We start from the raw sequence: 141,847 nt of genomic DNA, 5'->3' as shown, positions 1-141,847 counted from the left end.
AGTGGCTTTGGGAGCAGTATCTCGTACCGTGTTAGCCACAGTGCTCCATCCTCTGAATGACTTCTAGGGGCAATGCTTGAGCTGACAAGCTTAAAATTCTTACCGCAAGCACTGATGCAGTAAACTCCAGTGGAAAAGTCTGGCTGGAACAAGCTCATTTCAAATGCAATCATAGTGCTCGCGGGTGATTTTTATTTTTTCTTGTGCTCTTCTCTCCATTGCCTGTGTGCTTCCCTGTGTACTGCTGCAATGAGATGCTAGCATGCTGCATGATGAAAATCCAGTGTTAGATCCATGCAAGAAAAAGTTGTTAAATATAATTGATGTAGTTGGATTCTGTTGAGTGCATCCACAATGCTACTGCCATGTCATCAATACACTCCTTTAGCTTTTAATGGTTTTGATGTTGAGAGTGGATTGTTCGAAGTTCTTCAGACTTGATAGTTTAAATAAAAAGTTCAGGATGGTAGGAGAATGCCCAATGTATTTGGACCTAAATATTACAAAAATGTGTATAAAAAGACATGTGCAATCTGTCAAGAAATGTAGCACAATAGCTGTTAAATGTTACCAATTTATCACCAATATTAGTATCTTTGTGGGGGGGAAAGTTTCATATCTGTACTGCTGGGAGTGTTCCCAGTGGGGAGTCGGAGGGGACATGCTTGCGACAATGTACTGTTTCTAATCAGCTATACAAATGTTGGTGAATGGCAGCAGATTTATCATCTGAAATTATTCCGAGTAGATTTTTTTTTTTTAATTGTAATACCAGGAAACTAGTCCTTTTTTTTTCTTTTTTTTTTTTTTTAAAGTGCTTTATTGAAATCATCTGGATATACTCTAACTAATAAAACGGTAGTCTATGGCTGCTGGACTTCCTGTGAAAAAGAAGAATTAATCAGATATGCACAGACACTATAAAGGGGAATGGAAGTTGTATCAGTTGCTGTAATGTAATGGAAAATACGTTGGATCTGGGCATCAGTGGGTGTAAGCTGGTTTAAGCGCAGGGCTGGTCACTGGAGCCATATCCACTTTCCCCAGCTGAAGATGGTGTATTGGTGTTACAGTTGCTCACATACTCGAAACAAGCCAAGCAGGAACACTGGTACAAATGTTTCGTGGGTTATTTTATTTCCCTTGCAGTCAGCAAAAGCAATATTTGGAAGCTGTTCTGGGTGGAAATCATTCCAAGTGAGAGGCTTGAATGAGAGCAGCCTATTGTCTTCTGCTTACCCAGACCCTCTTGCAAAGAAGGACATGGTGCGTTGCGGGGTGCTTCGGAGATGTGCATGTTGAGCCATCTTGGATGACTCATTGTCTGATCTGTGCACAGAGCGACTCTGGCTTTGCTGTATACAAGAAGCAACTGCAAATTTGGTTCCCAAGTCAGAAAATGAAGAAACAAAGAGCTGCTGTTCAGGATGTCTGATTTTGCACCGTGCAAGCAAATAATGGCTTGCCCACATGTCACTGACCGTCTAAAACTCCAGGATGCTCCACAGAGGTGCAGAGAGCCCTCTTTCGAGAGCTACTTGTATAATTTAGGTCTGTATTAGGAAAAGTCTTCTTTCTTTCTTTCTTGGTTGTTCTGCATATGCTATTGCAGCTGTCTCATTGCTGTAATGTCAAACAGCTCACTAATCATGCACTAAGTAACGTGGCTAATACAGACCCTGTGTGTTTCTCACCTAGGGACAAATATCTGTTTATTGTTTTGATTTTAGGGAGGTTTTCTTCCCTGAAATTTGTTTGCTGTTCTGTCTCTTGCAGAAAAGAGACCTGGTTAAAAATGCCTTACTTCTCTTAGAACTTTTTTTTCATGGATGAGGAGCAAAGTCAGTAAAATTAAAATGGTCAGTGCTTTTATGCAGATTATTCCTTTCTTTACCCCCTGAAGATAGCTGGGGAAACATTACTTTGCTTTTCCAAGAGCCAGCAAGTTAATTTTAACAAATGTGGATGTGGTATGTCTGAGGATTCTCCTCTCCCTGTTACCTGGTGGATAAAGTGAAAATGTTTGCAAGAAGGAAAGAAATTCATAGAAGACCAAAATGATGAAGACTGTGAGACTGTGAGGAGACCAGGCTGCAAGGCAGACTGATATGGGAAAATGTAGTGTCTGGCAGTGAGATAACAGGACTTGTGGTGTCTGTGGCCAGATTGGTTTTGATGAATGACCAGCTTAGTGGTGTTGTCTCTATGACTCACTTCTTAGCTATCTAAAGAGATCCCAGCTAAATAGTGCTTGCAGTTTTACACTCAACAGTTTTCTCTCTCCCACTGTGAATTCATGGCCGGAAAGCACTTGAATTAGCTCTGTCCAGGGTAAAATTTTGGTTTGGAAGACTTGCTTTATATCAAAAACATATTTTTCCTGTTTGAAAGAAAAGAATTTCCAAAAGTCTTTTGTGACATCCATCTTAAATAAGCAATAGATAATGTGGTGCACTGTCTCCGGCTAGTACTTGTCTTCAAAGGCAGGAGCACTTAAAATGTAGCAACGAATGGGCCATTCACTCATTTGCACCTTTTTGGAGACGCATACATTAGCGGTCAGTCTGGAAATGTCATGCAGTCGTGGATTCTTGCTTTGAGCTTATTTTGCCTTATTTATCCCTTGCCCAGGCCAGGCTGGCAGCTGCCTTGGGACCTGATTACTGAATTCAATGGTTCCCAGACAGCGAGCAGCCTTCCTGGCGAGCAGATCACTGAGGAGGGACAAGTTCAGGGGTTTTCTGTGACTTTTCCAGCAAGGCAGAGAATAGTGAATAAGTGGCTCACCTCCTTTTGGATGCTGGCAACGAGATACTCTTCTTTGCCTGTGACTATGTCGAAGTGTGGGGGGGGGGGGGAATGCCTTTCTTGTGCCACAAAGCCCTGTGAGAGTGATGGTTACTGTGAAAATCCTCACATCTGGTGGATCTGTCTAGAAGTCTAATGGTTTGCCTGCATGAGGGCATTCAGGCGACATAATCCAGGGTAATTAAAGTGTGAATTTAAAAGGGTATTAGGCTTCACTGCCTTGTAGTTACAGTAAGACAGCTTCAGCTCTGGATAAAGGTGTCTGCCCAGAGGTCTGATGTAGTCTTAACTCATCCACTGTGAACTTGGAGTGATTTTGCTGAGTGTCCCTGCATAGCTGAGGAGAGGCAAGATGGATAAGCAGACAAAGGAAAGTGCTGAAGATTCCTCTCTCATCAGCTGAATTAATTTTAGATGCTTCCTCAAGCCAATCCCCACCCACCCTTCCCCTCAGTCCTGGTGGCCTCTTTCATTTCCCTGCCCCAGAAGGTCCCCTTTATCCTGCTCACCCTGTATACATTGCAGTTGTGGAATTGCATGGACATTTTTTATGGTTAAGTCGAAGTCCCTTATGTCCCCATGTGAATTTTGCACATAATTTTTCATATTCTTGAACTATGTCCACAAGCCTCCGGGTGCCAGTATAAATCTCTGAGATTTTTTTTCTTTCTTTCTAATTGCACAGGGGGTTTGTTTCTGATTTGCAAGGGTTAGGAGAAACAAGCTGCAGTCCAGCTGTAAGCTGTAAGCTCTGTGCATTTTTATATGACTTTATTCAATAGCACCCCTGAGTAGTATTTACAGTGCCTTGCAGTGAGCTTCCAAAGCTTGACTCCTGCACACACACAAGCAAGATGAAATATCTGTGGAGAACTATTAATTCTTCTATCTAACTTCAGGCTAGTTTCCCAGGCTACTAGGGACAGAAAGGCAGGCAGGACCCCAGAGCTAGAGCAGTCGCCCTGCTTTTATTGGTCATTTTTGTCCTGTTGAAGACAAGGTATTTTTTGGCATATGGGTGACATCTGACCTACAAGGACCAGAGATGGCACAGCTAACAGGGGTCTCCTCCTGCTCCGAGTACAGTCAGCAGATGGAGAGGAGGGCTCTGATTCAGAGCCTGGGATGAATCTGCTTTCTGCACCCTACAATGCTCTGTCAAAGAAAGGTGTCAGGGTTGGGGTTTTTTTGAGACTACTCCCAAACAGCCATCTATGAAGCTGCCCATAAGCAGGACATATTTGATGGTGTGTCTGTAGAAAATGACGTAACTTCAGGCAAGTTATGAATAGAAGTTTCTGTTAACGTGCATCGCAGCCCTTCACTAGCTGAAGTCACTGGCTGTGGGCACAAGCTCTGAATCAGCTTGAGTGACATAAGTGAAGCAGTTTGTATTTAAAAAAAAAAAAAAAAAAAAAAAAAAAAAAAAAAAAAAAAGCCTCCAAAAACCTTATTGTGTGGTCTTTGAGAAAACAACTCCTAATTCAGTTGCATTTGCTAATAGCTTTGGTGTTTTGAGCCTTTCCTGACATCTTCCTGGGTTTTGCTTAAACTTTTGTTTTAATTAAAACCAAGGGATGCCATATTTCCCCCTGATTCATGGCTAGCAAAAGAAGTGAGGGTACAGAGTCTGTGCACACACCATCACCTCTGCAAGAGGGTGCTGTGTTCGGGTGAACCGTACTAAAAATGCAGCCTCCGCTTGCTGTGTCAGCTCAGCCTTCCCACTGCCTAACGAGCAACCATGCTGAAGCAGCTGGAACAGCTGGGATGGGGAAACTGCTGCTGCAGAGAATGGGGGAAGATGTTCTGTGCCTGGAAAAAAGGGTTCTGGGCAGAAATATTTAATTGTGGCTTTTGGTGTGGGCTCAGGACTGAGACTTCCCATTCTGGCATTTGAAAGGGGTTTTCTTCTTTTCAGTGTGCTGTGGCAATCCATCTTCCTTTTCCATGTTGTTTCTCCTTTTTTTTTCTTCATTTTGATTCTTTGTCCACCTAGAGATGGTGTTGTGCCTAATTTGTGAGTGATGAAGGTTGCACTTTTCTCTGTGCTGTAAAAATTCCAGGTCTCTGTTTAAGGAAAACTCCCTCTTTTTATCAAACGTGCCTAGCCAGAAGCCAAGTTTGGTTCTCTGCTATGGATTTGGTACACAGGGACTCACAAAACATGCTGTTCCATCCTCATTGTCTGCCATGGGCAGTAGCTCTGCTTTTGGTAATGTACATGTCACAGTCTTTATTTGTGCTTTGGTGTTATCTCTGTCCCCTGGTCTTCAGATGACACCACATCTATTCCCTGGCAAAGGCATGGTAGATATCCTTCCCACCAGCTTGTTCCACTTAAATGCCTCTGAAATATTGCAGAACAGAGAAATATCTCCTATTTTGTGTCCTTTTAGACTAAAATTAAGTTTTGCCAACCTTATTTCTTATCCATGGCTCATTCCACCCATTCATTACCATCTCCTTCTCATCTCTGTTTCTTGGAAAGAAGAATTTCTCACCATATGTTGCTTGGAATATGATTGCTACGTTATGCCTTGATCCGACACTAGGATCCTTATGTCAGTCCCTTTTCTTGCACTGACACTGCATGAATTCTGGGGACGTTCGTGTAGATATTATGATGCAGCTGACTCTTGTAGCATGTCAGAGGATACCAGATTTTTGGCTGTTAAGTGGCTGATCTGGGAGGTGCTATGGCAGAAGAGGGAAGCTGGTCCCTCAGGCAGGGGACATATCCTTTCTTAACTCTATCTAATAAAGGTGGGTCTGAATTTAAACATGCAGAAGTCTAGCAAGCCCTCAGGATGAGGATGTGAAGTGACTCGTAGCTGAGCCTTTTCTTTCCCCCCTTTTTTTGCTCAACTAGTTCCAGCTCCCACATTGTTTCACTGCCTGAAAGAAAAGCTCTTGTTATGATACTGGAACACACAGTGGCTGGCTTGGGGAAGCAATGCCTGTTTGCTCCCAAGTCAGGCAGGGATGCGAGGAAGTAGTGGTAGTAAATGTTTGTTTTAAAGCAGAGATCTTGGGTATGATTTCCTTCCTTGCTATTATCTTAAGTGAGGATGAATAACACAAACCCAATGAAAATGCATCATACGGCCAAGGAATGTCCTGCAGCATACTCTCAACTGTTGAGTCCAATATTTGACAACTGTCGGTATTTCGCTGTTTCTCTTGGGAATATGGCAATGAAACATTCTCCATTGGAATATCTTGAATAAATTGGTGAGTAAAATTGTTTGGTGAAGGCAGTCGCTGGCCCTAGGGCAAGCTGTCCTCTGGCACTGTGGAGCGCTGAAGCCGCTAGCTGGAGCGCAATGGCCAGAAGATGCCGGCCAGCCTCTGTGGCTGGCTCTGCTCCAGTCCCCTCCTTTCCTTGAAGGGAAAGGGGAATTTTAGGGGTGTGCCATGTACGTGGCAGGATCAGCTCGCGGTGTACAGATCCTCTCAGCCTGCTGCCCTGGGGAGCCGCGTTATGCAAGGGTGGTGTACGGTCAGCTTTGCTTCCTCTGCCCGGGTTTTGCACCATGTAGCTCATCTTGACCGCCACCTCTGCCCCATCTTTACTTACTACCTTGTTTTGTTCTCTTTGGCAATTTGCTGAGTACGTTTTAACTGATTCTGCCGCCTCCTCTTCTTCAGTCTCCTGGCTACTGTTCATCTATTCTTCATGTACAAACATAAATAAAGAGTTGAAAGTGGTACAACTCCAGGTCATACCTCAGCTACTGCCTTCATCTTCAAAGGCTTCAACTATCTGGACAAGGAGCTGCTAGTCATGCCTACCTTGAGACGCCTTTGGCACCGAGGCAGATATTTTTGTCTGGACGGGATCCTAGGTTTTTTTTTCCCCTCGGGTTCAAAGGCAGGGCTGTTACCTCTAGAACCACTCACCACTTGGAAATTATTTAATGTGAATCATTTTCCCTCTGTGCAAGACCTTTGTTGCTAGAATGAAATAATGAACTTCATTTGTTTGGGTTTTTTTTGTCTTCTGAGAAGAGGGTAGAACTGATGTCTGGGCGTTGTATGCGCATTTGGTGAGAGGCCATCCTCTGTGCTATTTCAAAGAGGTAATTAGAATTGTAGCTTATAAATCATTGGGGAGGTATAGGACTGTCCCCTCCTAATGCAGCTTTTTGCAAATGAGTGCTGATTATTTGCTTCCTGATGCTGTAATTGTATCTAGTCTGAACTTACCATACAGATTGCATACTGCTGTGATTACGTATTTGCCTCTCTGAGGCTGCCAGATGCATACAGGGAAGCATGTGTGAGCTGACCTCTAGCAGAGGCTCTGCAATTGTGGTTTCTTTCCCCTTAATCCTATTTCTAAGCAGTGGTATCACTAAGACAAAGTTTACCACCTGAACTATCTCAGCAGGGCAGAGGACAGTCATGCTAGGGTACAGTTTATCCTGAGGGAGGATATTTTGGCCAGTTTATTTAGCTAGTGCAAGTGGCATCGACCTTGTGAGGGGATCCGCTAGGTTGTAGCCAGAATGCAATGGCTTAAGTGTTGTATTAATAGACTCATAACTACTAATGACACTTTAAGGATTAGACGCAATATGGCTCAAGTTTGAACTCAATAAAAATCTGGGAGCAAGCTGGCAGAGATCAGTTCTAGTTGTGAAATATCTGATATTGTTGGAGCATCAAATAAGGGGTTGACTCTGCAATGCTAAATGATGGTTGCTTACACAAACGAGTAATGCCAAAGAAAAAGCTGAACTGTCTTGCTCACACTATTTCCTCCCCTTACAAACAGAGGAAGCAGTGCCTCTGGGATTAGCAACACTCAACGCAGTACAAGAACAATACTATCTATATTTCTGGCTGGTTGAAACGCTGTAGGGAAAATAATCTATGGCTTGATTTCTCTGTGAAATTGGCAGAGAAGGCAACCTTGAGCCAGGTCTTCTTAAACCCACTAGGACTGGGGAGGTCCTCTCTCCGGTTGACGGGTCCACACTGAACAGTTCCCTCCTGCCCACAGTAGGCTCGTGTTCCCTTCGCATGTTCCCAAACCGTTTGGCTATGCAGTAAGCCTCTTTGGCTAAAATTGTTCTGATTTTCACTGAATAATTCAAAAAAGAATGAAAAGGAGCCTGGAGCGTACTGGTTAGGACACTCACCTGGAAGTGGAGATACTGGGATACAGGCCCTGGAAAATTACATGGTATTGTTTAAATACAGAACAAATACCCGGGTTAGGCTGTCAGATCCTGCTGTGATGGCAAGGTACCCAAGTACTTTGGCACATTTAGCTATCTAAATAGATGTTTATTTATCTAAATATGCTATGGTCCTAGTGAGTTGCTTCTAAAGTATCCAGGACAGCAGAAACACCAGGTATATGTTGGCATTTTTAGATAACAAAAAGCTTTTTACGGTTTGTGTTCCTAAGCCATTTATGAAAGCAGACTTTAGACTCCTGGGCACCTTACTTGTAAGTCACTTTAATGTCACTCATCCTGGAATAGGGCAGGAATTCAAAGCAAAAGTTCCTAAATTTCAAGCTAATATTCTAACTGGGAGACTGTCTCTGCAGGGGTGTGTTTCATTTCCAATGGAGAAAGGCGAAGGGGAAGAAAGACAAACATTTGACAAAGGGAGAGGGAAGGGGAAGAAAGGAAACCCTTTGTCCAATTTGAAAATAGTTTGTTCTTTTTTTCCTATTTAAATCTTCCAGATACAGGCAATCCATAGAAGTCAGTAGTAAAATTCACATAAAGATAATTTAGCCCATCTAAAAAAAAGTTATATCACATAGTTTGTAAATTGAGAAACTCTGTGGTATTGTTACAAAATTTCCATGAATATCCATTAAATATTCAAACAATGCTGTTTCTTCATATCTGAAATGAACTCTTATTAACTTTGTTTTCAACCTTATTTAGCTACAAACTTTGAAAATAGGTTGTCTGTATGTTTATGTGACTCCAGTGTCTTTCTGCCATGAATTTTCCCATCTTAAGTTTCTCTGATGGCCATAATATTTAGAGAAGGGACTATATTTAAATCCACAAGTTGAATTTTGGAGAGATCTGGCATCCGATTTAGCCCCGTTACCCTCATAGCTGGTCTATTCCGCCAAGAGTCATACTCAGATATGCCCAACTTCAGGGACTTTCAGCTCTGGCTTCCCATTGCACTGGTGATTGTGACTGGAATTTCTGCTGCCTTTACCATTTTGCACTAGACGGGGATAATATAACATTTTCCCCCGTGTTTGGTGATCCCAAGTGTCTGTATGTTGCCTGTGTGCCCCATCCACTCTGGTCAGCCGTTGTCACTGCCTGATGTCAGGTACCCAAGCACCCATTCCAGCATCCAGGTTTGCTGGAGACTCAAGGTCCTGTGCTCAGGCACGTTATTCAAAGTGCAAAGTTGCCTCAGCCCGGCTCTGAAGCGGTCCTTGTGTCTGTAGCTTCACGCAGGCCGAGAGCTGATGGAGACACGGTTGAGCGAGGAGGGTGTTAGCCTCTGCTATGTATGATTTTGCCAGCATTGTGAAATCAAGCCTTGCAAATTGAGTGCTGTAATTGTGCCTCATTGTGAAATCAAGCATAATATGCCCACATGCATGCTTTGTGTTGTGATGGAAAAGGCACTCACCAGTACATTTGAAATTGCCTGGCTTTATGTGCGCTTCCCAGAATCTTCTCTTACCCTTCACACATCTGTGTTTTTCTTGCATCCAGACTATGTGGTTGTATGTAATCCAGGAAGGAAGCTTTTCCATGGGGATGTTTGGTCTCACCTATAACTAAAAAAACAAAACCAAAAAAAGCTACAGAGCAGAAAAATCTCGCATGTTTCTAGATGTTAGGAAGAGGGTAGGGGAATATACACCCTAAAAAGCACCTGCATGTTAGGTGCACATTACAGTATGAATGTAATGTTCAAACAATTCAGATAGTTTTATTGTGCATTCAATTATCCTGGCTCATGAGAAATGTTTGCAAATTAAAGTGAGCTAGTAATTACCCTCCAAGTATCCGTCAGTGCTCCAAGTAGCACTGAAGTAGGCTTTAATGGCTCATATGCACTGTATGCCTCTCAGCACGACAGCACGAGTTTGGCTTTGCTGTTGTTATGGTCTATCTCAGTGTGTCGGTAAGTATTGGAAACTGGAGACAGATAAATCTTTCCTTAAAATATGTAGCTAGCACGAGAGAAACAGAGCCAGTCGAGCACTTTGTAAGCTGTTATTATAACTTTTCGTGTTCACTGGGTTAGAGAAGGAGGAAAAAAAAAAAAGAAAGAAAAAAGGTATTTGGGGGTATGTTAAGATCATAAATACATTGTAGTCCATCAGTTAGTTCCGATGTATTAAATAATGCTGTTCTTCGCAAAAATCTTACTTTTCTACTCCTGTGTGTCTCCAATTTTGGCATTTTACCAAGGTGGGGGATCCTGGCTTTGGTGCCCCTCTACCCTTCCCTGCCAATGGCCCAGGTCTTCTACCACTGCTTTCTGGTTTGAGTTGAAGGCTTCTCTTAAGTTGGGCCCTCACAGAGTCAGACATCTACACCTCCTTTCCTACTCCCCTGATTTGAGGTGATATTCTTTTGGCTAGATTTTAAAATCCACTGAAAAATCTGTTGTGCCTATTGATGCTTAAAGGGGAGCTTTTAGGACACTGTGCATGTCTCAAAATTGCTTTATTTGCATATGTGTCTAGAAGGGAACTGAGTTCATCTTGAAAAAACAAAGCCAAAAAATCCCACTTAGCCTCCCAGGAAAGATTTAGCTCCTTGACTTTAAACAGAAAAAAATAGAAAGCTTTAATATAAATACAGCCTGAACATCACCAAAACTCATTTACCGTTAAAACTTATCTCTGAGCTGGCAATTGCAGAAGCTGATGTAGTAAGCATAGTAGAGCCATATAGCACATACTTTAAAGCAATTTACAGTACTGAGAATCTAATAAAGGTAGCTGACAAGATAATTGCCAAATTATATGAATGCATTACCACCACTCTCACACAAATGCTCTTTAATTATTTTTTGGCATCTGAGGAAAGGAAGAGAAATGCTGAGTTAATAGACAACATGTAATCCATCTGTGTTTGTTTTGGTGCATCCTGGATTTGTGGAAGATACCGACAAGAGACGTTGCCTGGGGTACAATGACCTTTGTGCACAGGAAAAAAATTGCCACTCGCTAGACTAATAGTATAAAACAAGAGAGCTGCTTGTCTTTGGATTATGACCCGGTCACCTAAAGCATGTGGGAAAAATGTGTTCAGATAAAGGCTACAAAATTGTTAACACTTTTAATTATGTTTAGATTACAGAGCATTATACAACTAGCAGTGTCCATGTTATTGAAAACCTTATCAGCTGCCATTCAGTGAATGGCCCCACTAATAAAGTGCTTCGTGGAATTTCTGCATGTATTTGTGCCTGGTGTTTGTCCAGCCACATCTCGGGGGTTTCCTTCTGAGGCATCCATCTGATCCTAATCCCAGCCAACAATAGCCATTTTATTCTATTATACTCTATCACACAGTAATTAAAGAAATTATTTCCTTGCTATCATTACCATTGTCTGTGTATGCATCACACAGATGAAAATAAGAAAAATATTTCTTGTTTAGACAGTCATCTGAGGTATTATTCAGCCACTTGTCTGTTATGCTTTCTTGATCCATTTAGAAAATGACTTCAAATTACAATGATATGGAACTCTTTAATAGCATCATTTTCTGACTTAATTTTTTAAAAAATTTTTTTAAATGAAGTCAGCAGTTTATTCTGTGAGGAGTGAAGGTAAAATGTTCTTCATTTATAATACCCTCTTCAAAGCTTGCTGCTTCAGATGGTAGAAACAAAGGGTTTAATGAAAACTGACTTAAATTAGAATAGGAAACATCTGTCATGCATTTCTTATGGGTAGGACAAATAGATGAATAATTCTTTTTGTGAAAGATGGCTCACTGGCAGAGCAGAATACCAGTGTTATGTGACCGTGTACCGTCCCTGCTTAATGCATTCAGCATCCCCAAAGTACTCTGTGGAACCAAATTAATTTGGCAACTTGAAAACCTCAGTTGGAGGCTCAGTACTGAGGTAGCCATCAGACAGGGGTGGGGGGATCAGTGTTGGCATTCAGCATTGCCGCTGTAGCGCGCTGGGGAAGGGGAGAGTCAGGAGGCATGGAGAGGAGCTTGGAGGAGAGGGAATTCATCTTGTGACTGTGCCACGGCCTCGTGCACAGCACGCTCCTTATCTGTAAAGAAAGGGTGAGATCGTGCACACATGGGGCTGGAGATACCTGGCACAAACTTGTCTGATATCTTCTGATACCTAGCACAACCAGGTTCTTTGGGAAAATAAAAAGGATAATCCTCTCCCATTGCTTCACAGAGCAGGGAAGTGATGACAGACAGTAGATATCTGTTCACTGAGAGTTGGTTGGAAATCTTTTCCTCCCAGAATCCAAAAGCTTGGACTGTTTCATGGCCCAAATCTATTAGTCTAGGTTTCTGAGTGAAAGCTTCCAAGAAAAACAAAGGCTTGCCCTGAGGTGTTATTTGAAAGCCCTGATTTTGACTTGTGGGGATGGGAATATACTCGGAAAAAGCTTTGGGTGGTGATTGTTATTCAGTGGCAGCCAGGAGGCTGCACTTGTTGTTGTTGTTAAAACTGCTTAGTTGTTTTTCCAGCAGCGCAAGGCAATCACATCTTCAGTCACCAGTGTCATGCTCTTTGCAGACATGTAGGATTTGGGATGGGGGAAAATAATGGTAGGATTTCAGGTAGTCATAACATCTGGAAGAAAATGGAAATCTGTTCAGAGGATTTGCGTTCACCACCCCAGAAGCCAGCACAGCCTTCAAGCGTGTCCGCTGCCAACCAGTTCTCCTTGGGGCAAGTTCCCAGCAGCTGGCTTAATGGGGCACGCAGATTCATTGCTTTTGCCTGTGCTACCTGAATGCAGATGTTTCTATCGCACAGTGGTTGTCTGACTTGGTGTAGGTACAGGAGCAGTCCAAGCTGAACCAGCTGCTTTGGTGGTTCCCGTAACACCTTGTCAGAGTGGTATCTTGTCCTGCCAGTGCTCAGCTTTGCCCCAGCTGGGGTTACCACAACCATCAGACTCCATCCGAGGAAGCTCCCAATGACAATGTAATTGTTTTGGCTAAAAATAATTATTTATTTTTGAAGGTATGGGACTTCCAAGCAGGTCTTCTATTTGTTCTCAGGGTCAGGTCTGTGGGATGACTCTCTGGACAGCATATCTTTTCTCATCAGTTACTCATGCTCAATCAGCTCTCTGATCAGACCTGCAAGATTTATCCTTGGTTCAAGCACATGATGCAACTGCAAGTTAATTGGCTACCAAGGTGCTTTTCCTGGACAGGAATTTTGAGACCAGATTCCTACTCAGTTTTGCCATTTCCTACTCAAATCCCATTTCCACTGCCATCATTGGCATCAATGGGAAATCTGCCTCTGTGTGTTTGTCAGCATTAGAGCAAAGCCTACAGCTCTCAAAACAGCATACATCTTTGGGGGGATCACAAAGGGATGTTTTTGAATGCATCATATTAGCATCATCTCCAGCACAGAATAGTTCATCCTTATGTTAAGTTTTTGTGCTCACAAATGCATGGTAGGTGAGTATAAGCTGTTTTTCCAACAGTATTGATCCTTTAGGGTACTTAAACATGTGCACTACATGGGCACCGCTGTATAATGAGTAATATAATTGCAGAAGCTTTACCAGAACATAGGTACTGAAGTGATCTCAGTCTGCAAGTATTGGCTCAAGAATTGTTTCTAAGGCATGTTGTCTTCTGTGATCATTCTGGTTTGCAGGCTCATTGGGCTGAGCTGTACTGTGGTTGACAGGGAACAGTAAGAGCAAGTTATCACCCTTAAACAAAACTCATTCCCATTCATTTTCTTTATTTCTCTGCATTTTTAGTCAATCAAAAAGTGGAGCTGGCGGGGCTGAGACAAATGTGTCCTCAGTGTGTGAAGATCTGCAGAGGGGGAAAAATAATTACTCTACAGAAAATCTTCAGAGCTACTTTAAAGATTTCTTATTTCTTCCCACACACAACTTCTACTTTCAGAAATCCTCCAAGTATGTGTTTTCACTCATGCTTTGAATAACCCCTATATGCCACCAGATTTTGGTTGAATTTTGCCTTCTCTTTTTTTATGAGGAAATAATATGAGATCAACAGGCCATGTTTTTACTCAGCAATTTTGTGTGTTGCTAGTTTAACAACTTTCCAATTATGAGTGAATCATTTCTCGTTACATTTTCCTTATCTTGTGGGGTCTCTGAATCAGATTTCACTCCTGTGCAGTTAAGAATTTGAACATACTTTATTAAGGCCTAAATACGTGCTTAAAACTAAGGGTGTAAGCAAGTGTTTTTCTCGGATATAAACAACTGTAAGTTCATGCTGCTATTGTTTTCTGAAGGGTCGCATGTGAGTCACTTTATTCAAGCACTACAGCAGTCCTGAGGTCTGTGAAATCTCTCGCGCACATAAAGTTAACCTTGGATAAGTGGCTGTGGCATCTGGACTTTGGTTTCGAGAACATATTTTGTAAATGTAAACATTGTCTCTCAATAGTATGCTCCAATATTTGCTTAAAACATGTTGTTTGTGTGAAATTCCTAGCAGAGAGATTTACTAACAAACTATACGTGCAGAGCAGCAAAACTGAAGCAAACTCGTTTGTGGGGTAGAATAAATGCACACAAGATACTACAGACAGCAGCCATCCAGTTTTCACTGACAGTGTTTTCATTTCAAGCCGTTTGTGATTAAAAACAAAACACAAAAAATCACAAGGCACAGTAAAAGCTAGGCTAGGATCTCTCTGTCTTTGAGGAGAGAGCAAGTATGAAGACTCTCTTGCGCTCATCACTGATTTTCTATTTAATATTCAGGATACTTCAAGTAGTTGCACTACTAGCAGGTAGAGTAACAACTGATTAAAGCTGTTTCTGAACTATTTCTCTTTAGCTGTAACTAATAGGCATAAATATTTACTCTGTAGTTATCAGTAAAATACATTTTTCTGCAAGTACCAATAACAAACCAATCCCCTAATTAGGATATAAAACAGCTGGTGGCATTCACAGAAACATTTCCCTTTGACAGATAACTCGGAGCAGAGAACAGTGCTATTTTCATTTGGACCCTTTCACAGAAACAGGAAAATAGGGAGTTTTAAAATTGTATTCTACATGCATATTAACTCCCACATTGTTTTCTGCCCAAGATAACAAACAACGTTCATTTGAGAAGCTTTAGATTTGTTCGTGTTTCAAATACTGTAGGGAATAATTAAAGATACTGAATGGTAATCTCGTGGTGGTGCATCAGAGGCACCTCCAGCTTGTGCCCCCCGAGCTAAACCCTGCGCAAACACTGGAGGTATGTAACCTTTCTGCTGCTCGCAGATTGTTCGGTAAAAATTTCATCAAATACTCGGCTCTTTTTGATGTCTGCCTATGTGGTGCCTGTCAAGAGTTGGAAAGATAGATTGGTGTCGAATAACTACTGTTTGGATCCAAAAGGCTTTTAATAGCTGTGTTACGATCCCTAGAAACTGCTCAGGGATTCTTTAACGGTAGTTAATGAATGTGTCTTAGTGACAAGAACAAAATACAGTCAGGGCAGGCTGAACTCTTCCAAATGGTTTGTAAATCCTAAACATGACATCGATTCTATTCTTAACTTCATTCAGCAGCTTATAAATTGATATGCGAATGGGGGTGATAGGAAAATATGGCTTACGGTCAGCTGTTGTCTCATGCTTTTGAGAACAAGCAGACTCAAATTCAAAGCATCTGTTGCAAAACTAAATGAATTCGGGTTGAAATTTATTTCTAGAAAAGTTGTCCGTTGGGACATTCCTGTAGTAAGTTGAATATTTATTTCTGCTGTGAGACTAAATTGCATCTGCTGTGTGTTTGTGATTTCTGAATGTCTGAGAGCCAAATCTCAGTTGCTCTAAATGAGTATAGCTGTTCTCCCTTCTTTTGTCACAGAAAACTGTCCTTGAGATATAAAGCTATGGGAAAGATGTCCTGTGAGGAGAAGACTTTGAATGGGTTTGGGGTGTTTTGTTTTGTTTTTTTCCTTTGTGGAAATAGAGTCAAACTACAAGTAGAATACAGGCAGAAATGATGCTCTGCTGTGGCTGGTAAAAAGCCCAATTTAAATAGCTTCCTTAATAAAAAACTGGGCTGTTCTAGTGAAAGTTTATTCTTTTGTTTTGCTCAAGTTTCTATTTCCTATGGGCACAGTAATATTTCATTAACAACCGAAACATTTTCATTCAAAATGGTGCCACTGCTCCTTGTTGGGAGTATGAGGGATTCCTGCTCCAATCCTTCAGGGAGCCAGACTCCCTGGCTGAACTGACACCCAATATAGGAAGAAACATAAACTCTTCCTCTGCCTTGTTTCAAATGACAGATACTTGGGCTTTGGGAGGTTTTGGGGGGTGTTTGGGGATTTTGTGAGACCTTTGTAAGGAAGAAAATATTTTATTTTCTCTAGAATGTCTCTAGCTTTGCTGTACTTTTTATCAATGTCCGCAGCAAGCAGGGTCTTTTGCTCAGCAATCATCTTGCCCTTGAGGAAAAGGTGGTATATGGGGCTACTTCCATGATCTCCCAAAATATCTCCACAAAGCTTTTCCAGTGTCATTTATTGCACGGTGGAGAAGGTTTTTTTGGGAATAGCGGCACACAGACAGCGTAGGTACGCATCCCTTTCCACACCTTATTGCTGATGCCCCAGGCTCTGTGGATCTCAGTATGAGAGTGGTGAGATACCTTTATAATGTTATAATTTTAATACAGAGGTTTGGGGAGTTTTCAGGATTTTCAGCCTAACTTTGTTTCTTAGTTCTTTGTCTAGCTACTTGGTGCATGAAATAATTAATGTGGTTTGGACATCTATTCATGAGAAGGCTTTAAGTTCAACTTTTAAACTGTTTAGTTTGCGTATGAGAAATTTTTTCCCACTAGCTTTACTTTGGGCTATTAGCCATAGCTGTATCCTGGCCAAGCTTTTTCATGAAACACATCAAGAATTTACTGAATACATATGTTCGGGGATTTTTTCCCCATGGGACTACCTTTCTCCTGCAATGCAGCCTGGAAAAGAAACTTACCACTAAAACGACCTTGACGTTTTGGACAGCATTTCCTATACTTACACTCTTGGATTCTTCAGGAAACCAGCACCAGTGGGGCAGTGTACAAAACTGCAAGTAAAATGCAACCTTACAGTTGTACAACTCTTTTATATAAAGGTCACAATTTAAACAAATGAATGTGAGTGTTGGACATGTGCCAGGAGGCAGAATAGAACTGGTTAGCGACTTAGTTGGTATGCAGAAATCTTTACCGCTTCATTAGCGTTGATACTGTGTGCTGGTCTAAGCTTTAGAAACCTAGAAACAAATTTCTGATCGCAGAGGGTCAAAAGAGGGAAACTCAACTGAGGTACCTCTGTCAGCTCTCTACTTATCCCAGGCCCTCAATAGTGAGTAGATGTGACCAGGCTGCGGAGCTGGATGTCTCATACCTGCCAGAATGGATCTATCACCAGGTTTTATTATGGGTTAAAGTTGTTATTTCTTCAGAATAGATGGGGCACACTTAAATCTGCATTGCCTGCTGGAAAGCCTAGACTTTTCAGTAGCAAGGCTCAGCAAACGTTGGAAAGGGTGGGAGAGGCTGAGAGCTGGTTCAACTCACAAGGGGGTTAGAGAGATGCATCTGGGGGAGCTACATATATAGTTTTCCTTGGTAAATCCACATTCAGGGGTGCTTTTGGTGTAGAGATGAGTCCTAAGGCCTGCTGTGTATTGGAGAAGTTGGCTTCTACTGGATGAGGTTGTACAGCAAATGTCTTGTGGAATGGCTTACCTTGCTCCTCAGACCCAACTCCTTCAAATATTTCCTTTCCAATTTTTCATGCATACTTAGGACTGACACAGGATGCTGGATTGATTGCTTAGCTCTAGAGAGACAACAGCGTTTGCTGTTGGGCCTGATTTGATGTAGTGATTTATCAGCATAAGATGTTTGTCCTACTTCTTGAGACTGGTGAAAGTGCCAGCCAGTGAAAATAAGATGAAACCTGTTACATTTTTAATGAGGTGTTTCTTGGCCACTGGTGTCCCTATGTAGGGTGCTCAGATCTGCTGCTCTGAGTTGTAAAGACCCACTTCATGTTGATTTTTAACCAGCCAAACTGAACATGCTTTGACTTTTAACAGAAGACAGACAACCTAAGAAGAACACAGTAGTCCTCAGCCCACTGATTTTTCTGACTTCACCCTCCAAAATCCTGTCCTTTGCTATTAGAGTTTCCCAGGAAACCTAGCCTTGTAACGCATCAACTTTTTTCTCAGTTAGGGTCTCTGAGTTATTTACACTATTTAAGATTGCCCAGCTTGAAGCAGATTTTCCAGTAAGAGTGGAGGGCTCCAGCTGCTTAGGTCCTTTAAAAAGTCTTAAATCAGACAACCAAAAATCTTGTAAGCAACTTACTCCTCATACCTGAAACCCCGGGCTGTTGATTAGTCATTTAAAATAGCACCAGTTTCTTATTTCTGTTCAGGCCATGCATGTCTACAGCAGAGGTAGTGAAACTCTGCCTGTACTCTTCTGTAGCCATTCTCAGCATAACTTCTGGGTCCACATGATGTGTTCACGTAGCTCTCACATGCAGGCGATTATTATCTGCTTTCTCTTTTCTTTTCCCCACAAAAAATTGTGTAAGATTCTCTGCCTGTTTTAATAGGGTGCTACATTAATGCTAGCAAAAAGGAGGTTGCTAAAGAATACTCACGAATGTGAAGCAAAAGTTTTCATGGATTTAGGTTTATCTTAGTTGGCTAGACATTTTGGTAGAAATGAACTTTGCCTTTAAAATGAACAGCATCGCTTTTTCCATAGCTGTCAACTGTATACTCTCTGCTCTGGATTTCTGGGGGCTCTTGTGAGTGTTTTGCTTCCTAATCACCAAGTGTGATGGGCCAAGGACTGAGATCTACAGCTCAGAGTCACTATATTAATTTTACCTTCTCCTCCAACTTAACTGATTGCCAGGCAGGGTGCAGATGTTTTCAGGTAGCCCCACTTGTTGATATCAGGACATCATTTTGTACTTTATTGCCTGTGGTGTAATCCTCCTTGTGTGCTCTGAGTTGCTGGTCTAGTTTTTTAGGAATCTCAACATAGTATCGCTGGAGTCTGAAATCGGCAACTTTCCTTGTTTTGTCCTGGTGGGAAAAAAACCCTATCTTTTTCTATATATTAAAAAAACCAGACAAACAAAAAACCAAAACTGCTTTGATTACAAATGCTACGTAAACATTCTGTATAACAATGTGACAGATGAAGCAGAGTAAGTTGTTGTAATTTGGGGAGTTCATACTTGGTATTCAGCTTGCAGCAGGAACAAGAAATTTGATGGTTTTATCCACTATTTTGTGGAGGACTGTCACTAACTGATAAAAATGACAAGATGACAATGCCACACGTGCACTTAAGGGAGGGGGGGGGAAAAAGCGGGATAATTCAATCTGTAGATTTAATTTTCATGCTCTTGCAGTCTCTAAGGACTAGTATGACTGACAACTCTAATAGCAAAAAATCTGGATCCGAGGGTCTTCCTCTACTGACCCAGCAAACCTTTGCCAAGTTCTGATGGTTGCCTGATGCACAGCCTGAGTGTCAGCTGAAGAAAGAGAAACACCTGGGATTCAAGAGCTGAAAAAGACATTTAAAAAGGAAATACAAGCTGAAGTGGAAGAAGGTCACAGGCAAAGAGCAAAGACTGGGGTGGCTAAAACTAATAGTATGGAGGAGCAGACGCCGTTGGAGATGAGGCTGTACCTGCCTCATGGTTCATGCGGATTTCCAGCCTGGGATACTGGCGATTTCCAGTCACTAGCGATACCATGCCATTGTGATATTACTACTTCAAGCCTGGGTCTTCTCTAAATGTCCGTCATGTAGCAATGCTCTGGGCAATGGGCAGTCCTCTACCTCTGAAAAGAGTACAGTCTACCTCTGGGTGCGAGTGCCAGGCGAGAGGATGCGCCAGGGAGCAGTGGCCTGCAAGGAGAAAGGCTCTGCTGCCAACTGGGAATGCCACAGAGCCGATCTGCAGATCTGAGCTCCTATGTAATGTGATTTCCAGCAAATCTTTAATCGAGTTCATGATTATGGCTGACTAGCATTCTTCCGTCGCTTTTATCTGGATCTCTCTTGTCTCACCCCATAAAAAGTGCTTTTTATGAAGATGTGGAGTAGCCTACTGCACAAGTGACACATCACCTCCTGAAATCTAATAGAGCTGTCATCCTCGTGTCACCGTTGTATCTGTTAAAGTGATCAGCTGAACATCTGTCCCTCCGTATTTTATACAGTACAATCCACTCTGCCAACTCCCTCCACCCAGCCAGGTTCCCGGAAACGTTGCATTTTAAATGCTTTTGGAGTGGGAGGAAAGAGGGAGTGTTTTTTCATTTTTCAGTCAGCTGCATCTGATAAAACAACAATTTGTAGTTCTGGGTAACCCCAAACATGTAAAAGCTGGTTTGCAAGCCATGCTGCAGTATTATAAAAAGGACTGGAGCTCTTCAAAAACTCGTTCGATTGGAATCGCATTGGGCCCGAATTTGGCAATAAAACCACCTAATTTCAGTGCTGAAATCTGTAACAAACTGGAAGTAATTCTCCATTAGCATGGAGTTCATATAAATCAAGGCTTCTGCTTCCAAAACTGAATTACCCGCAACAGCACGAGCTATTGTTGTGTTTAAGAGCAGACATCCAAAACCAAGCGTGGCCAGTTCCAGGTGTTCAATGCTGTAATGAGGACCAGGGGTTTTTGAGACATTTGGGTATGTTAAACAGCATGTTGAACTGTTCTGAAAAATCTGGTCCTCTCTTGGCTGCTACGGAAAGGATATTTACTCTTTAAAAAAAAAAAAAAAGATCTGACCTGTTTTTTCTGATTCTGAATATTTTTGGAAAGCCTATTTTCTGACAGAATCCTTGTATTTGGTTTGATGCTGCCCACAGGGAAGAAACGGAAAGAGCTCATGAGCCTGGACTAGCAGCAGAAAGCTGGAGAAAGCAATGATGAAATGGAGGGAGCAGGAAGGGGAGCAGACTGCAGGGCATGGCCAGAGGAGCTTGCTTAGCAAGTCCTTCCCCCCACACACTTGGATAACACAACTTCATCACATCCACCTCTAACAGATTTCTAACGAATGAAGAGCTGAGCAGATTGCTATTAAAATCAATCAGATTTCACAGCATTAGCTGTAGGCTTGCAAACACAAAATAGCCAACTGCTTTTTTTTGCCCTTGTTTTGATGCTTTTTGCCTAAATGGCAGCAGGTGTTCTGGGCTGCCCTGTCAGCATTTCCATATGGGTCAGAAACCAAATCAGCTACCAAATACTGATGCAAAGCAACTAATTACTTCTGCAGTACTTCTCAACTCTCTCTTTGCAGATATTGCATTTCTTTTCGTTTATGGGCTATACCTGCCTGTGGAGCAAAATTTCCGGGTTAGTGTGTCTGCCTTTCTGTTTTCAACTTGATGTGAGTGAAAAGACAAAGACGTCCTTCCCTATCCCTAATTCTAAATTTTACTGGTGCATTGTAGGTTTATTTTCCTGACACCCCTTTGCCTTAGGCATGGCCAGACAGTCAAACCACGTGCAAAGATGCTGTATGTTTAATACACTGCTCTTGGGATTGACATGGGATATGGAGTACTTGAAAGTTCATCTTGAAAGAAAAGTCCCTGTGCAGATAGTTTATTACCTGTGGTGGCTTTTGATATCTTGAGAAATTCACCCGGTTACACCTGCCAAGAAAGACTGTCTCCTGGAAATGCTAAGACAGTTTATCCCAATAGATACTTGGACACGGCATAAAGGACACTTGCTGGCCGTGTACCTGCAATCAAAATGGGTTAAGACTAAACTGTGTGTATCTGCAGCCTGATTATGTGCTACTGATAAACTCATAATCAAAGAAGTAAAACTCTTTGAAGATCAAAGGAACTGTTATTCATGTGGATGTGTACAATGTGTCTGATTACAGGCAATGGTCTAGCAGTGTCTTGCAGCAGCAAATACAACCAGGGAAACAAACAGGGGCGGTTGGGAGGGACAGATGGGCCTTGGGCATTCTGACCCAGCGTTAGGAGTAAAATACCTGTTCTTACAGCCAGCGTACCTCCAGTTCCTCTTCCAAACTGAGTTTTCAGTCAGCTGGAGAGACCTCTGAGGGATAGTGAAACTGTTGGAAATATTTTGTTGTAGAAAGCCATCCTGACTTCTATAGAGAGAAAGGAAAGCTGTACTTTCTCCCCCTGCTTCTCATTTTCCATTGCAGACATCACCATGAACCGGGGAGGGGGGGGGGGGGGGGGGGAAATCTTACTCATTTAAGACATCTCTCATCCTTATGTTTTCAGTGTTACTCAAGTTGCATGGTTTAGGCTTTGTCCTAGTATTAACAGACTTTCTAGTGTAGTAATAGTACCAATTAAGAGCTCTCAGTGCCCGCTCCTCCTCAGAGGATGTACTCTCAGCACCCCTCACCAGGACCATAACCCTGTCAGACTGCTGAGGTTTGGGGGACAAGGGAATTTTTGTAGGGTCAGGACAGAGTTCAAGGAGTCCCTGAGACAAAAGTAGCTGTGTGCCAAGATCAGTGTTGATGGGGTGTGGAGGAGTTTGATTAATAAGCTGAAACTTAAGCTGTGTCTGCCAGAGGCTGGTACCAAAATACTTTAAAAAATTGCAACAAGATAAATGTTTGAGAAATTCTATAGATGGCCTCATGTTGGCTGGGGCACAGTGGAGAGGAACTTGCCGCCTTCTACATCTGCGTGGGCTAGACATTATGTTGCTGGTAGATATTGAAAAGCATGAGAAAAAGGATAAATAGAATATCTGGCAACAGGGATTTCCCCCGAACCCACCCCAATAGCAACCACAGAAGAGGTTTTTCAATCCGAAGCAGGTCAGATGCACTGACATGGGCTGTAACTAATCCTTCCCTCCCACATCCTCCATTCCAGGCAAAATCATCTGTGCCTGTCAACACCTCCAGGAATCGTGGTGTAAAGGGTCTGTACAATGATCCCAGTCTCATCCAGGGTATAAAGTGCTCATGCTCTTTCTCCCCTCCCTCCCCCTCCTCTTCCATATATTCCAGCAATGGATTTCCCAGAGCACTTCTGTCCTATTAGTAAGACATGCTGTCACTCTTGTTTGTCTGTTACAGAAACTGTGTAACACCTGAAAATCTGAAGCGGAAGAAAATAATTATTTCTTGATAAATGATTTCTAAACTAAGAAATTTAGAACAAGTGAGTCAGAAGTATATCTTGAGGAGGAGGGAGGTTCATGCTGAGAGATAGTAAGGCACTGTATGTTGCAAATTTTGGCTGCTCTAAGACTTTTTTGTTGTTTACGAGAAATGCTTCGTGAAGAAAAAATGTGATTATGAGAATGTCCTGGTCTTGCTATTTCCTGGGCATGTTGGATTGTGCCTTGCTCTTGCCAAGGTCAAACGGTGTCATTCTGGTAGAGTGGGAAATGGGACTGGTAGGCCACTTCTCTCCTATTAGTTTTCACATGGTCCACATAACTAAATACTGAAGCATAATCTGTTGGCATGAGGTTGACCGAACTATGGTATACAAACAAAGAACTTTTTCAAATACTTGACGTTTCAGTCTTAACCACGGTTTACATCTGAAATAATTTGGAGGTTTGTTTTGATTAGAATCTGAATAGTCACTTTTGATTAGCAGACAGCATAGATCAGAAATGATACTGCAGAGCTGAAGCTATGCAAATTGCCAAAGGTAACACGCTATCTTTGCTTACTCAGGTTTTCAGTGCTGAACTTATTTGAAGTTGAGCTGAACCATGGAATATTTGTTTGTTTTGCAACTGTTGTCTACCCATCTGCTTTACGTTTTGCTTGATTTCAAGAAGGGTTGGATTGTTTTGGCTTGTTTTTTATTAAGGATGTTGGGTGCATTAATCCTCTCAAAAATCAAAACGCCCTCAAGATTAATTACAGATATGGGTCAGCTATTTGTTGCATTCTACCCATATGAAACAGGTGTTTGGGTTGGCAAGTTACCCAGAGGCAAGGGAACGACTTGGTAGATGAGAAGCAGCTCTGTGACCTTTTTTCTTTTTTTTTTTTTTTTTCTTTGAGTTTATGGTGAAACTGAGCTTTACATATTCTCCAGGAGTCAATTACTTCAAATGTCGTGTTCTGCAAACAATTCTCACTGGAATGGTTTCATAGAATCATGGAACAATTGATGTTGGAAAGAAAAATTGCAGGTCATCTAGACCAAGCCCTGCACAAAGCAAGACCATCTGCCTTTTGTCTTCATCATAGCCACCCATGAGGTAGCTGGAGAAAGCAATTAGTTGCACCTATCCTCAGCGCTCTCTTTTCTAGGCTGAACAAATACCATTCTCAGTCTTCTGTGCTCCAGCCCTTGTCTGCCTTGGCTACAGCATATTCATGTCTTTCGTGACTGCAGGACTTCAGAGGTAGCCTTTCTATGGAAATACAGGGTAATAATCACTTCCCCTGACCTGCTGGCTATGTTCTTGCGAGTTGAGTGCGGTAGGTGGTTGACCTTCTTTGGTGCACTGCTGGCTCACACTCAATTCCTGTCCACCTAGTCCCCACCTCCTTTTCTGCAAAGCTGCTTTCTATTTAGATCATCTGCAGCACGCATGGGGATTATTGCTTCAGGTGCAGGAGTTTGCACTGAACTTTGTTGAATTTCATGAGGTTTCTGTCGGTTGATTTCACGTGCCAGTCAAGATGGAGCTGAACAGAGCCCTATCCTCTGGCACATCAGCCATTCCCACCAATTTAGTATCTTATGTGAACATGCTGAAGGTGCACTCCATCCCGTTGGCTAGGTTAATGTGGCTAAACACAGTGAGCCCCAGTATCAAACTGTGAGGAGCTCCACTGATGATCAGCCACCAGTTGAGCATCAAGTCACTGACCACTACCCTCTGAGCCTGGCAGCCCACCCGTTTGTTCCATACTTCTCCGTGTGTCCCCTGAAAGGTTGGCTTGGCTTAGAGGATAGTGCAGGCAAGGTCTGGGGAGATAAAATGGGAAGGTAGTGAATTCACAACGAGAGGACAGGCACCATTTGCTAATGGTTTTCAATGGGAGGTGGTGATCTCACAGTGTTTTCTCTTGGTGAAATATCCTCCAGTAGCGTATTTCGGTGTTCCTGAGACTTGGAACCCAGGTTTGTTTTCCTAATATCTATTTGGCAAATGAATAATGCTCCCAGCAGCCAACAGTGATGCAAATTTGATACAACGGGGAGCCCTCTCGTTAGGTAGAAGGGATTTAGACTACAGTGGTTAAATCCAAGTGCTGGAGTCCCAGTCCAGCGCTGCAGAAGGCCACTCTTAAGAAGAGCTTGTTTGCCAAATGCTGACAGATGACTGTCTTTTCCTCAACAACCAAACTCTTGTTTAGCTTTATTTCCAATGTTTACTTTTCTGCTGGGATTTCAATAAAAGACCCTTGTCTTGCAGCAGCAGCAAGCCATCCAGCACAAGAATGGGGTCTGTAAAACTGTCTTACTTTTGTGCTTGTAAAGCTCTTTGAGAGCGAGCGCACCACCAATCCTGTGTTTTGCTTTTGGAAGGAAGTTAAACATACATTATTTGAGTTATTTGTGTTCTTCTTAGATCATCGGGACAAAGGGGCTGACTGGTAGCAAGCATTAAAAAGTTGAAATATATGCCCCTATGATTTTTCTTCCAAAAAACAAAACAAACCCCCAAAACAGGAAAAGAAAAAAAAGTGAAGATCAGTTGTTAAGTTTTGAGCTGCTTTGGTTTCTGGGTTGCCTTTTTTTCTTCTGAGCTGCTATTAGCCTATTGCATCTCCGGTCACCAGAAATAAGGCCACTTACTCAGTTTCTCTAAAGGAACAGTTGCTCTTGAAAATTAAATTCTGCAAGTAGATCATCGGTATACCAGGCACGCTGAGGGAGGAGTACATCCAGCACAGTAGCGCGCAATTGATCCTCTTTCCTGGTGGCTTTTCGTTCCGCTATTGCACAGCGGTCATCTTCCCATCCCTGAACTAATGCTGCAGCAGCTCTGGACAGGAACAGAAACCTGTATTTTAAATTTCTATTTGCCTTTTCTGTTTCAAGATTTAAATGGTGCTGAGTAGTGAAAAAAACAAGCTTTGAGGCTAGGGCAGGGGCAGGTCTCAAGCTCGTGAGCTCTGCAGATGCAGCCCCCGGTACCTGTTGGGTGCACTTGGTGTTCGCAGTTTCTGTGGCTTTTTGACGGCTCCCACAGCATCCAGCCCAAGTGCAGCATTGAATTCATCTCTTCTCCCTGACTTCTGAAGAGAGGGGAGCCACGGAGGCAAAACCTGCGGGTCCTTCTCCCCCACTGGTGTTGTCTAAATCATGTGAGGGGGATTAAGGAGACCAGTGAAGCATTTTAACCCTGCTCTCACCGCAAGAGCAGTGGGGACCTGGCGTGTTCACTTAACAACGGGGCATGTGTATCAAAGAGGCTGGTATATGAGAGGGGAAGCGAGGCGGACTTTAACAAACAGCCCTTAATCCAGTTAGTGCTCGATGCTGATGACGGGGGCACAACTTGGAACTAAAGAGTTTGTGCTCCAGGATTTCATTTACGGGACCGTAAAAGCGACGTGCTCCCTCTGGACGGCGAGCGTTAAGGATCCTTTACTGCTTTTATGAAGGCAGCGGTGCCGCAGCAGATTTGCGTGGTGCTCCCACAGCCGTTCCCACTCCTCCCTGGAGCTTTCTGAAACCCCTCTGCCTTTTGATAGTGGCCCAGCTCCCCAGTTCAGTGCCTCGTCTTTGTGTGGGCACCACGGAGTCCGCGCTGGAAAGGAGATAATACTTCCTGAAGTGCTCATTTAGCCCAGCGGGAGAGAGGCGGCTAGCAGCATCCACACGGGTTATTAAGCTGCACTGGAAAGAAAGAGCAAACTGCAGAGTTGTATTAGTTTATGTATTATCAGCATTTGTAAGGTACCTGTTGCCTTAGTAACGAGGAACAATGTATATAGCTTTGACCGGGCAAAATCACCCTCTGGTCAGGGAAATAAAAAATTCATGGCCTTTCCTCAGGAGCCACTCCTCCCGTGCTTAGGGAGGGGAGCTTAGAAGGCAGAAGAAACTGAGCCGGTTGTTATGATCATACAATCCGGGTTTCTGTTCATTCACTGCTCCCGGGAACCCTGCGGAGCTGCTAACAAGCTGTGTGTATATTGAGAGCACATCGGAATATGTTGGAGGCAGGGGGGACAGAGGGGTGTGCAAGCTCACGTAACCCAAAGCGTGCGCAGCGCCTTTCAGTGCAATGGCCTTGGGGTTACCCCGAGCTGTTCTTGAGGTGTCCCTGCTGCTCTCGTCTCCAAAGGACCCGTGCCTTTCTGGGGAGCATGTTAGTCGTGCTTCTGCTGGCCCCATCCACCCTCGGAACTGGACTGTTTCCGCACGAGAGGAGTGACAGGCTCTACTGTTTGTGTGGTAATTGCATGTGTTGCCTTGTCCTTACTTCTCTGGGCTTAGGGTTTTATTGTAAAATGGGAATAACTGCATTACCCTACCTGAAAAGCGACTGTACGTCTCACAGTAGCAATTACTCTTCTAACGTAGGCTGAATGAGCGAACCCGTTAGATGCCACTACTGTTTGTATCACGGGAGGGTCCAAGGGACGTCGTGCTGGGCACCAGGAGCTCAGCGTGGGCACGGTGTCCCCCCGGGGTACGGCGGGGTTCCCCGTCTCTGGAGCAGGGAGCCTGGCCCAAGTAACAGCCCTCTAGACTTTCAGATGCTTGACACTTGATATTTCCCTTATGGAAAAATAGTCTGCTCTGTATAAACAGTATAACAAGATAAACATTGCGCTCAGCATGACAACCAAGAAAAATACTGCAAGGTCAACTTAAAGGCTGAGATGGGTTCAGAAGACAATGCCGACTTTGTGTCAAAATCAGGGGAGACTCATTGCACAGGTCCCAGCAGTTGCAGGAGATAAAGCAGCACTTTCTATCGCACGTGGGTCAGCTAGCATGGACTTGTTCCTTTTATTTATTCTATATGTTGGCTAATGACAATACAGTTATTGTTCTTACACCTGTTTGTACAGGGAAATGAACTGATGACAGAATTTTAGTGCCTCTCCATGAGGCAAATGGGTCAGGTTTCTTTTTTTTTTTTTTTTTTTTTCCTTTTTGCCATTTAGTGCAGTACATCTGGTCTCGCAAATCTGAGCTGCAGCCCAAGATATATATAGGCAATTCAGAGCTTTGTTTTATCATCTTCTAAAAGACGATAAAGTCAGTCATGAAAATTTCTACCAGGGTGAAATAAGAGGTGAGTTTCTGATAGTTGTAAACCAGGCAGCCAGCTAAGGTGAATCCAATTATTTGTGGCATTGCAGGTTTTTGCTGCAGAAACACATCACACGTGGTAGCCAGCAGCACAAAACTTACTTTGCTTTGGCTTGACACTTGTTTTCACAATTGCTATACAAATAATAAAAATGCATCATCTATTACTGTTCCACCCTCCTATCACCCTCTTTTTGTTGCATCAGAAGAGATTTATCTTCACCCTCTATCAGCCGCCGCAGTGGTTGCTGCCACTATTACTTTACTATAATTTTAATTGCCTATAGATGCTGCACTGATCTTCTTTCTGACAATGAAAGATTTAACAGTGGACTTAAGCTCCAGAATCGATGTTAACAAGTCTTTATTTGGGACTATTTTATTTAATAGACTCTCATATAGCTACTAGGGGTGATTTACAAAACTGACCTTCACTGACTGTCTGGAAAACCAGAGAATCAGCAAATACATTTCTTCAGCAAGTAATGGATTCTTCCTTACAGGGAATCACCCTGGCCCCTAAGTCACGGCCACAGCTTTACCTGCCCCAAAGCATTACTGCTCTTTTAACCAGATGATTTATTGCCCTGTGAAGGGCAAAATAAAACCAAGCTTCTTGTTCAATACACTTTAAGATGCTGCAGCAGAGATGGAAGTAGCTGATTACTCGCAGTGCAGAGCCTCTTCCCATGTCTAGCTGAGCTGATAGTATAGTTTTAAATGTCTCAAGTAATAGGAGTCTGAACCAAATGCCGTAAAAGATATGGTATGGAACAGCTAGGCTTTGATGGAGACATGGCTGGCTAACCTAACAGGCATTCTTGGCTTTAACAACCCTGCTACAAAGTGCGATGATTTGTGTGGCTGTGAGTTCAATATGAAGGTTTCTGCTTTAAAAAGTAAGGGTAAAAAAAATTGCATTGGCATTCTGTTCCAGCAAACAACATGCCATCGGGACCATGCTCCCCAGTGAAAATGCCATAGAGACAATCTGTCCGCTCCTACCCATCACGTTTCTTTCCGTGCCAGTGGCTGGCAGGGCACTTCTATCTGTACGCAAAAGCCAGGCTGCCAGCTGCAGTGGTATTTGCAAAGGTGAAATCATGCAGCTGTTAGAGAAGATTGCTTGCTCCAGATCAGAAAAGTCGATGAGCATTTTATGCATGATAGGTTTGGGCAGTTCTTCTGAAGTGACTCCACTCTGCTTCCTTTTGCCCTCTGATTTGACTGTGGTAGATGCTGTATGTACTTCATAGTAATGATATAATAAAGGGCTATTAAGTGATACAAGTGTGTTAAGAAGTGCTATCCACAAATCAGTATAAAATATTCCTGGTTATTATAAGACCCTATTACAAGAAAATTGAAGGATTTTGCATCAGTTGATTAACCAATTATGAAACTGCCTCTTGTTAAACTTTCATATGACATACTAAATGTACAGCTGTAAATGAAAGGCGACTAGGCTATTTATTGCAAAACAAATGGATTGATATGATAAAAAGGGGGGTGTGCTTTTGTGTGGGGATACTGCCAAGAGGAATAGGAAGAGCAGTCCCAAAATGAGAACACCACAATGTGCTTTTACTCCAAAACAGAGTCCTGAATTTGCCCTGTTAGAAAAATCTATCGCGGGGACTTGAGTGAAGTATTATCTAACCATCTGAGACACAGCCCTATAATTCATGGGTCATTGACACAGTAGAGAAGATCAGTTCTGTCTATTGTAGCAGCAGAGGGACTCTTAATCCATGGATTATTAACGTGGAAAATTGAAGGGGCTGTTACAGGCTTGTGGTTTATTAGACTATTGTGGATTTAGGGAGCTTTAATTTGAAGATTATGGACACAATGGAGTGCAACAGATCCCTTGACAATGTCAGTGGCAAGGCTTTTGTACAGAAGAAAGCTTCTGCCTGAATTCTGGCCTTCCCTATCCCACAGGATACTGCTTAGGGAAACGCTTATGGGGCTGTAATCACCTTTGAAACTCATTCGATCAAAGCAACTCAGAAACCCACTTCTCTTACGATAATGTTCCCTGAGCTCTCCAGTCTGGAAATTACTTTGTTCTAGCAATGGTTTTCTTGCTAGCACTTGATTTGCACCCGCTGTTGCTGTTTTGTCTTGCAAAAACTTGATGCTATACATCATCAGGTCCATGGGATGTTTTGCAGTACTAGTGAGCTGAGCGTATGTCAACATGTTAGAGGAGGATTAGGGAGCGAAACCTTGGACTTCCACTAGCAACAGCTTTAAGAAATACCCTCCTGCCCCAATTGCCACCTCAAAGGAACTGAGTGAGCTTATCTCTGCTCCGCAAGCCCCCCGGGGAGAGTTTCTCCCCTGCCCAAGCATCTTTCAGGTTGCACGTTCTCCTTTTGTCCTCTTCTGTTTCAGAAGCAGGGAAGGGAACCAGAAATCATTACAGGAAACGCTGCGGGAAGGGCTGGGCTTAAAGTGTGGCGAGCGGGACTCAGAGTTGGCATTGGGTAAGCTTTGTAACTGCGGTGGTATTTGAGAATGGGAATGGTTTGCTTCTGGAGGGCATGGGCCTCCATCACTGGCAGTGTCTGAGAGCAGGTAAAACATCTGCTGGGAAGGTCTCAGCAGTAACGTGCTCCGCTGCAGAGCAAAGGCATGAACCGGACAACCTTCCCGCTCGATTCTCTGATTTATGCATGCAATGGAAGAGGAGGGAGCTGTGAACAGAACTAGCATAAAGTGGCTGGTTGGATCAAGGGTCTTGACGTGTCTTCTGTGCACGTACACGCTCAGCTCGGGGAGTCTGTGCTTGCACGGATCAGATTTGCAGCTCTTGCGTGAATGTCTGCAGCTGTGGGTGGACTGAGGGGAGCAGGGAGGAAAGCCAAAATGCCATCTGTCCCTGGCATTGTTCGGTTTATTGTACTGTTGTCCAGAAAAAGCACGATTTGGTCATGGAGCTCCTTGCTGCTGGAAGTTGAGGAATCCTAAGCATGAGTGGGATCAAAAGGAGCTACACATGGTTAATGGCTTGTGAATGGCTTTTGAATGATGGCTCGGACACAAGCTCAGGACCAAGATTTCTAGTAAATGGGGAGGACAACAGGAGAACAGCCATGCTTGTCCTCTTGTCTAGGTTATTTCCCTAAGGTGTGTATTGCCTATTCTATCTACTGGATTTCATTTTAGGGCCAGACAAAACCTTAAAATCTTTCCCCACAGGGAAAGGACTAAAGGAAGAAGACAACTATACAAAACAAACCATAAGGTATGTGAATTGGGGAAGGGGAAGAGAAAAGGAAGTGGAGAGCTCTTCCAGGCCAAGCGAGTAGCAGAGAGGTGAACTCGAATGCTCCTGTTTTCTTGCCCAGCACCAACGGGATAGTCACAGGCAGTATGCAATGGAGTTCACAGCATGAGGACAGGCTGAAGTCAGCAAAGCTCTGTTTCTCATATTTGTCTCTACTTTGCAAGAAGGGGATGCTGGAGGAGAAAGCATGTGCAGGACTTTAGAAACTGGCCCAAGAGAGTTTCTAGGGACAGCCTTGGGCACTAGGACAGTATCTATCCTCTGATGCTCCAATGTGTACAAAAGGCTTGGTTTCTATGCAGAAGCCCAGCAGTCATACAGAGCCTGGATTGTTGGAGGTATTTCACTAGCTTGAGTGATTATTTTAATTGAAAAAATATATATTTACTTGAAATAAACTCCCGTTTCTCAACTATGCTTATGTTACACAGATAGCTTGGTTTATATTTAAATAGAAAATGTTTAATATTCAGCCTGGGATAGTTGTTTAGCACAAATAACTATTTCTTCAACATTAATTTCCACTTCAAGTATTTACATTGCTTGCTTTCCCTCCCTTGCCCTCTTCCATTCCCTCCCCCCACCAAAATTTACTTGTATTTCCAAGGGAATATATGTGGTTTAGAGTAATGCAAAACAAATGATGGAGTGAGTGTATTTGCAATGGCCTTTGAAAACTGTCCCAGTGTCCAAAGACGGCTCAGTTTTATTCTTCTAAGTGTTCTGTGCTTACTGCTGCAACATGTCATCTACACAGCCAGGAAGTTGTACAAGATACACAAGATTCAAGCCAACAGGATAAAATCCAAGTGATCTTTTGGCCAACTTTTGAAATGAATAGAATTTTGTGACCCAGAACTCCAGAAATGAATATTAACTGAGTGGTCAAACACAGATGGTCCATATGAAGTTTTCTGCGTAACTTCTAATTTGACATGCGAAACGTTTTATATAATTTTAAAATATACAGGGATTTTGAGCACTATGCTATTTAAGGAAACACATATTGTTGCAAAGGAACAAGGACCTTCTGGGAAGTGCTCAGTTTTAGAAGACAGCTAGGTTTAAGCAGCTTTCAGAATTTGTGTACTGCAGTTTTTGAGTTAATATTGCAGCCTTAACCTACGAGTGTACCAGCAGTGAGATATTCTGAAACTGCAGATTGTAAAATCTGCTCAGTTTGAAGATGTCCTACAAACTTGAAGATTTCAATGTTTGGATTTGTGAAGATAGGACATGACTACAAATGCTTCCGCAAACTCAGGTCTGTAGTCAGGCATCGAGGTGTTCAACGTGAAGCTAGGGATGTGGGCCAGGGCTCTTGCTGGTAATGGTGCAGAATCAATACCAGAAAGTGAACTTGTGCGTACAGACCTTTCCAAAGGGAGGGGAAGAAAGGCTCATATCACATTGTGCCTGAGCCCCCTCTGGCCTGCTTCACTGAGCACACGTATCTTCTGCTCAAGCCAAAGATGCCTGAATTTTGGCAAGCACTGTACGTGCAACTATATGAAATGGGAGTGCACCTTTTAATGGTGATGCACTGGACACCTGCAAGGAGTTCTTAAAATTATGGTTGCCCTGAAGCCCTAAACTCTAAAGTAGTGGGAATCTTTCCTTTGACTTCAGCAGATGAGTCCCACAAGAGTGCAAGAAAATGTTTGTCTTAATATTAGCAGTCATTTTTAGGTTACGAAATAGCCGAAGGTCAGAACTTCATTTTCTCTTGAGCGTGGTGCTAAATGAACAATACCTGAATAACTTGTATTTGGTATTTGCAGTCACTGATTACACTCCCTAAAGATATTCTCACAATCGCTTATTCTTCCAGTTCTGCCTAATAAAGTGGCTGGAGTTTGGTAAACAGCTGGAGTGAAAGGGGTGTGGGAGGTAAAAACACTGTAAAACTGAGGTAGGTAAGATGCTCTCCTGGTGAGTATATGAAGGAAGGAAAGACACTGAGTTCCTGGAGCTCCGGGCATCACCCTCCCTGTGAGGATTGTGAAATAATTCATGTGTTGGTCATTTGGCTGCTAACATTCAGAGCAGAATTATACCCTAGCTGTAAGTTTTTTGCCAGCCCATGAAGCTTTCCTACTGAAGTGCAGAAAGCGGAATGGTCCTGTTTGACACTCACCTTCAGAGGGGATACCTGGGGCTGTTTGTTGGACAACAACTCCCCGCTCTGTGTGGCGAATAGGGGGTCCCCTTGCCATTGCCGTGTAAAACACTGAAACTTGTCCCTGAGGGTGCAGGGGAATAACACTGCCTGGACAACTGCACCAAATTACTCCTACTCAGGCTACTGCTCTTCTCTGTCTCGTGGCTTTCCTGTACAGCAGGGTCAGATGGAGACCCATCAGGAGACTGCTGACACTAATTCAGAGCAAGCCTAGCCTTTTCTCCTCCTCAGCTTTGCCAAGACAACCATCTCTGCTGTAGAGATCCAAGGTGGGAATTTCCTCTTCGCTTGATCAAAGCAGTCCAATTACATCCTTTTGGAGCTTTATGTATTAGCATCGCATAACATCTCTTTTCACTTAACTGCTCCAGCCATTCATTATCCATCCAAATGGAACCTGGCAGCGCTTTCTGTATTCAAGTTTTTTTGGATCAGCAGTTATATCTGTTGTTGGTCCAGAAAACGTCAGCTTTCATCTGTCCTCTCCCTCGCACAGAGCTTTTCCTTTTAAACCAAAATTTTTGTTTAAATATTTAAACATTTATTTGTTTAAGTAGCAAACCGATGCATCCTTTACTCATGTCAAATTTCACTAGACTGCATTTCTCTGGCTTTGCTTGTTGTCTTATGGCTCAGCAGATAACGTATTAATGGCCTGTAAGAAGACCCAGCAGGATATATCCTGGGGAGAAAATAGACTATGTCTGGATTTCCTGATGGTCCTTCATTTGGAAATGTTACTCAGAAAGATGTTATGACTCTGATGGAACAAATACAGCTGCTTCTTTGCAGGTACTACATCCACAAGGAAAGATCTTCCATGGTCACTTCTCTTGTATCAAAAGTTGCTGGCGTTTCCTACAGGAACGCTAAGCTCTGTGTTTATTAGTCCAATAAATGGCTGTCATTTAATGCTCCAACCAATCCTCCTAGTAATTACAATCAGCAGGGTTCCCATGCTGTGCATCAGTGATGGTTCGTGAACTTGCTTCAGTAACTTCCCATGAGTCATCAGTAGAGTTGACACAGCTGAAGAAGACAAGTGAAACTACAATTACATAGTTTTGCTGGATTTTTTTTTTAAGCCCGGTTTCCTAAAGAGAAGATTTCCACCATCACACTAAGTCACACTCTGCATCTGAATACGTTGCTAAGTTTCATCCAAATTTGACAGACAGCTAGATATGTCAGCAACATCAAGATAAGCAACTGATGAGAGATTAAATTCATGCCCCCCAATCAGGAACAAAAGTTGCCCTCTAACCTCAAGTAAATCTCCAGGCCCCACAAACTACTCATAGGAAAAGTATTCCCGCTATAAGAGATGTTATGATTTGATTTTGTGTGTTATGACCCAGAGACTGGCCCAACCCTGAGCCAGGGAGCCAAAGGAAACAAGGCTTTGCAGCTTCTGTTGCTTACAGATTGGCTTCTTGTTAAACACTTTCCTAACTTCACCGTCGGAGATGCTTGTCAGCTTTGGGGTTTTTGTTTTAAACATGCAAAGATGGTTTTTCCATTAAATATTGTGCAACTGGCCTGGGAGGTACATTTCCAGTACTTTCTTTACTAATAATTCTCGAGTACGAAAGGGAAATGGAACCCGAGGGCAGGGAGCACAGAAAGCTTTATTGCATTAGATAGGATGGCAACCTGAGAACATCTCTGGTGCAGGGCAGAGGCTTGTATAAGATCAAAACACAAACATGCCAGGTTCATATGATATGGTGCGATGTTTCCATGAGCCCAGAAGTCTGCCTGGGACATTGACGTTTGGACCATAATGGTCCTCTGATGAATGCTGATAAAACAGTGAGTTTCTGCCAGACACCAGGCCTGTTGCATGACGGGGAACAGACGGGGGTTGTTTTTCAGCTCTACGGTTTTAGTAGACCCTTATGACCAACTGCACAGGCTATCGCTGCTGAGAAAAGGTGTTGGAGCTGAACCCCACTTTTGGGTGTGAAGCTCTCCTCCAAGCCTGCACAAGCATTTGTTGCTAAGTGTAAAAGAAGGAAAGCAATGTATAGGAAACAACAATGCTGTATAGACTCTTACCTATAGACTCTATAGGTAACATTGCCTAACATGAGGACGGTGCTTCTGATGATAAATATTTCACAGGTCATTCACATCTGGTAAAGTTGAGAAGCAATACATTCAGCTTTTCATATTCCTTCCTCTATCTCCTTTTTTTAGCTGACTTGTTTGTCGGAGCGCCTCACTCTCCTGAGGGGGGAGGAAACCACTGTTTTTGACATTTTCTAAATAGGAAGAGCTGAGACAGAGAAAACTGCATCTGTTGGAGCAAATTAGGAGAGAAAGAGGCACACAGAGCAATTCTCAAAATTCTCCCCAGATGTCCAGTTCCCCTTGGCACCAGGCATTAAAGAAATTCCTGTAAGCTTTCTATCTACATCTTTGCAAACCTAAATCCCTCTGAATGTCTGGCACTAAATCATCTACCCATGGTTACAGAAGGAATTTGAAGTATCACAGGGAATTGATCCTTCTTCAGCAACAAAAATGGTGTTTAATTGCTGCCCTTTCCATCTCACGTAGTGCATTCAAGAGATTTTGCCAGCTTGAACTGGGTGCGTTTCAGCTGCCAAATTCTTTGTTGAGGGAAACTCCCAAACTGTTTTGCATCAGGAACAAGTGTATACATAAGCGTGTGTATATATACATAAAAATATACATACCATGTGTATGCGTATGTGTGTATACAAAATATATTTACAATATCAAGAAAATAAGAAATGAGCCAGCTTCCAAGATCCCCAATTCTCCTCCAGAGGAGAATTATGCCTGTTGCTAGTGGCTCATGAAAACATTTGAAGTGCAAGTGCTAGGTTGCGCTACGTCCCTCCTAAAACTTAAAGATGGTAAATGAACACTAGTAAGTTCTGAGTAGCTTTTTTCTTTTTTAACTTTTTTAATTTTTCTAGTAAACTCCCTCCCACCAGAAGCTCAGCTGGGACTGCTTACTTAAATTTATTTTGCTTAAAACAGGAACTGAGCCTTAAACCCATTATTAATAAACAGTTTATTTTTTACTGTGAGGCATCCAATATAATTCATAAATTATTGTCCATTTAATTAAAGACACTCACCTTTCCAGCTGTTTCTCTAATCAGCTTAATCTAAAAGCCAGTAAATTCAATGGGTGCTTTGCCAGTAATGTCAGGGACTTTGGTGCAGGCACAAACACTTTCAGGGCTCCTTCCCTCGTCACCCCAGGTGTTACCGGCTCCTGTTGGAGCTGATTTGCAGAGGCCCTGAGACATGCTTGAACTTCTGGGGACTCTGCCTCTTCACCAGCAGGTTGTCCAAGGTGGGGGCTGCTATGCCTGGCCAACATGGTGGGCCCACCTCTCATCTTTTTTTTTTTTTTTTTTTTTTTTTTCCTCCTTACTCTCCTTGAATTCAAAAGTGGACCTGTGAGAAATTGAAGTAACTTAGCCATAGCTATCCTAGAAGAGCAAGTCTGCCATTGACACAGCCAGCAACTTGCTCAATGACCCTTCAAGCTAACCCATATACAAGATCATTCCCTATGAAATGGAGTGGGATGTTTCAGGCAGCTGGCTGGAGAGAGGAGCCTGTCTGTGACTATCACCCATAGCAAAAAAAAAAGAAAAAAAAAAAAAATCAGTCCTTTCTACAGCTAGCGCTCTGTGAGCCTCCTGAGTTCAGGAGTAACCAAATGAGTTCATGGAAAACAATTCTCCTGCGGGCTGTGAAATACAAATACAAAGATACCACCCTGACTCCAGAAATCACCCATGAAGTTTGTTAGAGAGGCTTCAGGAGAAATGAGATGGGAAACAGAAGATAAAGGTAGCTGGAAATGTCTGGGTTTTCAGAGTGACCTGCAAAAGAGGGGAAAGTGGGTTAACCTTTATTTATAGAGATGTGTCAAAGATGTGCATTTTTCTTCTCTGTGTCTCACCTTTAATTGACTTCTATTTCCAGTCCTTGTGTGCTCTAGTGGTGTCTGTGCTGTGATTCAAAGAGGGGTAAGAGAGAGCCTGTGATGCCTGCAGATAGGAGAAATGAAGACGTGTCAGTAATTACAGGTAGCTAGGTATTATTCTGAAATAAAACAGAACATGACCAGCCGACTCTGTGATCTGCTCTAACTGTGTCAGGACCCAGAAAGCTGCCTTGATCCTCAGTGTTTATGTGTGCATGGCAGGCAGAAGAGGGATGAATTGCTCATTCTGCAATGTTTTTTCAAGCATCTGAGCCATCTTTGCTGACCAAGTGGCTGCACTTTAGTGACTGTATCATCTGCACGGTGACGTCACCACTGGTTTGCCATTAGAGAACACTTCTCAGAAAGGGAAATTTAATCTCTTGGATTAGTTTTCCAAGTAATTGGGGGAAAAAATACAAACAGGGAAGCTTTGCAAGGCCAGAGTTTGTTTTTACTTATGACGTCCTTTAAAACAAAGGTTAACCATCTGCTCAGACAACTCCCTGTAGGGCTAAGGTTCAAAATTGAAAGTAACAGCCCAGCAGAAGTGTGCTAATAGCAGATGCGATTGAGTGCTGTGTAGCAAGCTGGGGGCTAAGATAAATCTGAATTGTTACAAGAATCTGTGAGGGCTTGAGTGCTGGCTGGTTTTGGGTTAGTTTCTCACTTTCTGAATTTTTAATGTTGTTTACTATTGCAGTTGAGTGGTTTGTTTGTTTGTTTATTCTTTATGAACCCTATACAAGAAAACCTTTTTAGGTTGGAGAGAGCTGGAAGAGAAGGATGAAGGCAGTCTGGGAGGCTGTCCCCAGCCCCTCTCTCCTTGGAGGTAGATGACCTCCGAGCTATTTGACCTGGTTCAGGATTTTTCCCCTTGGCAGCCGTGTCCAGGGGTTGTTCCCATGAGGCAGGACCACTAACAAAAGCCTGAAGGACTGTGTTGGGACCAGGGACTTGCTTTGCAGAACGGCCCCTTCATGCACTGCAGCAAAACAGGAGCTGGTGCTACTTGACTGAATTGGGTCCTGCGTTTGTGGATTTAACCTCATTTTGTGCTACAGGCCTCCTGGTATGTAAGAAAGTAAACTCAAGCATGCCACTGTGTTCACTGAGGCAGCAAACTTGGGGGGGGGGAGAAAAATTCCCTTCCTTCTGTAGTTCATGGTGTTCTAAGCTATTTATAAATAGGTCTAGCGTCGCCAGTGTTTGCATTTGGACAGCTTCACTGTTCTCATTTTCAAGGCTTCTCTCAGATCTGAAAGTAAAGGTCGGGTTTGACTCCCCTCATTTGAAAGAAAGAGGGGAATAAAGTTAACCCTGTAGGCAGGTGGCTCTAACACGGTAATTCCCAGGAACTCTCTCTTGCGTGGCAGGGGCAGAGCTCTGATCCTGCTCTCCCTTTTGCTCCACTTTCACTTCCCTGCCCTCTTCATTAGCTGATGACAGTTCTAACTTCCTGCATCCTTTTAAAAGAGATCCCCCTGCACGTCATCTGGGATTCATGAAACGCAGAGATCTGGTAAGCAGCACAAATCACACGCTTCTGGCCCGCACTTGCCAGAAGCCCTGGATGAGTTTTCAGCTGAGTTTATACTTCACCTGCCTCCACTCTACAGAGCAATAATATATGGCTCCATTTTCTCCAGAAAAACTTGCACCAAAACCCAACACTCTATTTTGTGAAGGATTATTTTTTGCTGATTGAGAGGTGTTTGGAGATGACAGGCACCTGATCTCATCTTAAGCCTTAAATTGCAGTAAATCCTGTATTTATTTACTTTTTACTTCAACCAAATAGGACATTATCCTGCCTTTGAGTTAACGCTTTCAATGCTTGCCTTAGCTGAGTACTGCATGCCAGAGGCATTATTGTCTACCGTCACTGGACAAGGAACAGCACAGAGCCACAGATTCGTGTATGGAACAGCTAAAACACTAAATAGGATTACATGGCTCATAAGACAGAGAATCAGAACCAGCCTGTTAAGCAGTCTTTAAATTGTACTACGTATATGTAACAATCATTTTGCTTCTGCATGGGGCAATTGAAGGACAGGTAAAACACTGTGAAACAGCCTGAGATACTGCGTTGTGTGTATGGGCAGAAGATGTGATGCCTCATCACCTTCCTGATGTTGGCATCCAAAGGCTGGGAGTAAGAAAGTTCTCAGTGGATATTTTCTTGAGGTCACAACCGATATCTGAATGAAGAAAACATGGCTTTGAAAAAGGGTGTGCAAAAGTTCACTCCTGAAATGGAAAACACTTCTTTGTTTTTGTTAAATAATCAAGAGCACCTTACCCTCCCGTATCCACAGGACCTGGCTAGCAGCCTTCTTCAGAACAGACTGTCTTTGACTCAAGTGGTACATTTACTTTGGGATGGGTTACTAATAAATAGAGGTTTCTAGGTGTTCTGAATGTGGGGAATGTACACGGTAGGTTGGCACATTATGAACCTAAACAAAGACAACTTATAAGACTAAATATTGTTTTATTGCCTATTTAAGACTTTGAGATGAAATGTTTGTATAAAAGAAGGTGCATTCTCCCAAGACAGGGGTTTTATTTCTGTTGTTACTAACACAGTGTTAGAGAGACCCAAAAGGTCTCTGTAAACTCTCTGCTCTTACCAAGCTATGAATTAAGGCCAAGATGAACTTCTCCCAGTAAGTCCCAGTCACTGAGACAAGACACTCGCCTTCAAAGACGTGTCCTGAGCGATAAGGCTAGAGGTGGTCAGATCAGTAACACAACTAGTTCACGTGCATTTTTACTGATTTATGGTTTTTTCACCCAACGATAACGTGTGCGGGTGTAATTTATTTTAGCACAGAAGCATTAAAAATTAATTGCCACTGTTCTCCTTGGATGCGTTCAGCTGCTCCTTGTTCTGAACATCCCATGGGCTCTGAGGGACGGCTTCTGTGCAGGCAGTAGCTGTTACTCTGGCAGATAAGTGTTCACCCTCTGTTTAGAAATCTAATTTTCTTCCCTTATTTGTTGTGGGAAAAAATTGTGTGGCATTCTTGTCACAGAATTCCTTTTCTAGTTTTCCTGTGTTTTGCACTCTCGCAATCTCTGCAATTATCTTTGGCACAGCAATTATTGTTGTACCAGCTGTAATTTTTGCAATAGGTGATCCTAATGAAACATTGCTAGGTGTCCAGTGAAATTCCAGCACTGGTGAGTGCAGACCCCACCAGAGCTTTTATTATGGACTTTTGCTAATTTGTTTGAGTACACACATGAAGGCTTTGATGTGATTTAGCTCACATGCTATAGCAAAGTGAATTGCCAGAATTATTTACCTCTGAACTGTGATCTTTTACCTAGAAAAGTGCAGTTTATGGCAGGTGTTCAGGGATGAATTTCTGCACAGTGTGTTTTTCAGTTGCTTGGTGCCCCAGTTGAATGGCACAGGTTTTAGTTTTACACATCACTAAAGAAAGCAAACTTTTAAAGCACTGTTCATGAGAACTATCTCTGTATTTCAGCAGCTGTTTTTAATTATTACAAATCATTTATTTTAATATATTGTCATTGCAAATTTATTTTTTGTAGACTTATGTCAATTATAGAGACTAGTCAGATATATATATATTCATGGAGACGTTTAAAAGTTGGATTTGCTTTTATATTTCTTCCATTTACATTGATTAAATGTCATACACTAAATAATTCCCCTACCCATTAACATATGATTTGCCCACTAGTAATTACTTTGTCATCCTTACTTCCTCAGGCTATTTTCAACTTTAAGCCACTGTTAATCCATGACCTTAGTGCTTTTGTCTCCAGGTCTGAATTATATAAGTATTATGGAACAAGGATTGAAATGAACTACTCTTGGCTTTATTGTACAATTACAGTCAGCTGATTGGCTTTTCTATTTCCACTAACTAAAATAATAGAGTAAATTTAATTCCTTTATGAAAGGATCATAGGAATTTTTTTTTTGCAGGGTGGCAAGGCCAAACAAGAAATATTTCCAAGGGAAAAGTATAAATGGAGGAAAATAGCAACTGTCTGCTTTTCTGGGCGTTCAGGATTGCTGCCAAGTGGACACAAAGACGACTGAAGCAGGAATGTACCCCGCACTCTGCAGTGGCCACTGCAGTGGTAATTGAATAAAATCCGCTGAGACCAAAAAAAAAAAAAAAGCCGTTTGGTCATGGAGCTGAAATGGAAAAGTAGGTGCCTTTAAAGAACCTTTTTGTAGTGTGTCTCCTCAAATTCTTTCTCCCTCCATGAGACTACCCAAAAAGCAGAACACCTGTTGAATGTCAGGTTTCCTTTTGGATGCAGGAGCGCAGCACTGGATAGCATGGCCGTGTCTCTAACAGGCTGGGCAGATTGCTATTGCTCCTGTTCCAGGCAAGCCGTCTGATTCTCATTTGAAATGCTATCTCTAAGCTGCTTTTGTTCAATTGCTAACTTTCATGAAAGGTTATAATCAAAAGGCCAGACTTTTGGAAGAGTTTGGCTCCCTTATATGATACTGCTTTCCAAGTGGCATGTAAATAAGGGGTCACGTTTTCCAAAGAGAGTACTGCCCCACCATCAGTGCTGTGAGAAATCTGCTTTGCAGCTCCATGGCTGTATTTAGGGGGAAACATTGCTGACAGGCTGAGTCAGTGGCCTAAATTTTCCTCCCTTTATCCATATAACCACATGAAAGCTTGTGCCTCCTATCCACAGAGTGTGCATGAATAATTTGCTTGGCATGGGACTGGAGCTAGCTAGCACAATAACTATGCTTTTGTAGGCTCCATATGTCCCTTGCCTTGGAGCTTTTCAAATGATACAAAACTCTGGTACTGTGACTAAAATGAGAAAAGCCTGGGCAATGACTTCAGAAGCAATTGGGAGCGACCTAAAGCTCATGAAAGGACTCTTGGCTTCAATGGTGTTGACCCAAGTCCATGAGACTTACAAGTCGCATCCAGACCCTATGGAGATCCTGGAATGACCCCTGCAGTCTGCAGAGAGATTGGGTTTTTAATCGCTGCAAGGGAGTCCTAATTTCCAAACGCTTCAGAAACACTGGGCTCTTTAACTGTACTTCTCAAAATATATTCAAGAAATAAGTGTGCACGCACATTGCCTATCCCTCTCCTCCTCTATGCACTGAACATTTTTGGTGTAGGAGAGTTCAGCAACGGAAGCGTAAACCTTCTGTTTACATCTATAAACTAGATAAGGTACAAATTGCTGCAATACAAACTTCCTTGCTTTGGCCGCCCACTGACCTCAGCTATAAACGACAAGGAGCCTCCTTTCTCGCAGCTGCAGGAGACTCTAGGACAAAGTTTCAATGAGCAAACGTGCTTGCAAAATCTTCTGTGTGAATTTTTCTGATTGTCATGCTATTCATACGCCGCCCGGGGCTGGAGGCTCATGGCTGTGGCACGAGGACCAGACACTGCTGTACCCACGCTTGCGGGGTACTCCAAACATCTCCAACTGCACGGTGAGGCTGGTTGCGTTTGCACATATTTTCTGAAATCAAGAAACGAGCTACACGCGCTTTTGCCAAAGGGCTTGGATAGAGAAGTGCACGCTTTGTACCGCATTTCAGACTAACTGACAGCAGACATCCGTGTCGCTGTATCACACGCTCATGTCTTCTCCTGGAAGCTCTTTGCTGGGTCAAATAAATTGGTTGCAAAATATCTAAGATTCTGCCAAGTAAACACAAGCATAATTAGATTAAAAAGTTGCTCGTGCATTGTCTTATTTTGATAGATTCAGTGGACACAGAAAGAAAAAGATATGCTGGTAAGACAAGAGCTAGTTTCTAGGTATGGGAACCCGACTCCTTAGTGACCTGGACAGATGACACATGGCCTGAAGGAAGGACACAAGGAGAGGGCTGAGGCATGAGAAAAGTCTTAGGGAATGGGGCAGAAAAGCAAAAGTGACTTCTGTCCTTGACAGCTCTAATTATAGCTCCATGCACTGAGAGATCTTGCAGCCCTTTTTGCTAAAAGCTCACAGCCATTGGCAATCCTAGTCCGGCTGCACACACATGCTACTGAGACTATGGTGGGGTTTTTTTAATCGGAATTTGTTAATCTGGGATTTCCACAGCTGTGTCCGTTCTGGGCGCTTAGCAGAAGCTAAACTATCATGTTTGGTATCAACATCAGACCGTAGGGCAGTGCAAGGTCAAGCTTTTCAACACCAGCGCTACATTTGCAAAAGGGCGAGAGTTACGATGATGTTGGTATCTCCCCAGGCAGGACTCGGGTCCCTCTCCTCCTGGAGCAGCTCAGCAGAGGGGCACACGGACATCACCGCTGGCATGGGTCACCCGACGGCACATCCCGCAAGACGGACTGGTGCTCAGGTACGGCACTGCTGTAAGCTTACCTTGTTCTTACCCTGTCACCGTTGAATGGTCACCATTGGCATGCCCTGGAGATGGCATGAAATGGCCCTAACAGGGCAGCAGTTCTTACGTGTTTAAGTGATGCAGAAGCTCCTCTTTTTGTTCCTTGTGCTGTGCAGTGGGTTGCAGGAGAGTGGCTCGGGGGTGGCTGCAAGAGAGAAGGGCCACGGAGACCGTTCTTGGTCAGAGCTGTCATGTTGGTACCAAAGCAGCAGAGAGGTGGTGACACTGGATCCCTCCTGATGGTCTCAGTAGAAGCACGTCAGATCTTGACAACTGCTGACTCCTGGCCCAGAGGCCTATTTTCTCTTCATAGCGGTGTTCAAAAAAATTTCATGCAGTCAGTTAGATACTGCTGCTCTAAACCAGATGGGCTTATATACACATAACCAGGGCTACAAAGTTACATTCTGACTGTTCAGAGGGGTTAATTAATTCACACAATCAAACAGGATAAGCATGCGTTTGTTTTAATGAGCCCAGTGCTACGCATCTGTTCTGGCAGGGGTGCCCTTTTGGCTCTTGGGGTGTTTGGTTGACCCGTGGGTGCTGGGAGATGCCAGCATGGCTCACAAGCTATGATGGGTCTAGGGCTCCCAGCCATGGGCCAACATCTCCCTGTCCTGGTGTTAAATGAACACAAATGTCCACTTTGCTGGTAGATGAAATGGCTCAGGTTTGGACAACTCTCTGGTTTGAATATGGGCTTTGAGTTACAAAGAGCCGTGGGCAGAAACCTGCTATGAAAACAGTAGAGAGAAACAATGCTGCTGCTATGTATGAGTCTTCCCTCTCCCCGTAACGAATGCTACTCTTAGCTGGCCAGTTAGCGTGGAGTAACGCATTAACTGAGAGCGATAAGGCAGGGGAACTCTGATACCAGCTCCGTTTTCAGTCCTGTGTTTGTTTTGCAGTTAGCACAAAGGGACCTCGGTCCCTCGGTAGGCCCTGTCATGTCAAAACAATGTCAGTTAAGTCAACAAATCCATTCGTGTTACAGTCATTTCCAAGTCATGCTTCCTCCCTTTAAAAATTCTGGATGGAAATGCTAGGGATATTTAAGAATTAAGCTGATAAAAACATGGGGAGAAAACATGGAAACAGCTGGCTCACAAACGTGAGCCTGATTTCCACCACCAACATTCAGCAATGTTATTTATATTCTAGTGTGTATAGAAAGTAGAGGCCAGAAAAATATGACATGTACATCCCAACACACATGCATCGTAGGACAGAAAATGACCTTCTTAGCAGAGCTGCCATATCTCCAGGCATACGAGACATGCTGACCATGCACATCTCCTCGGGTCTACCATGCACCTGCAGGTGACGAGGAGCTCTGGCAGGGTCGTGGTTATCAGGAAGGCCCAAATTGTCCAAATCCTCTAAACAGATCTAGGTAACACTTCTGTCTGGGAAAGAAATGTCATGCCCTCAAACTAGGCATATGGGAGTTTTATTCCTGGTGTCATCAAATTCAGCCCCTGATATTGTAGGTAATAGTGCTATAATCCGTACCGCAAACTGATCACATTTTGCTTTAGAAGTAAGTTGGGTGTTTGAAAGCAACATCTAGATTACTGGCAGGTTGCTAGCTAACTCTTTCAGCCATACTGCTTATTCCTACTGGCATCCTTATGGATCCTGTCCCAGCTCATCCCTCCTCACAACAAAAAGACAAAGTAAGGCTTGGTTTAAAAGTCTTGGGAATTTTGAGGACTGATCCATGGTTTTGGGTGCTTAGAGTTGGCAGAATAAGCTGCTTACTTCACTGACTGAAAGCAGATAAAAAAAAAATACCTGCTTGTGCAATGAATAATTCATCAGTGAAAGAAAGTGCTGCAGGATAGTATTAGGGATGAAAACTGCATAATGTTAGTCTCCACGAGCCAATCTGCTACCTATAAAGGAAGGGATTCCTGCTGGCTGTCTTCTCTTCAGGAAAAAAATGAAGATAGAAAAAACCTCCTCTTAACACTGCCTGCATTTAGAAACAGCCCACATTTTAAGTAATTAAAACTGATGATCCTGACAAACACTCACCTCCGAAGAAATAGTCTATTGTAAAAGTAAACTCTCAAGATCCTTCCAGGCATACCAGCACAACTGTCTCCTAAAAATTCTTCCCAAGCCATCTGGTGCCTTATCTTTGTAGCCAAGCCATACAATAACTTTAAAAGAGGATTGCTGCTAGCAGGCTTTAGTCTCAGGACTACGGATTTCCTTGGAAGTATCGCAGCTAGCTCTAAACCCGTCAGCCAGGCAGCTCTGGCTGCGTGAATATTCCACTTCTTTCTATCGTGACCCAAAATGTCCAGCTGTGGTCCTTTGGGGAGATCCCTTCCTCGTGTGGTTTGCGAAGGGAGTGAAGGAGTTACAGGGAGAAGCTGGAGATGCTGTGTACTTCCAAACAGGGATTTACACTCCATTAATTCTCCCTACGGCGGCCCAGCCTGAGTGGCATGACATGAATGTGGTTACGAAGGCTGCAGCCAATTCACATCATTCGTGGAGCTCTCCCCGCACCTGTGAGGGGAACGTACAGATTCCAGGTTTGCTCCTGCACGGCCTTTGCTATCAAAAAGGTATTTAGTGAGCGAGAAGGCAGGAAGGTGTGGAGCAGAGGTGGCTGATGGAAACAGCTGGGAAGGAGAGCACAATTCTGCTTCAGCTCTGCAGATCCCCCAGAGTTTGCTCTCCCTTGGTTGCATCCCACTACTGAGCCTGCTCCTTAACACCTCACCTAAACTCCATCATTTAAAAAACGCTGAATTCTTACTGTTAAGTGCCCTATTTTGGTTGCAAAAGCAGAGCTTGACAGTGAAGTTAAGTAACAAAGCCAAGGCTGCAGGCACCTGACAGCAAAGCAATGATCCAGGCACAAACCGGAGCGAGGGTTCCTCTGTTAACTGTGCCCAACTGCTCAGGAGGGGCGATAGCCATCGTGAGAAACAGGCAGGTTGTTGCAGAGCGTACGGCTGAAAATAGAACTTGCTCACCGCTCGCTCGTCCAGGGCAAACACAAAATAGTTGGGGAGAGACCAAATCCCTTTTTAGATTTTTGTCGCATGTTTATATGCTGACTCTCTACTGCCTAAGCACCCCTGGTCTGTTCAGTTATCTGAACTGCAGATATTGATAACTGCAGTTATCAATGCTGCTTTCAGAGGAGACGAGGAAACTGGGTGCAAGAGCGTAGGAGCACGTGTAGGAGGAGAGCTCCTTCCTCAGCACATCCTGCACTCAGCAAGTTGGAGACTTGCTCGAAGTTGCATCTGCAGCATCACTTCTAAGCAGCGTCTCTTACTCCCTTAGCATCGGGCGAGCAATCCCACATCGCTGCTCTGGTCTGGTGCCCGTTCTGGCTGTAGTAATGATGTGATGCCAGCAGTTGTACCAAGTGATGGAGCTACTATTAGATTATCTTCTCCCTCCCTGTGCCAGTCTGTGCTGGCAACCCTCAGCTACATGGGCAGCATTTTAAAAAGCTCTCGTTCTCAGTGCTGCACCTCAGGGAGCAGAGCCATTTTTCAAAGTTAGAGAGAAATGCTTTTTCAAGCTGTTGCATCTTGGTAATGAAATATTGGGTGTTATATATGCTTGTCAGGTGGATATTAATGAGCATGATGTGATGCTGTAAAATAGCTCCCAGAAATGACACGGAGGCCCTGATTCTGCACTTCTCCAAGTCACTGGGAGTTTTGTTGATGAATTTTGACAGGAGCTGGATTAGGCCTAAAACATTCTCATTTTTTAGCTATTGACAATTTTTTTGATGGTTTTATAACCGGTACAGACTTCCTACCACTGCAGAAAAACAACAACATCACAAAGACTTCCCCCAGGAAGATGTCTCTGCTTTTAGCTAGCTACCTTGTGACACCCCTAGGGAAATCAAGCAGTTCAGGGGAAAAAGAACTTGGTATCTGTAAAGCTGCTTAGCTTTTTTCCTACTCTAATGGATATTTGTATTTTATTATCTCTGGAGACAATCTACTATTTGGGGAAAGAATGAAAATAACCCTCCTAAAATAGAGTTTTACAGTTTAATGATCCCTGCACTGAAACATGACATTGTACGCTTATGCTGCATGCAGGCTTGAGGGTGGGGGGGCAGAACCGATCACAGAGTCAGCTCCACAGCTCTGTGTCCTTCGCCAAATTGACCATCTCAGTCTCCTCTTCATATGGTGATGGTGATACCTCACAGAGCTGTTATGATAATTAGTTTATATGAATAAAAGTACATGGCTCGAGGGGTAAAGCTTTTTGTACCTGCAGATCTTCCAACATTCCCAGGTTGCCTTTTGGTGTGGGGTTACAGAACATCTGGTCTGGTTAGTCCTCCTAGTATTACTGTTAACATTTTGGCAAAGGCACCTGGAACACAACATAGATGCACATGTACATAATATCCCAAGTCAAAAGGAGTATATTCAAGTCTTGTTTGATTTATAGCATGTCAAACACAAAAGATAAACCAATATAACGTTAAGCTTGATGGCTTAATTTGCACAAAAATGGGAAGATCCAGAATTAAGCCATCAAGCTTAACGTTTCTCAGCTACTTTAGGATCTGCCTCAGATTGCTACCTGTAATAAAAAGGGCAGGGGATGGGATCTATAATGCTCCTTAGGCCAAAGGAACTGCCAGGCTGCAGCCAGACCCCGAAGTTGGGCTACTCTGAGCATGCATTTTCCACAAAGCAGATAAGAGGTGTAAGCAAAAGGAGCAGTGTGTAAATGTTTGGAGCAATGCTGGAAACAGGGGAGGGGCGAGTTGGAACCAGCAGTTTCAAGTGGAAAGCCTCAAGGGATCATTATGTCCATCCATGATGACCTGAAACCGAAAATCCCACACATTTACAGCGTCTACGTGGGCTTTCCTGTTCCTCCCTCCCAGTCCCCCGTTCCTACTCACGTATCTGTTTTCCAGGGTCAAAGTTGTTTCTAAGGCAAACTGAGAGCCAGTTTCCTTGCATGTGTGCGGAGCCATATGAGAGACTTGCTTGCTTTTCCTCTTTCACCTTCTGTTCCCAAATGGCGATTCCCCACGCAGGCAAGGAGCAGGGATGATGTCTGCAAGGACAGGGTTATACTTGCATTTTCACTGCACTCAGCTTGTGCCTCTATGCAGAGGGACGGCTGCCACAGGACACAGCTCCTGCTGCAGTGCATTGGCTGGGAAGACATTTGAGTTGCACAGTTTGACCCAGGAGCAAGCTGAAGGACATTTGGGTCTTATTTGCCTGGGTGACCTTGGATTAGTCACTTCTATGTGCACATCTTGGTATTCAGTGGACCAGGATAGGACCGAGAGTTTAATTCTGCTCTGCAGCATCCTGGCATATCTCTTTACGTCTCCCTCTGTCACCGCCCCGAAAATGGGGACTTGGGATATGGGCCCGCAGAGGGCAAGCTGTGACAGCAGTGGTAGAAGTGCTGTGCTGGTATCGCTGTGAATGGCAGGTACCACTTCTCAGCCCTCTGCAGGTTGGAGGAGCAAACCCCCAAACAACCAAGAGACTCAGACCTCGATGGCAGCAGCATGCTGCGTGGGACACGGCTCGGGGTAAGAACAGAGAGCCCCCCCGGAGGAAGCAGGAGCTTAAATGGCTACCGTAGATGAGTCAAACTGTGTATCTAAAACCTTTTAATGAGGATCAAGGAGTTGGCTTGGCACAGATAATAAGTTTGAAAATTACGTATAGGCCAAGAACTTGCAAGTCTTAGTCCCTCCAAATAAATGCGAGAGGCTTAAAACAACTTAAAAATCCAGCCTTGACAGAATTGCTGAAAACGTCCTTTCAAGAGAAGCCTTTATAGGAGCAGAACAGCTTCCTAAACTGAGAGAAAGGCAGCACAGAGTGGTATCCTTGTTACCAGCATAGGCAGATGAGCAAGAAAGGCTGAAATCCAGCCAGCAAGCAGTCAGCTGTTTTGAAGGGAATGAAATCTTTCACTTTCTGACCACACAGATTAGACACAAGGAGAAAATGTTTGCTGTCTTCGGTTATCTTGTGGCATTGAAGAGCAACCATCAAAGGGAAACAGTCTGCCTTCTGGGATAATCCTTGGGCAAGTGAGTGGATGCGGCAGATAAAGGAAGATGATGCTTACCCGGGGTAGGGTGTGCGGCAAAGAACAAAGATCAGTGACTGAGGATTGCCCTCACCTACAGGGAAAAGGAAACGGTAAGGAGGGTGAAAAGCAGTGCAAAAACCTTAAGAAATTTGGGTTCCTTGAGTATACTCTTGCAGCAGCGTGCACTGCCTTGAATTTCCCACTGAAGTTTTGCTGTTGTGATCAAGTTCTCATTTCGTAGTTTATGGAAGAGGCATTTGCAGCTCAACTTTTGCAGTATTTATGTAGGCAAAATTCCCAGTATTTTAAGGGGATTTTTCCATGGGTAGGTATGGACTCTTAGGGGTTACTTTTGACTGGGTGAGGACTTGGAGTCTGCACAATTACCATACCGTAAGTATTAATAGATCCTTCCTAATAGGAAAGTTATTTGAATTTAAGATGGTAGCTTAGTTTCTCTAAACTCCACATAATCTATTTACTTACGCTACAGCTTTCCTTCTGCACCTCCTAATCTCCAGCTGAAAAGACTCAAAATGCTGCACAACATTCAACTTTTCTGTATATCAACAGAAACGGCATTTAAGTAGGTAATGCCACACTCCTAGAATGTATTTAGTGCCATTGCAAAGCCAGGATTTGGTCCCGGGAGCGCTTTGGTCCACTCCCAACTCTGCCCAGAATTGAGACCTAATTAGTCCCTCCATGGGTCAGCTCCGTTCTTCTGAAAGATGGGGGGGATTTGTTTCTTGTCTGCCCTCATGTCTGTACGTGCCAAGGTTTCAGATCAGTGAGTGAGCCCATGAGGATGCTCCTCTACAAGGCGGCCTCATTTCATTCAGCTCAGTGCCCAAAAGAAAAGGGTCCTACCCACCCAAGCAGCAGGTATCTGCTGCCACTTCTCACCCCATGCTGGCTCCTGAGCTCCTTTGAACCCTACTCCAGAGCCAAATTAACTGGTTACCTTGTGGTAAACTAAAGAAAAAAACCAAAGCTTTGATAGGTTTTCCTGTGTCAGTGAGCTGAACGGAAGCAAGGCAGCTAGCACCGGACCGGCACAAAGGGATGCTGAGGCTGGGAGCAGTGGGATGCGGGGTGCTCGTGAAATGGGGATGGCGGCTGCCCTGGGGCACTCTGCAACCCAGATAAAACAGCAGCAGACCTGTTTCCCAACACCATCCCGATCCGAGGATGAGGCGGCGAGCGAAGGCTGCACCCCTCTCCCCCAGGACACCGGCAGGACTAGCTCCACGTAAGCCTCCTCCCCTCCCCTCTGACTCAGCTCTAATGCTATGCTCAGCTTTTCACCCTCTCCTTCCTCAGGCAACTCGGTTCACTTTTCTTCACTCCCCCTTTGCTGACCGGCAGCTTGATATCGCTCAACACGCCCAACTGGCAGCGCCGGCTCGCCCCGGCACTCCTGGGATACGTGTCCGCGCCCACCCGAGCACGGGATATACGGCCTCCCCCTCCCCTGCCGTGACTTCTGGGGCCGTATCCCAAGCTCAGGTCCCCTCTGTCCCTCTCCCAGTGAAGTCTAAAAGTTTTGGGGCACACATGGAAGTTGTGGGAAGGCGCTAGAAGAATGTCAGGGGCTCAGTAACGTAGAGGGTGCTCCTGCTAGCCTGGCGGAGCAGCACCGCAGCTCAAGGAGCTGATATTACTCCTGCTATGAGTTAAGTCATTTATTTGATGACGAGACAGAGAAAGACTGAAGAAAAGAATCAGAGTGAGAAAACATGCCTGGAAGGAAGCCTGGGCTGCTATGCAATGATGTTACGAGATTCCCCTTTTTGTTCATCCAGCAGCCCAAGGACCTCGGTGGCTTTTCCGACTCAATCAGGACACAATTCAGTCGGGGACGGGTGGGGATGCCACGATCTTTCATGCCGAGCCAGGAAAGGCCATGCAAGCCAAGGGTTTGCGTGGCAGCCCCAGTAGGCTTTGCCGATTGAAGTTATTTTAGAACAGTTTGGTCTTGCTCCTCCTCTGAGGATTTCTTTCTTAATGTGTGTGCATCAGCAAGCAATTGGCTGCAAGGATAGGAAGATGTCACCGTGCGAGCCTTTTGCAGCATTAAAAGCAAATCTGGTCTGGTGACCATAAACAGGTGAGTGCGTGGAGATACAACCACATTTGGCTATTGGGAAGAGCTGCTCCCAGCAGTAGGTGACACCTACCAGAAAGGGCACATCACTGCTCCTACACACCCCCAGTGGAAGCAGGGAGACATCTCTGCTCCCCAGAACTGGGGGACCACCAGGCAGCCATGGCTCTGCTCACGCCAGCCCTAAGGCTGGACGCAGCGAGAAGACCCAACACCATTGTCCGAGTTGACTGCACGTGAGGCAACTCAAATCTGGAAGCATCCCAGCTTTGCCAAGCCCCTGAAGCCAGTATGGGTGAGTTATCTTATTGTAAGCATCCAAGATTCAAATTAAACATGGTTTATAAGCATGGGCACTATGCTATGCTGGGAGGTTATGTGCCATTACACCTTGCCCCAAAGGTGTGCTGACTTGGGTCCCCACCAACATGGAGATTCTTGCACGGTGCTCTGCTGTGCAAAACTGCTGCCGAGGGCCTGCCTAGCAGCCCTGGCCAGCCAGCCGCAGAGTCAAAGACGCATGGCTTTGCAGGTGATGCTTCGCTTACTTTGACTTTCATATTCGTTGTACAAAATTAATAATTTAATGCTAACGGTTGAGGTTTGTAGGGCTTCAGCAGTTAGTTTAGAAGAGCCTGGAGGTGCTGTTTTGCCCAGAAGTGGGTTCTGAATTGATTTTTTTTAAAGCTTTCCCTTTCTGCAGCAGATACTGGCATTTCTGTTCTTTGTCCCAAAGTTGAGTGAAGAAAGTACAGAACTTTGAAATTTCCTATGGAAGTACAAATACAAACCTCCAACTATCTATTTCCTTTTCCCTTGCCTACAGGCTTTAAATTTCATTGCACCTTCCCCATTTTGGAAAAAAACACCAAACCCACCCCCCGCCCCCCCCAAACCAAGGTTTTGGGTTTTGGTTTGAGGAAGCGTAGAAGACAATGCTTAATTACATTTAGCTCTAAAGGATGTCTTTGAATTTTTATAGAAAACTTCCAAACTGTAAAACAAAACAAACTAAACTCGGATAAGGAAATAATCTTTCTTTTCCCTCAGGGTGCCTGAAAACTGCACAACATAAAAATAACCCTAAACAAAAGTTGCTTTAAGCGCCTCATATCCAAGCAGCGCAGAAGAAAATCACTGCTATAAAAAACGTCACGCGGGGGATTCTTCGATCGTCGGTACGCTTCTTCGAGCTGTCTTTAAGAAAAGAAAAAGAAGGAAAAACATCAATTATGTAAGAAAACTCGGCTCTCCTCCCGGTGAGTGACAAAGCGGCTCTTCCCCCCAGGACCTGGCAGATCGGGCAGCAGCCGGTGCCGCTCTGCCCGGGCCACTTTGCCTTTTTAAAACCACTTGCAAGGAGCCGGCGGGGAGCGGCTGCGCCCGCCCGGGCCGGGGCTGCGGCTTGTCCCCCCCCCCCCCCGCCCGCCCCGTCCAGCCACAGCGAGGGCTTTTCTTGGCGAAAACCTGCGATTCCGGCGTTCCTCGGGAATGAAAGAAAGTGACATGTTGGAAGTGGGGTGGGGGGGAAGAGGAGGAAGGGCTGTCCCTGCTCCTGCAGGGCGGGATCTTTTCTCCTGCTTGATCTATGGAGCCCGCCCCCTTAAATTGGCTCCCGGGAGCGCCCCGTCCACCAGCCCGACGGGGGGAGAGGCGGAAAGCGAGGGAGAGCAGGCAGGCGGGCGGGCGGCCGGTTCCCCCGTCCCGGCCCGTCGGTCCCGGCCCGTCCGCCCCCGCGGACCATGCGCGGCCCCCGGCGCCCCGCGCCCCGCCGGCCCGCCCGCCCCTAACGCCGCCCGGCTCCAGCGCCTTCCCCCCCCCCGGCAGCGCACCGGGGGGGCGGGGAGGGGGGAGAAAGGGGGCGAAAAAAGGAGAGGGAAAAGGAGAGGGGAAAAAAAAAAAAAAAGGAAAGGGAGGAAGAAGAAGGAAAAGAAGAGGAAAGCGGCGGGGGGGGGGGGGGGAAGGCTGGTCTCCTGCGAGGACAGCGCGCAGCACCATGCAGCTGGCGCCGCTGGCGCTGGCACTCACCACGCTCTTCATCGACGGCTTGAGGACGGGAGCGAGGAGGCAGAAGCTGCACCCCAGGCAAGGTAAGGGAGTGCTCGGGGAGGGGGAGCCGGGGGGGGTGCTGGGCTGCCGCCCCCCTCCCCGGGAGGGGGGTGTGTGTGTTGAGGGGGGGGGGTTGGTTCTCGGCCTCGCCGCTCAGGGGCATGTGCTTCTCTTCCCTTGCAGCCAAGCTGCTGGAGAAGCTCAGCGAGTACGAGATCGTGACTCCTACCCGGGTGAATGAGTTCGGCGAGCCCTTCCCCACCGATGTCCACTTCAGGCGGCGGCGGCGGAGCACCAGCGCTGCCCCCGACGCCTGGACGGCGGCGGCCGCCGCCTCCCCCAAGGCGCACTACAGGCTCTCCGCCTTCGGGCAGCAGTTCCTCTTCAACCTGACGGCCAGCTCGGCCTTCATCGCCCCGCTCTTCACCGTCAGCCTCCTGGGAGAACCCGCCGCCGACCAACGGCGCCTCTACGCCGAGGCGGCCGACGCCGACGTGAAGCATTGCTTCTACCGGGGGCACGTCAACGCCCACCCGCGGCACACCGCCGTTATCAGCCTCTGCTCCGGGATGGTGAGAACCCCCCGACCCGCTCCCGGCTCCGGTCCCGGCCCCGCCGGGCGCCCAGCGGCGGCGCGCCGGGGCGGAAGCGCGGAGGAGGAGGAGGAGGAGGAGGAGGAGCAGGGCGAGGGAGGCTGGGCAGAGGGATGGGGACGGCCTCTTCCCCCCGCCCTCCGCCACCCCCCCCCCCCCCCAACCCGGCTGGGGCTCGGCCCCGGTCGGGGTTTTTTTTCCCACCCCGCTTTTTTATGTCGGGTTCACGGTACCGGGGTTGAACCCCTCCTGCTCGGTGGGGTTTGCGGGGGGGGGAACTGCCACCCAGCGGCACCCCCGGGGAGGAGGTCAGCGGGGGGGGGGGGGGGGCAGACCACGGGCACGGACACCCTCCTGGCCCCGGGGTGCCGATGGGGGCTGCAAAGGGGTGGCTGGGGGTCCCCAGTAGCAGCGCGGACCCCGGAGCCGCCCTGCAGCCCGGGACAGGGGCACGGCCCGAGGGGAGATGAGGGCAGGCTTCCTGGCAGCCCCTCCTGCCATCCCGGTGCCGTTCTGTGCAGGGGGATACTGGCAAAGGGATGAGCAGAAGGTCCCGGCAGGGCTGATCCTTCCAGCTGCCCCGGTGCCTTCCAGCACCCCGGGGTGCTTGTCCCAGGTGCCCCCCGGGAGGTCTCTGCTGGCTTCGGTCTGGTCCAGGAGTTCGCCTGGGTGAGCGTCTTCACCCAGGCTAGTGCATGTGTGTGTGGCTGGGCAGGCCTCCCGCCCACTAACTGGTCGTGCACCCCAGTGTAGAATGGCTGAGGATGTTTTTTCTCTCGGCTATCTTTTATTTACCTGCCAAATCCCTACATTTGTAGTCACGTGCAACTAGGAGTGTTGGTGTCTTCTCATAAGCAGGGCTTTCACTGGCTGGACGCCTCCCTCTGGTCCTTACAAGGGGGTTTAAAGCCTGTCTTGGGGAGAGCTGCTCTATGAAAACCAGCACAACGTGGTGGGGCTGCACTGAGGTCTCCAGCACCCTGCAGCACCATCTCCTCCCGGGCAGGGGTGGCTTGCTAAACGTCACTGGCATAGGGACAGGGACTGGCAGACGTGCCCCTCTCGTGCTCCCTGCCTACGGATTAGTAATTTGCTTTCCGTAAGTTCCACTGCGATGGCTGCAGGGAGCAGTGCAGCCCGGGGTGGGTGCAAGCGGTGTGACGGGGGCTGGAGCTCCAGCCTGGAACCGGGCACTCGCGCACCTCCCTCACTAACCACTCATTTTGTTGGGTAGTCCTGCTCCGTGGTTTGTCATCGCCTGAAGCTGACCGCCTGTTCCTCTCTGGTCCCTCTCAGCTAGGCACGTTCAAGTCTGACGATGGGGACTATTTCGTAGAGCCGCTGCTATCGCTCGAAGAACAGGAGTATGAAGAAGAGCACAATAAACCACACCTAGTTTACCGACACCGGACACCTCCAACTAACTCTTCAGGGGACAGGCAGACTTGCGATACTCCAGGTACTCGTTTTGTTACTGCCCTTGATGACTTGGCACTTTACGAAAGGGAACTGATTTGCAGTAAAATGCCAGTAGGTTTGTGTGGGGCAGAAGGGATGCGGAGTCGAGGGACCCCTCTAGAAATGGTACCGTGTGTGCTAGGACCGGGCTTGCAGTGGTACTGCTGTCCTGGAGAGACGTGGTGCGCCTGTGCTTTCTAGTAATCTGTTATAAGGAAGTTGCGGTCAGGAAAAATGTTATGGTTTCCATTTCATCCCTGCTGTAAGGCTGGCAAGAGATCCTTTGGGCTGTCTTGCCTTAAATATCCCATGAGCCTTTAAACTTGCCTTCTGTCCTCTCCTATGTGCCATTCTTAACCATCCTAATCTGATTTGCTCTCTGCCTGAAATTCTGTTTGTGTCCTTTAAATGACACCCTTCTGTCTTGGTCTTGCTGTGCTCCTGGTCTTCCCTCCCCAAATCTGGTTGTGAGTTGCAACGTCTTATTTCTTTCTAGTGGAAATGAGAAGGTCCTAACACCAACCCTGACAGTTCTTCCCCTATTAATCACTTTTCCATGGTTCATTTTCAAAGGCTTTTTTTTTCCTCGTGGCCCTTCCTCCACCAGCACCATCTCCCTGACCTCCTCGCTCCCTCCTTCTAGTCTTTGCACATATGAAAGAGCACAAGCCTTTTTATCTCCCCTTCACGTGCCTTGGTGAGCAATAGCCTCGCTCCTACTGTCCCTATTATCTGCACTGGCCTCCTGCTGCTCTCTGCTTCGTTGACTTCCTGATTTTCACAACTAATCCTCTCCTTTGGCAGCAAATACCTAAGTTCTCTCTGAAGAAGCTTATTCCTTCGGTCTCCTGTTTCACCTGCTGTTTTGCCCTCCTCCTTTGGCCTGCAGCTAGATCTACAGGAGCTTTAAAGCCTAAACAGAGTAGACCTTGACTAGCTTCCCTTGCGTGGGCTGCGAGCCACTCATGTGCTGCAAAGTAGGTGGAGTTGCTCAGGGAGTGAAGGTACCGCTGGAGGAGAAGTTTGGTGCCAAACTTAGACTGCGTTTAGCACGCGTGACTCGTTTGGCACCCGTGACTGTGGATCGCGGCCGCGCTGTTGAGCTGTCGGTCTGTTCAGCTTGCACTGATCACGCTAAGTCGGAAGATGCTCTGGTGCTCTGTGACCAGCCAGAGCTGATGCACTAGCAACGTGTGTTTCTTCTAGAAGACGCGTGGATACGTGTCCGCATGCAAAACGTGTGCTGGGGGACAATGGTACCTCTCACAAGGCTGTCGTTATTTGTTCTTCCAAGGGTTGCTGCTGGACTATGCCATTCTGGTTTCTCTCTTCCAGCTGTTTCTGCTCCCTTCTTTGAGATCAGATGCAGGAGACTCAGAACAGTTGGAAAGAAACACGGAATCTGGCACATTGCATCAGTAGCCCTTGGAGGAACGGAGCAGCAGATCACAGGACTCATTGAATCAAAGGTAGCTGGGAGGGCTCTGACATTCACTTGTGGTCTTTACTCTGTGCCGTTATAAGTCTGCTGTGTTTCACCTCGCTGTATCGTAGCTTCCGTTTAGGGTATTATTCTTCTGGATCGTGATTCACGAGGATAATACTCCATCCGTGAGATTACTTATGTGGCATATATCTCTTTCTCCTCTTTTCCAACGTGCTTTGCCTCTTGCTTGTCTTTGTTTCCTTGCTTGTCTCAGTTGCTTCATGTAGTGGAGGGAGGACGTCTCGCCTCTCACATACAAGCTTAAGGGTTCCAGACAGGCGTGACGGTCTTACTTGTCCTCCTGTCCTCTTCCCGCCCATCTCTCCCTCTCCCTTTTACTGTTGTCCAAGTTTTTGAAAGGGAATGATGCTTTGGTCATACGTGTATGGTGAACAAGTCTTGGTCACTTCGTTTAAAGAGCAAGTGCAGGGCAGCTTGGGCAATGCTGAACCTTGGCGTTCCCCCTGGGGTTACGTCTGGTGGAGAGAAGGTATCTCACATGTCTTTGGAGCAGAGGGGAAAACGCAGAATCTAGCAGCACTCACTGTTTTGGACAGGGCGCATCTGTCCCTCCTACCAGAGAAGAATGGTTTCCTGAGAGTTTGGGAGTTTGCTGTAGCTGCAGGGTGTTGTGCGAATCCAGTCTTTTGTCAGAAGAACGTGTGAAAAGCTGCGTTTGCGTTGCAGGCTTCTGGCAGGGATTGACATTTGCTCAAAGAGGAAATTCGTGCAAGGGAAATCTCAAGTACCCACCCTGCAGTGAGCAAGGGAGCCCGTGTTGCTGGGCAGTGGTACTATTAAGAATGGCTTTCTGATAGTTGTCTTCCTGGAAGTGATTAATAAGCAACATACTGGTGTGCCCTTGCCATGATGATGTAATTATAGACTTCTTACAGGATCCAGGAAAAGTTTCCCTTGTGAGCTGACTGACAGATTGAGTAAAAGCTTTCATTGCCAGCAGTCTCCCTGGTGTTACTTTTAGTTTTCAGTGTCCTCAGGTCAGCTTAGAAAAACAGGTATTTGATTTTGTTAAGTTTTAATTAGCAGTTTCTGATAACAGTTTTAGGTCCTCTGACATATGAGATACTCTGCAGATGTTCTGAAAAAAGATCTTTCTCTGAATGCTGATGGATATCAAATGCAAACGGTGCTCTGCATATGAACTTTCATAGCACAACACCGGGGTCTCCTGGCAATGCACTTCAGCCGTCTGGCGTATAGCTCAACTGCTGCAATAAAAACTTTTGACAAAGTTTTCCTTGGGGTAACGAGTTAATGTAGTTTCAGTCATAGGAAATGGTGCAATTTCTCCTCCTTCCCTTCTTTTAGCTAGTACCGTGAATCAATTTGTCATCTGGTCGAGGATCTGGCAGAATAATTAGTTGCGTTTTACTGAATAGCCCTGACGGGATGAAGACTTGGCCAGGCTGACAGCGTGATGTCACTAGGTGCAGCGCCGCTACCACCCATCGCTTCACGATAGCAAGCTTTTCCGATCCGAATTATTAAATATCCGCTTTTTTGAGGTGGAGGAGGAAGAGAAAAGAAATTCTGATCCTAAAAAAAGAAAAAAAGGAAGTGGCTCATTGCGAAGCTGGAGAGCGGAGCTTTCCTGCGCGCCGCGGAGGAACAATCTGACTCCAATGATAAAAGGCACGGAGCTGCATCCTGCGGTGCTGCGGGGAGCTGCGCCCACCGTGCCGGCCGGCTCCAGGAGGCCGGCAGCAGCTCTCCGACCCCCCCATCCAGTCTGACCTCCCACCAGGAGCAGACTGGCGAGCCCTACCCACCGGTTTCCATGTGGAACCCCGAAGGTTTGGTCTTGCAGAGAGATGTGCAGCTCCACATGCCAACAGGATGCTGCTGCTGCTGGTCGTCACCTAAATAAACCACCTTGGGCCGCCTCTTGTTCTGCCTCTTGCGTCCCTTTCTGCTGTTTCTCCTTTCTCTCCCGTTTCCCCCGGTTTTTGTCATTGATATGTTTATACCTATATTGTGGTTGTTGGCTTCTCTGGAGCTCTTCTCTTCCAGTTTTGTTGGATTTTGCGATAGCTGAAGCCTTTTACTGAACCTCACCCAATCCTTCTGCCTGTTGGCCAACCCCTTGTTCTGAGACAGATGTGGCCTCCACCTGCCTGGCGGCACCGAGCCACAATTGCCCTGTGGCCAGGAGTATAAATGCAAGAGTTAGGCTTTCTCGTCTCCCTACTTCTGCTGCGTGTTCAGCTCTTTATAGCTCCAAACTTTGCAAATTCCTTACAGCTTTTACTGTGATGCTGGTGCAGGAATCCCGAATGAACTCTTTTGGGCAGCTCCTTCTTTGTTCCCACTGCGTTCACTGTTCTGCTCTCCTGATCTGTGCTTTCCCTTTCCTTCCCAGCTTCCTTAGTTAAATACCTCCCTGTTCTTGCCTCGTTTGTCATAATTCTGTTATATTCAAGACCCACCTGTGGCCGGGATGAATAAATCAAGGACTGACTATATAGCGAGCGCTAGCTGTTCCCATGACTCGTTGCTGGTCAGCCGTGCCTGTCCTGAGACCTGGGCTCTGGGGCTGCATGTGAGGATCTTGCGCAAAGTCCTGGCTCCTTAATGAGAGCGCTTAAAGTGGGAATATCCACCACGGGCAAAATTCCTCATGCAGAAGCAGCAATAACACTCTGATGGTGCCAAACTAGTAGGAAGATGATTAGAGCTTTTTCTGTTTCTGGAGGAGAGCCAAGGGGCCGTAGCCAGCAAAGAGGCCTTCCAGCAATTCGCGCTGAGGTGGTGAGATTTTGGAAGCTGGCTCAGATGAGCGCAGGACAGAGCAGATCCTACCTGCGCAGAGCTGGCCGTGCCCCTACCCGCTGCCGGCGGAGGTGGGAAAGCCCGGTGACTCAGCTGCTGAGGTCGCTTTCCAAAAACCACCAAGCATTACCAGCACAGATGGCTGCTGGGCACAGCCTGGAGGCTTAGCACGTCCCAGTACCCGCCAGAAACGGATGCAGAAGGGTCTCAAATTTGCAACTGGGTATTTAGTTGCAAGGCGTTAAAACAGCTTGACTACTCGGGGAGGCAGCACGTGTGCAGCCAGGCACAGCAGCTCTGAAAAGTCAAGGCCCATGTACTCATCCAGGCGAGGAGGAGAGAAGAAGCTCTGTGCGTGTAAGTTGCGTTGAGAAGGTTGCTATAAAAAGCACAAGACAAATCAGCAGCGTGAACCGAGTCTTGCCGCCAAGCTAGCACGACACAGGCATAATCAGTAATATGTCACTGATTTTTGAGTTGCATTAATGAGTAATTTGTAATAGATTACCCTTTCATAGTAACTTTAACAACTCTTCCCACTGAACGTGACACTGGGGGGCCACCAGAGCAGAGGAGTGCTGCCCTGTGTCTTGAGCAACCAAATGCCAAGAGCTGCCAGCTCGATGATTGCGATCTTGTTTCCTTGTGCTAATTAGCACCAGCCTGCTCAGCCCTTACAGATGTTTGTCATCTCTCTCCCAATGCCACCCAGCTGCACGGGAAGTCATTGGTGAGCCCGCGGCACAAGCAGGAGGTGGTGCTGCCGCCGTGTTCCCACGTGCTCGGGAAGGGGTGGCCGGGTTGAGGTTGCCAGGCTGTGGGTTTGTTAATACGCCATCAGTGTCGTGACCGGGGAGGTGACCTGGGGGAGGATGTGTTGGGGGTCTGGCACCGTGGCTAAAGCCTGACTTTGTGCCTTTCCGTGTAACGTGGTCTCTCGTTGGCACAGGTAGGTGATGAGCTCTTGTTCCTGCCTGAGCTGTGGTTCGAGGTGTATACCCAGCGTTAGAATTGGCAATGGTGGGGAACTGGGCCAAACAGACCAGAGGTGGAAAATTTCATACTCGTTCTACGGACCATTTACATGTATTACATTCTTATTTTATAGCAGTTTTGAGGCAGAAACTTTGAATGCCTTTTCCACAGGACTCGATGTTTGTGCTCTTGTGAGCGATCTGTGGTGAAATCCCAGATCCTTTGCAGTCAAGCTGTTGGTCTAGAGCCCTTTTGTAGTCTTGCTATTTCTTTTGGACTGCTTGTCTTGCTTCCAACCGTGACCTTATTTTGATTTTCAACTTCTTCATCCTGCAGAACTTCACATTCTAGGTGTCTGGTTTCCAGGCAGGTCTTCAGGCAAATTCTGTACTGCTGGGTCTCACGTAACCGTGGGGTTGCAGAAGATCTTCAGGGAGGTTTTCCTAAGCCTTTGCTTCCAGGTTGAGCAATCCTTGAGCTCTTTCAAAAGTCTGTTTAAGCTGTCAGCTTTGCTTTTGGCCTCAGGGTGAAACATTGACTTCGTTCTTTCCCTCAGAAAAGTTTCTCATCTTAAGGAAGTGAATTGTAATTTATAGTCAGATAGTAATTATTTCAGGTTTCCTTCCCTCCCAAAAACAGCAAATGAGAGAGTTACGTCACAAGTCCCATATGCTAATGTAATTAATTCTATTTCTGGCTTCCTATTGAGGTAATAGCGCAGTGACAGCCAACTAGTACTTGGTCAAATGGGCCTGGGATGTCGAACACAAGCTTTTCCCATACTGAGTTGGGAAAGGGCTCAGGCTGTAATGTTTGTGCTATCTTGCTGTGGTGTTGGCAAGTGAAATAAGGTATTAGACTGACTTCAGTTAAAAAACTCGATCGCAGCCGATGATACAGATCCCATAACTGTGGTTTTGTTTGAAAATTTCTTAATGTGAGTTATAAGCAAGGTGCACGCATTTTGTTGTTGTTACTCTTAGTATTGAAAGCGTATCAACTGTCTGGCACCCTAATGGTGGAAGACCAAGATTGTGACTAAACAAATTACTGTTCATCGGTTATTGGTTTGCAACTTAGACGTGGTAAATCAACAGAGTTAAATTTTTCTCCTGGAATCAAAATGGATGTACTTGCAGTTTTGCATCTACTTTTACATCATCTGTGTGGACATCCACTGAAGAAAGGCAGGTGGGAGAAGCAGGGAGGTGTCACTTTGGTACTTTCCATCTGTACCCCGTGGCATATGACACTGAAAATAAACAGGCTGACTATTCTGTGAGTTCTCTTCCCATGTGCCTGTATTGTCATCCCTGTGGCCAATTGCTAAGCAAAGTTTCTTTCTTTCTAATGGGATATTTTTTTCTCATCTTTTACTGAGTGTCAGTACAAGGATCTGGTGATCTCAGTGTTGTTCTTGTTGGCATGGTACCTCATAGGTATCACCAGACACGAGTGCGGCTAAAGCGTTGGCATACTTGCGACTGTTACGCATTGAAAATTGCAAATAGGTAAATAACTTGCCTTGAAAAAGGCAAACAGGTTCAATTAGCCCAGGCAGCGCAGGAGGCAGCAGCTCTGGCTGGTTTTCTGACGTGCTGAAATGCCACCAGTGTATGTCAGCGTGCCTGTGGTATATTCGCACCAGTTTGACCCACAACCTGGCTCAGATGCGTGTCTCCTCATCGGTGAAACACTGGGATGTACTTTAGCAAACTGCCCCGTGCTTTGCAGTGTCAGGATGGTTTTCAAGGGTAGTTTGCCATGGTTTTTTTAGTCATTCTACGGGGCTAGTTTATTTTTCTTCCTGAACCAGTGGATTATGGAACTGGTATCAGTGATTTTTCAGCACTGTAGCTTTCTGTCAGCCATACCTTAAACCAATTTTGGACCAATTCAATGGTGCTTTTGTGCCTTGCGGTTGTGAGGTGCAGTTATTTAGTTATTTTGTCTGTAAGATGATCTTGAATCATTTTCCGCCACATGCTCAGCTCACATGCTACTATCTGCTTTCCTAAAGAGGCAATTTATTGTTTTGTTCATTAATCTAGTTTCTGTCTACTGTGCAAAATTGATAGCTTTCATGTACAACTTTTTACCTTAGGCAGAAAAAAAATTCTTTAAAGCTGGAATGCATTCTCGCATACATCATCGGAAAAGGAAACATCTAGAGTATGTGTGGTCTTTGCTGTTTGCATGTTATAAAACCAGGGAATGTTTTCTTCCTAAGGGATGTTGATTGGTGCTAACTGCAAGTCGTGGTTCTCAAGCGTTCTGGTTCAAGCAGCAGGAAGAAAAGCAGATTCACCCCAAGAAGACATAGGTGGGTTCAGCATCACCTTGAGCTTTGGCGCTTCCAAGGATGGAGTCTCCATAGCCAAAGCCACCACCCTGCTCGCTCCCGTGCACAGGCCGCAGTGGGTGAATGGAGGCGGGGCTGCTGATTTTGGTACCAGCCACGCTTCATGGCAGTCTCAACTGCTCGTGGCTCTATAGCGTTGCTTGCTGGCCTGAGAGTATTTTCACATATTACAAACCCAACTCCCAGGCTCTGTACTTCAGCTGACTTCAGCAGCAGGTCCTCCAGGACATGGACCTTTCTGAGGATCTGAGCATTGCTCCAGTTGGGCACCTGGGAAGCTATTTAGTGAAGTGTATGTGCAAAATTCAAAGTGGAGGAAGGCAAGAAAATTAACAAGCGGGTGTGCCTGGGTCATGAGGGCTTATGATCTGTTCATGCAACTGTTTCTCTTGGTAGCAAAGAAGACTTTTTTGTAAAAGCCCAATATTTTGGTTCTCCTGGAAGAGTTTGAGAGGGAATTTTTCTGAGCCCAGATTATTTCCTAATTTAAAGGGAAGTATGAACAACACGGGGAAAATTAAAGTTTCCCTGCTTTGTATTGCTTTAATAGTGGCACTTCTGAAAGGTCTGATATTTTACTGCATTTTCAATAGTTCCAACCATGAAAGTTTGGTCTATGCAGTTTTGTCCAGCTCTTGCTGACGAAGGTTGGAACTCCAGTTGATCTCTCTGTTAAGTGGGTTCAGATTAATTTGTATTTGAACAGTTTCTGGTTTGCAGATTAGAAAAATCGAGCAAACTTTCATTTTCACCCTTAGTGCAGAATATCTTTCTCTTTGGATCCTGGCTGGCCCAGATCCTTCATTTCCCTTCCAAATAGGTCATTGCTCTCTCTCTCCTCTATCAATAAAGCCTATTTTCCCTTTCTAGCTATCGCAGCAGCTCCGATTGCACAGTCAAGGAGCTATCCAGAGGGAAGGCAGGATTAGTCCTGCTGATAGGACTGATCATCTCGGTGTGGTACAGGGCAAGGCAGTTGCTGCTCCCCTGTTATTTTACTGTCCCTGGCTGGTGTCCGAGCAGGGTGAGAAGCTGCTGGTGGCGAAGGGGTGTTCAGCTCTGGGTTATGCTGGCCACAACAGCACACCCACAGTAACAGAGGTGAGAATTTGGCCTCGTGGCAAATTCGTCTGAGATATATCTGTAGATATATTGAAAGAGAGAGAGAGACATAAAACCTATCGATACAGAATTAAAACAGACCCAGGGCTAGAAAAACCCTTTGGTCCAACTTAGGACCTGTTTGGGTCCTAAAGAGGAGCCAGTTTCCATCCCATTTCCTGGCACGAAGAGCCTAAAAATACGGTTTGATTTCAGCCAGTCTGACGTCTGCATGAAGAAAATCCATTTTGCCTCTTGCCTCTCCTTTCCAAGTGATGGCAGTCACTTCAGTGGCTGCCGTTGTACCAGCTACAGGCAGCAAATTCAGGCCAACCGACTGTAGCCGGAGCTTGTACCGAACCGTTTGGGCAGGGTTTGCTGCTGCGGCTCCTGCTTGAGTCGAGGGAGGCAGGTCGCACGCCGACTGACTGCCTGGAGGGAGCTCGGCTGAATTTTGATCTGCTTTATGGAGGTGTGCAATAAATAATTAACATCCAAATGATAGTTTTATCATCTGCGCAGCCGGATCAGAGCAGGTCTAGGAGTGTTATGGGCCAACTGCTGAGCGGCAAACTTTGTGTTAAAAATCCTAGGTCACACATTCAGAAAAGGTACGATAGTGAGTTGGTTTGAAAGGACCATGCTCCTTTTCTAGCAGGGAGAAGCTGTTAATGTCATTAGCTTGAGAAATAGATTTTTTTTTTTTTCCTTCTCTTTCTTGCTCTCTCTTTTGCGTCTGTCTGGTTTTTTTTATTCTCCCCCCTGCTATGTGCAGCTCTCGTGAACTTGGAGCTGAACTGGAATTGCTTGCATTGTCACATGTCTTATTTAATTGTGCAAATTGCTTTCTATTCCAAGGACAAGTTAATGTAGAAATGGAAAGGATTAGAACTGTTGGGATAAGCGATCGCTCTTTCTTTTAATTTTGGGGTTTAGCATAACAATAGCTACTATTTCAAAAGCAGTCCCTGGCTCTGCCTTGTCACCCTTTCATGCAGGCAAAGTACTCGCGTAGGGCCTGAGTCTCCCCTGCCCTCTCCCTTCGCATAGATCCAAAGTCCATTAATCAGCAGGAATCATCCATAAATCAGCTCAATGGGTTCTAGGCTGAGGCTTCTTGCGCAAGCAAAAATAAATGGCACGGGTGGGAAGATGCCATCAGGAAGGAATATCCCTGTCACAGGACTGGATCTTTTTTTTAAGTCCCATGTAACAAAGAAGAAACCAAATGGGGAGAAAAAAAAAAAAGAACATACACTTCCAGGTCTGTCTAAACACGGTGCAAACACCATAGTCTTAGTAAAGCAAGCAGTAAAATTGGACATTATTCCAGCAGCCTTTTAGCCACCTCTTTAATGAATATTAACTGTTGAATCAGTGCATAGGCTTGCCTAATACTTGAATTATTGATCTGTACTTTACTTGGTTTTAAAGTTTTTGTCTACTCATTGGGGTTTGGGTTTTCTGCAAATTAAAGAAAATGTTTTGTTGCTTAAACCCATCCAATTACTGCCATGTGTAGGTAGATGTTTTTCAGGTCATTTGCAGGGGTTGAAAGCTTGCCAAGCAAACCATTTTCCTTCCTGATTTCTGCTAGTATATTAACACAATAGGGGAAAAAAAAAAAGGCAAAACCAGGTGGAAAAATATTACACCCTTTTTTGGTGTTGTGTGTGGCAGTAGGAAGCTGTCACTGTAAAAATGCAGTTTTGTTGTGTAATATGAGAGATTTTCACTTCTGCTTGATTAAGCGGCAGTATGCTGCACCATTCAATAAGAGCATTTCTGTTGTGGTCATCGTAATGGGGCGAGATATCAACGGCATCAGGGACATGGAGTACTGGCAGTGCCTGTATGCAACTCCCGTTAATGCTGATGGGGGTTTTATGGATGGGTTGAGAGCAGTGCACTGCCATCCGTGTTTAATTTTTTACAGGTGAATGTGCACCATCTCTGAGTGTAGTTATACGCAAGAAAGATGGGTGAAGATAACAGTTCACTGCTATCAAAGTCCAGGAGTGGCTTTCCATGCAATGCATCCCCACTCATTTGTGCTTGGTTTTACAGTAACTAGGCAAACATACTATACGTGACTTGTCCAAATAGTGTGCTGTAAGTGTTGGAGTGACTTCATACCTGGAAAAAAACATGTTGTTTTTTAAAGGGATGATGTGGCTGACTTGATTTGTGTGCTGGATGGGGGAAGTATGCTGACATTGTGCCGACACTTGGCAGTGTTAGGTTAACAATTGGACTCGATGACCTTAAGGGTCTTTTCCAACCTAAATGATTCTATGACACTGTGCCAGATCTCTGCAACAGAAAGAAAGGTAGTTTTTCCTCTGCGCTGGGTGTACCTGGCTGTGTTGGGCTCTGGTTCTCCTGGGGGGTTGATCAGGTGGGGACTGTCGGAACCAGACCTGACATTTCGTGTGAACCTCTCTGGTTTTTGGGTGGGGTTCTTTTTTTTGAGCATGTGACAACACTCGCTGCAGGATTTCAGTGCAAGCCTGCTGAATATCAATTAATTTCTTTTAAAAACCTCCTGTATAACATGTGTCTCTTCAAAGAATCCTTTGCATTTCCCTCTTCTTTTGCCATCTAACCTCCCTCTGCCAGACTGGCTGGAGGAGAAGACGCCTGAGCCCCATGGTCCCGTTTGGGGCTCTGCAGAGCCGCGGTGGCAGATGGTGCAGAGCTCTGCCTTCGCACCGCAGTCTTGCCTTCAGCCTCGCTCGAGCCCTGTTGAGCATCTCCTCATCCTTAACACGTTTTTCCTTGAGCACCTGCTTCTTTTGGAAGTTAGTTATTTAAAAGGGAAATGTAGAGCAACTGGCTGAGGGTGCAGAGAGGAGGGGAACTGGCTGAAGGGCTGAGGTTAGCACTTTCTCCTCCGTCTGGTTGTCTTCTCACCTTTAAGTTATTTGTATGCAGAGTTGGCTTCCCGTGCTGATTGGCACTGAACGAGTCGGGATAATGTCACGGTTGCCCACGAAGCCGTGCCAGCATGAGAGCACAACCTTGCCAACACAAGGGCATTGATTAGTGCAGAGGAACTAGGGCAATCCAATTATAGCCACGAATGCCATTGGCTTTCTTGAATTCTTACTCAAATAACTGCGGGCTCTCTGCTGTATTAAGGTGGTCTGGACTATATTGAGAAAGGGGAATTCGTAGGACTTAGGTAGTGCAGAGTAAACAGGATTTAACTCTTAAACACTCTATTGCCTGTTTACACATAGGGCAAAAGGATAGCATTTTTCAGAAAGGTAGAAGCTGGCTGACCCCCCTTTGCCTGCCTTGATATTAGAGAATATATTTTATTTTTCTTTTTTTGGAAATTATTACAAAATATCCTAAAAGGAAGCTACACAGGAAAAATAGCCAAGAAGTTTCCTATCGTTTCAATCTTGTTTGAGCATTGAATATTCCTTTGTTCCCTAATATTATGCTTCCTCTAACCTACTCAGTGGGTCAGATAAGGAAATGTGATATTTTTCACCACCATGACGAAATTAAACTAAAGCTACAAAGAACGTGAGGGTTGTAGCCTGGAGTCTTAGATGAGTAGCTCAGATCTGGCTTTATATTAAATGCAGAAGTGAACAGTCTCTCATGGATGAATCACATTCAATTAGCTACTTCCTATGATAAACTGATTAAAAATTAAGTGGCATCAAATAAGACTGATTTTGCTCTTACATTTAAATAATGCTATAATTACATACTAATCAGATGGTAAATCTTAATTGTACACTTTCCATATGTTTTATTTGCCTGTTCTCCCTCTTCACTTTGTCGTCTTTGTATCAGCATGGAGTATATTTTCAGGCTGCTTTTATGTTTAGCCTAATTGAATATCAAAAGCAGTATATGTGAAACTTCCTGAATTCTATTCTTTAGCCAGTGGCAGCTGTGCTATTAGATGACCTTTACCATTCCCGTAGCACAGAATAATAAAGGGAGGGGGGGAATTGAAGCCCAGCCGTGTTATTGTTAGAGACAGAAATAAATCATATATAATTGCTTCGCTATGAAGGCCAAATCCTGCCGTCCTTCATGCCTGAGTTAGAAATACAGGATTTGGACCTTTGTTTCCTGTGGTTTCCTGGCCACCTTGGACGTGCCCAGAATCCTCACGCTGCCGCTGCGGTGGCTAATTACCATCACCGGGCTCGTGTCGCGTTAAACTGAACTGCAGCCCAGGCTCCATCCCTCCTGCGCAGGCAAGGAGATGGCTCTGGTGCAGGAAAGCCTTTATGTGAACGTTTGCCTTTAAGAGCTGTTGGCTTCCGTAAGATGACTCTAAAACTTAAGAAAAGCCTTAGATGTTGGATTACACGGTGGGTTTCCACAGAGTGCTTGTGTTTTGGTTAGCTGTTTGGAACAAGCCTGCTAACTCTTCATTGAAGTAAACAGGTGTTTTGACATATCACGCATGTAGTATTAACTTTATTCACTCCAGAACGTACTTTATGGTTTTGCCTGCTTTTTAATCATAGATCACGAACACAGTCACAAAAAGAACAAGCGGAAACACTGGAGAAGACAGTGGGCAGAAAGCAGCTTATTATCTGACGTGGAAATGTTGAAACACAGCTTGGAAGTGAATTCGTTTTCTGCAGATAGCAACAAGACTGGGAACATCAGTGAAAAGAAGAGCCACAAACGAACAAAGCGGTTTCTCTCCTACCCTCGGTTTGTGGAAGTGATGGTGGTGGCTGACAGCAGGATGGTCGCCTACCACGGAGCTAATCTACAGCACTATGTCTTAACGTTAATGTCAATAGTGAGTATTCAACTAGGGGAAGTACATTCACCCACGGATCGTTGTCTAGTGGTCTCAGAGCACCCTTTCTGCTGCGTTCGTATGCAATACCATCAGTTTGCCTCAGCCAGGCGTGGAGATAATGCTGGGATTAGATTAAAGCTTGGTGAAACTTGGCTGGGGAGCACTGGTTGGAGTCTTCTTCCTTCCCAGGTTCCCACACCTCTCCCTTCCAGCTTTCTGAATCCCAGACAACATGAGAAATGTCACCGGCCCTTTAGTCCATATGCTGTACTCTTCTTTTTATTTAAGCCCATGTGAAACAGCAGCTGAATTAAAAAGGTACTTTGGGGACTGTGCCTTCCAAGGGACTCATGCTAGTAGGTTACCAGTTGCCTGACTTCCCTTGCCGTGGCAAGGAGAAGGAGCCTGTGGTCACCTTGATCCTTAGCATAGTGCTAGGGCTGGCTTTCCAGGCTGAGGACAAGCATTTTAGTAGCTGCTGGTACTAGGATGCAGTAGTCCAGTCCCCAAACAGGCAGCTCCATAGATGCAGAGTGACTGGAAGTGAGTATCCAGCATAGTTGTGTCACTGGAGGGATTTTCATCCCATCTGAGGGCAGAAGTGCAGTGAATATGTGGTCTAAAACTGTCCATGTCAAAATGAGGCACTTGAGAGAGTAAGTTGCTCTTGACAGTCTTGGTTGGTGGTCATTGTATCTCAGAGTAGAATGATCCTGTAATTTGGTGAAATGTGTGCTAAAGCAACAGGAAATATTGGGCTTCTGCGATACCAGCGGGTTTGTTTCATTCTAAAATTGTGCTTCTGGCAGGAGGTCTCTCCAAGTAGCAGCAGAGCACTGAGTGGGTCAGAAGAGTAGCCTAGGAGAAAAACAGTTGCAAAATGGAAAACACGCGTGTGTTGTCTTGAATTGTTTGTTTCCTTGAATGTTAGCAATAATTCTGAATATTTCTTTTTCAAACAGGTGGCTTCTATCTACAAAGACCCAAGCATTGGAAATTTAATTAATATCGTTATTGTGAAATTGGTCGTGATACATAACGAACAGGTAACGGAAGGGATTTTCTTCACCTTCTGTTTGACAGTGGCATTTGTAGTGAGCATTGCAATGAATAATTAAAATACCTGCTTTTTGTGTGTTGCTTATTAGGATGGTCCTGCAATATCTTACAACGCCCAGACAACATTAAAAAACTTTTGCCAATGGCAGCAATCCCAGAACCACCCTGAAGGAAGTCACCTTCAACATGATACAGCCGTGCTTGTTACCAGGTATGGTGAATATTCGCATGAAAACTGTAGCCAGGCGTGCGTCAGAGGCTGTGAGCATTTCCAGCTATGGGAAATGTTTGGGTTTTGATGTGGGTGTAATGACATCTGCAATTGTGGGAGCAGTATAACTGAGCAGAATTGGGATAATGTGTCCACCTATAGCGGTAGATGACTTTGAGAGGTTCGGGACCGTCCAAGGTCTGCCCACAGGTTCAACATAAGATGAAAACTCTGACTATGTTAGGGAGTTGGTTCAGACTCTGACTGGACAATGTGGCAAACCAGCATGAGAAGGTCCGTTTGAGGACCAAGAACTGCTTTTGGATGTTGTTATTATTGTGCTTGTACCTTAACTCACTGCTGCATTGAAAATTGATGTGTCGGGTCTGTTCTGCTTTCAGACAGGATATTTGTAGAGCGCACGACAAATGTGATACTTTGGGTAAGGAAAACCTTTTCTTTGTCTTCTAATAACTCTTTTTTGTAGTGACAATGTTAGTTGCCTCTGCTGAACTGTGGGCAACATTTCTTTTTCTATTGTAAACCTCTTTGTTCTCTCCTAGGTCTGGCAGAGCTGGGCACAGTCTGCGACCCATACAGGAGCTGTTCAATTAGTGAAGATAACGGACTGAGCACTGCTTTCACAATAGCACATGAACTTGGCCATGTGTATGTTTTATGTAAATACATTTACATTTAAATAGCCCGAGATTTATGCTAGCTAGGGCTTGCCAGCCAGGCTGGGACTTGGTACCTGCTGAGCCTAATTATTTGAGAGGAGATAAATATACTTGGGTAGAAGATGCACCAGTGAGGAAGATTAAGCTGTGGTGTGACTCTGGGAGGTGGTGGGGTGCTCCAGAGCCGATCCGAGAGCAGCAAAACCAGCAGATCCACATGTTGGGGAGGATAAGTGACAGGGTACCCCAAACAGCACCTGAGCAAGGGAGGGAGGAGAGCTAACAAAATGTCCCTTATTACTGCATCTTCTCACATCTACACGCGGATGTCAGCAGAATCTGCCCCAGCAGCCATGATGTCCTGGCCAAACCACGGGGACTAGCCAGGATTTTGGCCGGAGCTGGGTGCCTCGGGGAGGACCAGGGCGAGGGGCACGGGCACGTCTCACCTGGCCTTTGGGACTGAAGTCTTCTCCAAGAGCAGGTCATCAGCCTGCCGCAGCTCGTCCCACCGCCATGCGTGGCGCTACTGAAGGCAGCGCAGCAGGGGGCTGTGAAGGGAGGAATTTACCCAGGTGGTCGGGATGTGTAAGTGAGCCTGACCCACTCCTGAACTATTTCACGAGGGAAAACCTCATGCTGCTGCACATCCCCAGAAGAGATGCTGTCATTCAAGACGCACCTCCTCCAGTGGAAATTTCTTTTAACTGATTTTGGCTTTTTTTGAGAGTGGTAGTGAGACAAATCCTCTTAGATCACATAGTCCTTTAGCCCCCAGCCACAGCTCTTAGGCAGCTGGTTCAGTCCCAAACCACCTCGCGCCTGGATTGCAGTGGAGATCTCTACGTGTGGGATGGATGAGTACTTGGGAACAGATCCCTCATTGTTTTAGTCTCCCTTTTTCTTCATGGAGAGCTGGCCGAGACGGTCTATTTTTAACCACAGTAGTATTTGTTTAAATGAGATTTCCTGACAGAAAGTCCCCGAAGGTTTGGCGTTCCCCACACCTAACCTGTGGCTAATTCCTTCGCTAATGCTGCCCCAGAGCTGCCGGAGGGGTTAGCGGCGCTCCCGAGCAGGAAATACCTCTTTGCTCTTTTACAGGGAGCAGAGCGAGAAGGTGGTTCATTGGAGGTAATCTTAATGGGATATAAACTTCCCAGCCTTCGAACGCAGGATCACACCGGGTCATTTCCCCTTCTCCACTTCAAACAGCAAAGCGCTTTAAGCCGTTCTGTCTCCGTTAGTGTATTTGCCGCATTCTTCAATATGTCATGTGCTGCAAACTTTGCGTGGGTTTCTGCTGATATTGATGCTTGATGGCATTTTGTAAACCTACCACATAAAGTATAGGAGCCAAGTCTATCCCCGGTGCAACCCTATTTAGGCAACAGCGTGAGGGATCAGCGTGGCCCAAGGCATTCAACTGAACTAGAAGACCTTTTGCAGCCAACATAGGGTGCTGCCAATGTACACGAGGGACTTTGGGCACCGGTGGTCGGTGGGCTCAAGTCATTCATCTCCTTCAGAAACTTACTCCCCGAGATCAACTCTTGGCTCTTTGGCTCAATTCCTGAGAATTTGCCATTTTTATGAAGGGGTGGCCAAACTCCAGCCTGCCTGCGGGATCGCAACTGTCAGCTGAAAAGGAAACTGCAGCTGAAATTGCATCTTATTCCAGGCTCCCTCAAGGACTTGTCTGGCTAAATACATGCAGTCACGGTGTGGAGAGCTTACTGGGCTGCTACGTAGCTTTTTGCAGACAAGTGCTAGGAACCCCGTTTGAGCAATGCTTGTTGACACTTATGAATACGTGCACGTTAATACTTTTATTCTGTAATATCTGCCAGTAGCATATCTAGGAAAAATTCTTGGGTTTGCTTACGTTTAGTTCACACTGTTGCTCTTGCTGTGCCAAATACTTGACATTTGCCACTTAACTGACTGCTTCTCGCTGCTGTTTTTCTCTTAGATTTAACATGCCACATGATGACAATCATAAGTGCAAAGAAGACGGAGGTAAAAATCAACAGCATGTCATGGCACCAACACTGAACTTCTACACCAATCCCTGGATGTGGTCAAAATGCAGTAGGAAATACATCACTGAATTTCTGGAGTAAGGCCTTGCATATGCATGTTGTTAGGCTGTTTTTACATGTGCGTGCATCCCATGGGGTTCATCAGTTAATCTGAAGTCCTAGTGTGCAGCGTTTGGGGGAAATCAGAGGGATTTGTGTGTGCACACATCCTTTACATAAAGCAGGAATGCACCCCTGGCATCCAGTGCCTGCCAGTTCAGCCTCATGATAAGCTGGCAAGGACCGGCCTCTCTATGGGGAGCAATAAGTCTTCCCCCATGGATATTGCTTTTAAGGAATGTGCGTTCTCCTCGAACCTGAAGAGTGAGTTTTCCAAGCCCTGTGGCCCAGATACGGAGCCGTGTTTTAGGAGGCAGATTGAATCTGCCTTTCTGCTCCACAGGTCAAGATAAAGCCCTGGCACTAGTCCGTGGTGGGAACGCTGCTCCAGGAGCCCGCGGGTCAGTTTGATGCACAGTGGTCACCCGTTTTGCTGTGATGCCTTCCCATGTGTTGTGATGGGGACCGGAACGAGAGCCACCATGGTGTGCTTGGCAAATCCAGGAGCTCGGTCCCTCAGGCAGTTCTTCTGCTCATCAATGATTTTCTTTCTCAATACGTCCCAGCGCTTGCTCAGCAATTAAATGCAGGTCGTGCACACTCAGAAATGCTTTTGCCAGGGTAGCTGACTGCACTGTGGTGGATGGTCATTAGCACAGCACGGGGGTGGTGGTGAATGGGTGACGCACCCTCCTGTGCTCGAGTCTGCAGTAGCTGTTGTAGTGCTTGCTAAATACGGCAAATGTGGTGTGCCTCTGCCCTAAGGCTAATTCGGGTGAACACCAATGGGTTCTAGTCTCGTTGCCTCCTGTTTGACACCATTTTTCCCATTTGTGTTGTAGCACTGGTTATGGGGAGTGTTTGCTTGATGAACCTTCATCAAGAACTTACACGTTGCCTCAGCAGCTCCCGGGGCTGATTTATGACGTCAACAAACAATGTGAGTTAATTTTTGGACCCGGATCTCAAGTGTGCCCGTATATGGTAAGTGAAATTCCACACCTTGGTTTTCCTGGTGTTGCCAGAGCAAAATAAGACCTGGGGTTGGATGAATGGGAAGCTCACAAGCCGTCAAATTGCTGTCAAGCTTGTGAGTTAATGATAAATCCGAAGGGGATAATTTCATAAAGGATCATCTACCTGGTAAGGCATGTGGCACATGTTTATTTAACATTTGGATCTTTTCAATAACTTCAGCAGATGCAGTGTCGGCGACTTTGGTGTATTAACATCGATGGCGCACACAAGGGATGTCGTACCCAACACACACCTTGGGCTGATGGGACAGAATGTGAGCCTGGAAAGGTCTGTAATACCTGGTGGTTTGTGCCTCGTAGCTATGTTTCCTAGGGCTCAGGCTAAACATATTGGTCAAAATCATCCTGTCCCAATGGCCAGTTGTATTGAGCACAGCTTCTCACTGCAAGGGTGGAAGCCCAAAACAGCTCTGTGTGTCTTACGCCTGGTGTGCGTGGGTCTACTCTACCACAGAGAATGCGATTAAAATCGATTGCTTGGCATAACGTTGTTTAAAGCAGGTATTCCTTCTGGAGTGCTTATCTTTTTAAATTAATGCCCTTGAGTGAACTCTTGAGCAAAACTTTTGCAAAGCTTCCCTAGGCTTTTATTAGAGATTTCCTATGTGATGCGAGCAATTAGTGATTTAGTGTAACATAAACTTGCCAACTGGCTTCTCATCTCGACAACTTCAGAGTAAAATATAGAACTGGTTGACATTTTCTGTATGGAACATTTTTGGCAGTAATTCATAGAAACTTTCAATTTCCATGTGCAATGTTAGTTTCCAGCTAGCACTGTGGTTTCTAGAATAAGTATTTAGTTTTTATTCTCCAGATCTGGAGAAAAATAGTTGAGAGGGTTTTCCTTTTTCTTTTATTGAGATACTGAAGCTTTTAAAGAAAAAATGCTAATTAGTTTTCATCATTTTTGTCTGAACAAATATATTCTCCATCTGGGTCTATTAAAAAAAGTGCTATATTATTCTACAAGGTATAGCTTAAAATATGCTTTTTTTGGCTCTTAATGATCAACAGTTAAAATTTTCTTTAGAAAGAGTTAACGTTTTAATTCATAGCCTTTCAGATGTATTTTAATTAAAATATCTGGATGCTATTTTAGATATAATTTTCCATACAGGCTGTGGATCTCCTTAGTAATTAACCTTCCGTTGCGTGTGTCTGAAAAGTCAATTGTTCAACGACACTTGACTGATTTCTGTGAAGACAACGGACATAATGTATCAATTTGCCTTCCTTTCTTAGGGAATAGAGCAGTCAACACATTTGTTTTTATTGTTGAGAATGTGCATTAGAGATGTGGTTGGAAATCCTATTCCTGTGCTACTCCCTGGAGCCAGTGGTGCACCAGTATTTAATGTTTTTATGTAAAATCCCCCCATTTTTGAGACTCAGGATAAAACCTAGGCAGCTGTGGAGTCCCTGTGTCTTGAGACCTTGCGTCTTCAACTTCTCTGTTGGTGAGCTTGGGGTCTGCTCACTGCTGGAAGCTCAGAAACAACTATTTTCTTGAAATTCCCAAAATCTGGGCTGTGGGTTTCTTTCCGACAAACCTGTAGTTACCCTTGGATGTGACCAGAGCGATGTGCAAACAAGTGCAATTGAGAGATTAGCACCTCCTTAGAGTTACCCCGGGCCAGCCGAGAGGCAGTGTCCGGCTGCATGGCTCTTAATAAACACTGTGTAAGCAAAAACGTTCCAGTCCACAAATTTAGACAATTTGACAAGTTTAGACAAATTAGACAAGTGTGACCTGAACTTCTCAGCTGAGAGCAGATGGGCTCTTAAGAAAACCTACTGCAGTCCAATCGTGTTCAAGCATTTGAATGTATTCTCACAAAAAGGCTTTACGGAGCAATTCTTGTAACTGTGTATGGTCTAATTCAAGCTTAAGGTTTGGATCATTATAAACTCTCTCTTCCTCAGTGTTTACTCGGGCTCATAAAGTGCTGAGGTGCGAGTCTGGAGTGCATTTCGTTGGAATAAATCACTATTTTGGTACTCTGCTGTGGCCAGGAGCCCCATCAAACTGCTGCTTGCTGACTAATGCCTTGCCTCAAGTCTGCATGTTTAAAGCCTGTGATATACGGGTTGGCAGATGGAGAAAATACCATGCCATTTTTTATGGAGTTATCTTTGGAAATGAGGAAGCCTGAATAGCTAAAAAAATTCTAGCTAAAACTACTGGGATGTAGATTTAAGCAGGCTCTAAATTTATTCTTAAATCAAGGAGGCTAAAACAACATGGGAGTATTAGCTTATGCATATTTTGCATGTGAGGACACTGAATTTGATATCGCTAAATCAAGTAATAAGCCCAGCCCAGAGTTTGGCCTTTGCTGGGCGAGCACCAGTCATGATGGTTTACAGTGTTTCACAGCACCAGTGCATTGTCGGGTGGAAGTAAATCACTGAAAGAAAATAAAGAGGGTTGTAAACTTGGGCCTCCGTCTCTTGTGGTTTTCAGGGTTGTTTAAAGAATGATAAAAGAAGAGTAGGCGAATAGCGATCATTTCTGTCTTCTGCCGTATGGCAGCAGGTAGCGTATATGTTATGCATGCATGAAGCTTCACAGCACTTGTCTGCCCCCTGCTAATCTATTCAGCCAAAGTCAGCCCAAGGATGGGAGCTGGATTTGGTGAATTATCTGGGACTCCAGTGGCAAGACAAAGGAAAGGAAAGTCTGTTGTAGCGTCTCCCATCCCTGCCATGGCTCTCCTGCTCAACTGTGTGTCTAAGTTATTTTGAATTTGCTCCAGACAAAAACTCTTTTATTCTCTTCATTCTCTGATCTGTAAGCTCATAGGAAAGAGAACCCTGGCAGGCTTTTTAGTTTTTCTGTTGTAACTCAACATAGAAATTATTTTTAAAATAGAAAAGGCATGAAGGTTGCACAGCCAGACTATTCACAGTGTGGTTCCAAGAAACACCATTGCATTTCCATAAGATAATCTTGCTGCTTATTTAAAACAGCTGCTCTTTTTTTTCCCCTTTGATTTACCATCAACTCATACCCCCCAATTTTTAATAAAACCAAGGGATGTAGGTGATTTCCTGGTTAATTCTCAACCATTGGATGGGAGACATATAGGTCACGTCACGGTCTGTTAGCTGTGTGTACATTCACTGGTTAGCTATTCAGTCGTCTTCTCTGGGTCAGTGGTGCCAAGCATGACTGTGGTTATATATTTAGCTGTGAGTATCAACATCGCTGCAAGAAGTTCTCCACCAGGACAGCACTGTTGGATTAGCGTCACGTATTTTTGTACATTGATGATAGCTGTCGGACTTCTTTGTCCCTGTACAGGACTGGCATAGGGGTCCCCATCCTACAGGTTTTCAACCCTGTAAATGCCAGGAGGAGTTGTTCATCGTAAGGGTTTGTCCTTCAGCAAAGAAACAGGCATTTCAGCTTATTTTATTCCTGTTCTTTACTGTAGCAGATATTTTTCAGCCAGTTTCTATCTGGGGAATCAAATCTTCAGATGAAAGCAAATCTAGGGCACATTGCAGCCTAGAGACCGTGCTCATCTCTGAGCAAACACCACATTTAGGGCCCAAGCTACAAGTTGTTCAGCTGTCCTGTAAACCATGCCCATAGGCAAATGCGCCTGAGGTCAGCTTTCTTCATCGGCAAAGCAATGTGACAAGCCGGCCATCGTGGGCAAGAGGTGATAAACGTGCTGCAGAGCCGGTCGCCTATGGGCTGGGTGCACAACCCCCATGACAGTTTGATTTTGCTCTGTTTTCCTCGATAGCTTTCTCTAAGGTGGTTCATAAGGATGTCTAAAAAAGGGGGATGAGCTCATGGTGTGTCTTGACACAACCTTGTTCCGCTATTAGTGAAAGGGCTGGAAAAACATGGTACATCAATAAACTCAGCGCCATTCCCATAAAGATCATCAGGTGTTTTCCTGCCTGAACAGCACCTGGTGCAGAGAAATATTGCAAGGGAGTATATTAATGATGCTCTGCATGTTTTCTTCTTTAAGTCTGTAACCTCTTCTAATCTGTGAGCAATCAGCAATGTTTGGGCTTCCTATAATTGCAAAGATTTAGGCATCTGCCAGCAGATGAGCACGTCTCTGGGTTGAAATCTGCTTTAGCGAGCAGTGTTCAGTGAGAGGGAAGCCCTGCTCTCGCGGGTCTTGGGGACACTTTTCCATCCACTCTGGTGGGGCCAGAAGAAGGTGACTCTCCCCTAGATCTCACCTCTCCAGAAGTCTGTGTAGTCGAACTAGCAAACATACCCCAAAGGGACACAATTTATACCATAAAAATGGGGGATGGGGACTTGCCAAGATACTTTAAGCCAGTTTTCCAAACAAAAGAAAACAAGAGTTATAGCTGGAAAACAAAAGTGTAGGCCAGGCCTTGGCACGCCTCTTGTTATGGCTGAGTGAAAAAAAAAAATTACTTTGGATTGAGGAATTCATTTTTCTATTTTATTTGCCCTTTGGATTTGGAAGTTTCTTTTCCCGCTTTGTTCAGCTGTGGGGAGGTTTGAGTTTTCCCTGGTGTTTTCCCCATTGCCTGTCTCCTCCTCTGACACAGTGTGGTTCCCGCTGCTCTCCAGGAAATCAGATAAGCCGCTTTTTGAAAAGCCAGTGCCGCGAGCCTTGCCGTGCTGTTCGGCACCAGTAAACAGGGAATATTCATTGCTTGCTGTTGTCTTCAGTCTTCTTCCCGTAAATCACTCCCATGGACGCCATGTAAGGGTGCAGAGAGGAAAAAATATGGGGATGACGGACAAAAAGTAGAGAAGTTCAATTTTATTTGATTGAAAAATCTTTGCTGCGTTTTGCGAGGAGTGGTTGAGAAATAAATAAGCATGGGTGTTGGCGTTCGGGCTGGTCACTGGCGGTCGGCTCGTAATGCAAAAGCGATGCAAACCCACCTTTCCCACCTCTCTCCTTCGCACGCAGCACTGCCGATTTGGGATGTGCGTGCCCAAAGAGCGAGAGGCACCGGTGATAGACGGAGCGTGGGGGACGTGGAGCCCTTTCGGGACCTGCTCGAGAACCTGCGGCGGCGGCATAAAGACGGCGATACGAGAGTGCAACAGGCCCGAGTAAGTGCACAGAGGGGAAGCGCCGGTGGGTGAAATGGGGAAAAGCAGCTGGATTGCCCAAATGGGCTGAAATCCCCTTCAGTTGTCCCCAGCCCATGTGTGCCCCGGGGACGGGTGGCTTTGCCCGGCACGGATGAGGCGGCATGGGAACCCAGGAGGAGCTGGTCCCAGGTTTGGTTTGCGGGTAAAGTGCACTAAAAAGGGATCCCTTCGATGGAGAGAGAACGAAAAAGCTAGTTTCTGCATGGGTTTATTGCCTTCTGTTTTCCTGGGAAGGCACAGCTGGGGTCCCACTTCCAAAGGTGTTTTTCTTCCTCCAAAGCTGTGGATCAGAAAGGAGGAGGAAGGGAAGGAGCCATGTTTTTATCCATTTTTCACTATTTTACCCCTGCTTTGGCTGCTATTGCAGCTGTTCCTACAGGCCACATCCTTTATACAGTTTTCTACCATTTTACTCCTGCTTTGGCTGGTTTTGCAGCTTTTGGCTGCTTTTGCAGCTGATCCTTTATAGAGTTACATGTCAGCTGGTGCAGACTAGCCAAACCTCAGCAGAAATCTGTGCCCCATTAAAAAGCGGCACTCAAAAATGTTTGCCGTCAGCCCGGAATGCAAAATCCTGCACCCTTTGAAACGGTAGGGAATTTTGCCGTGGGCTTCAAGGAGACAAATGTGTGGCTGGCGAAATATTAGTAATAGGTTGAGCAACTGGTATGAAAACAGCCTGTTTACACAATTTGTGAACTGTGCTGGTTTCTGTTTAACTGCCTCCTTTCAGCCCACACGAGCAAGGAGAGGAGGGCAGGATGCTTTCTGGGCTCTCATTTGGGACTGAGGCACAGAAAGGAGAGGGGTCTGCGGAGCTGGTTAGACTGAGGGGTCTTAAAAAGGTTGAGCAGGCTCGTTCCACTTTCTTATCATTGGTGTTGGACGGCTTATTGCTAAGGAAATTGCCATTAGTGATGCGCCAGTGACAGTTTCATCACTGCTAATGGGAGAAGGGAGAGCTTGTACCAGCAGCACCGGTGGTGAAGTGACAGGAGAGGCTGGCTCAGCGCGGCTGGGCGAGTGTCAAAAGAGAAGAGAAGGGCTGAGGCTAAGGGAGTTGGACACCAGCACGTTAATTAAAACGATGCTGAGAAACACACAAGTGCAAAGGAGTTCTCGTCTCGCTGTGCTGAGTCAGCACATGCCATATGGTCTTCCTGTAGCCATGGAGACACAAAAATAAAATATCTTTCCACATGTAAAAATAGCTATGCTGCCAAACCTTTGGATGCTGTCAGTGAGAAGTATTCCCATCTTCTGGAGAGGCATCTGTTTGGACTGATAGCTTTTTGTGATAGAAAATCTCTTCTATCCTAAAGGCTAGTCAAGGTATTTTAAATTCCATCTTCTCTTATAGCTTGTGTTTTGTATCTTGGTGTTTCGTGAGGCGTATTGCTTTGGCTGGGATTTGCAAAAGCACCTAAATACGCTTGGCACCAAGCTGCTTGTGAAATCCCCGGTGCTTATCATTAATAGCGGTTATTTTCCAGGCCCCCTTTCGAGAGCCATGTAGCTGGCACTGGCCTCTTCTCCAACCCCTCACAAAGTCTCTGCGAGGAGTTGTCTCTCCTAGCACCATGCACGGAGCTTTACATCAGGTCTCTTGTTTTGTCCCTGTAATTTGACATCGTAGCGTGGGCTCCCACCACCTACATCCCTATTATCGTGGGACTGCAGAGACGATACAAGTGGATGAAACACCGCTGAGTACTCTCCTGCCTCTCCCGCTTTTCAAAGTACTTTGAAAATATACAGAGTTTCTCCTCTGTTGTAGAAGGCAGCAAAACCAACCCAGATACCTTGAGTAAGGTCTGAAATAGTTTTCAGTGAGGCTTTTATATTCAAAGATGGTTTAGCTTTTTCTGTATATGAGGATCTGGGGTGGGATCTTGCATGCCAATAAAATACTATATTAAATCTGGCATTGAAAATGACACACACACACACCCCCCTCCCATGGTACAGAAAATAAGGCTGCAGCTCCTGCCTCTAATGCGCTCTGACACATACATGGATGAGTATCTTGCAGGGCTGTAGGAAGAGCTGTAAGCCTCTGAAATGGCCGCAGACTGTGTTTTGACATACACTGAAGGAATGTATTAGCTAACCAGACCAGACCCTTCCAACCAAGATTGCCCACTTGGGAATTCGAGGCTGGCTGGTACAGACAAAGCCCACGGCTGCGGCGCGTCACGTAGAGGGTCTGTGGTGCAAGCCCTGGTTTTCAAAGCAAGGCATAGCTGCAGAATTACGGGGAAAAGGCATATTTCATAAGATGTCAATACCAGGAGCCCTGTTTTCAGGAATGGCTTTCTGGATGGGGGAGTGTTATCTCTGGATGCGAGTTGGATCACGTCTGCATTTTGGTGCATCGCAAAAGTATCCACCTGTGCTGAAAGCTGTCTGAGCTTCCCGTGTAAACACATCTATAGATAACTGTGCTGGCCACTGGCAGCACGCCTCCCAATTCCCGTCCCAGGGCTTCCTGGGATGCTGCGAAGAAGATCTCAAACTGATCCGTGCACGCGAGAGCCTCACGGATTTTTCCTGCAGTCGCTGCACGAGCACAGCCACACAGGCAGACGTGCAGATGAGCACGTGTGCCCTGCAGTTAATTCTCCAGGGGCCTTTCGTTGTGGCAGAGCGGCTGCCCGTGGGGCTGAGCACGTGCAAAGCACCCCCAAAACAGCGCTTCTTGGTGAGGTACCTGTACCCGCTGCTCCTGGACCGCTTGAGAGTTGGGTGCTGCCTCAAGGTCTGCAAGCGAAAATGTTCAAGGTTAGTAATTGCAGGTGACGCATTAAGCGTTGCATATTTAAGACCTGTTGGGGTGGGAGTGGGGGTGAGACCCCAGTGTTCCCCAGACCTGTCCGCTGTGTCCTGGGAGTTGCTGGCGTGCTGGGAGGAGCGCAGCGAAGCCGGGGTGTGCGCAGGAGCTTGTACGGGGAGCGACGCTAGATCGAGAGCGGGTCCGCACCGGCTGTTAGTTGATCAACTAGAGGATTCGGAGAGAAGGGAAACTGAGGCAGAACAAGGGGGGTCCTATGCAAGCGCTGCTTTCCCTTCTGTCTCTGTGGTACATTGTTGATGATTATCCATAAAAATATTACATAGTGGGAAGTATCCCGTATTTCTTTGTGACACTGAAAATCGATGTTATATGAGGCCGACTTATTTTTCAGGGTCAGCTCTTTCTGTTTACTCAGACTCTGTGAAAAGCAATGCTGGTTTAAAAACACCCTAAAACTGTCAGGGTGGTTTGGGGCTGTTTTGAAATGTCAGAAGCGTGAGTGTGCTTCAGCCCCAAACACTGGCTGCGGGGAGATTTACTGCCACAGTTACGAAGCTGACAGTTTGCAACACGATGGCAAGTTTTAGCATCCTTCAGTTTGTGGTGCGTCCATGTGTTCAATATTGTTTCAATCTCACGGGTCATGTCTAGAGAAAAGGAAACTATACGGTAGCTTGGGATCTTTGAATTTTGTTAGACGTACCCTTTAAAAATAAAAAAAGGCTCCTGCATGTTCTTCTTAACTAACTTAATATTTAGAAGTCTTATTTTAATTAAATTGATTTATATTGGAAGCAATGTGGTTACCATAAAAATGTTGTAATTGCAATTTTTTTTAAAGAAATGCCCTGTTAGAGGTTTGCATAATTTAGAGCCTTTGTCAAACCACAACAGTCCTGCTGCGGTGTAAATGCTTTTGAAATGAAAACGATGAATCCTGTTAACTCCCCCATGAATACTTCGGACTCACCGAGATCTGCAGTGTGCTGCTGCCACAGCTAAGAAGTTTCCCCACGTGCTGTGTAGGTACATGGTCGAGATGTCCCTTTGTAGCTGGAGGTAGATAACGTGCCTGCGTGGGAATAGTCCACGGGATGGGCTCCGGCGGTGGGAAACCCCCAGGAATCACCATCGTGCCTGCGAGGCAGGAGGAGCCCGGGATGCATCCACAGGGACTGCTGCGCTGGGTTGTCTCTGGAGCAGTCCTAAGTGTAATCAGTTAAATTATTTCAAGTTGTTTGTCGTACCAAGGTGGAGAATAGACTAAATCAGTAGAAACCGGGTTTAGACTTGCTCCACTAGGAACTGGTGTAAAATCAGTCTGTAAACAGGAATCTGCACTGGGCGCTGTGCGGTTGTTTGGGCTTTTTATCACTGGTACTTGCTTAATTGCAAGCGCCAGAAACCTTTGCGAGCGACACATGTTTAGTTTCCAGATGGCATGTGAGAGCTGCCCTCAGAGCAGGTAGAGCTGATGTTACCAGCTATTGCTCTGGGCTGTGCCTAAAGACAAATCATACCCCTCGGCTTTTAGGATAGGACTTGAGGGGTCTGCGCCACAGCAATGTGTATCTTGGTGAGGAGAGGATGCCGGCAGGAAAAATCCCATGTGTGTAGCTGGTGGTGCTCTGCATCTCGCCCGCGGCTGCTGGAGGAGGTAACTCCTTCTGCCAGACCTGTGAACATCCCTAGTATGGTGCTGATGGGGTGGTGGGAGGTCTGCCTGCCCTTTGCCACTTTGCAGGTAATCTTTCGGCAAGTGCAAGCTGCTCTGTGCCTCTGTCTCCCCACTTATTTCACTCTGCTACTTGAGTGACAAATAGTTTTCAAACGTAAGCGTGAAGAATTTTTATTTATGGGAGAAAAGGCACTGCTGGGCTTCCTAGGTGGTTGATGTGTCGAGATGCTAAAAAAAATGTGTTCAGGAGTAGGAACTTGTTTGACTCACTGTAGAGACCTTTGTACGTGTAGAGGATTTCTGTCTCTGTTACATTAGGAGACACTGACTGCATGCAATGTGGAGAGCTTATGGTGGGCACCTCCGTGCTAAGGGCAGGGGTGGTTCCCGTTTATCACTTGTTGGTTCACGTTTTGGAGGATGTCCAAGTGTGCAAAGTGGCTTCCTTCCTGAGGAGGCTCAAAGGGAATACGGGCTCTGCCAGCACCCCTGGGGTGCCGATGGGCATCGGGTCCTGGGGCGAGGCAGAGCCGATCCTGAAGAAAATCCCTGAAAGGCAGGAGGTGTGGGTGCCAGGACTTCAGCGCCTGGCGTGTCCCTTTTCTGACCTGCCCTTCTTGCTGGCGCAGGCACTTTTTTTGTTCAGGGGTTGGGTCGAAGATGTAGGTTTAATGGTTATTTTGCAGAATAGGCTGGAGCTGGGCACAGATGTCGTCCTGAGCTTCGAGGGCCATTCTCTGCCTCTGTACACGTGCCCCGGCACAGCACGGTCAGGATGCTCTTGCCCTCTGCTGACTCCTCTGAAATGCTCTGTTAAAGGGAGAGGCTGGGGCTAACCTCAGCCAGTGGAGGCTTTCCCATGCTGATGGCTGGGATGCATGTTAACTTCGTCTCCCTTGAGTGCACATCTTAACTGGTATAATTTTTCCTTTTTGGATAATTACAGCTTTGCCCAAGTTGACCCTGGCAACGTTTCATCCAGACTGCAATATCTTTCCTTCTGTACCATCAGGCAAAAGCAAAGCTGCTTGGGTGGTACTGCAGTTTTTATTAGGCGTGTTAATGGTGGTAGCTTGTGGAAGCTTCAACCATGCCCTCCCAATTTCATTTGAAGTTTCAGGAGAGAGCAGCAGAGATGGTGGGGGTTTGTTTGGAACATTTAAAGCACGGTGCATCCTTTTTTATTTTATTATTATAATTCATTATATACATAGAAGGCTGCACATAGATGGGCATATGAAACCTTACCTGAGTTCCTAGAAGAAATGTCCTTTGAATAGACAATAAATAGGATAGCTTGTATCCCAAGGGTATTTTTCCTCGCAGCATTACTATAGCTGAAAATGAGTCCTCACCAGAAAAGTGCCTTCAGCTGGACTCTTCCAATGCTCGCTCCCGCACCACTGCTGACAGCGGCTGCAGTGGGAGAGGCCTTTTTGGTCCCCAAAGTGAGCTGTTACCTGGGAAAGGGTCCATCTATATACGAGGACAAAAACAGTTTTATGACTACAGCCCTGAATCTGGGAGTTCGGAAATTCAAAATGACAATTTCTCCTAGGCTTATCTGATGGCTTTTATGTGGCTTGGATGATATCGGTGTCCCCTGTTTATACCACAGTCATCCTACTATAAAATGGGGGTAAAGTATTTATTGGCCGTCTTTGGTGCTTTCTGGAATACATGGAGATAAAGTTGTTTAAAAGTGTCTAGCATTACCATTTCTACCATTTGGGGCTAGAAATCCTGAAGGACTAAGTGCTGCCTGGCCTTTCAGCCTCTGCAGGGAAACCCTTTCTCCTTTCTGCTGTGATGTTTAGTTATTTGCAACCCAGTAGATCAGATGCAAACTCTCAGCCACCAAATCCATAGGACCGATGGGGTTGTGGAGGGATGGTCCCGTATGGGATCCCTCAGCTTGAAACTAAATCCTCTGGTGGGGAGGAAGAAGTTGCTCTTCCTCTCTGGCTTCTCTCACAACCACTGCGTTCATCAGAGAGCAAATATTCCCTTTTTCATCCCTTTTTAGCATCGCATATATGGTCTTTTTTATTAGACACCTGCAGCCTGGGATATTAATTAAAAGATATGCATAGATGTAGATAGAGCCATCAAAATGGTGTTGCAAATACCGACTGTGCTGAACAGGTTGCAGAACTGCAATTACATCTCGTTTCCAGCTCGATTCCAGCCAGCTTCTCTTTCTTGTTTTTGCAGGCCTAAAAACGGTGGGAAATACTGCGTGGGTCGTCGCATGAAGTTTAAATCCTGTAATACCGAACCGTGCTCGAAGCTGAAGAAGGATTTTCGGGATGAGCAGTGCGCCGACTTCGATGGGAAGCACTTCAACATCAACGGGCTGCCCACCAACGTGCGCTGGGTTCCCAAATACAGCGGCAGTAAGTGGGGGGCGGGGGGGGGACGGACGGATGCGGATCCTGCCTCCTGCATCGCCACGTCGGGGTGATGGCATTCAGATAAACGTGCTTCTGGTTTTCCTCCCTCCCATGCCCAGTCCTGATGAAGGATCGGTGCAAGTTGTTCTGCCGAGTGGCGGGAAATACGGCGTATTACCAGCTGCGGGATCGCGTCATCGACGGGACGCCCTGCGGCCCCGACACAAATGACATCTGCGTGCAGGGCCTTTGCCGGGTAAGTATTTTTCCCTTCTCTTTAGCGAGGGTGATTGCCGTTTTGCGTTGGCGGGATGGTCCTTCTGCACCTCGCTCCAGGCGGTTGTCGGCGTGCCCTCTTCCCCTGGGGGCTGCCGGCAGCGTCCGCGAGCCCCGGCCGGTCGGGAGCTTGTGCCAACCTCCAGGTTTGCAGAAGAGCCGTGCGTGGAGGGGGTCTGTACGTCTGCCCTAAGTTACTGGGGGCTGTGGAGGTCCGAGCCTGAATCCAAATGATGCTTCCTTCTGCGTTCTGCCCTGGTTCTTCCCGGTCAGACTCCGGAGCACTTTATACTTCCATTCACAATTATTTTTGACACTTTTCTCTATGGGAAACAATCGATGCAAGAAGTTTTCTTTAGCAAAAGCATCGCCTGGTGCAAACGGCAGTTCTGATTCTTGCTTTGTAAAAAAAAGCCTTTTGTTTGAAAATGGTGTGGGATGGCCACACTGTAAATCAGCAGAAAAATGTGGGGAAGCAAAACGATTTGTCTCACAGCAGCCTTTTGCATACACAGCTTTTGTGTGCCTTAATTGGGAGGTTTGTAAATGCTGTTCTAGTCTGTATTTGCTCAATCTAGTTTTTTCAATTTTTCTCCTAAAGCAAGCTGGATGCGATCATGTGCTGAATTCAAAAGCAAGAAGAGATAAATGTGGTGTTTGTGGTGGGGACAATTCTTCATGCAAAACTGTTGCAGGCACATTTAACACGGTGCATTATGGTAAGAATCTGTTGCTAAAAACTTTATAGTGAAAAATGTGGGTCTATAAAAGCCATTACCACAACTTAATCTACAAAAACACTGATGTAAAATGCAAAATCCTTCTAGCTGTAGCATATTCCATTTTATAACTATTTATGCTATCCCTAAATGAAAAGTATCGGCTTGTGTAATGTGAGGTAATTTTGCTCATTTCCCTTCCCCCCGTAAAAAGCAAATGAAATTTCTGTGTAATAGCCTTGACTTTCCGTTAAATCTTTTCTAGGCTATAACGTTGTGGTCCGCATCCCAGCTGGTGCAACTAATATTGATGTGCGTCAGCACAGTTACTCAGGGAAACCAGAGGATGACAACTACCTGGGTGAGTTGCAGTCCTTGTTTCAGTCCAGAAATCTGCTTTATTGTCTGGTTGTGGTGACATATCTACTGGCTGCTCTCTGCTAGGGAGGATGAAGGGTTCATTTAAGGGAGATGTTTTCTTACGGAGAATTTCTCTCCTATGTCTACCAAACATTCAGCCTTATCTTGTTCCTCCTTTTTGTTCGTGCCTGCCTTGATGCAAACTTTGGGAGGTTCACAGATTATAAGAAATACCCCCTTGGAGTGTCTCTGGGGCTGGGAAGGACTATCGAGCCTGGGCTGTGGGTGGGAGCTGAGGCACAAAGCTGAGAACCAAACAGGCTTCTGAGTTCTGCTGGAGTCTCCTCATCGCAACTTAACACGTCTCTGCTGTCACCGTTCCTTGGCTGGAGAGTAAATATGCCATACCCTGAAAGACGTGTGTACAAGCAAATCCAAAGAGAAGTTATTTTCTATTCCTCTCAGAATAATAATTCTGATTTCACTTAGACTGAGCCCTTCTTGTCCCTGTCTGACAGTGATATGTAACTGTAAAGAAATACCCTGCACCAAAGACATTGGTTTGATTTAAACCTAACAATAACTTGGCCTTTGGCTGTCAGACATTCATAGTCACTGTTTTCTCTAATCTGTGGGTATGTTTCTAGAGACAGATGAAAATGCTTGTGGTGCGGTGTTATACCCGTCTGCTGCATGCACATATGCTTTTAGCACGGCCATGTGTCTCTTTTCCACCATGCTGATCAGTAATTCACCCCATAGAGAGTTCTGTTTGGGTTCAATAGCAGAGATAACACAAACGCACATTAGGAGTGATGTTACGCCTGCCAGTCTGTCATGGTTTAACCCCAGCCAGCAACTAGGCACCACGCAGCCGCTCGCTCACTCCCCCTGCACCCAGTGGGATGGGGGAGAAATTCAGGAAAAAAAGTAAAACTCGTCGGTTGAAATTAGAACAGTTTAATAAGACAGAAAGGAAGAAAATAATAATGATAATAACAAAAATAATAAGATGTTTTGTATATTCCAATTCTTTTATTATTGACAAGTGATGCACAGTGCAATTGCTCACCACTTGCTGACTGATGCCCAGTTAGTTCCCGAGCAGCAATCCACCTCCCCAGCCAACTGCCCCCCAGTTTATATACTGGGCATGACGTCACGCGGTATGGAACACCCCTTTGGCCAGTTTGGGTCAGCTGCCCTGGCTGTGCCCCCTCCCGACTCCTTGTGCCCCTCCAGCCTTCTTGCTGGCTGGGCATGAGAAGCTGAAAAAATCCTTGACTTGGTATAAACACTACTTAGCAACAACTGAAAACATCAGTGTGTTACCAACATCATTCTCATACTAAATCCAGAACAACACTATACCAGCTACTAGAAAGAAAATTAACCCTATCCCAGCCAAAACCAGGACACGGTTGAAGGCTGGTTTTGCCATTAAGTCCTGTTTGGGTCCCTCAGAGTCTCTTTGGGCCGCGGATGGAGCAGGGACTGGGGCTGTGCCCCTTGCAGTCCCAGGGGGATGGCTGCTCTCCCGGCTCTGTTCCTCCTCTTTTGCATGCCCCGTGCCTGGCACTGCCCGCTGTGCTCCAGTAGCGCGGGGTCCCGTATTTACATCTCTGAGCAGGACATTTCGTTTCATTTCATCTCGCAAAATCCCTGTGTATGTTGAGCGTTTTTGCAAAATATGGGACTTGTCCAGTTACAGCGAGCACTTGGGCTATGTTAAAAACGGGACTAGGCTGGTGGTTCCTAGCCCATTGAAGGTAAAGGAACTCACTTGAGAACCAAGTAGAGGAGACTGTCGTGCAGCAAAGGGAAGCGATGCTGACAGCTTTGGCTGTCGCTCTGAAATCCCATCCATGTGGCTGGACCCTTCATTCAGGCAAAAAGCTGAGCGGGTCCTCCCTGTCCTCATTCCCAGACCGGGGTCATGCAAGGCTGTCCGTCCCTGCACGCGAGCAGCCGTTCACTTACAGCCGCGTTGCATCGTTTCTGCACATTCACAGCGCTGAAATGAGATGGTGCAGCACGAATGCACGTCAGTACCAAGAGAACCTTCCTGAGGTGTGATAGTTTTCTGTCCTGGGGGAGGGAGGGAGGTATGTTTCATTATTCCTCTTTTCTAGAAAGAGAGGAATGCGTTGTGCCTATTCAAACTGGTTCACCCCAGAAGGAGCCCCAAAGAACTTCTCAGCTCTTCTTGGAGGGCCTTTAATCTTCTTGGGAAGCAATGAAGGCAAATCTTCTTTAATGTTGCTTTAATATTGCTGGGAAAGCATCTCTTCACATTAGGCCTGACTAGAAGCAAATGAGAAGTGTGCATGCGTCCACTTATTTTGCAGCTCACTGAGTGTGAAATCTTGGGCCCTCAGTACTGTGAACCTTGTAGTTGCTTAACAATTTAGGAGGAATTTGATGTTGTCATCAAGTCCAAGACATGTACCTACTGTTGTAGGAGATACAGTAAACGGGAAGGAATCCTTTAATGAGTTTTACTACTGCCTAATGACATTAAAGCCTCCAAAGCGTGGAATTTGGTTGAGTATAGCGTCTGCCTTGTGCGTTTTTCTCCGTCTATGTCTGTCTGCTACCGAGCAGGGTTTTGCTTCTTTATCTCTCCTCATTTGGTGTAAAAACCTTCCCTTTGGTGTTTTGGTGTTAAGTTTAGATTTTTCTGTACAGAGGCTTTGTAGTAATGTAGCTGTGATGGGTGAAATGGTGGGGAAACTAACTTAGGAAATTAGCTACATAATCGCATTAGTGTGAAGTTGTGCAGCAGACTGCTGTTTTCAGGAAACTGTTCCTTTTATAAAGCATTTAGGCTTTAAGCCTTCAGTGCTTTCACATACCTTAAGATTTGGAATAATAAAAAGCAGGGGGGGGAGGAGGGAGAGAGAGGGGGAGATACTGACCAAGCTCCCTGTAATTATCTACTAGAAAATGACATTTGGGCAATTAGGGTACATACATTTACCCTAAGAACACACCTGGAAACAACAGGGAAGCCACCCTATCCGCACGGCTCACAAAAAGATTTGGGCAGGATTATTTCTGCGGTATACGAGGGGATACAGACTGTGTGTGCTGCGTACAGCAGCCGGCCCGGCATGCCTCTTGGGTATCTCTCTGCCCTGGGTTATGGGTGAACTATTTAGCAACAACTTCAGGCATTCAGCCTTCTTTTAATGAGGCTCTCCGGTGGAAAAAGGAGAAGGCACGATGTTTGTAAGAGCTCTGCTGCTCTCTTTACATCCTTTCTGTTTGAGAGTGCCAGTGGGCTTTTCCTCCCACCCCAATGAAAAGGAGCACTGAGAGCGCATGACCCACGTTATTATGTACATATGAGTTAATTCTGCGTCTTTAGTTCTTGTTTTTTGCACCTATGCAGCCTTATCTAACAGTCAAGGAGACTTTATATTAAATGGAGACTTTGTCGTCAGTATGTTTAAAAGGGAAATCAAAGTTGGGAATGCTGTGATCGAATACAGCGGATCGGATAATACTATTGAAAGGATTAATTCTACAGATCGGATTGAGCAAGAAATAACACTTCAGGTGAAGTATATGTTGTGCGTGTGGAAAAGTCTGCCCAGCATTACTGGACTGAAAACAGTGGGCAGCGAAGTCTGTTCGTTTACTCCGCTTCATCTTTTTTCCTCTCAGGTTTTATCAGTGGGCAATTTGTACAATCCTGACGTTCGTTACACGTTTAATATCCCCATTGAGGACAAACCTCAGCAGTTTTACTGGAATGCATATGGCCCGTGGCAGCCCTGCAGTAAGCTCTGCCAAGGTGGGTGCTTGGGAAGGCTTAGTTTTGTCCTGGATTTGCCTGGGATCTGGGTGGTGCTGTCAAATCCCTCTCCGTTTGATTTCTTTGAGATTCTCACATTATGGGTGTAATTGTTTCCCCGGGCTGTGGTAGTAGATAACATTGTACAAGGTGTAGCACTGCTCTGCTGCTTCTCGGTTTCGGAGCAGGGCACCGTTACAGCCCCTCTGAGCCAGGTAAGCCTTGCGACCTGGTTTGCACGTGAGGAAGCTCAAGCTCAAGAAGAGATTCCGTGGCATTTCCTAAGGCTGCAAAAGGCATCGGTGTCTGGTTTTGGGTCTGGCATCCAATCCTTGCCACCTGCCAGTGCTGATGCTGCGAAACAAGCAGAGCCCGTGCTTGCAGGCGTGCTGCGGCTCTGCCTGTGTCCACCTCGTCTGCGTTAAAGTCCTTCTGCTCTTTTTAGAGAGTCTTAAGCCCCTCCCTGTTTCCGAAAGAGATTGAAAAGTGTAATTAAACATCTCTTAATTGCTACTATAAAAGGAGTAAGAGAAATAACTGATTTGATCGCTTTCCTGTATGACTCAAAGAATGTGCCGTTGTTTTCTGTGTAGGAGAGCGAAAAAGGAAACCTGTGTGTACGAGAGAGTCGGATCAGCTCACGGTGTCGGACCAGCGATGTGATCGAATTCCCCAGCCTGAACCCATCACCGAGCCTTGTAGCACAGAATGTGAATTAAGGTGCACTCTACTCAGCCACGTATATACGTTACATTTTATATTTATTGTTTACTCTTCTTTCCTTTCACCTCTCACCGTAATTCCTTTTCTCATCAGCCTGTATTAGATTTTAAAAAAGAGAAGGATTAGCAGTTGCCTCTTTGTCGACCAAGCGGGATTGGCATTGACGGGCTGTGTTTTGAGAGGCGCTTTTCTACGTTTTCACGTTTCTTTTGTTGGATTAAATTAATGCTAACTATAAAAAAATTCACCTAACGTTGAAAAATCTCCCTGTGCAATAGAGTGCCTGAAATTTGCATCTGCCTGGATCAGAAATGCTCAGCACCATCCTACAAACAGCCTGCAAAGAGGGAAAAACATACGCTCAAAGCAAAAGAGTAACTAAGGCTTGGATTTATCATCATTTGCTTAAAGCAAAGAATAGGCTTAAAGTGTAGAGCGGGTTCAGGGCTGTCCCCAGACAACTCCTGGCGAGCTGGAATTGATGGAGCACGGCCTAAATCATCACAACCCATTTTCCTTTAAAAAGCAATCTGTTTTCCTTTCTGGAGCTTAAATATGGTGGCATTAAAGGGCTGCTGGTGAAGCAATTCAGATGGCCGTGTTTCCCGAGGGGTTCCTCCGGCTGTGTTAAACCGGGGGCTGTATGGGGGCCGTAGGTCGGGTTGTCGAGGTAACAGCTGTTGCCATTGCAACAGGTTGGAAACTTGAGAAGGGCAAACGCAGGAGTTTGAAAAGCCCGCAGGGATGTGAGGGCTCCCGCCATTCAGGAGCTATTGACTCCAAATCCCCTTGATCTTATTCTTCTCCTAGCTGTGCTGAAGTTCGCTCTCTCGGCTTAGGAGCGGGGCTCTGCGCTCCCCACACGGGTCTCCAGGGGACGTGGCTGCCTCCTTCCCCAAAAGCCGCCCCTGCGAGGCGTGGGGGGCAATCGGCTCCTCTTGGCTCCAGGGTCTCCAGCATCTCCCTGGATCAGGCCTCCTGTCCAGCATCTCTCGCCCAGAGCTGGGGCTGGGGTCCATGCGAAGCAGGGGTTTGTCCCCAGGGGGGTCCTTGAGGGCCACCAGCCCCTGCTGCCCATCCCGGGAAGGAGGCAGCAGGGTGGGAACATCCCTAACCCCCGCTGACACCTCCGGGGCTCGCTCGTGTGTCATTCCATCGCACTTCGGAGAGCTGAAACTGTTTTGCAGGCATCCTGCCTCTCAAGCCTGTGCGGATCGTTTTCCGATGCGGTGTTTTTCAGCTTTTAGTTTTTAGAGGCCAAGGTGGCACTCCTGCAGGGGAACGTGGCGCGGAAAGCCTTCAAAGCGCTGCTCCTTGCTTGGCCGTGGACTCCCCGGCCTCCTTGCCACCACGCAGGGTTGCGGTGTGGCTTCGCTGGCTGTAAGAGGGACGGCGGTGACGGTTCCTTCCCTGCAAGGAGCAACGCCAGGGTTAATTGCCTCAGATTTTCGGAAGCCACAAAGCATTGGGAAGTATTACAGAGAGCCAAAACCCGCAGTTCAAGAGCGTATATCCCTTGCTTACGTCAAACACCCTTGAGCACCTTAGGGGCAGAGTCCCAGAGCCCCCCAGCTGACGCTTGCTCTCCTCGGCTCAGGTGGCACATCGCGAGGAAGAGCGAGTGCACTGCCCAGTGTGGGCTGGGGTACCGCACGCTGGAGATCTACTGCTCCAAGTACAGCAGGCTGGAGGGGAAGATAGAGAAGGTCGACGACCGCTTCTGCAGCAGCCAGCCCAAGCCGAGCACGAGGGAGAAGTGCACCGGAGACTGTAACGTGGGAGGGTGGAGGTACTCGGCCTGGACCGAGGTAAGGGATGCTCGGTGGTACGGCGAACGCTGTCTCCTCCTTGCACGGGGATACGTCTGTTTAGCTTGCAGACAGCATATATATAAAAGTCGGCCACAGTGATTCTGCTTCCGTTGCTTTTCCTGGAGGACACGGTAGTCCACATCAGCCTGGTGGTCCTTATTTTCCACTGCAATTAATTTATGCTTTTAGGCATCCCAAGGCCTGTCTTCATTACGCTAAGCTCTGCTGGCTGTCTTCTCCCATCAGAGCCTGCACCGCTGCCAGGAGTTGGGGAGGACATGTTACCATCAGCAGAGGACTTCTGAAATTTGTTTCCTTTATATTTTTTAGCTTTTCTATGAACAAGAAAATTCCTGAATGCAGGCCTGGCACCGAGAGAATGCCGAGCCCGGGGCTTTCCAGGGAGGGCACGGTGAAGGGGAGCTGGCTGGTTAGAGGGAATTAATCTCTCCTAAAATGAGAACGAGCACCAGCCATTTGGGAGAACTGAAAGGCAACGCTTGTAAAAGTAATAATGGGGTTATAACCCGAAACGAATTTGTGAAACTCATTGCCGCGAGATTTTATTAAGCTTAGCAAGATTGGCTTTTTAAAGGAATATATAAAGTAACAGCCTGTTACTTAAAGTACAAATTGTTCTTCTGGAGGTTTTCTGTAGTCCCTTCGCAGTCCTGACTGCAAAGAAGGAGAAGGCAATAAATGGGCGCTCGGCCTGTAACAGGGGGGCAGAAAGTGTTCAGTCAGTGTCTCTCCCTCCCAGTGCTCCAAGAGCTGCGGCGGGGGCACGCGGCGGCGGCGAGCCATGTGCGTGAACACCTACAACGACGTCCTGGACGACAGCAAGTGCAGCCAGCAGGAGAAGCTGACGGTCCAGCGATGCAGTGACTTCTTGTGCCCCCAGTGGAAAACGGGCGACTGGTCCGAGGTAGGTGCTGGTCACCAGGGTGGGCTCGCCCTGCTGGTCCTCCACCCAGAGGGGCTGGTGCCCGCAAAGAGAGATCTCTGTCCCTGCTCATCCCTCGTGTTTTGTTTCTGCCCCGGGTCGTGGTGGCACCTTGCAGAAGGTCTCCCTGAGCCCGTGCGCAGGCACCGAGGTCACTGGCCTTGTCGCCACCGGTCAACTGGCCATTTGCCTCCCTGCAAAGCCACTCGGGGTTAGTTCCTCTCCAGTCCTGCAGTAACTTCTCCCCAGTTTTTCCACGGTTCCTCTGCACCTTTGGGAAGAAGAATACCTTCTGCCCTCATTTTCCCTTGAGATTGTCCTCGCAAGCCCTGATAGCTCTGGCTGTTGCTGGAGGGCAGGATTTCACCCTACTGATATCTCGCACAGCCCTCTCTCTGCTGTTTATTACCATTACCTCTTCCACTGCTGCTGGTGTCCTTTGCATTGCAACAAAACCGTATCTTGATAGGCTTTTCCATGCGGCAGGACCAAGGATGCTGGAGAACAGTCTTCAAAAGCTGCTTGTCGCCTTTGTGGCCAAATAGCTCTCGTTTCTGTGAATCACTTTCTTTTAGGAAACGATGAAAGCAATTAAGTGGGAACAGGGATCGTTCTCTGCAAAATATCTGTCTTCTGGGTCGAGCTGCCGGCAGCCCAAGCCATGCCGGGGCAGCGGAAGAGGCATTTGCAGCCCGCGGGAGCCGAGACCCTTATTGCACACGCTCGGAGCCGAGGAGGGTTTTTTGCAAGCCTTCGGCACCCCGTTGTGCAGAGCTGAAGCCCAGTCGGGCAGCGCTGCGACTTCGCCTTACGTCTCACAGCTGCTGGAAGTCAAGAGCCTTCGTGGTCTCGCTTTGCCCGTTGCTGAAGGGTCCCAGCCCGGCTGTGCTCTCCTCGCTCCAGCCTCTGCTCTGGACCAGCTCCTCAGAGCAATCCTGTCTCACTGCGAGACACTCGTGTTTTCCAGAGCACGTTGTCGTTAGCCAAAGAGCTGCCTATCAGCACCAGTTTTTAAGCAGCGGTTGCAGCGGGTCTCCAGGTTTATTTTTCAGCGCCGGGGCGGGTGCTGAGCTGGCAGCGCATCCCCGGCACCGTCTGATCTTGCGCTTTACTCCTCGCAGTGCTTGGTCACCTGTGGAAAAGGGCACAAACACCGCCAGACCTGGTGCCAGTTTGGAGAAGATCGATTAAACGACAGGTTTTGCGATCCCGAAACGAAGCCGGAGTCGGTGCAGACGTGCCAGCAGCAAGAGTGTGCTTCGTGGCAAGTGGGACCGTGGGGCCAGGTACCGCAGAGCCGTCACGGGGCTCCGGGCCGGTGGGACCTGGGTGCTGGTGGCCAAGGCTGGGCGCTACCCTTTCATCCAAATTCAGTGGCGTAACTGTGTTAATTGATTTGCGCACCAAAGCAGCCCTCTGTTCGCTTGGGTTCAGCGGATGGGCAGCAATAACAGTACCTGCCCTTTGTGCTAAATTTAATCTGTGTCATACTAAATTGGCTGCGATTTTCAAAAAAAGGGTTTCCAAGGTTATGGTCCTAAATCCTTATTTAGGCATGTAAATGCATGGCCTAATTTTCACAGAGAAGCTGCTCCCATTGAATAGCTTTTGTTGCTTTTAATGTTTTCCAGTTTCTGGGTTGGTGAGGGTTTTTTTTTTTTCCTGTTAAAACACAAGTTGCTCATTTCTCCCAGAGTGTTCTGGCATCTCCTTTTCCACAAAGCTGTTAGTTCTTGACTTAAAAAAACAGCAGCAAACCCAGACTAGTTGTCCCAGTCAGACTTCTTTCCCATCAGCAAAATTATTCATTAGCCGCTTGTGCTACCGTGGGGCTGAACAACCAGTTTTAAAGGCGGCTCTGATGGAGATTCTACCAGACTATGATTTACCGTGTGCAGCAAAGTAAATCATTTAAATGCTCGCACCTTCATTCCCGAGGAAGCAAGTGAAGCGTGCAGGGCTCTGGTGGGCGCAGTGAGTTAAAACTTTGACCTAATTTAAAGCTGAAACGCATGAAGTGGAGAGAAACCAGAAGGGAAGCTGGATTTTATTTTTGCTGCTCATGCTACATGCCTAAACACAGGCTGGGCTGATTAATACTTTCTAACCGAAGCAGCTACTCAGACCCAGCACTTCTTTTTCCCGTCTGTCCCCTCCCAGTGCACAATGACTTGTGGCCAAGGCTACCAGATGAGAGCGGTGAAGTGTGTCGTGGGCACCTACGTGTCAGTGGTGGATGATAACGAGTGTAACGCTGCGACCAGGCCAACAGATACCCAGGTAAATCCTGCTGTCCTATCTCCATCTTTTGCCAGCGTGCGTACGGAGGCATCCAGGCTGCAGCTTCAGGGGATGACTTGCTGCAGCAAAGGTTTGCCCTGAATGCAGTGTCTTGGTCTGCTGTATGGCTGTTGGAAAGGTGCAGCACAGCACCCTGTTTTGGTAGAAGTGGGACAGAGAAGCTGTATTCCGGGAGTTCCCATCCCGAGCCTCTCCATGTGGTTAACCTTACACTCTGAAGCAGCAGATTGCCAAAAAGGCAACGGACGACCTGTTATGAGGGCATCAAGACTTCGTGGGGTAAAGATTACCTTTGCTTATGGTTTTTATCCATGGAGCTCTAGTCATAGGATGGGATGCGCGAGGGGCTGTCCAGATTCAGAGCTAACGCTGGTCTCTAAGAGCTCGTGAGCTAAAGAAGCAGCAGTAGATGAATACAGTACGACAACCAGAGACCAGAAGGATAAGATGGCACAGTATTTACTAGCCTCAGAGGCTGGGGTCTGGACACAGCAGACTTGCGTGGGGTCTGGGGTTCCTGGCTGCAGTCTGGGCTCCCTTGGCTGCAGGACCGTTGCCGTGTGGTACAAATGACAGCTAGGGGCCATCATTTCTTGTCTGCTGCACGTGCCAGTGTCGCGTATGTGCCAGCTACAGTTCCAGATGCATACCCCCGGCCGGATAAATTGAGAAATGTTGCACACCCTTTGCAAATGTGCTGAAGAGGCTTTCTATGCTGTGTTCGCTGGTACTTGGAAGCAAAGGTGTAAATTCCCATTTCAAGCAGAAGACGTGTCCAGGGTGTCTGAAGGAGTTGAATAAAACAGAACGTTACCATCTGTCTGTCATCTAGGAGAGTCGTAGTGCTGATGCCCTGCCCAGCTTCAGTCTTGCATGACTTCACAGAGTTTAACTAAGGCCACAACATTTAGAGAAGGGCTGTTTTTCCCATGTATGGAGATCAATTGCACTATAGTCAAGGGGTAACAAACCCGCTTGTCATCAGCCGTCATTTGGCATGCACATCTCCAATGTAAGTAAAATCATAGCAATGCGGAAATCATTTCTGCCATTTGTCAAGAGCCGCTCTCTTCCCTCGCAGTGACGATCAGTATTAATTTCATTTTTGGCAATGACTACTTGTAGGCTCATGGAGGAAAGTCATGGCTATTCATCACTTCTGTCGCCAGACCTCCCAGGAGGTCCACACAGGACCAGAGTCCTCCTTAAGGCACTGTACCAAGGCTGAGCAGAATGACATGCCTGTCCCCAAAACCTTGCATGCTTAGTGTGTGGTGAAGATCAGCACGTGGATATAGGTGGTCTGGTGAGCTGCAGGGAATCAAAGGGGTGCAATCGGCTCAGCAGCGTAACCTTTATGAAGTAGGCTGCAGGCCTCGTGCTGAAGGAAGCGAGCTTTGAAGGGAGATGAAGTTGCTGCTTTGCAGATGTGTGTTCGTACCAGAGCTCTCGTAATGAACTTCCATATTTTGCCTCACAAACATCTGGTTTTAATGCATGGAGATGGCACATGGTTATGGGAATCCCTTTTGTAGAGTTCCTCATAAGTCAAAAGTCCACTGAGGGTTCTGCATATGAAGCCCTCAGGGTATCGATACCAAGTTTTGCTGATTTGCCAAGAGGACGCAAGGAGAAAGCCTGCCAACATGCAAGCATGCAGGTCACAGATTTTCAGGACGTTGCGTGTTGTTCATAATTACATTGAAGAGGAGGTGGTTTAACTGAAACATCTGCAAATTCTTTATTTCCCTCTTTTCCCTCATGTATTTCGTGTACAGGACTGTGAAATAGCAGCATGTCCTCCCCATCCAAATAGTCCCGAAACCAAGAGATCCATATCAGGCATTCACAGGACACAGTGGAGATTTGGATCCTGGACACCGGTAAGCGTGTGTCGTAATACTTTCAGGATTATTTTGCAGTAGACTACATGATAGTTTTAAGTGCATTTGACCAACTTTTCATTCCAAAGGCCTTGTAATATATGTCAGGAAACTTTCTAGTGGAGTGCTTGTTGCTCTTCCCTAGTGTTCTGCAACGTGTGGGAAGGGTACCCGGATGAGATACGTCAGCTGTCGGGATGACCAGGGCTCGGTGGCCGACGAGTCAGCTTGTTTCCACCTCCCGAAGCCGTCAGCCACAGAAATGTGCACCGTGACGCCGTGCGGGCAGTGGAAGCCCTTGGAGTGGAGCTCTGTAAGCATCACGCTGCCTCTTGCAGAAGAGCCTTATAGACCTCATTGCTGGAAATGCGTTTCGTTAATCTGTCACACTTGCCCTTTTCTAAGTGGGGAGTTCAAGGTTTTCTGCTGTTCATTATTAGCAATAGCTGTCTGTCTGATTTTCAAAGCTGGAAATGTGACTGTGTCTCCTTTTCCCACTGTAATGCAGTGCTCGGTGACTTGTGGTCAAGGTAAGGCAACGCGACAAGTGATCTGCATCAATTACAGTGACCAGCTGGTGGATAGGAGTGAGTGCGATCCAGACGACCTCCCTGCCACCGAGCAAGACTGCTCCATGTCTCCTTGTCATCCAAACAGCCACGACTACGGCAGGCCCATCCACCCTTTCCTCTATCCGGATCATCGCCTGAAACTGCACCCTGGAGGCAGCCCAAACCGAAACCGTGCCCATATACCGGGAGGCAATCAGTGGAGGATTGGCCCCTGGGGTGCTGTAAGTGCCCTGATTTTCTTATTGCTGGGGTTTGGGTGTTTTTTTCTTTTTCCTGGGCTAATCCAGGCTTTTCTTAAAGTCACCATGCAGGGAAAAGAGAGATCCTTCTCCCTGCTGTCCGTTCACACGAGCAAGTGTTGCAGTAGGGCGCAGGCATCACTTCTCAGCCTCTCACCCCTCGTACCTCCAAGGTTCTCTAGGCAGAAAGCTGATGGCATCATTTTCCATGAGGCAAAGGCCAACCTCTGCTTCTTGGCCGTCTCCCGGGACATCTACAGCTGTGTGGAGCTGTTGCCAAAGCACAGCAGAGCCTTAATGCCAGCTCCTCTCACCCCAACCAGTTTGCAGTGCTTTATCACGGAAGTCCCTAAAGGGAATTAAGCGCAAATGGGATGTCAAACACTGCATTCATTAAAGGCAGTGGGATTACTCACCTGCTTAAAACTAGGCTCTTGTTTATTTTCTTTGCTTAGTCAGCACCTAAGTCATTGGACTGCTATTAGTAATAGCTGGGGTTTGAAGTTAATAATGCCTGTTAGCTGTATTAAATTTCTAGCGGTGCATTCCCACGGTTCAAGGCACTGGGAAGGAGCTGGGAATGCAAAATTATTCCTGGACTCAACGAAGCCGCGGGCAATTGTGTCTTCCAGTGCTCTAGCACGTGTGCGGGGGGGTTCCAGCGGCGGGTCGTGGTGTGCCAAGATGAAAACGGATACACCGCAAATAACTGCGATGAGAAAAGCAAACCCATGGAGCAGAGATCGTGCGAATCTGGCCCCTGTCCTCAGTGGGCTTATGGCAACTGGGGAGAGGTGAGTGCACCATTCATCCTGGGCTCCCTGCCCAGGGGAAGGCTTTCATTAGCGGGTAGCTGAAAAATGGGAGAAGAGGGGGATATGGCGGTGGCATTTATTAGAAAGATTGGAGCATGTAAGGCAGCCTCTGATAAATGAGTGAACCCTAGCAACTGCTTGGTGGTGTTTTCCTTTCCGTTCGTGATGGGAAAATTTTCTTCCCAGGCAAAAGCAAATTCTACAAAAATCGAGAGGTGGTTTTTTTTTTTTTTTTTTTTTCTTTTTAAGAGAAGTCTAGTTTAACTGAAGGCCCTTTTTCTTTAATAAAAACACTGCTCCCTTCTGAAAATTCATCTGAGGTGAACAATTAGAGACATAAACCTCCAGTATCACGTTGGGTCTGGCAACATCATTGTGGAGCAGCATGAACAGCTTTGGGAAGAGAGAAGCTGAAGGAGCTGATGCCCCATCGGAGGCTCATGCAGCATTTGGGGGGGGATTTGGCCGGAGTGGGTTGGTTGGGAACAGAAACAGCCGTCGGGTCTCGAGAGGTGCTAGTGCTTCGAGCAACCGGTTGGCAGTATTTTCGCTGCCCAGACGGTCATTGCTCTGTCCTCTGCTGACTTCCAGTGCACGAAGCCATGCGGGGCAGGGACAAGAACACGGCTGGTGGTGTGCCAGCGCCCTAATGGAGAAAGGTTTACGGATCTGAGCTGTGAAATCCTTGACAAGCCACCGGACAGAGAGCAGTGCAATGTGCAAGACTGTCCTAGAGATGCTGCCTGGAGCGCTGGTCCTTGGAGCTCGGTACGACCATAAACTCTTTCTCTTTGTGAACCGTTTTGTGGATATCCCGTAACAACAGATTTAATTTGCTTCAAACCAAGGTGCTAATGCTTCGTGTCTTAAAACTGCACTTAATGAGGATTATTGACAATATATTCAGAATAACATCTGTTCAGGAAGGGCTTACATTAGGGGAGCTCAAGTCCTTTAATTTAAAAGGCACTTTCTGCTAAGTAGCCACCTTTGTCCATTTTATTACACTGTGTGAGCGCTGTGCATTATGAGTCTTGGTTCTGACTGAGTTCTTTGCATATGGATTTAAACCTGGCATTTAAGCAGTACATTTCCATGAAGTTAAATTGTTCTGATACTTAAAGGTAATACTGCACTGTGCACCTACTGGCTTACCAGTTGTGCGTTCTCTGCCAAAAGCAAGATGACGGGGGAAAACGTGTACTAAATTGCATCAACTCCCAAGCATGTACAAGTGTGTATAGATGTGTGTGCGTGTCCCTACCTGCCCCCACACACAGCTATATAGAAACAGGTGTGCATTCACACCCGTGCTCTATTTCTGTTCCTGTGTATATATACTAGAGCGTGCTGTACTGTGCAAAGGCACCTGTAAGCTATTCTCGTGCATCTCTCTCGTTCTGGAGAGTTATTGTCTGGCCTGATCTCCAGCTGCCGCTCTAGATATCATTAAGTCAGTAAGGGATCAGCAAGGTGGTGGAAGGCTTAAAGCCCTGGGAGTTTTCTCATAACAAAATAGTGTTTGGAGCAGAGGTGCCTTACGCTGCTCCTTTGCCGCTGGAGGAGTCTGCTACAGAGATGCTCTTGTGAGGGCACAGCAGCCCTGAACCGCAGGGCTGGGATGCTATTTCGGGTCCCGCAGCTTTGAAATCCTCCCTGCCCAGAGCAGCACCTTCTGCTCGGCGCGGAGCCCTGGCGCGCCAAGGCGAGCGCTGCCTGGGGCGCTTCTGGCGCGCTGGAAACCACGGACCTGCCAGTTTTGGAGTGGCCTTCAAACAAATGTCAACCTTTATTGTGTATTTTGTTTTAAAAGTATTTGAAGAAGATTTAAAAAAAAAAAAAAATTAATCTGACTCAAAAGCACTTTATAGGAAAAGAAAAAAAGAGGCCTGTTTGTAATGTATTGGACTTCCTTAATTGTCACGGTTTGAAAAGTCGTCTTGCTAAAACGTAACCGCACTCGCGTTTCTGCGGGTGCTTTCAGTAACGTGGATGCCTTCAGTAACGCTCCTCAATATTTTTATCATACCTCAGTGAGTTATGCAATAGCCATAAAACTGCTGAACTGGTGTTTATACGGTGCTTCACCAGTACAAGGGACAGTGATATGAAATATTTCATTTGAGGTGCTAATGGATCACTTGTACGCTGATATAGTTGGTGCTAAAAATGAGCGAGGTGAGCTAAGCAGAGCTAGCAACGCGTGCGGTGGCTTCCCCGCAGAATTACCGGCTGGGCGTTGCTGCCAACCTTTGTTACCTGTGCTGGACCATTTGCAAGAACCCAAGGTGGGACAGAGTTGTGTTGCATTTTGGTGTCGCTCAGCGTTCAGCCTCTTCACAGCTATTCAGGAACAGGCTCCAGGGCTGCGTCTGCTCCTCTTTGTTGGAAATGCAGGGTGCAGTCCTGTATTTTGGTTTCGGGTTGGGTGGTTTTTTTTTTCACCCAGGAAAAATACCCTTGACTCTACTAAGTTGTATTAACCTCGGTGGGTTGTCCTTGCTCAGTCTCCTGGGGGCGGGTGGGATGTGGGGCAAACAGGCAGAGGGCAGGGGCATCCTATCCTGCCTGCGGCATCTCCTCCGTGGGTGACGGGGCTGCAGAGCTGAGCCCCAGTCGTTGCCGCAAAGTGACTTGATTTTTCTTTTTTTAGTCTTATTACCAAGGTGTCCTTTGGCTCTGATGTAGGGGACCCCAGAGCTGTTTGAAGACTGAATTGTTATCTATGGGGTCAACAGGGCTTCATGTCCCTCCTGCAAAATACTCCACATGTATGTCTACCTCGTGCTACTACTGTAGGTAGTAACGTCCAAACTTTTTTTCTTTAGTGTGGTATCGCCTGGATTTGCTTTAGCTCTGTCATTGGTTGCAAACATCATTCTGTAGCTGTACAGACTTCATCTGTTGGGATGGAGTGTCACTACCATATTTTTTTGGTCACTTTTGAAACAAGAGTATAGTATTAGCTGAAACTTTTCAGCAGTATGGATTTATGTATTTATGTAAAAGTGTATTTATTTTTCCAATATTGTTATTTAATTTTATATAAATATTGCATACATTTACAATGTTTAATGTTAATGTTGAACAGTGAAAATTAAAGACAAGTAGAATGTAATCATAAATGAATTTGTATAATGATTTCTTGAGTCTTTCGCTAAATTAAGATCATATACTTAGTTTTGGTAACTTGTACTAAATTTTCTGAAATGGTACTGCAGTGTTCCATCTCTTGACTCACTTTTCTTTTACTTGCTTTGTTCTCCAACAGAAACTGTCATTTTCAATAATTAAACAAACACAGTTAAAAGCGTATGAATTACAAAGTTTGGATAACTAATTTCTTGCAAGCATCTGATTGGCTTAGCTTTACTCGAGTTTCAGTGAAATTAGTACTATAAAATACATACAAATTAAAGCAGAGAGAGTCTGAAGAGTCCAACTCACAGTCCTCAGGCGAAATTCCACTGGGATTTTATACAGTAAACAAGTGATTTTATCTGGCTGGTTAAATCCAGGTTTTAAAGACATAATTAAATGAATAAACAGATTCTGTATGTAAATGATAATTTTTTAACAGGAGTCTGGTGAGATGCCTTGTCATTATAATGTACGTTCAAAGAGGACTAAGAGGAGGTGACACTTTTATTTCCGTGCTTATTTAAGAACATGTATTTAAACACTGCGGAACTGTACGCCGTGTGATAGACCTGACCTTTTTATTAAAATAATGCTTTAGAAAACATGCAGAGACTGTCACCAGGATGCAGAGAGTGTGTTTTCTCCTCTGAATGCCTTATGGTATGAACACAGATCTCCATACATGCTCTCGAATACCGAGAGGAAATCTCACCATGTTCTCCAGAACGAGGGAGATATTCACAGGGAGTATTGCCCATCGCTTCACTTAAAACCTGAGGCTGAATCCACTTCTCTCGGAGCAGATCTGCTCCTTGCAACGATCTCTGTGAAATTTGGAGTTTACCGTAATATCCAACTGTATCCTGATACAATTTATGAATAATGTTGAATTAACTTGTCGTGGGCTTCTCATTCTTTCCAAGTTAGGAAATGAGCACAGATAAGGTAAAACAATTATATCTCACAGCACCCTATCCTGGTTCAGTCGGGTGAGTCATTTGAGCTTTGCGGCACTGGGACAGTAATTATTTGACTTTGATTTGTGGAAAATGAGCAGGTGGGTTTGGGGATTTTTTGGTTGGTTGGTTTTTCCCGGAAAGTATTATAATCTTAACAGTAATCTGCTTTGTCAAGTACTTATCGCTTTTGGGTATCAAAAGTTCTAGCTGCTAATGCAATGGTTGCGTAGCTCTTAGTGCCTGCAAAAGGGCAGTCTGTGCTTCCCACCTCCTTATCGAATAGGCAGAAACGCTGGTATCTTAATCTTTGAGGGCCTTTTGATCTAACAATGAAGAATTGGAAGCTTGGCGAAAAATAATTAGAATATTAGCTGGCTAAGCTCCAAGCTCTGTTACTATCAACATGAATTCAGGCCTGGGTTAGGACACCATTGCTGTATCCCCTTAGCTGGAAGCTGGTGGCATTGACGGCTTTGCGGGGCTCCTCGGCTGCACGCAGGGACGTGGGTAGCGGCAAAGGGGCTCTGGACTTGGTGGGAAGCGGGAGGGCTACCTGGCCAACGCCTGTGTCAGGGAGCCGGCGCTCGGGAGTTTTAATCTTAGAATTGCTGTCAGTGGAAAGTTCAGGTTATTTGTATTTAATTCTGTCAAAGCCCCAACACGTTGTTTACAAAATACCTTGCCCACAAAGCTGGCTGAAAATAGACTGTTCAACAGCAGTATTCTCCACGACGTTGTTCTGGTAACATTCTTAGCAGGCAGGATGTCAGCTCTTGCTAAGGCAGAAGTGATAACCAGGGGCAGATTTGGTTGCAAGTGTTTATAACTCTACTGTTCTCTTACTCTCTTCTGCAGAAAATGAATTTGCTGTGACAGCAGCATTACTGAGCTGCTGCATGATTCCTTACACATGTTTTGCAATAACAAAGCCATCCTTGAAGATGAAATGATAGGCACGCTGAACTCTCCAGTCACTCAGTGATTCACGTTGCTTTTTCTGTCCTTCATTCATATGATGATGGTTTAGGCTCTGAGACTGCGACAGCAAGTCTGTATTTCTCTGTAGTGCCAGGTATTATCGGAAAACTAATAAAAACAGTCCTACCCCGAGAGATTGTGGGGGAAGGACAAATGTTGCCGCAGCAGAGGAAGGCTGCACGTACAGTCCCAGCACCCATAACCCAGGCAGAGGGATGCACTGGGTGGCTTTAGAAAAACAGGTAGAAATAGATGCCTTAGTGAAGATTGAATAAAGCTGATCCAGGCCAAAATGAGAACTTGGTAGCCTATGCATATCCCCAGCTATCTGTCTGAAGCTGTCTCCGTCTCAGAGCTGTTTACTGTACGCTTAGGCTGGCCCACCAAGGCTGCTGTCCCTTGGGTTCCTGGCTGTCTCCCCTTTGGGATCAGTCAGACCGCCTGACTCCAGGGATTCCCAGTTCGGTGTGCTGATGAAAGGCAAGTAGTTGTCTGCTTTGGTTCCCCAGTCAGAAAAAGGCCTTTGACAGTGCAGACCTCTTTGCTTCTGTTTAAAAGAACAAAGCAGACCCATTTCAGCCCTTCCCTGTACTCCCTGCTGTGTGTCACCAGTCCAGAGCATCCCACCGCCAGTGCCCAGCTTCAGCCACCCTCCAAAACTGCTCATCCCTGGGTGACAGCTGGGGAGGGCAGAGCCGTGCCAGCCGTCTTACCATCCACATATTCACTGCCTCGTGCCCTTCTCAGAGCTCATCTCAGAGGGTAAATGCAGTTGGGGTTTTTGTTTGAAGAGTTTCAGCCTGTTGCTCCTCTGGGGCAGCCGTGATGGATGCTCGTGCAGCTCTTTCCTCAGCTCAGTACCCACCGTCCCTGCCGAGGCTTAGAGCCACAGCTGGTGGCTCCAAGCTGGTTACAGGTGCATGAAGCCAGTGGTACCCAGCTGTCTGGTAGAGGAACATCACTTTATTCCTCTCTCGCTAGTCTAAAATCTCCGATTTTTATTTTCCTTTCCATTTTTGTTGTTTGCTTATCATCACCATCTTTCATTGCTACTTCTGTTTCTCCTTAAATAAGGAGAACTATATAGGTATACTTTTGCTATTGGTTCTGCTGTCTCCTGTTTGCTAGTGTTGATGCTCCAAGAGCAGGATAACAGCCATCGAAGCCCGTCTGCTACGCCGCAGGTGAGGGACCACCCTGTGGCACCGTGTGCTTAACGCTGAGCCTGCACTTAAGTGCTTTCCTGGATCGACTCCTCGCAGGACTGATTTCCTGCAACTCAGTGCTCAGCTTTTGCAATCCACACTCCTCCCTTGCAGGCACCTGTTAGTCTTTGCACCCGTTGCGATCTGACCTGGTGGTTAAATCTAGTGTCTTTTAGTCTGATGGAGAAGGAAAAGGACTGGGCAGCAGTGTCCCCTCTAACCTCCCTAATTCCCTGGGAAGTAGCAGGGTAATGAGCTGCAGAGAATGGCCAGTCTCGTCTGCTCTCCTTTGACAGCCTCTTCTATTGCCACTGCCAGGACAGATGTGAGCTGGACCAGTGGTTAGACTCAGGAAGGTTATTTTCTTGTATCTAGGAACTCTTCTCTTCCCCCTACTCCCAGATGATGCATCTTTCCCAAGTTCCTCACTGCACCTTCCCACTCGGAGCAGGTAACTCTATTAGTACTCACTGACGTTTCTTACCGTGCACAGTCCAACCCATGCTTCTGTCCTAACTTACTGTAAAATACTTGCCTTTCTCCTCCCAAAGAAGTACAGTGGCTGTTTGGCTGCATTTGGTGTGCCTTCCGTGGTTGCCTTTCTATGCCTCCCCTCTTACACATTTTCTCAATGAGATGGTCATTCTCTAGGCTGTGTACAGCTGGCCTGAACTCGTACAAGTGGTGGCACTGCTGTTCAGCGATGACTGGCTTCAGCTTTTGTGTCATGGGTGGCCCATCCATGGCTGCTGACTTCATAAAGTCTGCAGACCTCCTATACAGGTACATATGCGCACGCTCGCACACCCGGGAGAAATGAAGCAATAAGTAAGAGGGCAATTGCTGGGAATATTTGTCTCTCAAAGCACTGGCTTTGAGTGCAGTAATTGAAATATGCATTAGACTGCAGGAGACACATTAGAGCAGTGACACGCTTTCAGGGATGAGCTGTGAAGTTCAGCATCTTCAAGCAGATCCCTGAGCTGGGCGTTCGGAAGTCTGCACGCGTTTCTGCCCATACTCCAGGTTCACACTGTATACCCCAAACTGCAACAATTGCTGTTGCTCAGATCCTAGGCATTGTAGCATTTAGAAACAAGGATGTGTGATGATGAGGGACACTAAGCACAAAGACATTTACTGTGTTTCTAACTTTCCTGGTGAGTGATTTGTGAAGTCATTAAGGAAAAATGATGTAGTCAGTCTTGTTCCAAAGGCACTTAATGCTCTATTCATGTTTTAATTTTTACTAGCTCACATGGGAGGCGAGTGAGCCAGCAGCATGGATGAAAATCTGTCTGATGCCCAAGACCGTATGCAGGCTGACAGTATTTGATCCCTAGTGCATTAATCCGAGATTTTCTTTATAAAACCTGGGAGCAGGAAACCTCCCAACACTCCTGCAAACTCCTGGTGCGATGCATGTCTGTGAAATAAGGCTGACGTTCCTTTGCAAGCTCTTTACTTTGTGTTTCACTCCATCCGACACGGAGAAGTCCTGGTTTTGATTGGGACTTCTAAATGGCGTTATAATACAACCGTTCACTAAAAATATGAAGTGTCAGTTAGCCTAGGCTGCTTGCTGCTTCAATTGCTACTCTCCTAAAAGTGCCACAGCATGGAAAATAGGCTTCATCAGTGCCTTCCACATTCCATTATACCGGCGTCCTTGGGTAGCTCACACATCTTCTCCTAATTTGAGGAAATGCCATCTAACACCTCCCTCCCTCCCTGGAGAGACCTGCCAGTGGCTATTTAGGGGCTTTTGCTTGTTTGTTGTTCAAGTTAGATAGCTTGGAGCAGGGCAGGGACATAGCTTTTAAGGCAGCTGTGTGTGTTCTGAGCCCTGCTGATTTCTGTACGTGGGGAAGCCTTTGTATGGGATGTGACAGCAGGGCAAGTGAAAGGGGGGGAGAAGGTGCTACTTACTAGCTGGATGCTGTAGAAGAGGAGATGCGTGGCTTCTCCTCCTGCTGCAGTTACCTGCTTTTCTCCCGTGTATCATGTGAGGTTTCCCAGCTCAGGGAAATTACTGTATTGACTTCAGAGCTCAGGCCCTTAAATCTTGTAGGTGTTAAAGAGCGCAAGAGCATCCTTTCCTCTGGGCAATCTGTGCCGCTGAAGGAACGGGCTCCAGACACACCAGCCTCTTCCCTCTGCTGCAGTAAGACATCAAGTTGGACCCTTTTCTTTGAGAAATTTTCTTTTTTGCCTTTTTTTCTTTTAACCTGTTACGAGACATCATCTGAGGTCACTCACCAGTCTCTGCGGCTTGGTTTGGCAGCAGGAAGGTGAAGGTTTAGTGAATTGTTTTATTTCTGCCTTTTGCAAATAATCACTTGGGAAAATCTGTGCCTCTGCTGCAGAGCTGAGCAGTGCAGCGGGAGGACGGAGACCCCACATGCACTGAGCCGGCATGGATGTTCTCTCTCCGCCCGTGCCTGGGGCGAGGAATGCTCCTGGGGACAGCGGGGCAAAGCCTGCTCTTGGGCACACCAAGGGCTGCCCTCCGACTCCACGAGGGCTCCTTGGGACGTTTCCAGAGGGGTTCTGGGCAATGCTCACCAACATACTTGGACTACACACTCCAAAATCCCTAATGGTCGTGTCTTTTTTTCAATCCTCCCATTCCTCTGGGGAGTCAGCACGGATTAAGTGTCTCTAAAGCCTCTTTTAAACTGCAGTGCAATGCTTTGGTGTGTTTTGCTCAGGTCTCTGGTCCAGTTGCCCTCCCTTGAATGTAGAGACCACTCTTCCCTTTTAAATGTACAAAAATCAGATATATTTTCTGGCCTTGTACCAGCTAAAATCACCATGACCACACACTCTTGGCAGCCGTGCGCATTAAGGTACGGCTCCCTCTTACAGTTTTGCAGGAAAGGAAAGCCTGGCTGGGTGAATCCTGCCCCGCACTCCGTGTTCCCACCCGCAGGCATGGACTTCTCACCGTGCCGATGCAGCCAGGTGTGAGACCGTGCTAAAACGGATCGGTGGAAGGAACAGGATTTCAAAGCGGCAAGAAATATTTCCTAAATATCTCCTAAAGTGCCGCAGCTGCTGGAGAAACCATAGCATGGAGCTGCGCCCTTGGTTTAAGCCTTGTTGCTTGTCTCACTGAAGCCAAGAGAGTTACCTGCTAAGATACCTTGCTGTGTTGTGAGGCTAATTAAGTTAGTTTGGATGCCACAGAGCCTCTGTTGCTGGATAATTCACAAAGGCTCAGGCATTTTAAGACTTCTAGTGAAGGTTCAGCTGGCAAGTAACGATCCAGGCTTTCCTCGGTGGTGTGTCTTCTGATGTCCCTTGTGCTCGAGAGACTTCATAGCTACAGAAGTCACAGTGCTGTGATTTCAGCATCTGATAGCAGCAGTGTAAGTTATAGTAAGAGCTGATGTAGACTATAAGGATGCTGAAATGTAACTATGAGGATGCATGGTTGGGCTTTTCTCGTAGCTGGAGAAGTTTGCTGACATCCAGGAGCAGAGCCCCCCACGGAAAGGGGATGTAAAGCATTGTAAGGCTCTGTCATTTTTCTGCTTTATTTCATCCAGCACATGTTTCAGCTCAGATTGTTGGAAAGGATGAACGAGGGCTTACTTACGAGCGCTTACTTTCCATATAATCCTTAATGTGTGGAAATCTAAACCTACAAGGCTTGATTTTAATTTCCTCCAAGAAGTTGCTCCTGGCAGAATCTGCCATTTTTAGACATTTTTAGTCTAATTCTTCCCAGCCCCCAGCCCTGCCCTTGGTGAGCTATCAGAGCATACCTATCTTTGGGAATTCATTTGGTGATCACCGCAGCTTGCATTCATTATCTCAAATACCTCCCAAATCGTCGGCTGATGCATGGGGGGCCTGGAAAAGTGGTCTGACAGCATTTTCTGAAACTTTTCACTTTGGGGAGAGAATGTGCCCAGGTTCTTTCTGGTGGTTTGCTTTTGTGCCCCGTGTTAAGCTGCCCCTTCAATGCACAAAGTTAAGGAGAAGCGGAGCAGCTCCCTTTCTTCTTGACTTCTCTGTGCTGCCTCTTCACCAAGATTTGCTCATTTGTGCCCAGGGCTGTTGAGTCCTTTTGGTGCCAGACAGACCTCGCTCCTAGCCCCCAGCCTGGCAGCATGAGCTCCCAGTGCAGAAGAGCAGGTCACCCACAGAAGGGACACAACCTGGGCCCAACCGGCCAGAAATTTTGTACAAATTTTTAAGAGCTTTTGGGGTACATATTCAGGTTTTTTGTTGGTTTTTTTTTTTTTTCCTGCTACCAGCCCAGTGAATCAAGTAGCAGCCTTTCTATTTTACCGAGGTCTTAATGAACAAGATGTCCAATCATCTTCCAAAATATCAGAATAGGAAACGCAGCAAGGGTTAGTTTAAAGCAATTTGCACGTACTTGGTAAAACAGAATGATCTTCATCATTCCTGAACTCTGAAACAGAAAACAAATTTTTGTGGAAACAAAAACACAAGCTTGCCACTGCGCTAGAGCAGAGTGATGCATTGCAGGAGAGATTTAGCATCGTGTTGTGACCTTTCTGGAAACAGTTGTCGAAATATTCTTGTCATCTTTATTTAAACTTTTTTCTTGCATTTAGTTAAACTAGGCAGTTTTATTTGAAAAAAATCAGCAGCATGCCAATCCCTGCTTCTTGGCATGTTAACAAAACTAATCATGCAATAAACATAAAACCATTAAATCTGTGCTCAAATGCTTTGATCCTAATGCTTTTAGGAAAGTGCTTTTGTTCTTATTCTCCATGTAAAGCACTAGGTGTGACTGCAGTGGTTTTAGGAGATAATAGAGGTTATAACAAGAGGAACGTTTACAAGAGTCTTTAGTGTGATGGCTATAGCTGATTTTTTGAAATAGTATTTCTCTATTATTTTATGTGCCACAATCATCTTGGGTTATTTAAGAAACAACACAACATGTTGTTTTCCCACCATCCTCCGTGCCTGGCTGTCCTCCCGGGTTCACCCAGGGGTGCTGTTTGCTGCCGTGCCTCAATCACAGGCTGGAAACGGCATTTCAGAGCAACGTTCTCCCACATTTGAGTGGAGGCAGAGGCAGGCTGACCATGGGCATGCCCAAGTGCACATGATCCTCGACTCTAGCAAGCTGGTTAGTGTAAAAAGTCAATACAGTACCTTGGCTACTACTTCAGGGCTGGATCCAGAGGCAATTAAAACCAGTAGAAGTCCTTCTGTTGACTGCAAAGAGCCTTGGATGAGGCTGCTATTCCACTGAGACCCACCTGTCCATCCCCAGTACTTGGAAGTATTCTCTATGGGGATGGGGGATAGGAAAGAAATTTAAAAAAAAAAAAAAAAGAGAAATATGAAAGGAGTGGTTTTGTCTGTGATATTCAAATGTTTTAAGGAAGGCAAGGTCAAAGCTTACCTCACTATGGTACTGGTATTGTTAGGTACCGTAAGCAGGCGGCAGCGTTTGCAGCGATGAAGAGTCCTGCTAATGAAATGCAACGTTTCTCCAGGGTCTGAAATAAATGATGAGGCTGATGGCAGTAGCTAGGTGTATTGCTTCCCTAAGTCATATGGCATTGAGATGAAGCCCACTATTAAATTATTTGCTGCATGTGGCTCACATATGCTTAAAATCTACGTACCAAATGAAAGTTGGAAATACCTGAGAGGAATTAGAAGGCAGTTATGAAGTAGACTCGTTGCAAAGGAATTTTCAGTCTCTGATACTTGGTTACATTAGATTATTCAACCTCTTTTCTGTCAGTGCAAATGAGATCATAACTCACGTGTACATGAAAGCAAACGGGTGGTTTAGATGTAAAAATGCACAGCCGCCTAACTTTGATTTATATTAAAGACAGACACAGAAATCGTTAATTCCAGCATCTTGGGAATTACATTGAAGTATTAACAAAATTAGGCAAATTATGCCTCAATCTCTGAGTGCACCAAGGTATGCATGCAGTCTTGTTGTTTCATCATGGGCTGGCAAGATAAATGTCAGAATCGGGCTCCATGCCAAAGTTAAGCAATTTGTAGAAGGGGGATAATAATTTTGGAAATTACTAGCACCATATTATTTGTGAGATCAAATATTTATCGACCAACTTCAGGTCCCCAGAAACATGCTTGTGTTGTTGCACAATGTGGGTATTCTTCCTTTAGAATAAGTAGCGGATCCAATGTATTTTTTAAATTGGAGAGATGTGCAAGGCTGTACCGGCTTGGGATGTGGGGCAAGAGAGAGCGCTGATCAAGTCAGTGAATCTACTCTTTAGCTTTGACTGTCACAGTAAAGTGGCATCGACCTGCATGGAGAGCGCTTACGGAGAAGCACTTGAATTTTCACTAAAGCATCAGTGTTGGTATTTAGTCCAAAGATAGTAAATGGATGAAAGTATTAGAAGCTTACAACTGGGTTTGGTAGGATTTGACATTCCTTCTTGCTGCTGACGTTCATTGCCTAGGGAGAGACATAGAGAGAATGAAAAAATGAGCTTCTGATGAAATTTGAAAGCTTATAAAAATAGGATAACATTAACTCAATCTTTTTCCTATTGATATTAAAGAAAAAAAGTGAAGTTTAGGAATCTGGGTAACTCGTGAAAGTCTTATTTTAGAACAAGGGACAGCATTTCCTCTGTTTCTCAGTGCAAAGTTGAATGTTACTCGCTGGGGGTTTTGGCCTATCTTGAAATTGGAGCTGGGCTCAGGAAAATTCAAGAGGCGGCCATCCCTGCTGCAGGCTCGTCTGGCTTCCCTGCCTCTCTAGGAGGAGCATCATTAATGGCCCTTAAACCCTCTTGATCACAAGGGACTCAGCTACCTTTTGTCAATCTGTAAAGGTCTTGCAGCAGGAAAACAGCCTTTTTCAGAACACTGCTTATGCAAGCTTTTAAGCAGCAACGTCTGATCTTAGGAGTTACATCCAATTCTCTCCACCTTGGTCTGAACTTTTCTATTTTGGAGCATATTACTGCTCTCTCGCTGGTTCTTTTTGTACCTCTTAACACAATAGGGACCGAATGAGTTGGAAGTAGTGCTGTAATTTAAAATAAGCACAGCTGTCAATGCATATGCCGATTTCTATTCTAATGGATCTTCCAGAATTGCTACATATATAAATTGTAGTTTTTTAGGTTTGAAATGTTTTCATAGACTGGGAAGAGCTTGGGCTGTAATTTATTTCTTAGGAAATATACTGATGGAGTGGCTCCGAAATGAAGGAAGAAGCCTCATCTCTGCATGTTTGGGGCATTCTGAAAAGAAAGCAGAACATTTTATATTGAGAGATGGTTGAACCAGGGTGTTTGTGCTCAAGGATTAAACCAGGATGCTTGTGACATAGCATGTAATGACTTGCATAACATGTAATGAAGAAATTGAAGCTGAGTCTCTGGGTGCATCATGCTGAGTAAGAGGCTTGTTCTACACGAAACTGTCATATTAAATTCTTGTCGCGATTCCAGACCCCTTTGATTCCTAAGTCTTTTGGAGGAGACTAATCTGAAATCAAAGTGAAGTTGCTTGGGGTTTGCATGCCAGAAGTGGTCACGTTTGAAAAAGTTCAGTGAACCTGCAGAAGGAGGTTGAAATTAGTTGCTTCGCTACAAAGCTTACAGCTAACATACCTGCTGATCTGCTTTTTGCTTTGATTCTTCAGGCTCTGCCTTCTTGCCACCTTCTAAGTTGTTTTCAAAATGCATAAATCTTAAGGATGAGCATGTCCTGGTTTCAGTCTGTTTAGTAAAAAAAAAAAAAAAGTAAATCAGTCTACGCTGGTAAAGCAAACAGGAGCTTTAATACAGAGGACATGGAAAGTCTGCATTTTTCTCTTCTGCCTTGCCCTTTGTGCAGTTATTTCCCTCTGTAAAGGTGTATATCACACTTTACTCTCCTGATTTACCAACATTTGACCTCCCTTTGTGCCTAGGTAAATGGAAATGGTTCCTTTCAAGTTCTTCGAAGTAGATACTGAGGGCTCCTGTCTTGATCCCTGTAAAATGACTCTGCTCCTTTGAAACCACTGGAGCAATGCCAGGAATCCAGCCTGTTATCCCTGCTGAATGTCAGCTGCTTTCTTTAATTTGATGCTGGCATTTTGGGGGGCTGTGACCAAGAATATCATGCAATATTAAGTGCAAATGGAAGCATTTCCAGTGGTTCAATTCTGCCCTTCCGTATCCCCTCCAGCTTTGTGTAGGGTGCCGGGGACCGGGGGATGTGCTTTTTGGTCCAGTTAAAAGAAAATGCCCTGGGTAGCAATGGCCTGTGTATAACCGTGTAGATGGCCCTGTGTGAAAGCTGATCTGTTGTTACTTTATATTTACAGTGTTCTGTCTCCTGTGGAAGGGGCCAAAAGCACCGCAGTGTGTACTGTTTGTCAAAGGAAGGGAGGCATGTAGAAGAAGATTATTGCAAGCACCTTGCTAAGCCCAATGTGCAAAAGAAATGCAGAGGGGGCAGATGTCCGAAGTGGAAAGCAGGAGATTGGGGACAGGTGAGACGTGTTGTGTACCCTTCTGCACCCTTTGATATTCTTCCTCTGTCAAATTGGTTGGAAGCTGGTTTTCCCATCACTTCTGTCCTCTTGAATTTTTCACGGGTAAAAGTTTGGGGCCAGATCCTCAGGTGGTGTAAAACAGTGTAGCTTCATGGACAGGAGTGGAGCAGCAGCTGAAAACATGGCAACTTGCTTTTAGTGTCTATCTGAAAGCAAATTCCTTGTTGTGTATTTTAAGTTTCTGCTAGAAAAGGCATCAGTATATAATATTAAAGAGAATCTACTGTTTATTCGTGTTTTTAATATCATTATTATTTAAAGATGTCACATCCCGAGCAAAATCTTCCTTAGTTTTGAGAAATCTGAAACTAATTTTATTATCAGCTTCCTGGGAAAGCCTAAAGAATAATCAGAGCTGTTCATTAAAAATGCTTTTCACTACCTTTTGTTTCTTAACAAGCTCATCGCTTGATTTTGCTTCATTAAAAAGTCAGACACTGATGCATAGAGCAGAGGCTGCTGGAAGTGTGAAAGTGCTTGAAGTTACTAAGCATCTTGTTTGCTGAAAGCATACCTTGAATCCTTGTTTTCCTGAAAATAATGTCATTGTCATCCCCTTGAATCTGCTGCATCACATTTTTGTTTCTGAACCTCGCTTTCCCCTCTACCTCATTAGGGTGCTAATCGGCAGAATTATTGAAAATCCCAGACTAAATGAACTGTTAACTTATAAAACATCATGTTCTCTTGTGGTCTGTCTTCCAAATTAAGGTACAAAACACCAGTTCTCGCTGTATGCAAGTTCCCTGAAAGATAAACCGTTAACACTGCTACAGGCACACATGAAAATGTTAGGACTAGAACAGCATACTGTTGTTTAATGTCGACTATTAAAAAAGACAATAAACCCATTGAAGTTCTATGATTGTTTTCAGACTTGTATTTTTTTTTAATGCTTACCTTTATATTCATAGGATAGGAGTCTTTGCCATTACGTGTGTAAAAGACCAAGTGTGCATTCACCATGGAAGTTCAGTTACTGAGGTCTGGGTCCTTCACCCAAGGCATGGCTGGGAGCACCCAGGTAGCCCTGCGTAGCCGTGTGAAATGCACGGTACTGCTCCCATATTGGAAATTAAGTCAATATGATTACCTTTATTACCTGCAGGACCAAAACCTCGATTTTATACAGAAGCTAGACTGAAAAGAAACACGAGGCCATTAGATAGTCTTGTCATATCTGATTTGCATTTTATTTAAAGTGACTGTTCCTGAAAGCAATTTTTTACAGCTAATAATTGTAAACATAATAATGTAATGGTCTGTCGATTGCGTTAAAATACACTGATGTTAATTGATAGAAGTGTTTTAAAATTTCCAACATTCCACTGCATGATCAGAGTTAATTTTATGCAAGTGGAGAAAGAAACTCAAGTTAATAGGAGGATGAGGTGATTTATGGCCTGAGGTAATCTCTTGTGACTAGGCAATTAAGGAATATTTGTATGCTAATGATAAGGCTAAGAACAGGCAGGCATTTCTAGGGGTAGCTCCTCAGCCCGTGTCCCTGATGCTGTAGGTGCTCAGCCAGCCGGTATCTTGCTTGGGGAAAAAATAAAGGGGTAGAAACACTCATTCTGCAATATCAAACTGGGCTTTTTAAAGCCAGATGAAATGCTCTGACATGGCTTCCTTGTGTCCAGATCCTCACTTGTGCTGACAGCGTTTCTTTGCCTCCGACAGATGAAGAGTTGGGGCTGTCAGAAGTTTGGAGCACCAGCCTTGGCCATCCCTGCGAGATGTGTGCACGGCTGTGCAAAAGATTTAATGCCTTAGAGCCGAGGTAGATTTAGGTGCTGAACTTCTCATAAAGGCTATGAAACAGGCAGGGGTTTGGCATTCTGAATACCCAGTAGATCAGGATCTAAATGGGCACGGAAACTCCGTGTCACCTTCCCCATCACCGGTGCCACTGTTGAAAATAGGAGCCGTGATCAGTTTGCACTTAGATACTATCAAAAAAAGCTTTCTGAAGGTCTAATTGCCTCTGAAAGATAATCCCAAAGCTAAGCTGCTGTGAGCTGGCTGCCTTTTGTCCTGGGTAAACCAGCAAAAGTCTGCGTGAGAAATAAGGCAAGGTTTTCCCGTAGAAGTGCATCTTCCTTGTCGCAATACATGTGCAGGACCTGTTGTATGTACCTTTAGGGGTTTTCTTTCCTTCCTTCCTTCCTTCCTTCCTTCTGGGAAAAGGAATGATTCAAAAAAATCAGGATTAAAAAAAAAATACAGGAATGGTTAAAAATTAATCCCAGTCAGCAGTTGGCTAAGCTGGTGCTCTGCTCCCAGGTTTTTTTCTCTCTGGACGTTTTGTATTCAGAGGCTGGGTTAATTCTTTTCTAGATTGTTATGAATCCACTTTCCTGTAGCAAAGCATGTTTAATATATCCGTAATAATCAGAAGGGAAGAAAAAAGGCTTTTTCGCCAAGTTTTAAATGTGCTTGTGTCTGCACTGAAATGCCAGATTTAACGTGTTTGCATCTCCTAAGCTGTATCAATTATGGTCATTTACCTTTCACTTAGCAAAAATACCAATATTTATTCTACTGTCTGATATTTACATATTTCAGCTACAGGCTGAAATCCAGCCCTGTCTAAAAACACAGGTAGAGCTTCCCTATAGGCACGCTGGCACTCGGCAGTTTGGTGATGGACAGTGGAGAAAGGAGCACTCCTGGGAAAACGTATAGACTCCATTGAAAAGACAAACGGGCTGCCTGGCTCGTGGCATCCCGTAGGGGAATATATAAGTACAGCAAAAGTTGGCTGCCCCTAAACTGAATATCTTCTGGGAGCGTCAGCCAGCTGTATTCCCCAAGATAGACACAGGTTGGCTGACCAGTATTCTGGATTAAAATAGCCAGGATGAAAGTGGTGTTAAAACCCACCTTCTCTTGCCTCTGTAATAGGGCATAATGGCGTTATTTCGAAGCCAGCCATAAATCGAGCCAGAGCCACAGCAATACTGATGCTGCAGCAGGCAGCGGGAGCAAGCACCCCGCAGGAGGAGATGCCTCAATCCCCCGCGAAAACTCCCGTGACCCCAACTCACCAACTTTTGCCCAAGCCGGGTGCAGCCATTGCCCCCTCCTCATCAGGACCCCGTGCTCTGGCAGCAGCAATACCCTGCTGTGGCCGGGTCAGCCCCACCGCAGCCCCCCCCGTGCTCCCAGGGCTGGGCTCACCTGCGGCTTCGTCTTTTCGGGTGGGGGCCACGCCGGTATTCCTTCCTCCTGGGCTGTGGCTGGATCGCACTGCGGCTGCCCTGCGTGTCTGGCCCCCGAGTGCGCTTAGGAAGCTTGTTCAGCCAAGAAGAGCCTCCCCTACGTGCACTCTCGCAGTTAGCCCCAGGGAAAGCTCTTTGCTTGCTCGCTCGCTTGCAGGAAGGGGGTTCAAATCGCTTCCAGGGGACGGTCCGGGACGCAGCAGCCCTGGCCTGGGGTCCTGGGGCGGCTCGCTCCCCCACTGCAAGTCCTGCCACCGATTCGATCGGGGCGCAGCGTTTATCCTCACGGGCTTACGCGGGGGCAAAATTTCACCCAGGCGCGCGGTGAAATGAGTCTACGGCTTTGCCCAGTGCCGTGCTTTGCCCTGCACAGCCAGGGACCAACCTCCCTCTCCCCAAATCTGCTCTGCCTGGGTGTCACACACAGCACAGCCCCGGCGTGACTTGCGCTCCCTTATCATAACGTACCCGGGCGTGTGCTTTTCAGGTGGGTGATAAATGCAAACCAAAAGGCGTTTTAGAGCACGGGATGCATCCTGGTGTATACGTTTCTCCAAGTTTGTGGCCATTATTCAGTTTAACCGTCCCCTATGGAATGCGTAGGACAAACAGCGCCGTTAATCACAGGGAGGCAGCGCAGCATATGGGCACCATTTGCATCACCAGTGACAGAAATCTCTCTGCTACTTTCAAAAGTTACACAAAAATACTCCCACCCTCTTACAAATATCTGAAGGCAGGCGAATATTGATAGTCAGCTTTTCTTTGGTCCTCTTGGCTTTATGGGGCATTTGGATAGTAAAGCAAACGGAGCATTATGGAGGAATACTCTGCAGAAGAGAGAATTGCTTCCCCGTTAGGCGCCCCTTAATTCCCTGCCTTAAGAAGGCTTGCTTTTATGGGTATTGCAATAATAGGTAGTAAACTTGTTTTCTTAGTTCCTGATGTATTAACTAAGGTTGCTTATATTAATTGTTAATTCAGCAAAAGGCTAATCATAATAGTTGTGGTTTAAATGCAAACCTTTGATTTTTACAGGCTTTCTTCTATAAATGCAAATTCTTTTTATTCCAAGTCTGTATCATATACTTTAAGATCTAGCAAGGAAGAATCCATACCAGAGGGACATTAAGTACTGCTAAACATATTACACTGAGCAGCCACAACAATAAGAAATGTTGCGTGAAAGAAAAAACAAGCTGTTAAAAGCATTGTAGTGTAGATAATAATTTGAAGATGCCTGAGAAACAGAGAAATTCAGGCTTTTCTTGCTGTGCCTAGGAGCACGGAGAAACGTGCCTGCTGTATAACAAAGGAAATGTGAAATGCAGTTAATTTAAAGACGACGTTTATTTTCACAAACTAACAGTATGCCCTGGCTTGTGTGCATGTGCACGTTTAGATGCATGCTGAAAGCAATCCCAGCTGTATCATACCTTTACCTCTCTATTGCTCCAGACTTTCTTCTATATAATTCAAGTTTGCTTTTCACTGAAGTCCACTCTAGTGACACTTGTGGCATTTGATATATTTTGAACTATTACTTTTTTGAGCCAAGCGCCCAGAGAAGTCCTATGCAGAGCCTCGCCGCCTCTGGCGTGTTGCGCTGATTTAGCAGCGCCGCTATCTCCAGAAAGTTTTGCGATAAAAACCCCGTCCGGGAAATCCTGACCTCCCTGAAGCCAACAGCAAAAATTCCCGCTGGCTTCAGCGGAGCAGGGATTTCAGCCCGTCTGCTCTGCCCTCGCAAAATTTTTCCCTCGTGCCACGCAAAAGCCTCACCTGGAAGCTGAAGCGTTAGAGCGTTGCCGTCGCCGCCGTTGAGCCCCGAGCGGAGGGCGAACCCCGGGACCGTACCGCGACGGCTGCGACGGGGACGGCCGCTCACCTTTTGTCCCTTCTTCTAGTGCTCGGTGTCCTGCGGCCAGGGCGTCCAGCGCCGCACCGTGCGCTGCCACGGCGGTACCCCGAAGGCAGCCGAGGAGGCAGAGTGTGACCCGGCCGGCCGGCCCCCTCCGCAGCGGGACTGTCACCTCCCCGAGTGCCCCACGCACCGCTGGGCGGCCGGCGAATGGCAAGCGGTAAGCGGGGGTCCCCCCCTTCGCCCTTCCCCGGGGTCACGTCGCTTGTGCTCTCAAGCGTGCGGCGTGGGATGATGCTGGAGATGGAGGGGGCTTGGAGGGGGGGGGGAGCTGCCGAGGCCAGAGATGGGTGCCGGAGGGCTGCGGTTTTGGGGTTGCAACCCGGGCTTGCCAAAAAAAAAAAAAAAAAAAAAATGCAGAGGAAACGCTCATGCGTGCTGGCTGGAAGGGGGAGCTGAGAAATACCTCTGTAGGGTTAATTTATTGCTTCGTGCTGCCCTTGTTTGGCCGGGACCTACGCAAATATTGAGCAGGTTTTGGGTAGGGCGGATTTGGGTCTGTTCCCAGAGGCTGAGCCCTGCCGCGCTGCTCTGGCAGTGACCCCCGTGCCTGTGGGTTTGAAGGAATTGGGGAACGTTGGCAATTCCCGCTTTCCTGCCCCGTTACCCCGGTTCCTTCTGACAGCTCTCTCCTTTCGCCGAGCTCCCGGTCCGTGCTTTTAGCCAAACCACGAGCAGCGCTGAGATAAGGTCTCCCACGGGAGACGGTGCTTTTCTGAGTGACCGGGATCGGTCCCCAGCAAAACCAGCCCCTTAGGCTGGAGCAGGAGATAAAGCTGCCGCTCCGGTGGTTCAGGGAGAAACTCCGACTCGCCTGCGGTGTGGGTGATGGGTGGGCCTGAGGGTGGTGGGTGGCAGGAGGACAAGGGGACCGCGGGCAGGAGGAAGGGGTCCGGGAGGAGCTCTCCCATGGGCTGCCCGCAGGGTGCCGTGGCAGGCTTCGATTGCCCAACAGGTTTGGGCGGAGAGAGTTCAGACCAGGCACCAAAATGATTGTTTTCATTCCGGTTTCATTCCATTCTTAGCCATCCCTGGCTAAATCCTGCCCCAGTTCTCCTCCATCCCTGCCCCGCTGTCCCAGGCTCTTCCCTGCGGTGCAGGGACTGCCAGCCTTGGAAACGGGAAAGGCGATGGAGCTGCCAGCTCCGGGGAGCCGACTCAGCGTCACACAGCCGGCGTGCAGAAGAGGCCATCGCTCCTATGGAGGGGATGTCCTCGTCACATAGGGAGAAGGGGATTGCCCGCTGTGGGGATGCGGGGGATGGAGAGGGGCAGAAGAACCCCCCCACACCAGGTACATCAGCCGCCCGGCAAAACCATTGCCGGCCCCGGTGGCAGGGCAGCGGGGGCTCGATCCTGAACCCTTTGGACAGCAAAGGTCTCACCGACTCTGGAGGTGCATGACCTGGTCACCCCGACACTTGCAGTGATCAATGCCGGGCAGCAGGAGAAATATTAATCAAACGGGGGCCCGGCTTTCGTTGGCACACAGACTCCTTTTATATTGCTCCTGTGTGGCCCGGGGAGGTCTTGAAGGGGGACAAAATTCGTCGAGGTGCCTTCCCCTGCTGAGCCCCTGGTGTAAATGCAAAACAGGGCCTCCTGCTCCGGTGTCAAAAGATGGGGAGGCACCGCCGGCTTCCTCCTCAAAGTCTTGGTGTGCGCAGACACTTCCAGAGCCTGCCTTTATTGTCAGTAAAAAAAAGAAAGAAAAAAAGAGGGGAGGATAGGAAAAGCATCTCACGTGTGCAGAGGCTGCGCAACTTTTCCGCTGCAGCAAGAAGAAATTCAAGGTTCAGGCAGCGTGTGCTTTCCTCTCATCTTGCCTTCCCCATGAGCTCCTTCTTGGCTCGTTACTGCATGGAGCATCCCAGTCTGCAGGCATTATCTAATATCCCTCTGCCCGTGGTACCTCAGCCTGTCGGGGATGGTACAAACAAGTTTAGCTTCGTTTCCTCGGTCTTGGCAGCGCTGGGAAGTTGGGTTTGTAATCCTATGTAACATGGCCATGAGTACAAGAGGCCGGAGAGGTCTGTGCCCCTATTCCCACCTGCCCGGGAGCCGAGGGGCGATGGGAAGCAGCAGGAGGCAAAGCCGAGCTGACCACGCAGTGGTACCCGACGGAACCACGCCAGCCTGGAAAAGAAACACAGGAACAGCCGAGGGGGCTCCAGCAAATTCCTTGCAATGAACTTTTTGCTTTTACAGAGCCTGTTAAATTTCTTCAGCTAATAAATTTACAGGCGGCAAAGTAGGTCACCAAACAGCATGCAGTTGCAGTTCTTACCCAACAGTGTAATTAGCCCTGCAAAGCCACGGCTCCTACCCCGTCCTTTCGCCCTCTTTCCCTTATTTTTGCAACTTTTCAAACCAGTGCCGAGAGGCCCCTGCCTGCCCCTACCCTGCCAAGCCCTTGGTGGGAGGTGGATGCTGATGTTTTCCTAAGTTTTCCAGGGCTTCCCATTGCACTGGGGAAATTTTTAATGGGTTAATGGAGATTTTTTTTTTTTTCCCCAGGGGAGCTTTGCTAGGGGAGTGGGCTGGAAGTTTCATCCCCCATAAATAACCATTAATAGAAACATGTAGGAGATGCCCACTGTGAGCTCGCCCCATGGCTTACTCCATTCTTCTTCTGAGCGCTTCTTATTTTGTTCTGATGTACCTGGTGAGAAAAAGTAGTAGCACCTTCTCCCCAGCCATTAATACTGGCCACATGTTATTTATAGCGAGGAGGCAGAGATTGCATTAGTATTCTCCGAGCAGGGAACAGCAATGAACCCTAATTGACATGAAAGGCGGGATGTAAAATAACATCCCAGTGCTGTCTTGTTCTTGATTTCTTATCTTTAAAGGGAATCTGTCAAGAGGGGTTTTTTTATTGTTCCTTTTTGTTGTTGTTTTTTAGAAAAAAGTTGGTCTTGCCAATGAAAAGGAATAGGGAACTTATTGGAAACCGTTTACTGCTCTGTTGGTGTATCACCATTAATTAGCTGTTCTCAGTGACCACACCAGGGAGAAGAAAGTCAATAGAAAGGGCCTTGCTACTGTCAAAGTAAAACTCAGACCAGGGTCACAAAGAAAAAGGGAAAATTGGGAGAGAGAAGGGATTTTTGGTTTTTTAATATGAACCTCTGTGGAAGGACAATGCACGGCTCTGGAAGCTGCAATGCAAATCTTGAATCTTTGACATTTGCTATTTGGGGGAAAATCGTGCCATCCTTGTCTGATTTGGATTGCAGAGTTACCCAAGGCATGTTTGAAGTGTTTGTGGTGTGGGGGTTTCTTTCATCTCTGTGTCAGATTTAGATTTTTTAAAAAAAGGAAAACAATGAATACTTTTGCAAAGCAATGCCTTTGGGCTTTTTTAATTAATATTATTACTCTTCTAAAACAGTTGCAGAAGTGCTTGAAATGGTCCTTAATTTGAACTGCCAGGAAAATAGTTTAGAATTTGGGAAATGAAGCAAAAGAGACAAATATTGTCAAATGCCTGACCTGTTTTTCAGCTCTTGCTATCAATAGCTGTTATAGCCTGGCCCTGCTGTTTTATGTGAGATTTAGATCAGTCACGAACATGAGATTTCATACAAAATCTATCACCGTATTAAAAGGAAAAATAGCCTTTTCATGCTAGCTGAACTGTCCACTTTCTACATGAATAATGTTTTATAACCTTGGGGTGGCTGATTGGAACCTCTGCGGCGTTTCTCTTTGATTTATTTTATGATGGTCTCACTGTCTTTGAGCCGTATTTAATATCGCAGTGGGATTATTTTAATTGCCAGTTATCCCTAAAATTACAAATAATCAAACTTTCATTTATTGATGATGACAAAACGCACAGAACTGGCTTAGGTTTATTTGGCCATACAACTGTTATTTGCAGAGAAACCCAAAGCAGGCTGGCGTGCGCTTGAGAGTGTCAATCTCGCATCAGCAACTAATGATTTTAAACGAGGATGGGCTTTTGATGTGATAGCTTTTCACGGCCAATGTCAGAAGGTGCGTTGATGGCATAGAGATTGTTCACCCTCCTAAAATGAAGCACGAGCCGATGTACTTGCAAATTTAGGCTTAAATATACATTAAGGGGAGGAGACGAAATTAGCCTTGTTCTTTCCCACTTCTTGCAAGATGCCTCCTTTGGCTGTGGTTCGGCGGAGGGCTGGATCGATTCACCCTGCGCTGGTGACCACGTGCTGGGCTGGCGTACGCCAATCCAGAGACAAGGGGAGCTTGGAGCATCCCGTAGCCCCGTTCCCACCGCGCTGGAGAGTCCCTCGTTAGGAGGGAGCGGGAAGTTCGGGGTTCACGCTGCCTCTGAAAGGCGCCGCTCGGGGAAGCTACGTGATGATGGAGCACTAGCGATGCCTTATTCGCATGCACTAACTCCCTTTCAGATTTTACTTATATAACAGGGAGATAGCAGAGAAGGGCAAATATAGCACAGTTTGTTTGCTCTCTGAGGAAATCATACTCCAGCAAATTCCTCCAGCCCCCATAGGATCGCTGTGTTTCAGCACAGACCTAGAAGGAGCTTCCACTCCAAGGGCTTAAAGCAAGAGAGTAAATAAGGTTGAAAGCACACGAAGCCCTTGAGGTCTTTTGGCAGGCTGTGGATTTTGCAATGTTGACTGTTGCCTAAGAGCCCCTAAGTTATTCCTTCGGAATAAATGCTGCTTTGTGGGGCTGCCTCTCCTTCCCCGTCCCCCTCCACTTCACTCAGTTACTAAATATTTACGACCAACGTGACGTTGCGCTCGCGGCTTTCCTGGTTTGCTGCTCCTGCCCCGGATTGATCTGATTTTTCGAAGTTCTCACATAATTTGCAATCTTGGTTCTGACAGCTAATTACAGAAAGGGGGGGCCTGACAGTGCCTGCGTTTTGCAATTAAGTGAACCCACCAAGATCTTGCTAATGGTGGGCCAGCCAGGAGAGCAGGAGCTGCTTCGGGGAGGCTGGAAATGATGTTCGGAGGGTGAGACTTTAAGTAGATTAAACTGGCACGGTCCTCTGAGCCTAGGTGACTTCAAACGGTGTTTCTGTACAGATAGGGATGGTCTGATTGAATGTTTTATCCTTTTCCTTAGGGGAAGACATTTCCTGTATGTTATATAAAATGATTATTTTCATGCATTTTTCTCCTCGTTAATCCAGTTAGTTGAAAGTGTTAGAAGTCCATTACAGGCGATAACTTTAAGAAAATAGGGTTTTATCCAGACAGCTGCTCTTATGCTGATTTATTTTGTTTTATGTGTGTGTTTTGTAAGACACGCTCTGAGCACAGACCCCACTCCCAGGAGCACAGCCGCACAGCCAGGCTGGTTTTTCCAAGAGGAGCAGAGAAAGAACCGAGTCCTTAAAGTCTCCAGAAGCCCCCGGGGAGCAGCTGTGCCCGGCTAGCATGGGTTGCTCTTAATACTGGGCAGGGCAGCGTTTAAGAGAGAATAAACGCGTAGGGCCCGCTCAGGCTCAGCGGTTGCAGAGACGTGCCGGGGCAGAGCGCTGCTGCTCGCCCGCTGGCAGGGACCGGGCCAGGGGCTCTCCCCGCACCAGCCACAGCCAAGGGTGCCACGGTGTGTATTTTGGAAGGAGGATGGCTGGGTTGTCGTTATCCAAGCACAGCTGTATTTACTAGGGGCTGAAATGAAAGGGGTTGGCCCCTTTCTTGCCCCCTTGCCCCATCCCCTGACCCGGTATGCCCACCCCTGCATCTCTCGGTCCCATCGCAGCTGGATCCCACATCTGCCCCATCCCAACACCCGCTGCTTTGGTTTCTCCTCTCTCCCTACATCTGCAGTTTGGCTTGGTACCTCCAGAGGATGGGAGCAATTTGTCAGTGGATGCTCCCGCAGTGCCTGCCACAGCAGGGCTCTGGTCTCAAATTTGCCCCCCAAGTGATACCAATGAGAGATGCCAGCATGGGGCACAGAGCCATCCGCTCACTCGGGCTGCTGGGAGGAGGGCTCGCTCGCTTGGCAGATGCAGATTAATTTGCTGAAGTCCCTCGTGGGTTGCGTGAGCCGTTGTTTCTTGCAAACAGTGCATGAAGACGTGCGGGGAGGCATCTCGGTACCGCAAGGTGGTCTGCGTGGATGAGAACAAGCAGCTGCAGAACAGCGGCTACTGCGACGCCAGCAAACGTCCCCCCGAAATCGAGAGCTGCGGGCTGCCGCCCTGCGAGTACGTCTGGATCACCGGAGAGTGGTCGGAGGTGAGTCCCCATCCCCGCGCAGGGACCGCGCCGCTCGGCACCGGGCCACGCTCTCCTCCTCTCGCCGCCGGCCTCGCTGAGATATTGCAACCCAAATCAACGGTGGCAGGGCAATGCCGCGTGGTTTAATTATTATTTTTTGGTTTGTTTCTGTGTGCGATTTCCCTCCTGGAGAGAAAGGAGCAGGGTTGCGGGAGAAGACCAGGATATTAAAGACTAAATGCCAGCAAGCTCAGAGTCCTAGCTAATATCTAGAGGCAATTTGCTTCCAAAGCACATCGCGTTCAGCAGGCACCTTATTTGGTTTTGTGCCGGTTTATTTCATTTATTTATTTATTTGGTTTTATTCCCATCCCGCGGAGCTCCGGGGGAGCATCCTGGGGGAAAGGCGAGCTTGGATGTGACCGCGGGGACACGTTCTTCCTCGATGCCATCTTTGGCAGGAGCGAGGACCTGGTGTGAGCGAAGGCAGCAGGTTCACCCTCACGGCTGGGAGAGGGCTTAGCAAGGAAAATAGATGAGTTTTCTTTGCAGCAGGCACTGCGTGCGGGAGGACCCGGGCTAATCTCAGCCTGTTTCCTTCTGCAGTGAGTGAAGGATTACTTTCCACTTGGAGGAACAGCAGAGGGAAATGACAAGGCAGCTGCTGACACAGCACTGATTAAAAAGAAAGAACAAGAAAAGGGAAAAAAGAAAACATGCCAGGACTGAGGGGGAGGAGAGACAAGCCACCTGAGATAGCGCAGGAGGGAGAAACACGGAGAGATGAGAATTTCTCGGAGCAGTCTGGTCTCCTGGGTAGTTTCCTAAGGGAAATATTAGGGTGCCTGTAAGGCTGGAGCCTCGGCTGCCCCTTGCCCAGACACCCTCTACCTGCTCCCACCACCTGTGACCCCCCAGGAGCACTGGGGCCCATGAAGACAGAGCTGGGCAAGGGCTCACAGAGCCAGAGCTCAGCTCTCTCCAGCTCCTGCTCAGCCTTTTGGCGAGGAGAGCAGAAGCACTGTTTGTCCTCGAATTACAAGGAAAACCTTCCCCTTTTTCCAGTTGCTGCCAAGTACCTGCAATTCAGGGTCAATCTTGACCATTTTCTTTCCCTGTGCATCCCATGGAAAAAAAAAAAAAAAAGAAAAAGGGAAAGAAAAGAAAAAGGGAAAAAAAAAGAAAAAGGGAAAAATAGAGGCATTTCTGAGTTCCAAAGGATCTTCTGCTCCTTTCTTTGCCCTTGGAGAGAGAGAACATGTGCCCAGGAGCCAACCTGGAGTAGGGAATCCTGGAGCTGTAGGGGCAGCACAGGGAGGAACTGGGAGCTCAAAGACAGTGTTGGGCACCAGCCCACTTGTAGCCACTCACAATACTCATGGCTGGCTTAAATAGTTACCAGTGATCCCTCGGAGCAGCTTGTTGAGTTAAAAGCTGACAAGCCTGCTTTTCCTTCCCGTTTTGGGCAGCCTTCCCGAAGTGCGCGGTGCTAACAGGCGCTTTCTCTGCCCTCAGTGCTCCGTCACGTGCGGGAAGGGATACAGGCAGCGCCTGGTGTCCTGCAGCGAGATTTACACCGGGAAGGACCACTACGAGTATGGGTACCAGAACACAGTCAACTGTCCTGGCACACAGCCGCCCAACATCCAGCCCTGCTACCTCGGGGAGTGCCCTGTCTCGGCATCCTGGCGCGTTGGCAACTGGGGAAGCGTAAGTTTGGCAAACTTCTTTTCTTAACTGAAAAAATTGGAACAAACTTATTTTTCTTTACACTGAGGACACAGTCTGAAGGTTTGGAGGGGGAATGTTTAAGAGCTGCGTAAATTAATGCGATGAATACTCTCGTACAGCGGCGGCCCCGGTGCGTGTAGGGCTCCATGCTCCAGACTGAATCCCATCGTACGGGGGAGTCCCAGCAGCTACAAGTAGAGTCACATTCTCTATGAAGATTCAGGCGTAGCCAAAATTTGTGGCAGTGTTGATGGTCATGCTGAATGCTTAGTCAGAAAGTGGGGTCATTGCCAGAAAACAGGGGTTTGAAAGCCTTGTGCTAGAAGGATGAATGGATAGCTGGCAACTGGGGTTGATCCCACTTGGCCATGTGTGTGACCAAGACTTGGGACCTACCAATAGGCCAAAAAACTGATAATTTGAGCCTTAAAAGGATTTTTCTTTCTTTCTTTTTTTATTTTTTTTTGCCCCCTCCTTCTTACAAATGCTGGGACAGGGCAGGGGAAAGAACTTAGCCTTTCTGCTAAAGTTATTTGTGTTGAGCCTCTTCTGGGGCCTGAACTACAAGATCAAATTTTAGTTAAGGTGATAACATTTCACTTCTTTGGGCTTCCGACATTCTTTGAAATGTGGTGTTTCTCCCATAAATTTGATTTATTAACCCAGCTCAGGCATTTGTGGGAATTTGTCAAACGTTTAGAAGGCAACGAGGGTCAAGTCAAACAAAATGTAGTGGAAGTTGTCACAGTAAATGGCAGAGCTATTTGAAACCTAAGTTCCTCCTGCCTCATAGGAAGCTTCAGATCCTCCCTGCAAGTCAGAGCAGAGGAGTTACAGCAAAGAGTTCAGCCTCAATTAATTGGCATTTTCCCCCAGAATTTCAGTGCAAAATGTCCAACTCGTTAATACAACTTCATTGCAAAGAGTATCCATTTCAGAGAGCAAGACCTTTCTCCTCGCTTTGGGCTGCTGAACGTCCTAGTGACTACCAAGTGCCACGGCCCTTCTCATCTCTGATTTTCAAAGAGATTGAATGTAAAATACCATCACCTTTGATGGACAAAGAGAGTCCTGCTCAGCTCCTTAGTTAAGCTGTATGGATTTGGACCTGATAAAGAGTAAACGCCAAGTTGTGAATACCGTGAGCTGTTGAAGACCGTCTCCTTCATGGTGTGCTCCTTTAGCCTAATAATTTCTAAAGAGATGAGCAGCATCATTTTCTTGGCAGCCTAACCCGGTACCTGTAGAAAGAGCTGATTTTCAGTTTTCAAGTACTGAAAGAACAAGTTGCAGAGGAGGAGCAAGATGCTCCCACCTCCCATCGCCCGTGCTCAGCGGCAGCCAGCGCAGACAAGCTGCTGCTCGGTAGCTCCAGTAACTTGTGCAATTTCAGCCTTAAGATTGCCCTTGATTTGGGCTGTTTGAGGATGACCCGGTGTTTGCGCAGATTTAGCCATTTTTCCAGAGGGTGGGGGGAGAAGGGGTTTGGAGGCTGTGGGCGTTTTGGTGCAATTTGGATAGAAAACAACAAACCATGTCATGTTTGTTCAGAGGCCCCTGTCAGTCCCAAGAAATGTCTTCCAGCCACCAGGAAAGGATTTCTACCATTCAGACCTTCTGGTGAACATTTCTCTCTTGTATGACCTTCCAAGTGTGAAAAATAAACAATTGCACATGAGCGCACGGTTCACCTTAACCCATACTGCCTCATCCTGTAAAGCGTTTAACCGCTAAGTGAAGTTCAGTAGTCTTCTTGAAATAATTAGTGACGATGATAATAACGAAGGGATTAATAATAAAAGGGATGACTTGTTTGATTAAAATTAAGCCTGTGTTTGAACACTTTGCAGGATTGGGGCCTTTGCTGCTGTCCCTTGCTACAAGGGAAACAGGCTGTCTCTGTTCTTCTGGAGCCCAGAAACCGCTGAGATAAAATACGAATCTCTGTCTCCTGTCTCGCAGTGCTCCGTCACCTGTGGAGTTGGAGTCATGCACCGGTCGGTGCAGTGTTTGACGAACGATGATCAGGTCAGCAGCTTGTGCCACGCGGATCTGAAACCCGAAGAGAGGAGGACATGTCACAACGTCCATGACTGTAAGTCTGCAGATTTGCACCTTCCTTTGCCTTTCTCGTGGCTTCAGCATCTTTTCCCATCAAACTCCTAGAGATAAGCAGTATTTCCAAGCATTGGGAGCCATCCAACTAAGCACTAAGGCACTTCAGGGAAACCTCTTAAAAATAAACAAGGTGTTTTGATGCTTTGGATGCCTCACGGTGTTACAAAAGAAATTTTGATGTACAGTTGCTCAGTATTTCTGTTTTGTTTCAGGTGAATTACCAAGGAGTTGCAAAGACGTTAAAAATCTCAAAGGTGTCACTGAAGATGGCGAATATTTCCTTCAAGTCAAAGGAAAGACATTAAAGGTGCATTTCAGCAACAGATTGATAGTTAATGCATTTCCCAAAAGGGCAAGAGGACCCTGCGTGTGCTCTTCACTTCCACTCTTGGATTTTCTACCTTCAGTTTTCTGAGCGATCCCTTTGCACATGATGCCTGACAAAATTCTGGCTTCTCCCTCAGGTGTATTGCTCTGGGATGCAGACTGACAGCCCAAAGGAGTACGTGACCCTTGTAAATGGGGATGCAGAGAATTTTTCAGAAGTGTATGGATACAGGTAAGAAATCCCTCAATCCTGAGCTTCACGATATTTTTTTTTTCCGTGGCGATATTTTCCAGTCATGAGTAGAAAGGGTTTTCTTTTGATTTAGATTGCATAACCCGACTGAATGTCCATATAACGGGAGCAGACGAGAAGACTGCCAGTGTAGGAAAGATTACACAGCAGCTGGGTTTTCCACCTTCAGCAAAGTAAGGCTGGACCTGAACACTATGCAAATAATAAGTGAGTAAAAACAGGGCCTTGCCATTAAAAAAAAAAATAAATGTTTATTTTACACAAATATAGCTGTAACTACAAACAAGGAGTAGTACTCTAGTGAGCAATATTCCTGAGCTCTCCTGTTAAAAGCTGCTTTTAAACTCGGTCACCTGCTTGCTGCTTTACACTTAGAGACTGCAACTCGAGTACATCAGAGATGCTTATAGTATTTCTCTGTAATATGGGAAAATATTAAGACAGTTGCTGGTGCATCTGCTATACAGAATGAATATTTGCGTGCTCCCAGCAGGCCAGTGTATTTTTTGAAGGATTTTATTTCATTTGGTCTCCTATTCTCAGACTGGACTCAGGCAGAAAGCTTGACCAGAGAGGAGCTGGCCCCCCGTTTTATGCACAAATGTGTCAGGAGATCCCAGTGCAGGGGACTCTGCTGGGGTAGGGATGCTGCTCCCTCCAGGCTGGTGCCACCATCGGTGCGGTGGGGAGGCAGAGAAGGCTCTCAGCAGAGTCAGTCCATGGGGAAATAACTTGTATTGAGTGTGAGGGAGCTGGGGCCATGGATTTGCAGGGGAAGAGGAGGGGACTGTAGCTGTACAATAGAAGGGGTACCCTGTCACTCCCACCAGCATGCGTGGGAGCTGGGAGCCCTCCCGCCACCGGAGAGCCTGCAGCATCCCATAGGGTTATGGTTTCAGTCCCCTTGACTCCAGGGATGCTATCAGTTTCCAACAAATGTTTTAAAAATACAACATATTGTTGGGGGTTCATTCAGTAAATAGCGGAGATTTTTTAGCAAATCAAAATCCTTCCTTGTAAAATGACTCTTTATCTGATAGGGGTTTTTTTAATCATTTAATTTTCAAGCCATGAGACCTCCCAGTCTATCAATCTGTAAAAAGCTACTAATAGTCTGTAAAAGCTCCTAGGTAAAGATCTCAAAGGAACCATCGTTGGGGAATTTGATACCAGCTCCCTTTGAATTTCAAAAGGAGCTGGGCACCTACCTCTGTCAGGCAGGAGCTATCTCACATCCCCATCTAAATGAGTCTCAGTTACTTCAGATCTCTCCAGAGCAAAATACCCCAATTCCCTTTGAAACCCTGACCCCTGGGCTGGGGCAGCCAGGAGAGCATGGAGATGGTTGGTTGCCTTTGTTTAAAAGAGAGATTTAGGAGGTCCCATGGCCTTCTTGAAAGTGGGGAATTTTCTGATAGAGAAATAAAACCCAAGTCATGGGTTCGAGTTTTGTTGTTATTTATACCTAGGTCCTAAATCACCAATGCACTTAAACCGAGCTGTAAACGCTGAGTATGTGAGCATCCTGTTAAATTCAGTGCTCACGTGCCAGGGAGTCACGTGTGGGATGAATTGGGGATTTAATATTAAAAATCCAGCAGATGAGGTCCTGACTCTCAAGATTAATATATGAAACCAGCTTTAATGAGTTTAAACATTAGCGAAGAGCATGTTTACACTTACTTTGTGTCTCTCCCTGCATCTCTCTTTCCATGTTATTCACCAACTATTCTCCACAGCAACTGATTTACAGTTCGCACGGACACATGATGGACGACCCGTTCCTTATGCCACTGCTGGGGACTGCTACAGTGCAGCCAAATGCCCACAGGTATTTGACAATAGCATTTCATAGGAATTGGTGCCATTTGTTTTGTTCAGGCCCTCTATTAATTACTGCTGATCGCATCAGCCCAACTCCAGCTAGTGTCACATTCTTATCTCAGTGGTCGGAAACTTTTCCCTTTGTCCGTGCAGAAAGTCATTTCCATTTTCCATATGGGAAAACGTCAGGTTATTATCAGGCCAGTGTCAGGACTGGCTAAGGGACATTCCCCAGGACCTCAGTCAACAGTGAAGGAGAAAAGGAAGAAGAAATAAGCTGTGGGAGAAGGGCTGGGCTTGGCGTGCGTAGTTGGAGGTGGGGGGATCGGTCCACAGCAGGGCTTGGTGGAAATGCTGGGCAGGGAGAGCAGTCGTGAATCAGGCCGTTGGGATGCCCTGGGACCCTGCCTCTGCGCTCTGCAATCTCGTATCTGCCGAAACCGCTGTTTGCCGGGGTGCAAGAAGATGGGTGAGATAACCCCTCTGGATGGAGAAGGCAGCAGACAGACAGTGGGACTCCTGCTGCACCAGCTCAGGGGGGAGATGCCCGAGAAGGAGAGGGCATTTGCGGGGCAGGAACAAGTCAGGTTTCTGCCGCAGGACGGACAGACCCCGTCTGTCAGAGACCACGGTGGTACCCGCCAGCTGCTGCCCCACCATCCTCACGCCCCGCTGCTTATTTTCACAGCAGCCCGGTGGGACCATGGCTCACTCCGCTTTGGGGCTGGGAAAACACTCACAAAATGAAGGTGGTGCCTGCGCATCAGGGCAAATCCAGCCTGTCCCAGCACCACGAGGTGCCCGGCCATGGAAGCATGGAGTTGGGCACAGGCTAAGTTGCCTCTTCAGTAGCTCTGGGAGGTGATGTAGGACATCTAGCCCAGTTGCTTGGAAAAAACATGCTTTCCTGAAAGTCATTAGGAGTCTACTTAACACTGTGCTACAGGTGGCTTGCTCCATGTCTTCAGCACACCTAGCTTTTGTGGAGCTGGGGGATGACAAGGGATGTGTTTGGCTAGTCCAAGGTATTGGGTGGACCATATCTGCAAAGGGCATTAAGCAGGGAGTCACAGCAACAGATGGCAGAGGGCAAACCTCTCCATCTCCTTCCCTCCCTACTTTCAGAGCTGACACTTTTCTGCACAGCTCAGCGGCTTAGGGATTGACTTCTTACCTCGGGAAGGCTCATAAATATTAATATCCATCCACCTGACCCAGACAGTTTGCTCCTCGCAGAAAATCAGCATTCCTAAGGCAGCAAGGGCAAGGAGCAAAGCTAACAGCCATCTGGTACCGCATGGCCGTGCTGGGCTGCGGGTCAGCCTGGGGATGTGGCCGCAGGATCCCTCCTTGGGTCCAGAAACAGGCAGGGCTGGGGTCTGCCATGGGGTGAGGGGAAGGCTGGGGGGGGGGGTGCGTTGGGTGCAGGCATAGCCCTTAATTTTCCACCCATTTTGCGCATTTTGAGACAGGGTGGAATGAAGTAAAGGACGTTTTTAGGAAATAAACAAATGAAAGAGTTTTGATTTTACTGACGTCTGGGGAAAAAAAAAAAAAAAAAAACAAGCCCAAAACCATACCAGTGGAAAATAAGGAAAATAAGGACAAGTGTGCCCTCTCCAGTTGAGGAGGGAGCAGTGAGAGCGGCTGCAGCAAGTCCCTGGGGTACCTTTCCCATCAGCTGCTGGAGCACGTCAGGCTCCGCAGTTTGCCATGGAAAAGCCAAGAATGCCCTCAGCCGGCAAACGGCGAAAAAGCAGTGCAAACCCGAGAAAAAAGCAGTGAAAAACCAAGATAAAGCCCCTCCTTCCCTGCAGCCACCAACGAGAAGGAAATTCCTAACCCGAGGCATGCTGTGATTTGTACAATATGTGCTAATCACTATCAGAGCAATGGAAAAAATTGAAAACGTTGCTGGCAAGATCCTGTTAGAAAAGTGACGCTGTGCCAAGCCACGGGAGGCCAAAGCACGGTGTTTGGGGATAACCGGGCTCATCTGCTTGTTTTTTAGGGTCGCTTCAGCATAGACCTTTATGGGACAGGCCTGTCCTTAACAGGAACGGCGAAGTGGCTCTCGCAAGGGAATTACGCGGTGTCGGAAATTCAAAAATCCCCAGTAAGTTGTAATTTTAATTATGGTTATACCCACTCATGAGAAGTTTTTCATTGCCGTGTTGTCTTTCGTGGCAACGTCATCCAAGTAGAGACGAACAAAAAACCCAACAACTGACATTAAAGTGTTGCCCGTATTGTACTGGGGGGGAGCTAGTGGGTTTAACTTGATCTGACTTGTTGCAATTAATTAGTGAGCGTTCTTAACCGTGAAGCTGGAAACGCTGAGTGCTGTGGGGCAGACATATCCTTAATTAGTTGTCTGAGATGTCCGGCACGGAGCGTGCATCACACGGCAGGCAGGACCGGGGCATGCGGGGTCGGGGCCGCAGAGCAGGGCTTGACCTGCCGGAGAGGGTCCGGGTGCCAGGCGAGTGCCCCGAGTAGGAATTGTTCCCAAAATGTTGCTAATAAAGTGCGGAGGACATGGACCTTCCCTCTGGGCTGGGTTTATCTCCTTGGGTGAGACTGGAGTCACCCGAGCTCCGGCGGGCTGGGGCTGCACCCCGGGGCACCATCCCCTGCGGCCGCCTGTGGCTCTGCTGACCTGGGGCCTCTGGGTAAACCAAGCAGACCTTCAAAATCACCCCACAGCCAAATTTGAACTTGTACGGCTTAATTTGCCTGCCCGTTAATGCCTCTGTCACTGCCTGCCTTTGCACTGTTGCTTCTGTGTCATGTTCTGAAACTGGAAAAACCCAGGATCGCTTTTTTTGGCTGTTACTTCATGTGAATCATCCCGATTGCCCCTGTTAAAACTGTCCAAAGGAGGTCACCATAATCAAAAGCAATTTGCAAAATATCCTCTCCTGTACTGTTTTCAGTCTCCCTGGCTCTGGGGAGCCCCTTGAGTCCATGAACCTCGTCAGTGCTGGTGCTCTTAAAGGAGAATTAAATGCTACTGGTCCAACCATGCTGCAGCAAAGCATCCTCCAGTGCAGGTAGAAGAGGACCAGCACAGACCCCACGTGTTAGTTCTGGCAGGTGCTTTGCTCTTCTTCCCCCCTTCAGAAAGGAGAAGCCCAGGCAGCCAACTTTGGGGTGGCGGAGAGCAGACACCATCACGGCTGGCAGAATTAAAACAAGCTTTAGGGGACAGGGTATCTAAGAGAACTCTTACCTCCATCACCCGGTGGCATCTGTCAAGCGCTGTTCTCAGGGTGTAATTGCCCGCAGGAGCAGAAGAAAGAAAAGCATAGTGAGAAGAGATGATAGCAGCCTGCTGCAATCACAGATCAATAGTGTCAAGGGCAGGATGGAGCTCGTTTAAAAATAAATGCCTTGTGCAAGCTTGTCCTGCACTTAAGTCCAATTTTCTGGTAACTGAGGGTTGAATTCCCCTCAAGGACTGTCTATCCATTGTAATGACCAAGAGGAGGAAGACTCTGCAGAGGTGGGATGAGGAAGGCCGGGGGAGGTATTAATCTCCTGACTCAAGCCCAGAGGTGCCCCACACTTGCTGGGCTCTCCTGGAGACGGGGCCAACCCCAGGACCACTCCACGTTTTCCTTTGTCTCTTCTGGCTGTGGAAATGCAGAGCTGAGGAGGGACAGCACCTTAGCAAGTGGCGTAGCTTCACCCCATCACTTTCCCTCTCATCTTGTCTCTGGAGCCACTCCAGGCCTTCCCCTTCCAAATGGATGTTTCTTGGTATCGCCTTCAAATATCCTTCCTGTGCCCTTGGCGTGCTCGGGCACAGCTGACGACCTGTTGTTGTCTAGATGTGGTTTTGCTCTTGCGTGAGCCAAGTTTTCCACTCATTACAGTGATTCACTGTGGGGCAAATTGGAGAAAGCAGATAACCTTGAGATATCCCTCCAAATGGCCTTCTCCTTGGGCATCTTTCAATGTAATAAATCAAAACTACCTCCTCTTATTTGTGTTCACCATCTGACCTGGTAGCACTAAAGAGAATTACATTTGCATATATTTAAATACAACAGTGATTTCATAGATTGATTTAGGCATAATTTGTTTTCCTTCCAAGACATTTTCTATTAAAAAGCCTGGCTAGAATAACCTAGATCTGGCCCTTCCGCAGCATGGACTTCGTGAGCCCTTACATGAGATGTTTATTTCTGATTTTGCCTGCAGGATGGTACCAAAGTAGTAGGAAAATGTGGTGGTTACTGTGGGAAGTGTACTCCATCATCTGGAACAGGCCTCGATGTTCAGGTGTTATAGCGATGGTGAGTTCCCAGCTGCTTCTGCATGAAGGGAAATCTTCCCCAAAACGTCCCGAAGGAGCAGATCAGGCCACGCTCGCAAAAGCACTCGTGCATCGGTGACAGCCTCCCGCCCCACGCGGCATCCGGGGAGCGATGGGATCCCGTGCTCCCAGTCCCCGCTTCTCCCAGTAACCCTTGTGGGTAGAACACTGTCAACTGGAAACGCACTTCCCACCTCGCTGGCACCTCGTTTGGCTCCGCTCTTGTGCCGATCCCTCTAGTTAGAGGTTTCGGAGGTGAAGATGATGATCTGACTCTAATGTGCACCTTGTCTGTATTTTCCAGGTTCTCTGAGAGCAGTCAGCGGAGATGAGACGGATGAAGGATAGCGATGCAATACCTCTGCCTTCCACTTTTTTATCTGTTTATGTGTGTATATAGATCGCATATTCTTAATGTACAGTATAATATTTATGTTTGGAATTATTTATTTTGATTTAATATTTTTGTACGTAAAATCATTATATTAAGGCTGCTTTTACTATTTTTATTTTTTATTGTTAAATCCTGCAGTCAAACCACTGCATTTTGCGTACTCTACATTATATGTAGCATTATGACAAGTGATACTTTATTGTCACTGTATTCAGTTGTTTACTTTCAATCAGTAATTTTCCTTCAGTTACGGGCTGCTTTGGCCCTCTACGGTGCTACACAATCTGCGTAGGGGTATTTTTGGCATTTCAATCTGTCTTTATGTAAGGAAAATAGACAAGATGTGCTTAAATTTTATTTTTAGGGATTAGGCCGACAGCACTCAAGGAAAACATGACAATGAATACAGTGCTAGTTGCATTAGCAATCTTTATCTTTTAGGTATGTTTTGAATTTCACATGACCTCTGTGGCCAGTGCTAAAAGCACTGGTTTGGTGCTAACATGATATTTATTACTGCTCTGTAGGTTTAGTTAATCCAGTGCCTTTATCAGTGAAAAAGGGAAGAAAGCAGAAAAATTGTTGGGCGATTCAAATAAATTAAGACCTGCCTTCAGGTTCAGGAAAATTCCCGCAGAAGGATTTTCAGCTCGAGGCCCTTTTTCTTAGGGCTCTGAAGTGAACTCGCTTTTTTAAAAAAAACATATCTTTGTCTCCTAATTGCATGTGCCACTGTGCTTCCTGGCTCCATCTGGAAGCGGGGTATTAACTCATCCCAGACAGGCTGATCAGGCCATATGTTTCCCCGGGCTGCGCGCTGAGAAGCGATGCAGTTTCTTACGGAGGTCGTCACAAAATCCGAAGGTGAAGCCGAGAGCACCCCGGCGGTGTTATCTCCCCGCGGGGCCGGTGGGGACGGACGGCGGGGTCTGCGGCAGGGGCTGGGGGACAGCACGCCCGGCCAAGCCGCCCCTTCTTCTTGGCCGGGGGACTCCGCCGCGGACACCTGCAGCGTTCCTCCGGCTTCCTACTCGCTCACGGACCATCTGCAAGGGGAGGCTTCAGCGCCGGCTCTGCCTCGTTTCAACAAGATCTCTCTGTACTTACAGATAACTCTGCCTTCCCCCCCCCCCCCCCTTCAAAAACAAGCTGCTTTACGCCTACTTCTGTGTTGCTTCGGATCTTCCTGGTAAGGCATCTGCGCTCCTTGCCTATCCGCCGTCCCATGTACAACCAGACCTTTAGCGTTGGCTTTTTTTTTTTTTTATATATATATATAAATGGAGGAGACATCTCCCATAGGCGCCGAACGCGGCCGTGCGATGGCTCCTGCCTGTACATAGCCCGCCGCTTGTGGCACGCCACGTTTTCGCAGAGCTTCGTAGTACGTTGAACGGGGGTGATGTGACCAGATTATTTTTGTAGTCTATGACTATGTCCCTTATCTCTTTCTCCACAATTTTACTTAGTAATAGGAAGATGCTGCCCCTTCACCTTATATGTCGGGGCAGCCAGGAGCACAAAGTACACGGAAAGGAAGCTTTTCAGCACAAAATTGCCAGCGGTTTGGAAAAGTAAAGAGGCTTCTCTGCTACTTCAGATAAGTCTTGCAATTTTGGATGCAAACAGTTAACAAACGCAACCTCGGGATCTTGCGTGAGTCTCTTGCAGGGCTCCCCAAAGGATGCGTAATTAGTCTGTTACAAAACAGTCAGATCAATAGCGATAAACGATCCGATCCCTGGATTCATAACCCACGCGTGCGCCGGGCTGTGTTCAGCCTTCAGAGTGAAACCGGTCAGCCCGGCAGTCGGGGATCGACACGTTCGCGTCAGCTGGGAGACATCTCGCAGGCCAGCAGGGCTGTGTGACAGTCCAGCAGCTAAAGAACTGGTGCTCTGCACTTACTGTGTGTGCCTCTGCTGCTCTGAGGAATATTCAGGCTTAGAGGAAAGAATGAGATTCTTACCCGTAATTTGGGGGGTTTGGCTTAATAGCGCATAAGTAGGTGTGGTCATATCTTAGAAAGACTAATTTTTCACCAACGTTGTATGTCTATGCATAACAATAATAAATTCTACCTTTCTGAGAAAAATGCCAAAAATACCATTTCAAAGGTGAAAGAAAAGAAAAGGGAAAAAGGGAAGGGGGAAAAGGGAAAGAGAAAGAGGAAAAAGGGAAAGGGGAAAGGAGTAGTAACGGAATAGTGATTTGTTAATGATAATTGCTTATGTATAACTTCTGTAGGGGAAAAGGGAAAATTGCACTATGAACTTTAGAAAGAAACAGTGGTGCTTAGAAAGTACAGGCTTATTATATTTTCTCTAATGAAGTGAGTGGCTATTTATAAAAAGAAATATTATTTTGACCTGTACACATTCATTTCTACCATATAGTATCATAGCAGCTATTAACAGAGCAAGAGAAACCTAAAAAAATATAAAAGAAACTACAAGGGAAAAAAATGATAGAGCACTGATCTTGTGGTTCATTAATGGGCTTCATTAAATAGGAACAGACTTTGAGGAACAGAGACATTAGACTTTTCTTGTTCAGGAAACAACTCTGGGGTTTGTATATCAATGCCATTATTTTTCTACAAACTGGGGGTTTTTTTGCAAGCACTTTCCTGTACAGTGTTTCTTTTCTTTCTGCTTATACTCAAAAGGAAATGAAAAGACCCATAAGACATGTCTGTATGGTCTTTCTGCATTTGCCATCGTATTTCAATACCTGTGTGCTATTATAGAGGCAAAATACTTTGTACACAAGGGAATAATACATTGAATGGTAAACATTCCTTTCTGTGCTGGTGTTTATTTCCAAGCTTTGGGTTCCTTGTTTGATTGTCCCCTGCAAAAGGAATGAGGGAGGGTAATAATGTTGTTTACAGGGAGCCCTGCCCCAAGCCCACGTTGGAGTCTGTGGACCAGGGACCATCTTGCAGAATGGCCACGGCCATCCACTCGTGTCCTGCCGGGCAGTTAGACTGATGGTCCCCGATTTCTATCCAGGAGAGGAGTGCCCCGAGCTACAAAACGTACACGAGCACATCTCAGAGGTGCCCCGTGCGCTGGTCGGACGTGCCAGCTGACCGGCTGGTGCTGCCATCCACGTACCAGGGACATCCCTTGCCATGGGACAATAAGGGAGCCAAACAGTTCATTTTGCAAATGTTTTTGAAGGGTGAGCTGGGATAC

General features: G+C 46.2%; 1 protein-coding gene and 3 long non-coding RNA genes across 11 annotated transcripts; 1 reads left to right on the top strand and 3 right to left on the bottom strand.

The window, feature by feature from the left end:
• Positions 1 to 37,200: 37,200 nt before the first annotated feature.
• On the bottom strand, positions 37,201 to 45,230 carry LOC115353810. Of its 2 annotated transcripts, XR_003927707.1 has the most exons (3): positions 44,236 to 45,230; positions 37,745 to 37,832; positions 37,201 to 37,664 (listed from the first exon to the last, which is right to left on the bottom strand). It is a non-coding gene; the product is annotated as an uncharacterized LOC115353810 (long non-coding RNA). The 2 variants fall into 2 exon arrangements; XR_005930952.1 differs by lacking the exons at positions 37,201 to 37,664; positions 37,745 to 37,832 and adding an exon at positions 41,391 to 43,455.
• Positions 45,231 to 51,919: 6,689 nt separating this feature from the next.
• LOC115353808 lies at positions 51,920 to 54,749 on the bottom strand. Of its 2 annotated transcripts, none has more exons than XR_003927701.1 (2): positions 54,635 to 54,749; positions 51,920 to 53,549 (listed from the first exon to the last, which is right to left on the bottom strand). It is a non-coding gene; the product is annotated as an uncharacterized LOC115353808 (long non-coding RNA). The 2 variants fall into 2 exon arrangements; XR_003927702.1 differs by having other exon boundaries at positions 51,920 to 53,553; positions 54,635 to 54,748.
• ADAMTS9 (ADAM metallopeptidase with thrombospondin type 1 motif 9) lies at positions 54,250 to 141,447 on the top strand. 4 transcript variants are annotated; one of them, XM_030043758.1, is made up of 40 exons: positions 54,250 to 54,446; positions 54,589 to 54,977; positions 56,295 to 56,457; positions 69,673 to 69,959; positions 70,925 to 71,008; positions 71,111 to 71,232; positions 71,634 to 71,674; positions 71,796 to 71,901; positions 73,885 to 74,031; positions 74,896 to 75,037; positions 75,251 to 75,358; positions 80,016 to 80,161; positions 86,890 to 87,071; positions 87,188 to 87,324; positions 87,946 to 88,063; positions 88,329 to 88,424; positions 91,818 to 91,984; positions 92,093 to 92,222; positions 92,816 to 92,942; positions 94,543 to 94,753; positions 95,517 to 95,681; positions 96,821 to 96,985; positions 97,860 to 97,979; positions 99,779 to 99,883; positions 100,029 to 100,196; positions 100,392 to 100,676; positions 101,327 to 101,488; positions 102,101 to 102,277; positions 116,107 to 116,274; positions 121,469 to 121,642; positions 127,527 to 127,697; positions 129,195 to 129,389; positions 131,373 to 131,505; positions 131,741 to 131,835; positions 131,993 to 132,087; positions 132,182 to 132,315; positions 133,848 to 133,939; positions 135,944 to 136,048; positions 138,139 to 138,233; positions 138,558 to 141,447. In XM_030043758.1, exons 1-39 carry the CDS (start codon positions 54,353 to 54,355, stop codon positions 138,226 to 138,228), a joined length of 5,796 nt encoding a protein of 1,931 aa, XP_029899618.1. In that variant the 5' UTR covers positions 54,250 to 54,352; the 3' UTR covers positions 138,229 to 138,233; positions 138,558 to 141,447. The 4 variants fall into 4 exon arrangements, 3 of the variants coding, with proteins under 3 accessions (XP_029899618.1, XP_029899619.1, XP_029899621.1); XR_003927700.1 differs by having other exon boundaries at positions 54,265 to 54,446; positions 132,182 to 132,281; XM_030043759.1 differs by lacking the exon at positions 116,107 to 116,274 and having other exon boundaries at positions 54,265 to 54,446.
• On the bottom strand, positions 105,173 to 121,562 carry LOC115353809. 3 transcript variants are annotated; one of them, XR_003927705.2, is made up of 5 exons: positions 121,450 to 121,562; positions 115,406 to 115,513; positions 114,187 to 114,237; positions 112,938 to 113,287; positions 105,173 to 107,134 (listed from the first exon to the last, which is right to left on the bottom strand). It is a non-coding gene; the product is annotated as an uncharacterized LOC115353809 (long non-coding RNA). The 3 variants fall into 3 exon arrangements; XR_003927704.2 differs by lacking the exon at positions 121,450 to 121,562 and adding an exon at positions 119,521 to 120,045; XR_003927706.2 differs by lacking the exon at positions 121,450 to 121,562 and adding an exon at positions 116,200 to 116,313.
• Positions 141,448 to 141,847: the final 400 nt, after the last annotated feature.

This window comes from Aquila chrysaetos, chromosome 20, assembly GCF_900496995.4.
Source record: "Aquila chrysaetos chrysaetos chromosome 20, bAquChr1.4, whole genome shotgun sequence".
Lineage (NCBI taxonomy): Eukaryota > Metazoa > Chordata > Aves > Accipitriformes > Accipitridae > Aquila > Aquila chrysaetos.
This window is presented reverse-complemented; position numbering and strand designations above follow the sequence as displayed.

What these genes read in the sequence shown, in the direction of transcription:
- ADAMTS9 (XM_030043758.1), top strand. Translation starts at nt 54,353, where the DNA reads ATGCAGCTGGCGCCGCTGGCGCTGGCACTCACCACGCTCTTCATCGAC. An exon ending in AGCAAGAAATAACACTTCAG is followed by an intron (nt 91,985 to 92,092) that starts GTGAAGTATATG and finishes TTTTCCTCTCAG; the next exon opens with GTTTTATCAGTGGGCAATTT. An exon ending in CCAGGCCAACAGATACCCAG is followed by an intron (nt 97,980 to 99,778) that starts GTAAATCCTGCT and finishes TTTCGTGTACAG; the next exon opens with GACTGTGAAATAGCAGCATG.